We start from the raw sequence: 144,179 nt of genomic DNA on the forward strand, positions 1-144,179 counted from the left end.
GCTGCCTGATGGCAGATCTCAAAAACCAACAAAGTACCATCTGCGTGGAATTGCTTATGCATTACAACCTGCTGATCATGACCATTTTTTGTTGAACGTCATCACAGGCAATGAAAAATAGGTTCATCACATTTAACGGGAAACAAGAAGAAGATGTTAAAAGCTGCACCCTCAGCTAGTAAAGTTACAGTGTCAGCCTTCTGGGGCTCTGAAGGGGTTATTCTGCTTGATGTCATTCCTTATGGTGTAACATTCAACTCTGAAGTGCACTGTGTTACACTCAGGAAATTGAAGAAACAACTTCAGTGTGGTTGTCGCCACAAAAATGCAAAAAAACTTCTCCTTCTCCATGAAAACGCAAGGCCTCACACAAGTCTGCACACCTGTGGTACTACTGCTACTGCTGCTGAGTTGGAAAGTATGGATTCTCGTAATGTGATTGCTTATAGCACTGCAAATGTAGGAGAGGTTGCAAATAAGGAATTTGGTAGGTCATATTATGTTTCGATATAATGTGGCTCTCCCTACTCACAGTAAAAGTAGATTGGAGGGTAATGTATTTGTAAATTTGTGGTTCATTGAACTGTTCTTTCTCACCCACTCTACAGCCTGGATCTCTCGTCTTCTTTCCCCACTCTTAGTCTTTATTAGAATGAAGTTTCCCACTTTAAAGCTAATATGCTTGACTCTTTCATTGTATCTCCTATTTCTCTCATTGGACATTCTTTTTATCCACTGCCTAGCCAGTCTTTTCTTTCCTTACAAAACCAATTTTCTAACTTGCATCTGTTTGGTCCAATGAAGGATGCACTCCACGTCGATGATGGACTTCAGATCTAAAGCATTCTCAAGCCAAGATTTCTTTCTTCATTTATTTGCTTGGAATTATTCTTAGTCTTTACTAGAATGAAGTTTCCAATTTAAAGCTGACATGCTTCACTCTTTCACTGTACCTCATATGTCGCTCATCGGTCATTCTTTTCATCCATTGCCTAGCCAGTCTTCCCTCTCCTTCCAAAAACAATTTTTTAACTACCGGAAACTCTGTTTCTTCCAGAATTATGTTTCTCAGTTTCTCACCTGGCATAACGTGGCAAGAAAAAAGCCCTACTGCTTTTTACAAGAAGTTATTACTGTAATGCTGTTCTTCTCACTACTGATATGAAACCAGACTGTGCTGAATGTTTTCTGTGAGATTATACCCTACACAAATTATTTAAACCCTTCACTCTGATTCTGCTCATATTTGCTGATGGAAAGTGTTTATAAATCTATTTTATGTCTTTCCACGGATTCCTTGAATATCTTGGATATGTAGTGTGCCTTGTATTAGATCAGTTGATGCTTTTACACGTTGGCATCAGTAAAATACCTGTAGGTGATTCTTTAACCTCATTGACAGGTTGTTAAAGCTAAAAAATTCTTGCAATTTGACTAGTCAATTTGGCAAAAGTCATGGGATAGTGATATGCACATATACAGACGGTGGTAGTATCGTGCACACAAGTATAAAAGGGCAGTGATTGGTTGAGCTACCATTTGTACTCAGGTGATTCATGTAAACAGGTGTCTAACATGATTATGGCTGCATAACAGGAATTAAATTTCAGGCATTACCTCTCACCACAGACAATGCAGTGGCTGGCAATCTTTACTTAATGGCCAAGAGCAGCAATGTTTGCGTAGAGTTGTCAGTACTAACAGGTGAGCAACAATGCATGAAACAACCACAGAAATCATTGCGAGATGTGTGACAAACATATCCATAAGGATAGTGCAGAAAAATATGGCATCAATGGGCTATGGCAGCAGACAACAAAGGTGAGTGCCTTTGCTAACAGCATGACATCATCTGCAGTGCCTCTCATGGGTTCGTGGCCATATTGATTGGATTCTAGATGACTGGAAAACTGTGGCCTGGTCAAATTAGCCCTGATTTTAGTTGGTGAGAGCTTATAGTAGGGTTCAAGTGTGGCACACACCCCATGGAGCCACGGACCCAAGGTGTCAATAATGCACTGTGCTAGCTGGTGGTGGCTCCATAAACATATGGGCTGTGTTTACATGGAATGGACTGGCTTCTCTGGTCCATCCGAACTGATCATTGATTGTAAGTGGTTACATTCAGCTAATTCAAGTCCATTTGCAGCCATTCATGGATTTCATGTTTCCAAACAACAGTGGAATTTTTATGGATGACAATGTGCCATGTCACTGGGCCACCACTGTTTATTTTATTTTATTTTATTTACACATCAAGTAACATAGGACCAAATTGAGGAGCAAATCTCCACAGTCACGGAATGTGTCACTACATGAAATTACAACATAAAAGTAATAACAGATAAAAATAAATGTGTACGAGCCTGAAAAAAGTCAGTCCATAAGTTTAAGTAAATGCAATCAACAATACAATAAGAATCAGCTTAATTTTTCAAGGAACTTCTCGACAGAATAGAAGGAGTGACCCATGAGGAAACTCTTCAGTTTTGATTTGAAAGCATGTGGATTACTGCTAAGATTTTTTAATTCGAATGGTAGCTTATTGAAAATAGATGCAGCGGTGTACTGCATCCCTTTTTGCACAAGAGTTAAGGAAGTCCACTCCAAATGCAGGTTTGATTTCTGCCAAGTGTTAACCAAGTGAAAGCTGCTTATTCTTGGGAATAGGCTAGTATTGTTAACAAGAAATGACAGTAAAAAATATATATATATATATTGAGAGGCCACTGTCAAAATACCCAGACTCATGGACAGGGGTCGACAAGAGGTTAGTGAACTTACACTACTTATTGCCCGAAGCACCCGTTTCTGATCCAAAAATATCCTCTTAGAATGGGAAGAGTTACCCCAAAATATAATACCATACGACAATAGCGAATGTTGCACATAACATCCTTTACTACCAAGCTAGTGTCATCAGCAAACAGAAATATTTTAGAGTTACCCGTAATACTAGAGGGCATATCATTTATATAAATAAGGAACAGGAGTGGCCCCAACACTGATCCCTGTGGCACCCCCCACTTGACAGTACCCCACTCACACCCAACATCACAGCCGTTATCAACATTGTGAATAATAATGACCTTTTGTTGTCTGTTGCTAAAGTAAGAGGTGAACCAACTGTGAGCTACTCCCCGTATTCCATAATGGTCCAACTTCTGGAACAATATTTTGTGATCAACGCAATCAAATGCCTTAGTTAAATCAAAAAATATGCCAACTATTTGAAACCTTTTTGTTCAGCCCATCCAGTACCTCACAGAGAAAGGAGAATATAGCATTTTCAGTTGTTAAACGACTTCTAAAGGTGAACTGTAATTTGATAGCGAATCGTGTGATATGAAATGATCAATTATCCTTACATACACAGTCTTTTCAGTAACTTTTGCAAACACTGTTGGCATAGAAATAGATCTAAAATTATCTACATTATCCCTTTCTCCCTTTTTACAAAGTGGCTTTACTACTGAGTACTTTAATCACTCAGGAAACTGACCATTCCTAAAGGAAAAATTACTTATATGGCTAAATAGAGGGCTGACACGTACAGCACAGTATTTTAATATTATGCTAGACACTCCATCATAACCATGACAGTCCTTAGTCTTCAGTGATTTAATTATTGACTCAATCTCCCTCTTGTCTGTATCACAGAGGAGTATTTCAGACATCAATCTCAGAAAGGCATTTGTCAAGAAAGTTATATGATTTCCTGTAGAAACTGAATTTTTATTTAATTCACCAGCAATGCTCAGAAAATAATTGTTAAATACTGTACATATATCTGAATTATCAGTAACAAAACTATTTTTACTACGAATTGACTTTATATTGTCGACCTTGTGCTGCTGACCAGACACATCCTTCACAACGGAACATATGGTTTTAATTTAATCCTGTGAATTAGCTACTCTATTTGCATACCACATACTAGTACTCTTTGCCTTCCTAATAACATTTTTAAGCACCTTACAATACTGCTTGTAATGGGCTACTATTGCTTGATTGTGACTACTACTAACATTTTAATATAATTCCCACTTTGTTCTACAAAATATCCTTATCCCACTAGTCAAGACACCTGGGCTGCCAGGTTTAGTTTCACTACATTCAACTGCCCCTGCACAACATTCAATATCTGTTCAGTGTAGTGTTGTGATACATCTATGAACTCAAATGGAATACTGTTTTTTACGTACATAGCCACTCCCACCATCCCGCAAGGAACTCCTTGAGAAATAGCCACTCATTCTGTATCCTGGTAAAGGAAGCCTCTGAATTGTCAAATTATGTAAGTGGTGCTCTGATATATCAATAATTTTAGAGTCACATCTATAAGCAGTTCACTAACTTTATCTTTAATACCTCTTATATTTTGATGAAATATGCTAATTCCTTCTCTACTTGGAATCATTACATCCTTGGAAGGTGAGCCCTTAGTTAGAGGACTTCCTTTAAGCAGGTATACGTATCAGCTTACTTCAATCTAAAAGAAGGTGCAGCTCTTAACACCAACTACTACAGGAATTTGTCCATGACCCACTACACTGTCATCCATAATTTTAGCCAGCTTCCCCTTCCCATACCTACTGAGGTGCAGGCCATGCCTAGTGAAACCCGATCTACTGACAGACCCAACTGGCGCCACTGAGATGTGACCCATGTCCTCTGCCATCGGCGCCCTCCCCAGCCCCATGTTAACACGCCTAACAGCCGCATTAAGGTGAGGCCGATCATGACGCTGAAACAGTTGCACGAAATGGACATTAGTGCCACAAGTTTGAGTAGCTATCTTTACCAGCTCACCACCTAAATCATATTCCCCATCCCTATCAAGACTGTTCCTGCTGCACCCAATATCACTACCTCATCCTCCTTCATAAAATTCCTACATAACTTCCCTATGCTGTCAGTCTCTTGAGCCAACCCTGCACTGGGCTTCACAATGCTGGTGGCCTGGTACTCACTCCCCAACACTCCCAGCAACTGCTGGTCCACACCTCTACCATGAGAACTACCTACCGGCAGCACCTCCTTCTTTCTGCTAGACTTTGCAACTAACATTGGCAACTAACATAGGCCTCCTAATTGCTGAGCACTGCTGCATGTTCCCTACATCTACAGCTACATGAGGCTCCTCTTCACTCAACTCTGACAGTTGGTCAAATCTATTGCATACCCAAAGTAAAACTGTCTGAATACCTCCTCTTCCTAGCTGCCTTCTTGCCAACTGCCAGTTCCCATTCCTTACCACCCTTCACCCTCCTCAACCTACCTAGTTCCTCCTTGGCGCGTTGTAACTGCATCCGAAGGGCACAGATCTTACACTCCCGCTCCTCTATCAATTTATTTCTACTACAGATTCTGCATTCCCAGGAGAGGATCTCACTAAAATGCCCACTGGCTTCCCCACTGCATTCCCCCCAATGAAAATACTTTGAACAAATCCCACACCGTAACCTACTACTCACAAACCTACAACAGAGCCCACACTTCTCACTCATGGAAGAATTTTACAGTTACTGAGAAAAACCATATGTCTACATTACCAAAGTTCAATTACACCAGTAGAACTATTTATAGAACTAACTATAATGGTCTCAAAATTCTCTGCCTACTAAGAAAGCAACTACTTGTATTAATACTAGTACACCACAGCTAATACCAATACCAACAATACTTCACAAATTTATTAGCTAAAACCAAAAAATTCAAATGGCCACTGCAACACTTAATGAAGTTAAAACACTGAACGCAAATTTTACTGAAATATTTCACTAGAAACAATAAGAAATGCCAGTTGAAAACTAAAGCACGAAATTTACTAAATGACTTCAACGCACAGAAAACTCTAAGAAACACAGCAAGCAAATGTTTCCAAAAGTTTACTAAAACATTATTTTGCCATTATTAAATTTAAGAACTGTATAACAGTGCACGAATAAGTTTGTCAGTACTTAGCTTTATAACCGCTACAGCTGCAGTGCATGCCACAAAATGTAAACACACTACTCGCAATTGGTTTGAAGAATATTCTGGATAATTTGAGAAAATGATTTGGGCACCCAGAACACCCAACATGAATCCCATCAAACATTTATGTGACATGATCAACATTTAATTGCCAGTGCAATATGGCGATCTGTGTAAAATAACCGCTGAAAGTCTCGTCTGCAGAAGGACAAAAAGGTGGACAGTGCTTCGATACCAGCGTGGACAAAATCTTGCACCAGCAACACTTTCGCAAATTGTAGATGGCTATAGAGGCAGCACAGCTCGATATTTCTGCAGGGGACTTCCGATGACTTGTCGAGCCCATGCCACGTCAGGTTGCTGCTCTACACCAGGCAAAAGGAGGTCTGACATGAAACTAGGAGGTATCCCATGACTTTTGTCACCTCAGTGTACAGTTCCTGATACCAACTTTTTGTTTTATGTAATCAAAACAATTTATTTACATCATGATCTGGCAAGTACAATTTACAACACCTCAATTTCAGCTGAGCAGTACTCCATTTTACAACATGTAATATATTTTCTCTTGGGTTGGTCATTTGGTTTCAAGTAACATTTCACTTTCAACAATCTATTGCTATTATCTTGCTGTCGGATATTTCTGAAAACTGAACTCTTAAGCTCACTGTTGATTATGACTGCTATATATGGCAAACTGTGCTCTCAAGTTCATTGTCTTTTACTGATGTTACACAGAATATCCTTATCTCTATGTTGATCCTTCTTCTAAAAACTGATTTTTCCTAAGCTCTTAGCATTCTTGTCAAGGTGTTTACCTTCACATCTATAAAAGGTAATATTGAACTGTTGTAAATATGCGGTCTGTCTCATCAGGCAACCAAGTGTCATAAACACTCAACACCTTATGATCTATGGACACTACTGCTCTATGCTCCTGCAGACATTTTATTTTATTTTATTTTTTTTATTTTTTTTATTTTTTTATTTTACTCTATTCTCACCATCGCCAGCAGAACAAAACCCAGTAGCAGATTCCAAGATGGCTATACACAGCAAATGGCTGCAATTTTTCTCAACAACTAAGAAAATTTTCTTCATATCCTTATCCATTTTCTAGATACAGAGCTTCAAAGTCACCCTTCTTGTACACTTAAAATCCAGTGTGAGGTGAAAGTGTAGTTTATAAAGTGGTATAGCACAGAGAAATAGTTCATAAAGTCTCTCTTTTATCATCTGGAAACCCCATGTGTTATGACTAAAGCACATGCAAACTTTTTTTACGAGTAAAATTTGGTCTGGGATGTAAAATTAGTTTTGCATTATTTCAGTTTCACATAAGTAAACTGTCTAAATTTTACTTTCATTTCATATGAGTTACTTGCCCTGCTGCAGTAGGGAAAAGAAGAGAACCAATGGAAAAAAATGTGAGTAAGTTCCTGTTTATATATAAAGATTGTGACTGAAAAGTGGGCTACTAGCTGCCTAATTTTACCTTCCTCAGCACCTTTAAAAATTTCCCCTAAAATTGTGGCATGCATACATATTTGCACTTTTTTAAGCCAAGAGAGATGAAGACAGTGGCACAGAGAGAGAAATGTAATAAATAGTGGAAGATGGTAGACTTTGGCTGTGATATAGAAAAAGTAAAGGAGACAATGGCTGTGTGAGAGAGAGAGACAGACACAGTGGCAGTGAAACATAATCGAAAGTGACAGAACAGTGCTAGGAAAAGAGTGAAGGAGACAGTGAAATGGAAAGACATAGTGGAAGTGGGTAACAGTCAGTGATAGAGTAACAGAATATACGACAATGACAACGAGAGAGAGAGATTGTGACAGAAAAGACAGCAGCAGAAGGAAAGAAGAAATGAGTTTTCAGCAGTAAGAGAGACCAAGAGGGAGACAGTGTCAGTGATAGGAGACTAGTAGTTGGACAGAATGAACGGGGCTGTGTCTCTGACCCAGGAGACAATGACAGAAAGACACAAAGAGATAATAACAATGAGTTGTGTTGAATGAGCAAGAGAGAAAGGGCAACTGAGAGTGGATACGCGTACGAGCAACTTACAGCAATGGACTAGCGAGTGAGTTACAGTTAGGGGAGCTTATGGGATTTAAAAATAGTGTGAATATGTTTGCGTGCCAAAATTTTTAAAGGTGCTGATGAAGCTCTCTTCTTTGTTTGTGTGATGATAGTGGCATATCATCCTTGTATTGTGTTGTCTTCTACAACTTACTCCAGGCTGCTGTTTTATTGTCTAGAACAATATGTATAAGACTCCACATTCTTGAATGTCTTGTAGTACTAACTTTTCTTTATTTCTTGGTTCTTTCTCAAAAAATTCACAAGAGTACTTAAACTAACACATGAAATGGAGCTGCAAGTGAGTCTTATTTAAAATGAAAAGCTGTTAAATTGGAAGTAAAAACTTTGTTTATTTGAAATATAAAGACATTAAAAACAGACATCAGTTCAAATCACATTTCACATTCATTTAAAAATATATATATCAAAGTGACATATGAAGTGCAACAGAAGGCGGCATCTGACTATCTTTGAGGTTCTTTAGAACTGTTACTCATACTGCAGATGTAAATTTCAGTTGATTTGAATCTGATGATATATGAAGATATAAAGTTAGGTGATAGGCATTTCAGTTTGGCATTAGAAAAGAGTCTCTCTCTCTCTCTCTCTCTCTCTCTCTCTCTCTCTCTCTCTCTCTCTCTCTCTCTCTCCAACACACACACACACACACACACACACTTATTATAACTTTACAAAAATATATGTACAAATGTAAATTTATATCTACATACAATAAAATACCATATAAAATATCAATCAGAATTACTACAGTTATCAGCAATGACTGATATGCTATATGTTTACTCAGTCCATCAGCCTACTCAATCCATTATATGCTGAATAAGTTGCAGATCAATCTTCAGTATTTAGACATTGATTTAATGACAAAGAAAACCAACAGGATACAAGAGAGCTGCAATTCACATGAAAGGTTTAGACAGAAATTAAAAGATTTCTAGTTCTTGCACTACTAAAGTCATACTGAATCAAATCTGCTTGGTTTTCAAGGCATGTCACTTTGAAAAGACATTCAAGCTTCTGACAGCTATCTCTACCACTGCCATCAGGATTAAATACCAATGACTGCTGGAGCCAGCTCGGTGTTCCACTTATATAGGCACGATACCAGTATCTGTAATCTTCCGGAGAAAGCTGAAGTGATACTTGCATGAGAAGGTGAGCTGGGCAGCTCGTAGCAGCTGCAGCCTGCCACAGGGCTGAGTGACATCAGATGATGTGAAAGGCTAGTACCACATTCGAAACTGACACTTCCACCTTCCTAACAGCATTAAGCATCCATCTTTGCTTCTGCTTGATATCCAAAGCCAGCCCTCATGCTCTACTAAGGGTGTAACTTTTTCTCTGTTAAAACTGTTGCAGTTTATTCTAATTTTGACCACCTCCTTTATAATGGAATCCCAATGTGGTGATGCATAAGCCAATACTCTTGTCTCATGGTGAGTCAGAGCCACTACAAGCTGCCCAACTCATTTTACCATGCATGCATCACTTTGGCTCTATATCAGGTGCAGATGCTGCTATCATGCCCAAATAACCATATACACAGAACAGTGTGGCAGTTCTGGCATTCAGTGGTTTTTATCCCTAATGATGATGGCAGAGCCAGCTGTCAAAAGCCCAAGTGTTTTATGTGAAGTGATATGGCTTGAAAGCTGAGATGATTTTATTCATGCATGCCACTGTGAACAAGTCGCATTGATTCAAGAATTGTTTGTCAGATGCAATATACTTGTCAACAGTGAGAAACAATTAGATTTTCTGTACTATAAGGCAGCCATTCAAATGCCTGTTTCCTCCCCTGACATAATGATTGTAACTTCTTGTATTTAAAAAAAGACATGTTCACAGTGTAAAGTAGCTTTTTCTTTCACTTATTTTCTTCACATGACAAATTAAACAAAGTTCACAGAAACACAGCACATCCAACATATGCTAAATAATAGCACTGAAACAATACATTTCTAGTTCAAGAAACACAAATAAGATAATTTTTTTTTTTTTAAAATCAGATCTCAGAAATAAAGAAATTATTAACATCTTCAGATCTCACGTGTTGCTATGAAAGGTGTACTGGACTAGAAAGAAATGAATTGAGATTATACACCAGTAAAAAAGTTACAGATATTGTCAAAAACAGAAGTCATTTTTTCCGTAGTACTGGAGAACAATAAACAACTTTTCAGGAATCTGATCTCTACATAACTATTATAAACAAAACAAACAGAGGGGATGGGCATAAAATTTTAAGAAAACATGTACATCACAGAAAAAGCAATGCAATGAAGAAAATGAGACCATAATAAAATAAACTGGAAGTGTAAAGCACTACACAATTCAGAAAAATAGGTATTTGAAACTTGTGTTAAAAAAGTCAATACACTGTCACATCTCAGTTGCAAATTTTCTTTTTAAATTTTAGGTGCACTAAATTTTTTACACTATTGTATATTAATTTTTTTGTAAAGCCAAAAAAATATACTGGAATGAACACTACGGCATGGCCATGTCTTCACACCTATTGTGCAAACTGTCATACAGCAATTTCAACACCTCAGAGAGAGCATAAGAATTTGTATTTCCCTTAAAAATATGATGAATTGCTGTATTATTTATGTTTGCCTCTCACACTGTCTGCATGTACACAATGCAATACACGCTCTGTAAATATAAAGCTCAAAATGAAGGAACTGCCTAGCTAGTACTATAATAACAATAATAATAAATCATATTACTAAGTTTTTGGACCCATGAAATGGAAATTCATACTCTAATAACTCTTCATATGTATCTCAATCTCTGACCATCAAATTTTAGCAAAAGCTTTCAGTTTATTCTTTAAAATATAATGTACATACATGATGCATTTGATTTGTTATAGTACCACTTTAACTTCATAAGGACATGAGCAACAGCAGTATGCAAGATTCCACACCACTCCACTGATGTGTACGGCATCAACAACTGATAATTTATATGAAATTTACTGAACTGTAATAATGGTTACTTTACAGTCTTCATCACATGGGTCCAGCATAAAGCAACTAATTGTAAAATTAGAGAGAGATGTTCTAATGCTTTCAGAATTATTTGCACATTTTTCAACACCAGTATAAATGGCAAGTAACATTTGTATAAAAATATACAATATGAAATTTGAGTTTCCACTACAGGAAGCTTTCAGAATAGGCAAGGCTGAATTAGTGACTTTAGGCTTCACAAAGCCAGTCACAAGGCAACTTTGGCATTTTAGAAGCAGGCCATGGTAAGTGTCCAACAGTCCTAAAGACCCAGTAATCATAAGAGACCTTACTGATCAATAGTGCCAGCAACAGTACTTCTCCAGCTATTATGTAGTAAATGTAGTCTGTTAACACACGATTGGCTGCACATATTTCACTGATTTCAAGGTTAACAACCTGCAAAATGAACAATGCTGCATCAAAATTTCATATTATGACAGATGATTGTAATAAATGATAATACACCACTACAGCAATTTCAGAAGAAAGAAATAAAATCAGTACACAACAAAACATAATATTTCTAATGCATAACAAAATTCTCCCACTTTGATAATGCTTAGTAATACAAGTCACGTGTCACCAGCTTAAATAACCTTCATGAGTTTTCAGTTCTCTCCTACTGTTTAGTAAGCAGCACATTATCTTATCACTGACAGATTCAGATGTTAAAATGTGGTTAAGCTCATTCTGTCTCCAGAAGAAACTTCCAATTAGAATTTATAAATTTGAAGATGGCAAAACTACAGTCACAGGATATCTTTTACATGCACCCAAGCTTTTATTAAAAGCAGAAAAGAATCACAAAAAGTATCAGTCAGTCTTTCCTTCTCATCCCATGCAGTAAGTCTTCCCTGACCTGACTTTCCCGAAATCTACCCCTTTTCCTAGACATCTCCAGTCCTTTTCCTTCATCCCCCCCCCCCCCTCTTCCTTCTCCTTCAACCCATCTGTCTGAAGGAGCCACTGGCTCCAAAAGCTTGCCAATTGCAACCATCTTTTATGTGTGTGTTCTGCCACCACTTGGTGAGTACTTTTTTATCCATCCAGTTAAATTATTGTGACAAAAAGTGACTCATTCTTCAACCACCTACAAAAAATTTTCAGCATCTAGAAGCACTAGCTGGTACATGCTTAATCAACGAAAATTCAGGTCAATGTAAAACTAATGTCTGTCTGATTTTTTACAGGTGTATCGTAGTTTACAAATAAGAAACAGCTGAACTGATGAATCCTGCAACCATAAACAGAACAATATGTTCCCCATAAGTTGAGGAGCACTTATCTTTATGATCGTTGTTGTAGTTGTAGTAGTAGTAGTTGTTGTTGTTGTAGTCTTCAGTCCACAGACTGGTTTGATGCATTTCTCCATGTTACTTTATCCTGCGCAAGCTTCTTCATCTCCAAGTAACTACTTCAACCTACATCCCTCTGAATCTAATTAGTGTATTCATCTCTTGGTCTCCTCCTATGATTTTTACCCTCCAATACTAAAATGGCGATCCCTTGATGCCTCAGAACATGTGGTACCAACCAATCCCTTCTTATATTCAAGTTTTGCCACAAATTCCTCTTCTCTCCAATTTGATTCATTATCTCCTCATTAATTATGTGATCTACTCATCTAATATTCAGCATTCTTCCGTAAAACCACATTTCGAAGGATTCTATTCTCTTCTTGTCTAAACTATTTATCGCACATGTTTCAGTTCCATACATGGCTACACTTCATACAAATACTTTCAGAAAAGACTTACTGACATTTAAATCTATACTTCATGTTAACAAATTTCTCTTCTTCAAAAACACTTTTCTTGCCATGGTCAGTCTACATTTTATATCCTTCCTGCTTTGCTTCCCAAATAGCAGAACTGATCTACTACTTTAAGTGTCTTATTTCCTAATCTAATTCCCCCAGCATCACTTGATTTAATTCCATTACTTTCCATTATCCTCATTTTGCTTTTGTTTATGTTCATCTTATATCCTCCTTTCAAAACACTGTCCATTCCATTCAACTGCTCTTCCCAGTCCTTTGCTGTCTCTGACCTCAAAGTTTTTATTTTTTCTCCATGGATTTTAATTCCTACTGCTTGCTCAATGTACAGATCGAATAACATCGGGGATAGGCTACAACTCTGTTCCTTCCGAACCACTACTTCCATTTCAAGTCCCTCAACTCTTATAATTGCCCTCTGGTTTCTGTACAAATTTTAAATAGCCTTTCACTCCCTGTATTTTACCCCTGCCACCTTCAGAATTTGAAAGAGAGAATTCCAGTCAACATTGTCAAAAGCTTTCTCTAAGTCTACAAATGCTAGAAACGTAGGTTTGCCTTTCCTTAATCTATCTTCTAAGATAAGTGGTAGGGTCAGTATTCCCTCACGTATTCCAACATTTCCATGGAATCCAAACTGATCTTCCCTAAGGTCAGCTTCTACAAGTTTTTCCATTTGTCTGTAAAGAACTCCTGTTAGTGTTTTACAGCTGTGACTTATTAAACTGATAGTTTGGTAATTTTCACATCTATCAACACCTGCATTCTTTGAGATTGGAATTATTATGTTCTTCTTGAAGTCTGAGGGTATTTCACCCGTCTCGTGCATCTTGCTCACCAGACGGTAGAGTTTTGTCAGGGCTGGCTCTCCCAAGACTATCACTGGTTCTAAGGGAATGTTGTCTACCACCGGGGCCTTGTTTAGAATTAGGTCTTTCAGTGCTCCGTCAAATTCTTCACGCAGTATCGTATCTCCCATTTCATCTTCAGCTCTTCTATTTCCATAATATTGACCTCGAGTACATTGCCCTTGTATAGACCCTCCATATCCTCCTTCCACCATTCTGCTTTCCCTTCTTTGCTTAGAACTGGTTTTCCATCTGAGCTCATGATATTCATACAAGTGGTTCTCTTTTCATCAAACGTCTCTTTAATTTTCTAGTAAGCAGTATCTATCTTACCCCTAGTGATATATGACTACACACCTTTACATTTGTCCTCTAGCCATACCTGCTTAGCCATTTTGCACTTCCTGTCAATCTCATTTTTGAGACGTTTGTATTCCTTTTCGACAGCTTCATCTGCAACATTTTTATATTTTCTCCTTTCATCAGTTAAATTCAATATCTCTTCTTTTACCCAAGGATTTCTACAAGCACTCATCTTTTTACCTACTTGATCCTCTGCTGCCTACACTACTTCATCTCTCAAAGTTACCCATTCTTCTTCTACTGTATTTCTTTCCCCTGTTCTTGTTTCTTTGACCTGTTCTTGTCAATTGTTCCCTAATGCTCTCTCTGAAACCCTCTACAACCTCTGGTTGTTTCAGTTTATCCAGGCCACTTTTCTCCTTAAATTCCCTCCTTTTTGCAGTTTCTTCAGTTTTAATCTACAGTTCATAACCAATAGATTGTGGTCAGAGTCCACATCTGCCCCTGGAAATGTCTTACAATTTAAAACCTGGTTCCTAAACCTCAGTCTACCCATTATATAATCTATCTGAAACCTTCCAGTGTATCCAGGCCTCTCCCACATATAAAACTTCTTTCATGATTCTTAAACCAAGTGTTAGCTAAGATTAAGTTATGCTCTGTGCAAAATTCTACCAGGCAGCTTCCTCTTTCATTCCTTATCCCCATTCCATAATCACCTACTACTTTTCCTTCTCTTCCTTTTTCCTACTATCAAATTCCAGTCCCCATGACTATTAAATTTTTGTCTCCCTTCACTATCTGGATAATTCCTTTTGCCTCATCATACATTTCTTCAATCTCTTCATCATCTGTGGAGCTAGTTGGCATATAAACTTGTACTACTGTTGTAGATGTGGGCTTTGTGTCCATCTTGGCTACAATAATGCATTCACTATGCTGTTTGTAGTAGCTTACCCGCACTCCTATTTTTTTATTGATTATTAAACCTACTCCTGCATTACCGTATTTGATTTTGTATTTATAGCCCTGTATTCACCTGACGAGAAGTCTTGTTCCTCCTGCCACCAATCTTCACTAATTCCCACTATTTCTAACTTTAACCTATCTATTTCTCTTTTCAAATTTTCTAACCTCCCTAGCTGTTTAAGGATTCTGACATTCCACTCTTCGATCCGTAGAACGCCAGTTTTCTTTCTCCTGATAACAAAGTCCTCCTGAGTAGTCCCTGCCTGGAGATCTGAATGGGGACTATTTTACCTCTGGAATATTTAACCCAAGAGGAAGCCATCATCATTTAAGCATACAGTAAAGCTGCATGCCCCCAGGAGAAATTATGGCTATAGTTTCCCCTTGCTTTCAGCCATTTGCAGTACCAGGACAGCAAGGTCGTTTTGGTTAATGTTACAAAGCCAGATTAGCATGCAAGCCTCCCCACCAACGGCAAGGTCCATGGTTCATGGGAAGATGATGATCAGAAGACAGTTTATTATAACGTCAAAGCACAATATCTCGCACTTTAACATTTTATAAAATAATCATAACAAGGTTTCTGTTGACCATTACAATGGATTTCAGTTAAACACTGTTTGAAATCAGCTAGCATACATAATATTAAGAGATTGTAATAATTCAACATTAACCATGCCTACACTCAGACTTGAGTGCATTCTGAAGACTCTTCTGAGCTATTCACCCTTTGACATAGATTAACATATATTCTGGAGTGCTACACATTTTTTGTCATGTATGGGCAGTTACTACATCAGCAAGTAACAAATACATCTTTATGTGCCACAAAAGAAATATCCATTTCAGGAAATGCTATAAATATGATTATGCTCCTATCTCCAAACAAACATGCTTGATCAAACAAAACAGCTAAAATAACCAAAAACAAGATTTCAGAAGATAATTCCAAAATAATCAAGAGAAGAAGATAAACAGAAGGAATAACATAAAAATCTGCCAAGAGCCAGAAATGTGCTATGGGCACTGATATGAGTGATAAGAATAACAAGTGGAGACCACCATAGATCTACATGTAGAAAGCTTTCCAAGCAATCTGAAATCTTCACATCTATTGCAGAATATATATTCTTCCTCATGTGTTTCATTTTAGGGGGGAAAAGGCCCCTTTTAAACCCAACAAAGTATCACACAGTCATGATACCTGTGTGAAGATCAAAGTTCTCAAAAACGTGTTAATATTCAGCAACAAACTACTTGAAGTCTTGATGTACAGGTTAAGGTTGTTGAAATGATTCTGTGCGCTTTGATATGTTATGTTTGAGGTACTCCTACGGCTTAGTGCGGCAGTTGGAGACCTCCATTCAGGTCGCTGAGATCAGTGCAAGTTTTTGCTGACAGTCTGCAGTACTGTACAGCATGTCACAGTGTACAATGGATTGGGAGATTCCATGGTGGAGCCATGCAACAATCACAAATACTGTATGTAGCTACAGAAAAAAGAAAAATGATACTCAATGTAAAAGAGGAGAGTTATGTTTGCTACAGTTCAAGCACTCAAGTTAGAGTCTGAAGTATTATCGTACTTTTGAGAGAATAAATCAATCATTAATATGCACGACTACTCTGCAATTCACAATAAAGTGGCAGCAGGGTGTTCTCCACACCAAATTCAGACTATTTCTCTACCATTCCACTCCCTCAAAGTGCATGCAAAAATGAACACTTAAATCTTTCTGTATAACCTCTGATTTCTCTTATTTTATCATAATGATGATCTCACCCAGAGTAGGTGGGCAACAACATAATATTTCTGCATTTGGAGGAGAAAATAAGAGAGTGAAATATTGTGCAAAAATCCTTCCGCAACTAAAAATGCCACTGTTTAATGATTGCCTCCTCAGCTCACTATATTTGTGACACTCTCTCCCCTATTTCACAATAATACAAAATAGCTGACATCCCTTGGACTTTTTCAATGTCCACCTTCAATCCTATCTGGTAAGGATGCTATATTACATGGCAACACTAGCAGTGAATGGACAACCATAGTGCACACACTCTCTTTAGTACACCTGTTGCATCTTCTAAGTGTTCTGCCAATAAAAGACAGTCTTTGATTTGCCTTCCCCATAATTTTATCTACGTGATCATTCCAATTTAAGTGTGTGAATTGTAATTCCTGGGTATTTAGTTAAATTGATAGTGTTTAATTTTATGTGATTTATTGTGTAACTGAAGTTTAGCAGACTCCTTTTAAGACTCATGCGGATGCCGTAAGCTTTTTATAATTTAAGGGCAACACCATTTTTCGCAGCATACACATCACAGATTGCGAGGCAAAAGTCTTTCTGGTCTTGACTCAAGGGCCGTGGGACAAACCTGGTGGTAACACGATGCATTCCAAGATACTGTGCCAGTATTTTATCACATGATAGAACTGAAATGTTATGTTGTTCTGCAATCTTTCAGATAGTCAGTCTTCGATTGGCACGCACAATTTCATTGACATTCCTGACATGAGTGTCGTCAGTAGACATCAAAGGGCGTCCTCAAGAAGGGTCATCTTTAACTTTTCTCTAGCCATTTTTTAAACATGTGAACCATTCATACCACAGCGTATGATTTAAGCACCATAGGCTTCCTGCATCGTTTGGTGTGTCTCTAAAGATTTTTTTTTTTTTCACGCAAAATTTAATGTAGACGTGTTGTTCCTTTAAATCTGCTGTCTTGAAACTCAAACTGTGCAACACAACGTTCTACTCAATACAGCACTGAAAAATAACTAACAAACATACAACAATGAACTTCCAACACATTAAACACAGACATGTGCAGGGATGCCAACCGCATTTTGCTCCAGCACACCATTTGTGCAAAATTATCAATGTTCTGAGATTTTTGAATGGACCTCGTATACTGCCCAGAGGAGGGAAGGAATGACATTACTTTCATTATGACCTTCACAAATAAGTGAACAAAATTAACAAGCTAGACCATGTTGTCATCGCTGGTAGTTTTAATGCAAGAGTTGGAAATCTACCTATACCAGGAATAGTATCATTATTTGGAGAAAAAGACCCTTAATAATGATTGATGGGAGCTATGCCAATTTGCCTCTTTTAATAATTTTAAAATTACTAACACATTTCACAGAAATAATGAAATTCACAAGTTTACTTGCAATGTACGAGGACTGAGGTCTGTGATTGATTAATATACTAATTAATAAAAAAAGGAAGAACCTTATGCAAGATTTACATGTTTATAGAGGAAGCAACATAGGTAACAGCGACCAATTCATTTTAGGCAGCAAAATAATGCAACTATTAAAATGGAAGAAAACAAAGAAACCTCAAAAGAAGCCACAACATGAGTTTTTCAAAATACATCTCCTGTCAGAATATAATATTAAGAAACATTATCAAGACAGCCTCCACGAAAAGCTTGCTTCACTGCCAATCAATAAAGATGACAGACACAGAATGGAATAATATTAAGACCTACATCAATGAAGCAGCCTCAGAAGCACTTGATAAAGGGGATGAAACAGATGAGAAAAAATGACCCAGAATTTGGAACACAGAAATTAAAGAAGCCATTACAGAAAAACAAGTAGCTTATTTGCAGTTTCTACAAACAAAAACCTCATCAGAGAGATGGGAAACATACAAAACAAACAGGAATGCAGTGGAACAAATAGTGTGCAAAGCACACCAAGAGTTATGGGACTCATTCAGAAGTATGTTAGAACATGACATACGTGGCAGACAGCAAGGGATTTCAAACTGATTCCATGATTATTTCAAATTTATTCTGTATTTCTAGTTTTCTATAAGGCTTTTGACACTGTACCTCGCAAGCAACTTGTAGTAAAATTGTGTGCTTATGGAATACCTATACAAATGATTTAGGAGACAATCTGAGCAGCCACCTTAGGTTGTTTGCAGGTGATCACCCAGTTTGCAGGTGATCATCCAGTTTGCAGGTGATCATCCAGTAAAATCATCAGAAGAGCAAAAGAAACTGCAAAATGATTTAGAAAAGATACTTGTATGGTGCAAAAATTGGCAACTGACCCTAAATAATGACAAATGCTAAAAGAAATACGTTAAACTTTGGTTACATGATAAATCAGTCAAATGTAGAGGTAAATTCAACTAAATGCCTAGGAATTACAAACTACTTAAATTGGAAAAACACATAGAAAATGTTGTGGTGAAGGCAAACCAAAGACTGCATTTTATTGGCAGAACACTTAGAAGATGTAACAGATCTACTATAGAGACTGCCTACACTATGTTTGTCTGTCCTCTTTTGGAGTACTCCTTTGCGGTGTGAGATCCTTACCAGAAAGGGGTAACTAAGTACATCAAGAAAGTTCAAAGAAGACCAGCACATTTTGTATTATCAAGAAATAGGGGAGAGAGTGTCACTGACATGATACAGGATTTGGGGTGGATGTCATTAAAACAAAGGCATTTTTCATGGAGACAAAATCTTCTCATGAAATTTCAATTACCAACATCCCCCTTCAAATGCGAAAACATTTTGTTGATGCCAACCTACATAAGGAGAAATGATCACCATAATGAAATAAGAAATCGTAGCTCGCACGGAAAGATATAGGTATCTGTTTTTTTCCACGAGCTGTTCGAGATTGGAATAATAGAGAATTATTGTGAAGGTGGTTTAATGAACCCTCTGCCAGGCACTCACATGCGGCTTGCAGAGTATCCATATAGATACTGATTTACAAGAAATACAACAGTGAAATTAGTAATAAAACAAAAATACAGTGAAACCCCTATTTTACGTTTTCCTGTGGTCCAGACTTAAAAATGCAAAATTGAGGAAAACACAGAATCGAATAAAATGTTAAAACCCCCCATAATATGAGCAAAGACACATGTAATTGCCTTATACGATTAAATATTGCAATCTTCTCCAATACTTTGTATAAAATCTAAGTACAGTACAGTAAAGTGTTTATACAATAATTTGTGGTAATGAATTTCATCAGTTCTTAAAAAGTCACAGATGTGTAACAGCATGTAAAAACTCATCAAAGAATTGAAATTGGTATCTGGGTACAAGGTAACGGAGCTATTTTACAACATGCTACAACCACAAATTATTTGTTCAAAACACACATTTTCGAGAGATCATCCTTTGTGCTTACCCAGAGAAAAGCAAAAACTAATGAACATGTTGAATTAAACCAAAAACATCACAGCAGCTAAGTGGTTAAACCAAAAGCATAAATGCGAACATCTGCTAAATGATGAACTTTGTCACCATTGCTTTCTTATGAGCCATACTTCATATGCTCACCACCATTACAGTGTTATTTCAAAATTGGTGAGAGAAACAGAGATGCAACTGTATTGTATCAGATTTGAACACAAAAGTCTTTCAAATACATTATCATAAAACTCTTGCTCTATTTCTGTGTGACATCTCTGCCATAGCACATCATCTTCATAAAAAGTATATTTTCTGCACTTCACAAAATGCTTTCGTCCGTACCTGCATTCTCATAGCTGAAGGGCCACTCCCCCTCGCCCCACATCCAGTATGTGAGCGCATTTTATGTGTGTTACTATGGTGTAGTGGCTGTGCTGCCTATTGAGTGACTTAACAAGTTGCCAGCCAATAAGAGTTCACTAGCCAGAAATGGGCAACATTTTCTCGATTATGACCGAGCATATTCTTCAAGACTCAGTGTTTGAATTTAAAAGGTTGATGACTTATATTGATGCTAAATACAGTACATCGGAAATACATGCAAAATGATGAGACTGAGTTCTAAGTGACATAAGAAAAGGTAGTGGCTGGGCCCCTTTGTCATGTATTGGCTCAGTCCAGAACACTTCATGTCAACTGCCTTGTTTTTCCATTACCACTGCATCCCAGCAGCAGTTGTATTGTAACTGTGTGGTGAAGCTAAATATTGCAAGCTGTGTTGGTAACACCGATTGTGGATTACATCAGCATTTCCTCTCTCACATCTCCCCTCTCCAGAACAGCCTAAAATATTCCCTTAACTCCACAACCACCCATGAGAACGATCTGTCTTTTGTGCCCCTTATACCTCATTCAGTCACATCAAATGTCAATAGGATGAAAATGGGATGAAGTCAAGAGAGATGACGAGTAAGAACTTAGAATCGAGGAATACTTTACTCGGAAAAAATGTAAAATTCAGGAATTTGATATTATGTTTTTTTTTTTTTACAGGGGCTATGAATTTACAGTGTAGAATTGCGAAAACAAAATCGGAGAATGTAAAATCAAAGTACCGTTGCAATGGCAACCCGAGGAAAATACCCAGTCAAAACAAAAATTGTTTTGGATAATTCAGTTTTAGAACAAGTCTCTCAAATTTCTTATTCAGAGTGTGCTGTAAGTTTTGATTTTGATATTGATATTGAAAATAAAATATACAAATTCTAAGCTGTCTGTGGTACCATCAGGACAACATTTGATATAAACTACAAAACGAAACAATCACGAAATTCTATAAAGCGAATGTGGTTCCTTTGTTATCCTCTGAAAGAAAAAGCTGGGAAAAAGATACTAGAACAGAACGTTTTCAACATGAATTAAAACATTCAAAAGTGTCATGAAGATTGGAGACAACTCCTCATGAGAACACCACGTCATGGGATTCCCCAGAAGATACTGAACTACAAGCTGAAAGGGAAAAGCAAAATTGGGAGGCCTCAGAAAATATGGGAATGATTTTCTTTGTGAGTTTGGAACAAGCAACAGCCTAATCCCTGAAAAGAAGAAGAAGAAGAAGAAGAAGAAGATGATGATGATGATGATGATGACTTTTAAATTGTTCATTGTGATACCTTCCTGTTCCTTTGTCTGATTACAATTAAATGTTTTTGCTTTCTCTATGTGCTTGGAGAGGATTTTAGTGAAAATTTTGTACATTAGAGAGATGAAGTTAACAGGTAAGGAATCTAATTTTTTTCTGTATTTCTTCTTATGAAATAGAATAGTTACAGCATTGTTCCAGTTTTGGAGCCATGTCTTATTTCACAGTCATTCTGCAAATAATTTTTCAAATTCCTTTGTACTGCATTTACTCCAGTTTTCATCATCCAACAATCTGACATCACACATGTCAAAACTGCTTTACCAAAACTTTTGGATTTATAGTTGGACTACATTGATAAACATTAGTTTCTCCATGCCTGCATGATGATGCCTTTGATTCCGCAACTGATGTTCAGTTTATGAAAAGCTGCTCCAGTCACTGTTTTTTTTTTTTTAGAATCTTATTAAGTTAACTGCTTAGGTGAAGTTAATAAAGTTCTAAGAAAAGTAACCAGAGCAGCTTTTCATTAATTAAAATACAGCAAATTATGAGCCTGAGTGTTACATAACTCTCTTGAATGCATAATCCTTATTTCACAATCAACACAATTCAATCTGTGAACAAGTTACACTGTATGCAGAATACTCCAAATGGTGCATAGATCAATTTATACATCATTTTATTTGCCAGGTTTCCATGATCTATTAATGATATCAGCAATAAACTTACCGATATTGGAAGATTTGCACACATTACTTTGTCTGTATCTTTTATATGACCTTTATTTGATAGAAACCATTTCTGCAGACAAAAATAAATGATTAGAAACAAAACCATAAAATGAAAGGAAAATAAACAGACTTATGTACCATTTTACAAACCTTTAAGGCCTGTGCAGTATTACATTCACAAGACAGTTTATTTCCAGCCAGGTTTATACTTAACATATTTCTGTTTCGACTAAATGTGTCAGTCAGAAAATATGTTGGCACCTAAAACATTGGACAATATATCATTTTCAAAACCACATTTGGAAAACATGATAAAGATATTATAACACAAAGATTATAAAGCTGAAACATTTTGTCCAAAATCTTCAATTATATTACTGAGGTTTCTGCATTATACAGTAGAAGAAATACATTCAATCACAAATTCATTATAAATTATCAATTACACTTTGTAATACGAGTTCCTGCATGGTGAACATTTATACTGAATACATTATCAACTGTAGCTGTTATTCTGTTTGTCAGTTGGAAGACTGGTTTGCTGCAGCTCTCCATGCTATTTGATCTTGTGCAAGCCTCTTCATCCCTTTGAACCTGTTTACTGATTCATCTCTTGGTCTCTCTATGATTTTATCACCCCCCCCCCCCCCCCCCCACACACACACACACACACACTTCCCTAAATTGGCGATACCTTGATGTCTCGGAGTGGACACTATCAATCAATCCCTTTTTTTAGTCAAGCTGTGCCAAAAGTTTCTTTCCTCCACAATTCTATTCAGTAGCTCCTCACTAATTACGCAATCTACCCATCTAATCTTGCCGAGCAAAGTGGGTGGCGTGGCGTGGTGGTTAGCACACTGGACTCGCATTCAAGAGGACGACAGTTCAAACCCAAGTCCAGCAATCCAGATTCGGTTTTCCGTGATTTCCCTAAATTTCTTCAGATAAATATCAGGATGGTTCCTTTGAAAGGGCATGCTCCATTTCTTTCCCCACCCTTGACAAAATCCAAGCTTGTGGTCAGTTTATAATGACCTTGATGTTGACAACCTTAAACCCAAACTTCATTTCTTTCTCATCTAATCTTCAGCATTCTTCTGTAGCACCACACTTCAAAAGTTTCTTCTTGCCTGAACTGTTAATTGCCCACATTTCACTTTCGTACAAGTCTACATTCCAGACAAACACCTTCAGAAAAGACTTTCTATCACTTAAATTTATATTAGATGTTAACAAATTCTTTTTCTGAAATGCTGTTCTTGTCATTGTCAGTTTACATTTTATATTCTCTCTACTTGGGCCTTCATCTGTTATTTTGCTGCCCAAATAGCAGAACCCATATACCACTTTTAGTGTCTCATTTCCTAATCTAATTCCCTCAGCATCACCTGATTCAGATGGACTACATTCCGTTATTCTTGTTTTGCTTTTGTTAATTTCTTTCCTTTCAAGACACTGTCCATTCCATTCAACTGCTCCTCCAAGTATTTTGCTGCCTCTGACAGAATTATATTGTTGTAAGCAAATCTCAAAGTTTTTATTTCTTCTCTTGAACTTTAATTTCTGCTCCAAATTTTTCTTTGGTTTCCTTTATTGCTTGTCCAAGGCATATACTGAACAACATCAAGGATAGGCTACAATCCTGTCTCACTCCCTTTCCAACCACTGCTTCCCTTTCATGCCCATTGACTCTTACAACAGTTGTCTGGTCCCAGTAGAAGTTGTAAATAGCCTTCTGCTGCCTGTATTTTACTCCTGCTACCATCAGAATTTCAAAGTGAGTGTTCCAATGGACATTGCCAAAAGCTTTTTCTAAATCCACATATGCTGTGAACGTAGGTTTGCCTTTCCTTAACCTATCTGTTAAGATAAGTCATTGGATCAGTACTGTCTCACGTTCCTACATTTCTCCACAATCCAAACTGATCTTCCCCAAGGTCAACTTCTACTAGTTTTTTTTTTTTTTAATATTTTTCTGTAAAAAAATTAAGTTTGTGTTTTGCAACTAAGACTTACTAAACTGGTAGTTTGGTGATACTCACACCTATCAGCACCTACTTTCTTTGGAACTGGAATTATTACCTTCTTCTTCGAAGTCTGAAGGTATTTCACCTGTATCATACATCTTTCATGCCAGATGGAACAGTTTTGTCATGGCTGCCTCTCCTATGATTATCAGAAGTTTTTATGGACTATCATCTGCTCCAGAGGTCTTCTTTCAAATCAGATCTTTCAGTGTTCTGTTAAATTCTTCTCACAGTATCATATTTCTCATCTTTGTCTACATTCTCTTCACTATCTATAATACTGCCTTCAAGTTTATCTTCCTTGTATAGACTCTCTGTGTACTCCCTCCACCTCTCAACTTTCACTTCTTTGTGTAGTACTGGTTTTACATCCAAGCTCTTGATATTCATGCAGCTGCTTTTCTTTCCTCCATGGGCCACTTTAATTTTCCTGTATGTAGTACCTATCTTACCCCTAATGCTATATGCTTCTAAATCCTTACATTTGTCCTCTAGCCATCCTTGCTTAGTATTTTTGCATTTCCTGCCACTCCCATTTTTTAGACATTTGTATTCCCTTTCGGCTGCAGCATTTTCTGCATTTTTATATTTTCTCCTTTCGTCAATTAAATTCAGTATCTCTTGTGATATTCAAGGACTCCTACTGTGGTTTGCCTTTTTATCTATTTGATTCTCTACTGCATTCACTATTTCATCTTTCAAAGCTTTCCTTTTAGCCTCTGTCAGGTTAATTTAGTGCAAACTCTCAAATCAGAAAAATATTGAACACAGCAATAATTGTGACAGCACAGGTGTAGTAGCTAGTTTTCGCACATTGTATATTTCAGTAGATTGAAAGTTGTCTATCTGCAGGACATCTTAGGAAATCACCATAGCCTGTGATACTCCAAACACCATACCATTCAAAGGAATCTGTCCTCTATTGTATTCCTTTCCCCTGTTCTTGTCAATTGTTGACTAATTCTCCCTGTGAAATCCTCAACAACCTCCAGTACTTTCAATGTATCCAGATCCCACCTCCTTAATTTCCTATCTTTTTGCGATTTCTTCAGTTTCAATCTATGGTTCACAACCAATAAATTGTGGTCAGAGTACACATCTGCCCCTGGAAAGAGGCTAAAACATATTAATGAAGTCTAGTCATTACAGACAGCATTATGTGATTTTATGCACTTTCAGGAATAGTAAGTTGTGATTTACTCGAATGCTAGCATACAGATACCAATCATTTGATTCTGATTAGAGTACAAGAGACATGTAAAAAAATTGTTAATACAACTTCACTGATATGAAACTGTAGCTAATAAGATAGAGTGTTATTCAAACTTTAATGTAATTTTTTTGTGGAAAGACATTTATATTCACATAACTAGATGACTGTTCAAATATTAGGTCATCCTTCATGAAATCTTCAACTGAGTTGTAACATTAGTCATGTAGAGTATCATGTAGCTTCCATTGCAGTGAATCTAGGTTCTTAGTCAGAATGTTCTTGGCTTTTAGTTTGTTGTAAATTTTCAGTCTCAAATATTGTGTCGTCGTAACTGCCATCTGTGTCACGTCCTCTGTGCAGCGAGCTACATTACTTTAAGTATTAACTGTATTTTTCTTACTTGTCACTTCTTCTTCCGTGTGTTTTTGCTTTTAGGAAGCTTTAATTGTCGAGTGCTAGTAATAGTGTTCCATAGATTTCGTGTTTGTTTTGAATACAGTCAGAGAGAGTCCCTTTAGTCAGCCACAGTGCCAGTAGTGCTAGTTTTTGTTTTGAATACAGTCCAGAGACAGGTAGTGCTATTTTCATTGTTTTCTACAAGAAGTGTCTAGTAACCACAGTTTAGTCAACTATCAGCTGCCTTTAGTGAATTAGCAGTCTAGTTAAAAGTCAATTAACTCTCTATAGTAAATTGATTTCTTAGGATGGATAGGATGTGTGACTGCTGCGTACGGACACAGAAGGAGCTGGCCACTGTTCGCGAACTGCTGCACGTGTTGATGGCCGCGGTCAGCCGTCTCCAGGCTGCTGCCTCGGAGTGTAGCGGCAGTGGGGAGTCTGGTGCGTCGCATGGTACACCCCAGGTGTTACATGCTTCACCCACTGTCCCTGCTGTCGAAACATCTTCGCGGGTACCGTGCGCGGTTGGGCCACCCTCTCCCCAAGGGGAGTGGCGGGTTCAGCGGTGTTTGCGGCACACGAGGCGGACGGTCAATGTGGAGGCTAGCCGTGTGGCATCGCCCGCTCTGCCTGTGAGTGGACATGTGGCCGCTCCTTCAGCAAGGTCCGAGCAGGCACACGGGGGCAGGGGTTTATTAGTGATTGGGAGCTCCAACGTTAGGCGGGTGATGGAACCCCTTAGGGAAATTGCGGAAAGGTCGGGGAAGAAGGCCAGTGTTCACTCTGCCTGCTTGCCGGGGGGTCTCATCCGAGATGTGGAGAAGGCCCTGCCGGCGGCGATAGAGAGAACTGGGTGCACCCGACTGCAAACTGTTGCTCATGTCAGCACCAATGAGTCCTGCCGTCTGGGTTCTGAGGTCATCCTCAGTTCATACAGGCGGCTGACGGAGTTGGTGAAGGCGGAAAGCCTCACTCGCAGGGTGGAATCTGAGCTAACTGTTTGTAGTATCGTTCCCAGAACTGATCGCGGTCCTCTGGTTTGGAGCCGAGTGGAAGGCTTAAACCACAGGCTCAGACGATTCTGCGGAGATCTGGGGTGCAAATTTCTCAACCTCCGCTATCGGGTGGAGAAATGTGGGGTCCCCCTGAATAGGTCAGGCATGCACTACGCACAGGAAGCGGCTACAAGGGTAGCGGAGTACGTGTGGAGTGCACATGTGGGTTTTTTAGATTAGAGAATTCCCTCCTTAGGCCCGACAAGATGCCTCCTGAGACGCGGCAAGGTAGGAGTAGGCAAAATGCAACAGGGAATAACAATATTAATCTGACAACAGTAAACTGCAGGAGCGTCTATAGAAAGGTCCCAGAACTGCTCTCATTAATAAATGGTCACAATGCCCACATAGTACTAGGGACAGGAAGTTGGCTGAAACCAGATGTAAACAGTAATGAAATTCTAAACTCAGATTGGAATGTATACCACAGAAACAGGCTGGACAGTGAAGGGGGAAGTGTGTTTATAGCGATAAGAAGTGCAACAGTATCGAAGGAAATTGACAGAGGTCTGGAATGTGAAATAATTTGGGTGAAGGTCACAGTTAAAGCAGGCTCAGACATGGTAATTGGATGTCTCTATAGGCCCCCTGGCTCAGCAGCTGTTGTGGCTGAGCACCTGAAGGATAATTTGGAAAATATTTCGAGTAGATTTCCCCATCATGTTATAGTTCTGGGTGGAGATTTTAATTTGCCAGATATAGACTGGGAGACTCAAATGTTCATAACGGGTGGCAGGGACAAAAAAATCCAGTGAAATTTTTTTAAAGTGCTTTATCTGAAAACTACCTTGAGCAGCTAAACAGAGAACTGACTTGTGGCAATAACACATTAGACCTTCTGGTGACAAACAGACCCGAACTATTTGAAACAGTTAACGCAGAACAGGGAATCAGCGAAAAGCGGTTACTGCATCGATGACTTCAGCCGTAAATAGAAATATTAAAAAAGGTAGGAAGATTTTTCTGTTTAGCAAAAGTGACAAAAAGCAGATTTCAGAGTACCTGATGGCTCAACACAAAAGTTTTGTCTCAAGTTCAAATGGTTCAAATGGCTCTGAGCACTATGGGACTTAACATCTGTGGTCATCAGTCCCCTATAACTTAGAACTACTTAAACCTAACTAATCTAAGGACATCACACACATCCATACCCGAGGCAGGATTCGAACCTGCGACCGTAGCAGTCAAGCGGTTCCGGACTGAGCGCCTAGAACCGCTAGACCACCACGGCCGGCTTTGTCTCAAGTACAAATAGTGTTGAGGATCAGTGAACAAAGTTCAAAACCATCATACAATATGTGTTAGATGAGTATGTGCCAAGCAAGATCGTAAGAGATGGAAAAGAGCCACTGTGGTACAACAACCGAGTTAGAAAACTGCTGCGGAAGCAAAGGGAACTTCACAGCAAACATAAACATACCCAAAGCCCGGCAGACAAACAAAAATTACGCGAAGCGAAATGTAGTGTGCGGAGGGCTATGCAAGAGGCGTTCAATGAATTCGAAAGTAAAGTTCTATGTACTGACTTGGCAGAAAATCCTAAGAAATTTTGGTCTTATGTCAAAGCAGTAGGTGGATCAAAACAAAATGTCCAGACACTCTGTGACCAAAATGGTACTGAAACAGAGGATGACAGACTAAAGGCCGAAATACTAAATGTCTTTTTCCAAAGCTGTTTCACAGAGGAAGACTGCACTGTAGTTCCTCCTATAGATTGTCGCACAGATGACAAAATGGTAGATATCGAAATAAACGACAGAGGGATAGAGAAACAATTAAAATCGCTCAAAAGAGGAAAGGCCGCTGGACCTGATGGGATACCAGCTCGATTTTACACAGAGTACACGAAGGAACTTGCCCCCCTTCTTGCAGCGGTGTACCGTATGTCTCTAGAAGAGCATAGAGTTCCAAAGGATTGGAAAAGGGCACAGGTCATCCCCATTTTCAAGAAGGGACGTCGAACAGATGTGCAGAACTATAGACATATATCTCTAACGTCTATCAGTTGTAGAATTTTGGAACACGTAGTATGTTCGAGTATAATGACTTTTCTAGAGACTAAAAAATCTACTGTGTAGGAATCAGCATGGGTTTCGAAAAAGACGATCGTGTGAAACCCAGCTCGCGCTATTCGTCCATGAGACTCAGAGGGCCATAGAAATCGGTTCCCAGGTAGATGCCATGTTTCTTGACTTTCGCAAGGCGTTCAATACAGTTCCCCACAGTCATTTAATGAACAAAGTAAGAGCATATGGACTATCAGACCAATTGTGTGATTGGATTGAAGAGTTCCAAGATAACAGAACGCAGCATGTCATTCTCAATGGAGAGAAGTCTTCCGAAGCAAGAGTGATTTCAGGTGTGCCGCAGGGGAATGTCGTAGGACCATTGCTATTCACAATATACATAAATGACCTTGTGGATGACATTGGAAGTTCACTGAGGCTTTTTGCGAATGATGCTGTGGTATATCGAGAGGTTGTAACAATGGAAAATTGTGCTGAAATGCCAGAGGATCTGCAGCGAATTGACGCATGGTGCAGGGAATGGCAATTGAACCTCAATGTAGACAAGTGTAATGGGCTGCAAATACATAGAAAGAAAGATCCCTCAACATTTAGCGACAATATAGCAGGTCAGCAACTGGAAGCAGTTAATTCCATAAATTATCTGGGAGTACGCATTGGGAGTGATTTAAAATGGAATGATCATATAAAGCTGATCGTTGGTAAAGCAAATGCCAGACTGAGATTCATTGGAAGAATCCTAAGGAAATGCAATCTGAAAACAAAGGAAGTAGGTTACAGTACGCTTGTTTGCCCACTGCCTGAATACTGCTCAGCAGTGTGGGATCCGTACCAGATAGGGTTGATAGAAGAGATAGAGAAGATCCAACGGAGAGCAGCGCGCTTCATTACAGGATCATTTAGTAATCGCGAAAGCATTACAGAGATGATAGATAAACTCCAGTGGAAGACTCTGCAGGAGAGACGCTCAGTAGCTCGGTACGGGCTTTTGTTGAAGTTTCGAGAACATATCTTCACAGAGGAGTCAAGCAGTATATTGCTCTCTCCTACGTATATCTCGCGAAGAGACCATGAGGATAAAATCAGAGAGATTAGAGCCCACACAGAGGCATACCGACAATCCTTCTTTCCATGAACAATACGAGACTGGAATAGAAGGGAGAACCGATAGAGGTACTCGAGGTACCCTCCGCCACACACCGTCAGTATGGATGTAGATGTAGATGTAGATCACAATTCCCTGGTTTTGTCATCAACTTCTTTACAAATGAATATTTCACCTATAAAAAAATCAGTACGAATACTGACTTTCTGGACAACTCTTCCTAAGGAATATTCGTACAAGTGTTATGCAACTTTCAGCAATAGTGTGTACAATGACAAAGAGAAACTGAACTATATCTTCACCAACATGGATCAGGAACTGGTTAAAGTGGTGCATGATCTGGTATCACAACCAATCACCAAGCAGTCATATTAAAGCTTTAAAGACACAGTAATAAAGCACTTGTTGGTGCTGAAGGAACAACATATGCAATGCATTCTACATGAGGAGGTCATCAGAAACCAAAGCGCGTCAGAACTATTGCAGCACTTGGATAATTTGGTGAATCAGAACCTTTTTTCAGAACAAGCATAATGCATGATACGGCTCAACGACCTTCCATCAACAATGAACATCATTTTGGTGACATACAACAGTTTACCAATGTTGACTTTAGCTAAGAAATTTTCCATTTTTCCCAGTCCGCACTCACTCAGTATACATGCATTACAACAAGGTCAGTTCCAGATGCTCTATGTCATGGTGATGTAATAGAAAGTAACACACCAGACATTCACACTGACACCACCTCTGCCAAAATGTATTGAGAAAAGGATACAATTTAGGTGCTTTAAGAGATCTACAACACCATTTCAGTATTTTGGAAGAGGATATCAGTGTCTACCACCACGAAAATGATTCTCAATCTGCATGACAACAATACAACCGCAGGTCAAGGCTCAACAGAAGTCATATTTACAAGTGGTCCTGGTGTCATGTCAAATTCAGAAATAGAGCTAGGAGGTGTGAACAACAGTGCTGTTACCCAAGTGCTAAATGCAAGTGATATAGGACATTATTGGCTACAAACAAAAGTTCAATCACACTGCAGACACTGAACGAAAGTGAGTGCATGACAACTCCACCTACTCACACTGTTCATATCCGCAAGTATCAAACACTTCAGTAAAGCATATAATGCTAAAGACATAGTGACCAACATCAAATATTTAATTCACAGAGGATAATATATAAGCAACATGTTCCCACAGTGCACTACACCCACACATTTTCACCTGCAAACAATACAGTCATCCCTGCTTCTGGCATAGCTCACCTGGCAGTGAACCTCAGCATGCAAATACATGGTGAATGGACTTTTAAAGTTGGCACAGTCTCTCACTCTATCTTACGGATGGATTTTTTAAACCACTTCAGACCTCTTGTGGATGTACACAACCATCAGCTATATACAATGGATCTCCAACAAATAATCCTGCAACAATGATGAAAAGTCAAATGTAACCACCACTGCTACGGAGGACAACGATCCACTTCAAAAATTTCTACAGAGCTTTCCATACTTAATCACACTAAGCATACCCAAAAGGATATGAGGCATTCAACAGTGCACTACATTCCAACAATTTCTAGACAGCCTTTTTCCACCCACACCCATCACTTAGCACAAGAATATTATGCTGCAACCAAGCAGCATTTCGACAAGTGGTTGGATGCAGGAATTAGATGCAGATCAGACAGCCACTGGGCATCACCACTTCATTCAATGGCACCATCTTGATTTTAGGGATCTGAATGTTAGGACTGTCCCAAATCATTACGTCATTACAAATGTCCAGGACTTAACATGTCCTTTACACAGTGCTATGAGTTTCAGTGCAATTTAATGGGTCTGAATTTTTATTTCACATAATACAGATAACATTCTGGTTATTTTACACGATGAATAAGAACGCAAGGAATATTTATAGTTGCTGTTTCAGTGTTTCCAGCAATATGGCTTACTCCTAAATGCAAACAAGTGCACATTAGGGAAGTCTTCTATTAAATTTTTAGGATACGAATTGTCAGCAGAAGGTATAAAACCAATCCAAGACCATGTTCAGACAATTTTGAATATGCCTCAGCCAAAAACTTATAAAGATTTAAAACATTCTGTACGAATGATAAACTTTTACTGACGACATTTGCCAAATGTGGCCCAAATCCAAGCCCCTCTCAATGCCATTCTCAAAGAAAAATACAACACTGGCAAATGCTTAGTACTATGGACACAAATGATGACAGAAACCTACAACAGACTTAAGGATGCACTGGCAATGGTTATCTTGCTCTTTCATCCAAATCATTCTGCACAGTTAGCTTTAACAGTAAGCACTAGCCAAACAGCCATTGGTGCAGCATTACAACAACAGGTATTGGGAGTTCGTTATTAATTTTTTTCTCATAAACTTACACAGGCTTAAACCCTTTGGTCAGTAACTGATCAAGAATTATTGGAAATGTATGAATGTTCACCATCTTCATGGATCATCGACCTCTCGTCATGGCTTTCCGGAGAATTTGTCAGTAATTAGTCAGCAAAGCCCACCACACTGCAGGACACTTTTAGGGTGTATAGGGCAGTTAACTACAGACATTCACCACATAAGCAGGTTAAAAAACATTGTCACCTGATTGCATCTCACAGCCATGCAATGCAATCAGTGGAGTGTCATGGCCGGACATGGCTGACACAACATTTTATATGGACAGAAGCCAATAAACAGTGCCAACAGCTAGCAAGAACATGTTTGCATTGCCAAAAAAACAATGTCAATCAGCACACCTTGCACCTATTGGAGATATACTCACCCCAGTAACCAAATACACATATGTGCACCTGGATATCGTTGGACTACTTCCTTACACCAACACGTACAAGTACGTTTTGATGACAATAGACCATTCTACCCGTTGGTCAGAAAATACAGCAATTATCCAGCAAAGACTGTGGCTGAAGATTTTGTTTACACATGAATTGCAAGATTTGGAGTTCCAGCTACAGTGACCAAGGATTGTGGCTGTCGACTTGATTGCTCACTTTTTACGAGCTCAAAAAACTAAGTGGAATCTCCCATCTCAAGACTATGAGCTACCACCATGCAAGTAATGGAATGGTAGAACAGCTGCACAGAACACCTAAAAGTAGCATTCATGTGCCACAACAGTACCTGCCTGTCATGCTACTCAGCTTGAGAACAGTTATTAAGCCAGTCAGAGACCTGGCCCTGAGCCACCTAGTTTATGGACAGCAAATTCTTGTTCCAGCAGATCTCAAAGAAAGCCAGGAGGTTACAACTCTCCTGCCCCATGTATGGCAAGAGTTTGCACAGACACTGCAGCACACAATGCAGTGGCTCATTCTGGAAAAACCAACCTGTCATGGCATCAAGCGAACATTTTTTCAGAAGGATCTCAGAAACTGAAACTTCCTGGCAGATTAAAACTATGTGCTGGACTGAGACTCCAACTCAGGAACTTTGTCTTTCATGGGCAAGTGCTCTACCAACTGAGCTACCCAATTACAACTCATGACCCATCCTCACAGCTTCACTTCCACCAGTACCTCGTCTCCTACCTTCCAGACTTCACATAAGTTAACACGAGTTCAAGGAAGGTAACTGAAAAGAAATCATGCGTGACAGAAGAAAGACTTCAACTGATCAACAAGAGAGGGAAGTACAAAAATTTTCCTGGAAATTCAGGAATAGAGAAATACAAGTCACTTAGGAATGAGATAAACAGAAAGTGGAGGGAAGCTAAGGCGTAATTGCTGCATGAAAAGTGTGAAGAAATCCAAAAAGAAATGTCTGCCAAAAGGACTGATTCAGCAGGCACAAAAGTCAAAACGACCTCTGATGAAATTAAAAGAAACGGCAGTAATTTTAAGTGTGCAGTGGGAGTTCCATTGTTAAATGCAGGGGAGAGTGTGGATAGGTGAAAAGAGTACACTGCAGGTCTCTATGAGTGGTATGACTTGATGGTGACATTACAGAAGAAAAAACAAGAGTTGACAGGGAAGAGATATGGGATCCAGTATTGGTATCAGAATTTAAAAGAACTTCGGGCAACTTAAGATTAAATAAGGCAGAAGAGAGAGATAATATTCCATAGGCAACAAAATGGCTATTCACATAGGTGTGTAGAATGTACGAGACTGGTGATATACCATACCTGCTCATCACTACTGATGCCACCTTCCTGTACACTAACATTCCTAATTCCCATGGCCTTACTGCTATCGAACACTACCTTTCCCGATGCCTTATGGATTCCAAACAAACAACCTCCTTCCTCGTCGCCATGACCAACTATATCCTCACCCACAATTACTTTTCCGTAGAAGGCATTACCTACAAACAGATCTGGAGTATGGCTGTGGGCACCCACATGGCACCATCCTATGCCAATCTATTCATGGGCCATCTAGAAGTATCCTTCCTAAAAACCCAAAATCCTAAACCCCTCACCTGGTTCACATTCCTCCAGAACCTCAACAACTTCTCCCCCATTTGCATCACCTGGTCATACTCAACCCAACAAGCCACCTTCCTAGATGTTGGCCTCCACCTCATAGATGGCTATATCAGTATCTCCATCCATATCAAACCTACTAACCACCAGCGATACCTCCAATTCGACAGCTGCCACCCATTCCATACCAAGAAGTCCCTTCCGTACAGCTTAGCCAACCGTAGTAGTCGCATCTGCAGTGACGAGCAATCCCTGTCAAAATATACCAAGGGTCTCACTGAAGCCTTCACTGACCGTAATTATCCTCCCAACCCAGTATAAAAACAAATCTCACACGCCTTATCTATCCAGTCTCCCACCACCTCCCAAAGTCGCGCAGTCCAGCCACAGGGGAGCATTCCCCTCGTAACTCAGTGCCATCTGGGACTGGAGCAACTGAATTACATTCTCCTCCAGGGTTTCGATTACCTCTCATCATGCCCTGAAATGAGAAATGTCCTGCCCACTATCCTTCCCTCCCCTCCTACAATGGTATTCCGCCATCCATCGAACCTACACAATATACTTGTCCATTGTTACACAACCCCTGCTCCCAATCCCTTACCTCATGGCTCATACCCCTGTAATAGACCTAGGTGCAAGACCTGTCCCATACTTCCTCCTACCACCACCTACTCCAGTCCTGTCACTAACATTAGCTATCCCATCAAAGGCAGGGCTACCTGTGAAATCAGTACTGTGATTTACAAGCTAAGCTGCAACCACTGTGCTGCAGTCTATGTAGGCATGACAACCAACAAGCTGTCTGTTCGCATGAATGGCCACTGACAAACTATGGCCAAAAAACAAATGGACCACCCTGTTGCTGAACACGTTGCCAAACATGATATCCCTCATCTCAATGACTGCTTCACAACCTGTGTCATACGGATCCTTCCCACTAACTCCAGCTCTTCTGAATTGCGCAGGTGGGAACTTTCCCTGCAATACATCCTACATTCCCATAACCCTCCTGGCCTCAATCTTCGTTAGTTACTGTCCTCACCCATCCAGCCCCCTCCTTGTTCCCGTTCCAGCACTACACAGCCATCATTTCACCGCCACACCCTGTCTTTTAATTGATTTTTATTTCTCTCCTTTCTGCTACTTACACCCCCCCTCCCCACCTTCTCTCCTGCCCTCCATCAAAACAGCAGCACTTTACTGTCCACCACCCCCACGATACTATCCCTCCTTCTCCCCATCCCAGCCTCCTCCTTACCCTCACCCAGTTGCCACTCCCATCATGCACTGGTGCTGCTGCTCGCATTGTGGTTTCAGTTGTCTGAGACTGCAGATGTGTGTGCAAGTTGCATTTGTGTGTGTGTGTGTGTGTGTGTGTGTGTGTGTGTGTGTGTGTGTGTGTGTGTGTGAGAGAGAGAGAGAGAGAGAGAGAGAGAGAGAGAGAGAGAGAGAGAGAGCTGCTCCGCTATATGATGAGTAGCAACTTTCCTTCTCTAATATTGAGACATTCCATCCTGGATTTTCCATTGTTTGATATACCATCAGACTTTCAGAAAAACATCATCCACATAATTCCCAAGCTTACAAGAGCCAACAAGTGTGAGAATGATTGCACTATCAGCTTAATAGCTCATGCTCCCAAGTTGCTGTCAAGAATAATGTACAAAAGACTGGAAAATAAATCGAGGTTCTGTTAGATGACAATCAGTTCGGCTTTAAGAAAGGTAAAGGTACCAGGGAGGCAGTTCTGATGTTGCAGATGATAATGGAATCACGACTGAACAAAACTCAAGACTCCTTCATAGGACTTGTGAATACAGAAAAAGTGTTCAAAAATATAAAATGATACAAGATGTTCGAAACCCTGAGAAAAATAGGAGTAAGCTGCGGAGAAAGGTGGGTAATATATAATATGTACAAGAACCAAGAGGGAACAATAAGATTGGGAGATCAAGAACGAAAGTATTGGATTAAAAAACGTTGTGAGACAGGGATGTAGACTTTCACCCTCACTGTTCAATCTATACATCGAAGAAGCAATGATGGAAATAAAAGAGAGGTTCAAGAGTGGGATTAAAATTCGGGGTGAAAGGACATCAATGATACGATTCTCTGATGACTTTGCTATCCTCAGTGAGAGTGAGGAAGAGTTACAAGATGTGTTGAATGGAATGAAAGGTCTAATGAATACAGAGTGTGGACTGAAAGTAAATCAAAGAAAGACAAAATTAATGAGTAGTAGGAGTGAGAACAGTGAGAAATTTAACATCAGAATTGGGGATCATGAAGCAGATTAGTTAAGGAATTCTGTCACCTAGGCAGCAAAATAACCCGTGATGGATGGAGCAAGGAGGACATAAATGGCAGGCTAGCACTGGCAAAAAGGGCATTCCTGACCAAGATAAGTCTACTAGTATCAAACATTGGCCCCAATTTGAAGAAGAAATTTCTTAGAACATTAATTTGAAGCACAGCATTGTATGGCAGTGAAATATGCAACTGTGGAAGGAAAACTGGAACCAAAGAGACTCGAAGTCTGCAGAATCGGAGAGCAAAGGAATATATGGAGAACACTGACCAGAAGAAGGTACAGGATGATAAGATATCTGTCATGGCATCAAGTACTTAAGGGAGCTGTAGAGGATAAAAGCTGTAGAAGAAGACAGAGATTGGAATACATTTAATCCTAAAAATTGCCGATAATCTGCTTCTTCCAGATCTTGATTTTAATGATTTATACTAATTTCCTGGGATGCTGAGTACTTTGTTCTGAACTGGAACATGCATTTTTGCAATGTTCAGGGTTAAACCATTGAGCAAACACTGTTTCTAAATGATCATGTATTGATTATGCAGAGAGGGGTGTTTTTTCATTCATAGTCCTCAATTAATACAGATGTATCATCTTCAAATAAAGCAGATGGGTATTTACATTAATTGGCACGTCATCAATGTGGAATAGAAACAAAATAGGTCCTAGGACAGAACCTCGAGTGACACTTTGTTTCAATGTCTTCCATTTGGAAGAATAATTTGCTGCATATATTTTCTATTGATCAGGTACATAATTCCACACCTGTGAAGTTTATAGATAAGTAGCACATGATTTACTGAATTAAAGGCTTTTGTGAGGTCACGAAAGATTTCTGAAACACTATTCTTATTTTCTAATGATGTGTTAATCTTGCCAACAAATTTCTTCACTGCACCTAAAGAGCTTTTTCCACCCTGGAAGCTAAACTGATTTTTCAAAATAATCTCTCATTTTTCAGTAAAATTTTGAATCTGGACGGCAGCAACTTTTTCAAATAATTTTGCTTTTCTCTCTAGACACTTTTTTGAACAGCAGATTTACTTCTGCATACTTTTGCACCTCTGGGAAGCATTTGTGTTCAGAAGATTGGATTACTATAAATAGCGGGTGTCCTATCATTTCACGAACAAGTTTAGGGACTTTTGTGGGAATACCATACCAAACTGAAGAATTTTTTATTATCCAGTGTTAATGTATTTTCTACTTCTATTGCCGAAACTATTTTAAATTTTATGAGGCACTCAGACACTCGAACTAGTTCAAAGGGACAACTTTGTTCTCACAATTTGCAACACTGACATCTGCAGTTGGCAATGTATACATAATGCTTCACTATGCAGGAAACTATGTTATAAAGAGTTACTGATAAATTACAATGAATCAGTAGTTCAATAAATTTCTTCCACTATATAATATATTTATAGATTTATAGAAATTATATCAAAAATTAAACCAAGTGGCTGGACTGACTTCTTTTCAATCCTGTGCCCACAAGCGGAAATTTAAGTGTTAGTGTTTTCTAAAAGAATTTAGTTGGAGAGTAACCTTACAAGGAAGTGAAACATGGACAACAAACAATACAGGCAAGACCAGAATATAAATTTTTCAAATGTGATGTTACAGAAAAAGGCTGAGAATTACATGGATTTACTCTGCAACCAATGAAAAGGTACTGAATCAGACTGTGGAGAAAAAGGTATAAGGACACAACTAGACTGAAACAAGGGATACGTTAATAAGACACATACTGAGGCATCAAGGAGTAATTAATCTGTTAATGAAAAAGTTGGGAGGGGGCAGTAAAAATTGTAGATGGAGAGCAAGGATTGAATAACATAAACAAGGTCAGATGGATCAGGTGCAGCTGTTATGCTCATATGAAAAGACCTGCTTAGGCTAGACTTGCATGGGTAGTTTCATCCAACCAACCATTCAAATGATGATTACAACAACAACTGTTGAATATGGGTTCTGTTTTTTAGTCACTGTGGGATTCGGGTCAACCTCTGTAATGAAGTTATTAGCATTAGCATTGTTAGGATTTTTGTGATTACCGAAAAAAATCAAACTCGACTTGTGTAACCATGACACCAACTTAACCAAATCATGAATCAAATCACATAGCAAATGAACAAGTGAAACATTTAACCCTCAAATAATGCCACATTTTATCAGAAATTGAGAGATTACTTTTTATAGCCATAACATGATGAGGTATTTTGACAAGTTTATATTTAGAAGAATACGTTGTTCCTGATGTTAAACATGGTGGAATATTATAAAGTAATGGGAGGTGGAGATGCTATGACACAAATTACAACAAATGGAGCACTTTTAATGAAAGACAAATCAGAACTATAACACATTCTTTCACTAAAACTAACACAAGGACCACACTATGAACAGAAACAACATTAAGTTAGCTAACAATGAAGGAAAAGACAGAGTGTTACTTTCTATAAAGAAGACACATTAAGTTGCAGACTGGAACAATTACCAGACACTTACATAAAGCTTTTGGCCACAGCCCTCATCAGTAAAAGAAATACCCACAAGCAGGCACACCCCATGCACATGTGACCGCTAACTCCAGCACCCGGCCCTAGATGCTTGTGTGTATGAATGATGTTGTGTCTCTCCTTTACTGATGAAGGCTATGGCCAAAAGCTTTACATTAGTGTCTTTTAATTTTTCCCATACGCAGCTTAATGTGTCTTCTTTAAGATAAGTAGCAATCTGTCTTTTTCGACATTGTTAACTAACTTATCACAAACTAACAATATCTCAAAATTCTATTAACACATTTCCAATGTTTGTCAGAGTATAAATACACTAATCAGCCAGGACATTTTGAAAATCTACATAATAGCTAATAGTCCACCTTTGAAACAGATAACAGCAGTGACAGGTCATGGCATGGAAGCAATGAGGCATTGGTAGGTCACTGGAGGGAGCTGGCAACACATCTGTATACGCAAGTCACCTAATTACCACAAATTCCAATGAGGGTGGGGGCAATGAGCTCTGATGCCACTTTCAATCACATCCTAGATGTGCTCAGCTGGGTTCAGATCTGGTGAGTTGAGGGGCCGGCACATCAACTAGAACTTGCACCGTGTTCCTCAATCCATTCCATCACACTCCTAGTCTTGTGGCATGGTACATTATCTTGTTGAAAAATGTCACTGCTGTTGGGAAACATGATTGTCATGAAGGGATTCACGTGGTCTGCAACCAGTGTACGACACTCTTTGGGTGCCATGGTGACTTGCATGAGCTCCACTGGACACATGGATGCCCATGTGAATGATCCCCAGAACATGATGGAGCTGTCACCAGCCTGTCTCCATCCTGTAGTACAGGCGTCAGGGAGCTGTTTCCCTGGAGATGACAAATTCGTGCCCTCCTATCGGCATGATGAAGAAGGTATCAGGATTCATCAGACTGTGTAACACACTGCAAATGCACCAATGTCCAGTGCCAATGGTCACGTGCCTATTTTAATCAAAGTGCTGATTTTATGGTGTTAACTCTGCACATGGAATGGATCATCGGATGTGGAAGCCCATCATTGGGACTGTTTGGTGCAATGCGCACTCAGACACATTTGTACTTTGTCCAGCATTAAATTCTGATATTAGTTCTGTGACAGTTTACCATCTGTACTGTTTCACCAGTCTGCACAGCCTATGATGTCCAACATCTGTAGAGAAGTGGGCCGCCTAACCCCATGAATTCTGGATGTGATTTCACCACATGTTAAAGACATTCACCTCAGCACTCCACAAACACCCAACAAGTAGAGCAGTTTCTGAAATGCTCATACCGAGCTTCCATCACAATCTGCCCTCGATCAAACTCAGATAGATAGATTCCGTACATTCATCATTCTACACACAGAGAGCACACTCATTGATACTATAGGCACCATGCAAGTGTCTGACTAGCAGTCATTTCTCACTAGGTGACTTAGCTGGATGGGTTTATATTGATGTGGGTCAGTGGTCATAATGTTCTGATTGATCAGCGTATTAAACTAGCTTAAATGGCTCACACTGAAAGGACTATAACTGTGTACATCACACCTGGATATCTGCCATGGTACCAGATTGCCGACTGCTACACTCAAATACTTCGCCAATGGCATTTGTGCGATCTGGCCAGAAGAGACTTGTGAACACCGCATAGCATATGCCATACTGTGTACCGGAGCCCTCCTCTCTATAAGCACAATGTGGCAGGCACCCATCCCCAGACTGTGTTCTATTACTTGTTGTACATTTTTCTATGTTTGTTTTTTATTTGAATGTGGATACAGAAACTCTTGTTCTTTGTGGCTGCACTACTGTTTGTGCCTAGCATTATGATACAGTAGTTGATAAGTGTGGTGTTCACTTCCATGTGCTATGTTTATTGGTTGTTCCTTTGGTTCATCCAGACATAGAGGCAGTGCTCAAATCTTTCCTCGAGCAGCAGAAGCAGGCTCTTATGGTTGCTATCACAAAGCTGCCGGTCACACTGACTATGCAGTCTCCCACGTCGTTGACGTAAACCCCCCCCCCCCCCCCCCCACCCGTCCCCTTATGACAATGTGGTCAAAGACTGGGAGTCATATGAGAAGCGGCTTCAGCAACACTTCCTCACTTTTGGTGCCAGTGATGATAACATGTATGGCTTTGTTCCTTTCTTAGATTTGCCCACCGATTTACCAGCTGTTTGCCTATTAGCCCTGCTCCAGGAACCTGCACCACTTTCATTTGATGAAATGCATATGTTGGTGACCAATTAGCCCTGTAAGTGCACACATGTCATTGTAACATGTATTGAGTCCTACATTACTGGCCATTACAATTGTTACACCAAAAAGAAATGCAGTTGATAAACGGGTATTAATTGGACAAATATATTATACTAGAACTGACATTTTCACGCAAATTGGGTGCATAGATCCTGATAAATCAGTACCCAGAACAACCATCTCTGGCCACAATAATGGCCTTGATAGGCCTGGGCATTTTGCTTGGATGGTGTGCCCATGCAGCTTCAACATGATACCACAGTTCATCAAGAGTAGTGACTAGCGTATTGTGACGAGCCAGTTGCTTGGCCACCATTGACCAGACGTTTTCAGTTGGTGAGAGATCTGGAGAATCTGCTGGCGAGGGCAGCAGTCAAACATTTTCTGTATCCAGAAAGGCCCGTACAGGATCTGCAACATGTGGTCGTGCATTGTCCTGCTGAAATGTAGGGTTTCGCAGGGATCGAATGAAAGGTAGAGCCACGGGTCGTAACAATATCTAAAATGTAACATCCACTGTTCAAAGTGCCGTCAATGCGAACAAGAGGTGACCAAGACGTGTAACCAATGGCACCCCGTACCATGACGCCGGGTTATATGCCAGTATGGCGATGACGAATACATACTTCCAATGTGCGTTCACCACGATGTCGCCAAACACAGATGCGACCTTCATGATGCTGTAAACATAACCTGGATTCATCCGAAAAAAAGATGTTTTGCCATTCATGCACCCAAGTTCGTCGTTGAATACACCATCGCAGGCACTCCTGTCTATGATGCAGTGTCAAGGGTAACTGCAGCCATGTTCTCCGAGCTGATAGTCCATGCTGCTGCAAACATCGTCGAACTCAAAATATCCACGGGTATGCTGCCGGTCTATAGTGTCCAACGGGCACAATATTTCGGCGATCATACATGTCGCCGTCATCAGGTGAACTGACGGGCTGAGCTCCTGTGAACGTGCCGGCACGGAGATCCGTATGCTATGGCTGCTCAGAGGGAACTGGGTTCGGTCGAGGCGGCGGCCGATTTAAATACCCTCCGCCCGCGGCACGCTCCCTCCGCCGTCCGTGCCCCGTGCCACAGTCGCGCGGTGGAACAGATTGTGACGGCGTCTGAGATGACGTCGGTGTGATGGCTCTGTCCGCCGTGGTCGTCACAACTATATGTTTGCTCGATTTACTCTTGATTAACCCGATCGCTGGTTCCCAAGCCTTGCTAAGATTATAGCCACAGTCACGGTTTATGAGGTCGTCATTGGGGCGAATTTCGATGGCCTCTCTAACAACGCTGTCCCAGTATCTCGACGTCTGTACCAGAATCCTCGTGCGGTCATACTCCATGGCATGATTTTCCGACAAACAATGTTCAGCAACCGCCGACTTGCTCGGATACATCAGTCGAGTGTGCCTCTGGTGTTCACGGCATCGATCCTCGACGGTACGCATCGTCTGACCAATATACGACTTGCCACATTGACACGGAATCTGGTACACGCCGGCCTTCCTCAAACCGAGGTCATCTTTGGCGCTCCCCACCACTGCATGAGTTTTATTTGGAGGACAAAACACAGTTCCGACCCAGTGTTTCTTCAGAATGCGGGCGATTTTCCCCGAGAGTGCGCTTGTGTATGGAATAAATGCAGTGCCTACCTCCTCCCTCGTGACTTCATCCATCTCAATAGGTTGTGCTGCAGTGGTTGGGCGGAGAGCACGTTGAATCTGCCACTCTGAGTACCCATTTTTTCGAAATACAGTTCTCAGATGTTCCAATTCCTGGGGTAGACTCTCTGTGTCAGAGAGAGTGCGCGCCCTATGTACTAGAGTTTTAAGTACCCCATTCCTCTGTGAAGGGTGGTGGCAGCTGTCTGCGTGCAAATACAGATCAGTGTGCGTAGTCTTCCGATACACCCCATGACCTAGGGTGCCATCAGCCCTTCTCTTGACCGAGACGCCAAGGAAAGGTAATTTACCCTCCAATTCAGTCTCCATAGTGAATTTGATGTTGGGGTGTATGGAGTTTAGATGTTTAAGGACGTCAAGGAGTTTATCCATACCATGTGGCCAGATGACGAACGTGTCGTCCACGTAACGGAAGAAGCAAGTAGGTTTCCATACGGATGACGACAGGGCTTCCTCCTCAAAGTTCTCCATGTACAAATTCGCTACCACCTGTGAGAGTGGGCTACCCATGGCGACTCCCTCCGTTTGTTCGTAGTATTCTCCATTAAAAAGAAAATACGTGGAAGTCAAGACATGCCTAAAAAGTTCAGTGGTCTTCTCGTCAAACTTCTGACCAATCAATTCTAGTGACTCTCGCAGGGGTACCCTCGTAAACAAGGAAACGACGTCAATACTCACCATGATATCTGACTCATACAACCTGAAGCTATCAAGGCGTTTAACAAAATCCACGGAATTACGGATGTGATGAGGGCATTTACCCACATAAGTACTTAATATTCCCATCGGGTATTTGGCCAACAAATATGTAGGTGCCCTGATGTTGCTGACAATGGGGCGTAATGGTACCCTCTCTTTGTGAACCTTCGGGAGTCCATATAGTATAGGCGGTACCGGACGAGGGTACCCCTGCAAGAGTCACTGGAATTAATTAGTCAGAAGTTTGACGAGAAGACCACTGAACTTTTTAGGCATGTCTTGACTTCCACGTATTTTCTTTTTAATGGAGAATACTACGAACAAACGGAGGGAGTCGCCATGGGTAGCCCACTCTCACAGGTGGTAGCGAATTTGTACATGGAGAACTTTGAGGAGGAAGCCCTGTCGTCATCCGTATGGAAACCTACTTGCTTCTTCCGTTACGTGGACGACACGTTCGTCACCTGGCCACATGGTATGGATAAACTCCTTGACTTCCTTAAACATCTAAACTCCATACACCCCAACATCAAATTCACTATGGAGACTGAATTGGAGGGTAAATTACCTTTCCTTGGCGTCTTGGTCAAGAGAAGGGCTGATGGCACCCTAGGTCATAGGGTGTATCGGAAGACTACGCACACTGATCTGTATTTGCACGCAGACAGCTGCCACCACCCTTCACAGAGGAATGGGGTACTTAAAACTCTAGTACATAGGGCGCGCACTCTCTCTGACGCAGAGAGTCTACCCCAGGAATTGGAACATCTGAGAACTGTATTTCGAAAAAATGGGTACTCAGAGTGGCAGATTCAACGTGCTCTCCGCCCAACCACTGCAGCACAACCTGTTGAGATGGATGAAGTCACGAGGGAGGAGGTAGGCACTGCATTTATTCCATACACAGGTGCACTCTCGGGGAAAATCGCCCGCATTCTGAAGAAACACCGGGTCGGAACTGTGTTTTGTCCTCCAAATAAAACTCGTGCACTGGTGGGGAGCGCCAAAGATGACCTCGGTTTGAGGAAGGCCGGCGTGTACCAGATTCCGTGTCAATGTGGTAAGTCGTATATTGGTCAGACGATGCGTACCGTCGAGGATCGATGCCGTGAACACCAGAGACACACTCGACTGATGTATCCGAGCAAGTCGGCGGTTGCTGAACATTGTTTGTCGGAAAATCATGCCATGGAGTATGACCGCACGAGGATTCTGGTACAGACGTCGAGATACTGGGACAGCGTTGTTAGAGAGGCCATCGAAATTCGCTCCAATGATGACCTCATAAACCATGACTGTGGCTATAATCTTAGCAAGGCTTGGGAACCAGCGATCGGGTTAATCAAGAGTAAAGCGAGCAAACGTATAGTTGTGACGACCATGGCGGACAGAGCCATCACACCGACGTCATCTCAGACGCCGTCACAATCTGTTCCACCACGCGAACGTGGCGCGGGGCGCGGACGGCGGAGGGAGCGCGCAACGGGCGGAGGGTATTTAAATCGGCCGCCGTCGCGACCGAACCCAGTTCCCTCTGAGCAGCCGTAGCGTACGGATCTCCGTGCCGGCACGTTCACAAGAGTTCAGTCCGTCAGTTCATCTGATGATGGCGACATACATGATCGCCGAAATATTGTGCCCGTTGGACACTATAGACCGGCAGCATACCTGTGGATATTTTGATTATCAAATACGCCGGGAGAAACTCAAGAATCGCATCGTCGAACTGTTCGGGCAGATGATTGTTGTCTTGCAAACGTCCCCATCTGTTGACTCAGGGGTCGAGACGTGGCTGCACGATCCGTTACAGCCATGCAGATAAGATGCCTGTCATCTCAACTGCTAGTGATACGAGGCCGTTGGGATCCAGCACGGCGTTCTGTATTACCCTCCTGAACCCACTGATTCCATATTCTGCGACAGTCATTGGATCTCGACCAACACGAGCAGCAATGTCGCGATACGATAAACCGCCATCATGATAGGCTACAATCCAACCTCTATCAAAGTCGGAAACGTGATGGTACGCATTTCTCCTCCTTACACGAGGCATCACAACGTTTCAGCATGCAACACCGGTCAACTCCTGTTTGTGTATGAGAAATTGGTTGGAAACTTTTCTCATGTCAGCACATTGTAGGTGTCGCCACCAGTGCCAAGCTTGTGTGAATGCTCTGAAAAGCTAATCATTTGCATATCACAGCATCTTCTTCCTGTCGGTTAAATTTCGCGTCTGTAGCACGTCATCTTCGTGGTATAGCAATTTTAATGGCCAGTAGTGTACTATTGTAATAAATAGCCTCAACAATTCTACCAGGCTTGGGCAGCCAAACTTCACAGACTCAGTTGCAAATCATAGTTTGTTACTGATGCTCATCATGTTTTTCATATGCTGCTCCTGTGGTCCATGACACCATCATTTGGTAGGCTCCTGGCAAGGAGGTGTGTCAAACAAGCACTACAATGTGAGAATCTACCTTTGCCTGAAGTGTTGAATATTGCTCAATCTTTCAAGGTATTTCATGTTGCTGGCGATCAGATTGAGGCTACAGCCGACCTAACATGCTTGTTCCATTTCATATTGGCTTGCAATGTAATACCTAGATATTGAATCAATGTGACTGTGTCAAGCATCACACCACTAATATTATACGAGGGGGGACCCAAAAGAAACCAGAACCGTAATGCTGCACATCGTGTACTTATAGTAGCAGGTTGCGCCACCAGAGGGTTGTAGTAGGACCTCTGCTGTCATTCTGCCACGCAGCGTCACGCAACAGTGAGAAGTATGGTTTCTTTGGCAGTTCTTTGAATGTGCATACAGTGCAGACGTGACACAAGGAAATGGCTAGTTCTTATGAACAACGTGCGGCAGTGAAGTTTTGTTTCTTGCTCGGCAAGAACGCAGCAGAAACTGTTGCGATGATTCAGACAGCCTACAAAGACCATGATCTTAGTAAAATGCAAGTGTATGAACAGTTTTCTAGGTTTAAGAAGGGAGAAATGGTGGTTGAAGATCAGTCCCGTTCCGGTCGACCTTCAACTGCTCGAATCGAAGACAACATCGACAAAATCTGTGGTCTCATCAGTGAAGATCGACACAGGACAATCAACCAGCTCAAGAACTTGTTTGGGTTGTCCTGGAGCTCATTTCAGCACATCTTGACCATTGATTTGGGGATGCGAAGAGTGGCAGCAAAATTCGTGCCGAAGCTTCTTACCGGAGATCAAAGGCATCGTCGCGTTCAAGCCTGTCTCGAAATGAAGGACGCGTTCAAAGATGATCCACATTTTTTCAATAAAATCATTACAGGTGATGAGTCATGGTGCTATGGGTACGACCCAGAAAGTAAACAACAGTCATCACAATGGAAGTCACCTGGCTCACCTCAACCAAAAAAAGCTCGACAAGTGAAATCGAATGTGAAAACGATGTCAATCTGTTTTTTTTTGACATCAAAGGGATCATACACACTGAATTTGTCCCTGAAAACCAGACAGTAAACCAACAATTCTACTTGGAGGTTATGAAACAGTTTCACAGAAGTTTGTCACGAAAATGTCCAGCTTTGTGGGATTCTGGCGTGTGGTTCTTGCATCACGACAACACTCCCACACACTCAGCTCTCAGTGTTCGCCAGTTTTTGGCCTCAATGGAGACGACTTCTTTGACCCACGTGCTCTATTCACCGGCTTTAGCACCCTCAGACTTCTTTCTGTTCTCGAGGATGAAAAGAGACTTGAGAGGGAAACGTTTTGCAGATGTGGAAGACGTAAAACGCAATGTCATGAAAGTGCTAGCAGGTATCAAAGAGGACGAATTTAAAAGGTGCTTCGAACACTGGAATGAACATTCGGACAAGTGCATTAATGCTAATGGAGAGTACTTCGAAGGAGATTAGAGTTGTATTTGCAAACAATAAAGTATATGCTTTCTAGAAAGAAATTCCGGTTTTTTTTGGGTCCTCCCTTGTACTCTAACATAACGGAATTGTTTTTCCTATTTATCTGAGGTGACATAAATTTTTCTACGTTTAGAGCAAGTTGCCATTCACTGTGACAAATAGAAATTCTGCCTTGGTTACCAGATATCGCCTTACAGTCACTCAGACACTACCCCATACACTACAGCGTCATCAACAAACAGTCACAGGCTGCTGCTCACACACACAAGAGTTGTCCTATCACATTTTGCTGTGGTATTCCCGATGATACACTTGTCTCTGAAGAACACCCACCATCATCAAGGACAATATATGGCTTCTATACTTAGGAAGTCGTTGAGGCATTCACATATCAGAGAATGTATTCTGTACGCTCAGTCTGCAGTGGAGCATTGCATCAAACACTTTACGGAAATCTAGGAATATGGAATCTGCCTGTAGCTCACAAGTTAAAAGAAAATCATTGCTGACAAATTGAGATGAGCATGAAGCAATTCACCCCTACAATTCCAAACCTAGCCATTACAGTGTTTGAAAAACACTATCATGGTTAAAAGAGCCCTCATTTGTGACCAATATAAGCTGTAAGAAGTGTGGAACTGTAGTACTGTGCTGGATAATCCATTAACTGAACTAAACTCTGGGTTTAAAAACATTTGGCCCCACTGCTTGCACACATTGTTCATGGTAGACGTTGTAATTGCTTCTCCACCAGTACTCTTCATACCTTATTCTTAAAAGTGCGCATGCCACAAAGGCAGCTGATGGGTGTCAATTCCCAGATAATCCAACACCATCGTCTCAGTTGCTATAGTATGAATGATGGCCAGTTATCTGTGGTTTGAGTGAACCTGTCCGTGATAAATTTCTTCAGATCTGAATGGCGCTTGTAGCCAGAGCGAGTTTAATAGCCAAGTGCACAAGCAGCTGCTTGGGGCACCCACCTGAGAGGCCAGAGACACAGTTTGTGTACAGGCTGTATCATAATTAGTAACAAAAATTAACACTGCTGAAAATATACAATAATGGAAGTAAAACTGTTGGCAGAAACAATGGTCTGCAAATGATTCATCAGCTAGACTGCTCCCCCCACCTCATCCATCGAGGAGACTGCCAAGGGGCCTAATTTTTTCTGCCTCATGCACAGGTCACCAGTTAATCTTCCAATGATAGGTGCAATCCTGCACACTGCGCCCAAGCACTCCTCCTCAAGAACTCACCATAAATTCTAGTTCTCATATGCCCAGCTACGTTACACAAACAAACTAGTCATCCAAAAAACCTGTACACTGTCTGCATAATTTGTTACATAATTTTACACTTTACTGATTTTTCTGAGAAGTTTGCTTTGGCCATCTTCATCACAAAGCAGCTGCCGGAATAAAGATCAGACAACACGGCATTGTGCTGTTGCATGGGGATGTTATATTCAGTGATAAATTTCTCCAGATTACAAAGGCACATGTAGGCAGGACCTTTGTCAATGTCATCAATGTTCCACTATTGGTCAGACACTTCCTTCAAGAGTGACTACATGGTTTTAAATTTATCCTGAGAATTAGCTATTCTATTCACATATCACATGATTTTTGTCTTCCTAATAACAATTTTAAGCACTTTACAACACTGTCTGTAATGGGTTATTGCAGCTCAGTAATGACTAATTGTAACATTTTGACAAACTCCCACTTTGTTCTAAATGATATCTTTAGCCCATCAAGTCAGCCACCCATGATGCATCTTAATTCTAATAACATGTTTAAAATGTTCTAAGGGAAAGCAACTTTCAAAGAGCATGAGAAATGTGTTAAAGAAAGCATTACATTTATTGTCTATGTTATTAGCACTATAAACATCATGCCACTCTTGCTCTTCAATGAGATTTCAAAAACTCCAAATTACACTACACCGCAGCAGAAGTGTAATTAGAAGAGATTTACCTAACAGATACTGCACATAAGAAACTTAGTTCCTTCTTAAATAACTTCTAGCTGTAAGTAAATCCAGTTTTTCTTCAAAATATGCAGAACCTATTTGAACAAAGCCTATTTCACTGAGAAGGAAGAACACTATTTAATTCTCATGACCAGCTGTATCCAGAAATAAAATTATGTTATTTACAAAAGTAAATCTAATCATTAAAACAAGTAAATATCTTCCCCCTTCCCAAAAAAAAGAAAAAATCCAAGAGTAAAACAGAATTAAAACTGGACATTAATAACTGACCCATAAACCAACCTCACCCAATCTGCAATGTAATAAATTTGTCATGAAAGATGAAAATTTTTCCCATTATGGGACACAATCACAGATTTCCTATTTTTCCCTTGAGCAGCTTCCTTAGGCAGGCTGAGCACACCTCCAGATCTAGCTCAAACTTTCATTGTCACTGATGTTTCCACCTACAATTTACAAACAGTACTAGCAGTTCTCTCTCTGGATGAGCTCCCATATCACTTTTCACCAAATTCAGGTCATTTTTAAAATAATATACAAAAACTCTGGACAAATGAGCAGAAATCAACCACACATTGATGAGAGGTTAACAGTAGCATTGCACGTACAAGGGTCACTCAGTAAGTAATGACCCATATTTTTATTCTCAGAGCATATTTATTGTTAAGAGTCAGAATTTTTCTACACAGTCTCCATCACGCTCCATGGCTGTACACCAACATTGTGGAAGACCATGTATTCCCTGCTGATAAAAGCTCTTTCCAGCACAGAGTGGTGCACCCAGATTTTGTCTCCAGTTACAATCCATGACAGAAAGGCCTCTCTGTCAGTCTCAAAATGCTCCAACAATTCAGTTGAAATGGCCTTTCTTTGAATCTTGTGGTCCACTGTGAGCATTCATGGAACCAATCGTGAGTATCTCTTTGGATATTCGAGAATGTCAATCATTGCAGGCACATTTCCAATGCTGACCGACAACTACAGAGCCAATTTTTGAGTTGTGATGCGCTGGTCAGAATGGATAATGGCATCCGCACGATTCAGCATGTCTGGAGCAGTGGCTGTGACAGGACATCCCATCACGAGTGGCTGGTCGTGGAGCTCTGTTTCTTCATTTCCTGAGGCTGAAACTTCGCCCAACTGTACTCCTATCAACTGCAGCATCCCCGTACACTGCACACAAGCGTTTATGGATGTTCACCATGGTTTCTTTTCCTGCATACAATAATTCAACAGCAGCATGTTGCTTGTAACATGAGTCATATGTAGACACCATTTTGATGCTGTACTATGGCTCTGGCATCTGCCAGAATGCTTCGAAACTTCACAGGCGCACAGAACAAATATCAAATGTGAAGCACCAAGAAAGATGTTTGTCTATGTATACTACAGGCTTTTAAAAAAAATATGGGGCATTACTTATTGAACAAACCTAGACAATTTGGATGTAAATATAAACAATAATTTCACACAGATTATATGGAAGATGATGGCACAGACACATTGTTACTGTCACTTGTGTAGTACTGTTTAGTCTGTGTATTTGCTCTAGAAGTTTATTTTCATTAAGTATCAAATTGCATAAGCCCATACAAGGGAGGCTAACAAATGTGGCTATTATCACTGTCAGAGCTTTTACTGTTTTTAATTTAAATCATTAATTACCTCCATTTGTTCACAAAGCTTAATTACAGAAAATGCTTTTTCAATTGATGCATTAGAACTGAAATAGCTAGTGAAAATTCAACCAAACTTCTAATAAGTTTTAGACAAACTCATTCTTGTGAAAATGAGTACAAATTTCCTGCCTTTTTCACTAACATTAATATTTGATTTTATATTCCAATCTAGCAGTTTACCTTCATGATATTAACATACTAAACAGCACGTGACAAACAGTTTTCTGTCATCTCAGTGAAGTTCATGACACTATATTTTATTAAACTATATATTTTTGAACGCTAATCCAGCTGATGATTTTTCTTGGGGTGGGCCACTTCATTGGCTGAAAAGGTTCCAAAAATGGTTCACATCATTCACTGGTATATCCACAGAGCAGATATCATAAAAGCTGTGGTGATACTATTAAACTAATCAAGTGTCACTTGCCCTCACTTTCCAACATGTTTAACTGCTGTCAAAAATATTTCAAAGTTTCTGGCTTCTAATTCTGGTATAACAAAATTATTTTGTCTGCAACTTCAATTACAGTTACAATTTCTTTTTCAGTGACCAGAATATTGTTCAAGAAATCGATTAATCAACTTGAAAAGAACTGAAAGATGATGAAGGAAAAAAAATTGTTCAGGGTGATTGGACACTTGTCAAGGGACAGGAAATAGGATTTTAATGCTTGGAAGAGATATGTAGTTACCCTTTCAACAGCTGATAGGGGAGATAACCACCTACTTTTACTACGACCTAAATCTTTCTTATACTCCACTTCAGCAAACTCACAGGCTGATTTTCGTTTTTCAACTCATACAGAGTAAAAATGGAAAGGACAGGTTTTACCAATTATGAGCTGTATATCAATGAGTAAGCTGTCTGTGCCAATTTGGACAGTATTCTGCACTATATGAGGGCATCCCACATGTACTACATTACTTTCACTCTCTCCTTCCAATTTAAAACTCTGATTTTTTTGCATCTTTCCTTTTCTTTTGCCAGATTGCAGTGTTACAAACTTTTTCTTAAGAATGAAATTTTACAATACATATAAAGCACACGAACACAAAAACCCTGCACTTAACACCAAAGGTCACCAACTCCAACACTCACATTAAGATATCTGGCTTGTAAACCTGAAGGAACCACCTTCATACCCATGTGGCAGGGAGAATCTATCACCACTGACATAGACTACGTTTCTTTCAAATCCATCATTTGTTCCATAGCAAAGGGTGATATCATGTTAATGAAAGGTGATTTGGTTTTCATGTATGACCACAAGAACTTCTTCAACACTGATTTAATTATTGCACAAGTGTGCATTCTTGCACTATAAATTGCTAATCCATATCTGAACCTACCTTCACTAATAAGTAGTTATCCAGTTTTGATCTTGAAGAGTTTACCTGAAGCACAGCTTTATCTCTGTTGATTTCATATGAGTTACTATGTTGGTGTCCTCTGTATCCAATGGTAAATTTCGCACAACAAACAAACAGGAATTCTTGCTGTTTGTTGCTGTTTAGTTTCCACTTCTTTTTTTCCATTATTAACACAGGTAACGTTAAGATAAAGTCAGTCAAACTCACTGCTGAAAGCACTTGAAACATTAAACTGTGACACAATAGAACAACACACTGAAGTTGAATATTAATGTAGCCAGGTCCTAACTGGGACCCTACAACCACCAACATTTTCCCCACATCCTGCTGGTTGCCTAGGGACTGTGCCACAGGCGTTTCATTATCCAAGGCACCAGTTTACCGCTATGCTACATGTGCACTTTAATAATGGTGCAGTGATCATGAAACTATTAACTTCATCCAGGATCATGTGGCTACACACATCTGTGCATGCATCATTCATAGTGGCACTGTGATCACAGTCACGCAATTATGCACCTGTCAGTCCATCTGCCTTTACGGGCAACACCAAGGCCACCAGCAGGCAGACAGTTCTTGCACTCTGGGCATTTATATTGGCCTCTTGCGGCCCACCAGTCAGAGCCTCATCATCTGTCTTACCCATACATCAGTATCGTAGTGTCCTTTGTGGCCACCAGTGATCACGCCGTTACTCCCATCAGTCACTGATGCCTACCAATGTCATCACTCGCTCATCGCGGGGCCCTGCTGGTTGAGTGCCGCATCCTAGATGCCATCCATCCTTGCTGACAGTGCCATCACTGCACGGCAACATCACCCTTGCTGGAGATCACCAGCAGACAGACAGTTCTCCCATTCTGGGCAATTACACTGGCCACTTGCGGCCCAACAGTCAGAATCTAACCATCTGTCTTGTCAGCCTGTCTGTATTGCCCTGTCCTTTGCCATCACCACTGGTCATGCCATTTCTTCCCTCAGTCACTGACGCTTGCCAAAATCATCACTCCATTGGCAGCATTGCATCCCAGGGGACCTCCTGCTCAAGCACCATATCCCTGCTGCTGCCAATGCCTGTTGACCACAATCCTCTTGCCACTCTGTCAATCACCGAGCACCTGCTGCACCCTGTTGGGCATCACCAAGCACCAGCTGTATCCTAGCCACAGCACCAAGCTGGATCCAGACCACATCCGGAAGAGCTTTCTATATTTTAATACCATCCGTCTTCTTGTTGTTATGCTTGTGCAATAAACCCTTGCAGATGTCACTGGGAACCACTGTTTAATTCCTGTGTCCTTGCCACCATGCAAGGACACAAACAAAGCATGATGCCAAAGATTTCAGAACTTCAAAATTGATGTTTAAAGACAGGTGATTAGTTTAGAAACACAAAAAGACATGCTACATACCATGAAAATCCAGGACATTCCACAGACTCAAAAGAGGATTTGCGGACATTCTGTTGAATTTTGTTAAAAATTGAGACAGATCTGGAAAAATCTTTATGAATGGGAACCCTACCCATACAATATGTGGAAATGCCACCACTGGAGGTATGGAGTCAGTGGAGGACCCTGATTTACCCTCCACAAGGAGTACATAGTTACTGAGTATCAACAAATATATATTTCTTTGCACTGCATAACAACTGACACACATTCCTTGTGGTAGAACAAACCATGGTATTCTGCTGTCTTTGCCGTCCTCTCCTCTCCCTCTCATGATATTGTTCCCATGTACACTGTGGAAGAACTTCTGATACCGCGGTACTGTTCAGAATCTGTAAGTGGAAACAATGGTGACAATGGTAGTTTATGTCAAGCCTAGAGGCATACTCATATGGCCCAGTTGTTCTGGTTTGTATCTTCATCTGGCACAAAATTTTGTTAGACATAACATATTCAGGTGGAGATATACTGATTTAACTGGACATCAAATTTTATGGAACTTTTTCACAGTGCAGCATTTAAATAACTCCAACAGACCTGACATGTACCAATAAAATATACAATTTTCATGAACTCAGTGTCAAATTGATGCTCTGAGTCAATCTACACAGCACAGAATATAAGTTATTCATCACTGAACATTTTATATACACTACTTTCAGCTTGAGAAAAAGTTACCGTATGTTTGAACTGCTACTGAAAATGGGTCACACAATAAGAAAAATGTCAGAACCAATGTACAAACCAGTGGACAGATTAAATATCCTCTGAAAGTCTGTTGTGTACTTTGATTACATTAATTTGGCAGTGGTTGGGATGAGGTGGCTGGAACTAAACAATGTTCATCGGACATATCACATGATAAGGATTTCACATGTCTAAGAGCAAGTGGATAAGGAGGTATAATGAGAGATACCATTGGCCTTCACAAGCATGTTAAGAATTATGTGCCTACAGATTTTTCAAATATGTTCTCTTATATGATACGATTTGCCACACAGATCCATTATACATCAAAAGAATGCATTTGCACATGGAGATACATATTCACTTACTGATGCTATTCTATTATTCTGGAGACTAAGTACATGAAAATTGCTGATGAATTTTGTTCCTTCCAGTTCACTTATTGATGTTATGAAATTGTTATCTGCATCAAGTTCACGTATTCCTTCATAAGTAGGATCAGTGCTCAGTGCAGCTAAAGATGTAATCTGCAATAGAGAAAAACAATGTACACCCTCTGCCAGGCAGTTAATTGCAAACTGCAAATTAATCATCTAGATGCAGATGAAAGATAACATGTATTTCCAGCCAATATAGCCTGGTCAGCATAATTACATTAGAATCATACACACAATCTTCTACGACAGTATGTTCCAATCATTAAAATATATTACAAACTCATGACTTAAATAGTACAGAATTAAGGCAGCAGAAAATGCTATACAAGGAAAACTGTCAGTACATATGCAATATCTTCAGCAACTTAAGTTTCCTGTTTTGCAATTTATCTCTGACATTTTATGTTGAAGTTAATATTAATATTTCCAAAACAGGTGACAGTATTTATCGTCAAAATTTAGACCATGTCCACAGAATATATGCTATTATGGGAAAAATGGAATTCCACCATGGCATGGAAATGTAATGTTATTACCACATACATAACAAAAAAAACTCTCAGTACAAAAACAAGTTACATAAAATTGAACAGTTGAAATCACAAGAGCTAAAAGTAGCATTTCACAAAAAAAAAAAAAAAAATAAATCACAAGGATTGAAAGTAGTGTTGTGTACAGTATGTACTGATGGGTCAAGATTGCAAAGATTTCGCAGTGGCCTTTGAATAGCTCACTAGCCTGCAACAGGAGGTGGTGGGTGGGAGAGTGTATAGGTCACATCCTGCTCTTGGTTTAACCACAGATAAATGAACTACAAGATGCGCTCCTGGGAGTAGAAGTGACATTGTGCTAGAGCAGAATACTGAGTGGATGTAATGAACATCAAGATGTCATTTTGGAGGTGAGGATAAGTGTTAAAGTATTATATCTGTTATCTCACAGCAGGATCAGACGTAGTCACACCCCGTCAATGTATGTGGTAGAGTTGTTCAAATTGTTAGTGAGATGGGGAAAACTGATTGGTAGCTGATTGTACAGTGAATTTGTTACTGTCAGTGGACAATATGGTGTAGTAATTATACTTTTGGAGAAAGAGAGAGGGGGGGGGGGGGGGGTAGACTGTAGAAAGAGGAGAATGGGAGATGTAGAAGCTACTAAAAGAGAGAAGCACATGAATATAAGCCTGTCTGTCTTAATCGCAAAAAATAACCTCTACTTAACTTGCATTCATAAGTTTGTAGGTTCCTTACAAATGGCTCTAGTCCATTATCCAATGGGGAAGATCTGTATTTCCACCAATAAAAGTGCAAAAAAGAAACGTAAACAATGTAAGTTCATTTAAGTGCAACGAATGGAACAGTAGAGAAACTTTGAAAGGGCAGAGAATGGCTTTTTATAGAACCTGGCACCAACTCACCAGTAAAGAAGGCTATAATGTAATAGGCATCTGTAACCCAAAACACATCTATTGTGTCAGTAATGGAATAGTAATAAGGATTACGAAAAAGAAATATTAGTTTGAAAGAAAACACAATAAACAATAATATTACCACAGGTAAAAATACTTCAGGATAACTACAATAACCAATGTAAGTCAAGAAAGAGTATTTGATTATTCAATAAAAGAAACTTGTAGCAAAAACAGTCTAATTTAAACCATACAATCTTAATAAGAACAATGTTACCTGTTACTTACATTGTTGTTAGAAACATTCAGATAATATGTATTCTGTGGTAAGTTTGGAGGTAGGCTAGTTAAATTGCTATTGGAGCAATCAGCCATCACACTGAATGATGGTTCTCTTCCAATGAACATGGTCCTTGCAGCATCACATTTGCATACTGGTGGACATGTCTGCTCCGCCTATTGGGAAAAGAAAAATCATAATATTTATTTATGTTATTCTTGAAGTTTTCCTGACAAGACAGAATATTTCATCAAGTTTCATGTGTACATCTGGGACATCATTATTCCCTCTTCCAATCAATCATCAGTTTCACCACATAACATTAAAAAACAACTTCTTCTGTTCTCATATCTACTAGTTCGATAGAGGGATGGGGGCTATAGGACATCTTGTGCACAATATATCAATCCATAAGAAGTTATACTTACCGATATTGAGCTGTCATCGTCCTTTGTAGATTCTGAATGTTGTTAGAACTTTGACTGACAGGAGACAAGTACTGTCTGATACTGACACTTACCAAGGTAAACTGGTACGCCCAAAGCTTGTGTCAAATATCTCTTCTTGAAAACAGTAATGACATTGGCATTTTTATATAATTCAGAATACTTTTTAGCTCCAGCAACACTTACATAAAATTTAATAGGTAATTTGGCCTTTCCCCTATTAAGAGACTGTATAATTTTGTTCATAGCTGTAGCTCAGCAGTTGCAGAATACTTCAACGAAGATAATAAGTCATGTGTCAGCTGCACAAGAAAACCTTTATTTGGTTCACTTTACCAGTTTCTTAAGTTTAAACTGTCATCTTCAGAAGTGAAACAGGCTCAAGTCATTGTAGGCCAACAGAAAAATAATAATCGGGCACTAGTGTCCTACAAGGGATTCGCAAAAAATAATACATAAAGCAAGTGTTTTAAAAGCAAATGTACAAAAATTGAACAGGAAATATGAAACAGATTTTTTTTAAAACAGATGTAAAGTAGTTAAGCTTAAGAACCACAACATACCTTTCCTACAGGGTCAATAAAACAGAGTACCATCTCTGAAAATGTATGACACGCGTGACGAGTGGCAAACAGTTAACTTTCAAATTTCATATTGTACATAGCACATGCGAGAAAAGTCAGCCACCAAACTGATGACATGAAGAGCACTGAACACACCTATGTACAAAGTGGGAGCTCTAGCGTACATACAAACCTGATTCTGCAACAGGTAATGTGCAAATACGCATTAAATCTTATAAATATAATAGAGGGAAACATTCCACGTGGCAAAAATATATCTAAAAAGAAAGATGATGAAACTTACCAAACAAAAGCGCTGGCAGGTCGATAGACACACAAACAAACACAAACATACACACAAAATTCTAGCTTTCGCAACCAATGGTTGCCTCGTCAGGAAAGAGGGAAGGAGAAGGAAAGACAAAAGGATATGGGTTTTAAGGGAGAGGGTAAGGAGTCATTCCAATCCCGGGAGCGGAAAGACTTACCTTAGGGGGAAAAAAGGACAGGTATACACTCGCACACACACACATATCCATCCACACATACACAGACACAAGCAGACATTTGTAAAGCAAAACAAAATGTCTGCTTGTGTCTGTGTATGTGTGGATGGATATGTGTGTGTGTGCGAGTGTATACCTGTCCTTTTTTCCCCCTAAGGTAAGTCTTTCCGCTCCCGGGATTGGAATGACTCCTTACCCTCTCCCTTAAAACCCATATCCTTTTGTCTTTCCTTCTCCTTCCCTCTTTCCTGACGAGGCAACCATTGGTTGCGAAAGCTAGAATTTTGTGTGTATGTTTGTGTTTGTTTGTGTGTCTATCGACCTGCCAGCGCTTTTGTTTGGTAAGTTAAATCTTATAAAACCACTTAAAATGATTAACAGAAGACAGTAAACCATGGACCAAGTGTTAAGCAGACAGACACATAAAAATAACATCATTACTACGTGAAGGGAGAAAAAAAGGAAGGTAAACTGTTTAAATGTTATCATCATTTTATGGTGGCAACATCGGCTACTGGAACAGCAGTAATACATTGCACTGTTTAATATCTTGGAGATGAGGCCAGCCGCTGGATGCGCATTAGCAGGAAACACAAGTGAGTGAGCTGCAGTCCAGCTTCGATAGCAGGAAGTGGATAACACCAAGTTGAGGACGTGTGAGGGGTCCCAGCAAGTGTTTACAAGCTGCTTTACTGTGTGCAAACATTCCTGTAGCATGTCTAGGTGCTAAGTAAAACTTGGTGCATGGAAACTAAAAACCTTGGTTGGCATCTAAAAAGTCAGCAAGTGACAGTTACACATTAAAAATAAGTAGTAGTTCATGGTTATACAGAGGAGACATTGTCAGATTGTAAAAAATCTATGTTATATAAATGCGTTAGTACATGTTGGATACAAAAGATACAATAAAATTACTTTAAAACCTGTGAGCAAGTCAGCATCAAATGAGTAGTCAGACAAAACAAGAGCTGGACATGATGTAGATCAAAGTAAATCATTTAACAGAGAAGCTATACAATCAAAAAATAATCTGTCTTTCAGTGTGATTTGTACCATTAATTTTTTACATTCTAGACAATGTCTTCTCGGTATAACCAAGAACTAATACTTATTTTTAATGTGTAACTGTCACATGCTGACTTTTTAAATGTCTACCAAGGTTTATTATTTCCCAAATACCAAGTTTGGCTTAGCATCTAGATACGTTACAGGCACGTTTCCATACAGAAAGTCAACTTGTAAACATGCGCTGGGGCCCCTCGCACAGCTTCGACTCGGCAGCATCCACTTCTTACTATCGAAGCTCGACTGTAGCTCACTCACTTGTCTTTCTTGCTAACATATGTAAAGCGGCCAGCCTCATCTGCAGGAACTTAATGTATCACTGCTGTTCTCGTGGCCCATGGCGCTACTATAAAATGATGATAAAATTTGAACAGCTTACCTCCCTTTGTATATACCTTTACATAGTAATGATGTGATTTTTAAATGTCTGCTTATTTAACACTTGGCCCATGGTTTACTGTCTTCTGTTAATCATTTTAAGTGGTTTTATAAGGATTAATGCATACTTGCTCTTTACCTGCTGCAGAATTTATGACAAATTGTGTGTACAACAGAGCTCCCACTTTGTATATAGGTGTGTTCAATCCCCTACATGTCGTCACTCTGGTGGTTGACTTCTCTAACATGTACTATGTACAATGTGAAAATTGACAGTTAACTGTTTGCCACTCATCGCACGTATAATATATTTTTAGAAATGTCACTCTGTTTTAATTGGCTCAGTCACAAAGGTATGTTGTAGCTCTTAAGCTTAACTATTTTACATTTATTTTAATGAACCTGTTTTACTTCTGCTGCTGGAACTTTGTGCATTTGTTTTTAACACAATTGCTATATGAAACTTCCTGGCAGATTAAAACTGTGTGCCGGACCGAGACTCGAACTTGGGACCTCTGAGTCTCGGTCCGGCACACAGTTTTAATCTGCCAGGAAGTTTCATATCAGCGCACACTCCGCTGTAGAGTGAAAATTTCACTCTACAATTGCTATATGGTTTACCAATGATTTGAGTCTATTTCACTTGTGTAGATGACACAAGAAGAATATGGAATCCATCCACTTTGATTTGTTTTCATTTTTCAATCATCCAATTCTGACTGACATTTTAAAACCCATTTATATTTCGAGTCATGAAATTTTGGTAAACGTTGCTTCAGTTCATGCAGTCTTTGCCTTTTTGGTTCACAGCTGCCCGACAAAAGTGTTTTGTTGCAAACCGTGCAAATGGCTATAGATAAATCAGTGGTACTTTTATTAAAGTATGTCCAAATTGGATTCTTCTCTCTCTGTTGTGACATTTTATAACCAAAAAAATTAAAGTAAATTACAGAATAAGTAAACTGAACTAGATGTAACTACCACAAAAAACTCCACATCATATTAAAAACGTTACAGCCCTGCTTATCTACTAGTAGGTAAAATATTCTTTACGTGTACTACAAAACCGCCAAGTATATGCTACAAAATGCTATAGCCTGGACATGACTAATGGCATATCACACCATAATACAAAATACAGACAAACTAATAATTTGTTTGCTTCCACAAGTAGCCTTTAAAACACCTTTCTTGGGAGCGTTAGTTTCATACAGCCATCTTCATTTCCATTTTTGCAATCGACAAACAACTTGATATATCTTCTGTTTGTCATTCCTAATTACTAGTGTACATAAGTTACAGTCAGTAAATCAACTTCAAAGAGTGCTGCGGAATCTAGTTCAAAAAATAACATCACAGTTGTGACTAATAGTGGAATTGTTGTCGAAAAGTTATGCAAACTGAACCGGAACCACATGACCATGTTTTCTAAATTCACCTTGATTATTAAAGGAAAAAACCCCTTGCTTTCGAAGAAACTCATTAATAAAACCTTTCTATGTAAGAATAACATGACAACCCATTCTATTAAGTACAATACCAAGTCAAATTGTTACTAACTCAGTATAAGATTACCACTATCAGATACGATTACATTATATTGTGATTAACAACAAGTCACTCACACTTTTTACACATGAGGAAAGACTCTCCTAACAGTTAAATGGCACCTCACTATTAGAAGTCAAGCACTATTGTTGACTGAATCCATTCCGAACGTGACCTAACTTCATCTGTGAGTTCACAAAAACTGGTTTAGAATGAGCTGAAGATTTGGCTGATTTATGGCCAAAACCAATATTTTTGGTTGAAACTGAAATTTTGATCAGTCCTTACAAAATACATTTCAGTTGTTCTTGTCTAACTGATAGTAACCTTTTAGCAATTCCTTGTGACAATGAGAAATTGCCTCCTGCGTAAGCCATAATCAGATGGCTGAAGATGCTGTTCTCTTTTTAATAACCAGGTAGTGACCCTAAAAGCTGTCTATTCTTAACCTATTACAATTTTTCTGCGAACTAAAATAATTTTGAAAATGTTGTTATCTCTCACTTCTCTTCACTGCTACTTCAACCTCTCAATATTATCACATTTTGAGATTAACTCCAGATTCCTGAGTCACTATATGCAGTTTGTTTCTTTACATCACACCATAAGATTATTTTTATGCACAAAGGCCCACTACACACTTTCTCTGTGCATTCATACTTTTCTGTGGTTCAGAATTTATTTCTTCAAACATATTTATTTCATCTTAGGTCTTTTTTTATTTTTTATTTTTTTATTACAATATACTATATTAATTTGACAGCATATTATTTCTCCAATAGGTTCATCACCCTTCTATGTTCCCAATACTGGATTCGTTGTCTTCATGAATTCTGAAAGACATTCATAAAAATTTTCTTTGTATCATCATGGGTGTCTCCACATATTCTTTCAGAAGCAATTTTGAATTCCAGTCATATTCATCTCCCCTTGTCCTCATATCAAGTGAGTCCCTCTCATCCTGGCATATGAGTTACTTGGCCCTTATTCCCAACCTTCCAAGCCTTATCTCCCTTCCTCTCTGATGAAAGAACTAATGGTTCCAAAACCTTGGAAAAGATTTTTGTTATTTTTACTGTGTCTACTGCCAACATTGCAATTTTCACTCTTGAAAGTAAGAATTGACCAGCCATGCTGTCTTCTACATCTACCTCTACATCAACATCTACAGTCTGCGAATCACTGTTGGGTGCATGGCAGAGAATATGTTCCATTGTGCCACTTATTAAGGTTTCTTCCCATTCCATTTCCATAAGAAGTGGGAAGAATGACTGTTTGAATGCCTCTGTGCAAGCTGTAATTATTCTAATTTTGCCCTTACGATATCTATTTGAGTGACACTTAGGAGATTGTAGTATATTCCTAGAGCCATCATTTAAAGCCAGTTCTTGAAATTCTGTCAGTAAACTTTCTTGGGATAGTTCACATCCATCTTCATGAGTATGCCAGTTCAGTTTCTTCAGTGATTCTGTAACACTTTCCCACAGGTCAAACAAACATGTCACCATCTGTGCTGCCCTTCTCTGTATGCATGCAGTATCCTCTGACAGTCCTATTTGGTATGGATTCCACACAATTGAACAATATGCTAGAATGGGTCACACAAGTGATTTGTCAGCAATCTCTTTTTAGACTGACTGCACTTCCCCAATATTCTAACAATAAACTGAAGTCTACTCACAACTGAGCCTACGTGATCATCCCATTTCATGTCCTTACAAAGTGTTACATCCAGGTTTTGTACCAGTTGGCCAACTCACTGATATTATACTCATAGGACACTACATTTTTTTCATTTTGTGAAGTACAAAATTTTACATTTTTGGACATTTAAAGCAGGCTGCTAATCTGTACAGCACTTTGAAATCTTATCAAAATGTGACTGAATATTAATGCAGCTTCTTTCAGACAGTACTTCATTACACATAACTGCATTATCTGCAAAAAGTCTGCGGATACTATTAATATTTTCTTCAAGGTCATTAATATACAAAGTGAACAGCAAGGGTCCCAGCACACTTCCTTGAGGCATACCCGAAGTTGCTACTACATCTAACGATGAATCTCCATCCAAGATAACATTCTGCACCCTCCCTACCAAAAAGCCCTCAAATCCAGTCACAAATTTCACTCAAAACCCCATATGATCATACATTTGAAAATAAGCATACGTGTGGTACTGAGTCAAATGCTTTTCATGAATCACGAGATATTGCATATACGTGACTGCCTTGATCCAAAGCTTTCAGTATGTCATGTGACAAAAGTACAATTTGGGTTTCACATGATCAATGTTTACATAATCCATGCTGGTTGGCATGGAGGAGGTCATTATGTTCAAGATACCTTATTATGTTTGAGCTCAGAATATATTCTAAGATTCCACTACGAATCAGTGTCAAGTATACCGGATGGTATTTTTGTGGGTCACTTCTACTACCATTCTTGTAGATGGGTGTGACCTGTGCTTTCTTCCAACTACTGGGCACAGTTTTTTGTTCAAGGGATCTACAACAGATTATAGTTAGAAGAGGGTCTAGTTCAGCTGCACGTTCAGTATAGAATCTGATAGGGATTCAATCATGCCCGGGAGCTTTATTCAATTTTAACAATTTCAGCTGTTTCTCAACATCACTGACATTAATACTGATTTCACTCACCCCTTCAGTGGTATGAAGATTAAATTGGGGCAATTCTCCTGGGTTTTCGTTAGTAAAGGAATACTTGAAAACAGAGTTAAGCATTTCAGATTTTGCTTGGTTACCCTCAATTTCAGTTACTGTCTCATTTGCTAGGGACTGGACATTATCTTTGGTGCCACTCAGTTCCTTTACATATGACTAGAATTTCTTTCGGTTTTGTAAAAGATCATTTGACAAAATTCTGCTAAGGTAGTCATTGAAGACTTCATGTATCATTCCCTTGTAAAAGTGTTTCATTCAGCATCTCTCTATCTATAGTCCTACAATTTATTTTTCACTTCTTTAGAAGTTTCTTTACAGTGGTTGTATAGCATGGAGGGTTCCTCTCATTATGAACTGTTCTACCGGGTTCATATCTATCCAGCACAAGGTCAACCATTCTTTTAAACAGGCAATAGTTCCTTCACATGCTCCTGCCCTGCGCTGAAAGTTTCGACTTCTCACTGAGATATGACACAACTGACTTCTTATCTAGTTTACTGAGCATATACATCTTTTATCTTGTTTTAGTTGTCCTTTGTAGTTTAGTAATCACTGTTGCTACAACCGCATCATGGTCACTGATACTAGTTTTGACATGGACATCCTCAAAGGGGTCTATTTGTTGCCATTATATACAATATATTTCCATCATGCGTGGAATTCTGAACTATCTGTTCTAGATAGTTTTCAGGAGCAGCATTTAGTAATGTTTCACAGGATGTTTTATCATGCCCACCACTAATAAAACTGTTATTTTCCCAAAGGATTGTTGGATGATTAATGTTCCACCAACAATTACAGTTTGATTGGGGAACTTCCATACACGCTAACTGAAGTGTCCTTGTAATTTTATATTTTTTTGTAGTGGAGTGGTGGAGGGAGGGGGGGGGGGGGCGAGAGAGAGAGAGAGAGAGAGAGAGAGAGAGAGAGAGAGAGAGAGAGAGAGAGAGAGAGAGAGACTTACCTTGATAGATTCTTCCAGTGCTTTCAGTGAATATTTATCAGTTGAATTAAACCAGTGGAATGTCTTATTTGCTAAACAGTATGTGTCATTAGGATTTCTGAAGTCAACAGGATCACTCCGATTTGGAGCCAGCAGGCTCTTCACATCTGTGCACCACAATTTGAAATTTCCTGAAATAAAAAGTAAAACAATTAGTGAAGTTGTTTCAGAGCTGCACATAGAAACTTCTAGCGTCTATGATCAAATATTGTTTTTTCATGTACTATTACAGTTTCCTGTTGTTTCATTAAGGTTATAACTGTTTTTAGTTACCAGACACATACTACTTACCTGAGATATCTAATGTAAGGTTCCTGATGGACATGAGGCTTTTTGGTAAGCTTGAAAGATTATTCCTCGATAGATCTAATATTTTGACCTGATTCAATGACGCAAATGTGTTGTCATCTATTTCAGAAATAGAATTGCCTGAGAAGTTTAGACATACAGTCGTGTTGTGCAGCTCACCACTGATACGCTTCAGTTTCCCACCAGTGATGCTTAGGACGTCAAAATTAAATATTTTTGTTATGCTTACATCCACTGTATCATAACTAGCATTATATACATATAGAGAACGAATATTTGCATTTTTGGCTGTTAAAAAGAGAAAAAAAATTAGTTACAAAGAGCAGGTGAATACTGCTGTAGCTGTATAATGTAATCCAGTACCAATGAAAGAAAACATGAAGAAAAATAAAATGGAATACATATATTATAAATTTAGACTTACGGGCTATTTGTGCAACAGCTTCCTTCAGGTGGAAATCACTGTCTAGGTGGCAACAGAGCAAAGTAGTGTAGTTAGTCAATGCGCAGCAGTTCTCCACACACAGGGTGGTGTTCACGTGCAAGCAACTCTCCACTTCAGTGCCTGCTGCATTCCACAGAGCTGGTAGGAACATCAGCAGCAGGCAGCATAGCGGCAGTCTAGCAACTGGCACACCACCCTGCATCTGAAATTGCACAAAATTTTATGTACAATGTGGCAAAAATTTTAAAAAAGACTATGATATGTAACAAGATAATGTTCTGCAGTGACACAGAAAAAGTAAATTGCATGTTGGCTCATCAAATAAGTAACAGTATGTAAAAGTCTATGAGATAGTGGTGGTTTCTATTGAAATATTTGAAATATGAACTACAAATTTATGTTAGTACCCTGCGAACAGAGATTACAATTTAATCAATGACAATAGCTTACAACATAAACTGACACTAAAATGCATTTCAAAAACAGTAAATGCTATTCAAGCGTAAGTATTCATCCATGCATCCCAACACATGATAACGTACACAGTAAATATGCAACATGCTTTCATAAACCACTAATTAAAATGCTGTGAACACACGTTCCAGAAACATGGTAGAAAATTCGTCATTTTATTGTTACTCAATTGGTACAATGTGATATGAAACCAAGTCTTTTTTTTTTTTTTTTTTGGTCACTTTCACAGTCATGAAATGATCTTTCTGTCTCAAACTACAACTGTGTAATTTACCACAGCAAAATCACCATTAACATTTTAAATTCCCTCTATTATGGAGCATAACCATCCCCCATGAACCATGGACCTTGCCGTTGGTGGGGAGGCTTGCGTGCCTCAACAATACAGATAGCCGTACCGTAGGTGCAACCACAACGGAGGGGTATCTGTTGAGAGGCCAGACAAACATGTGGTTCCTGAAGAGGGGCAGCAGCCTTTTCAGTAGTTGCAGGGGCAACAGTCTGGATGATTGACTGATCTGGCCTTGTAACATTAACCAAAACGGCCTTGCTGTTGTGGTACTGCGAACGGCTGAAAACAAGGGGAAACTACAGTCGTAATTTTTCCTGAGGGCATGCAGCTTTACTGTATGGTTAAATGATGATGGCGTCCTCTTGGGTAAAATATTCCGGAGGTAAAATAGTCCCCCATTCGGATCTCCGGGCGGGGACTACTCAAGAGGACATCGTTATCAGGAGAAAGAAAACTGGCATTCTACGGATCGGAGCGTGGAATGTCAGATCCCTTAATCAGGCAGGTAGGTTAGAAAATTTAAAAAGGGAAATAGATAGGTTAAAGTTAGATATAGTGGGAGTTAGTGAAGTTCGGTGGCAGGAGGAACAAGACTTCTGGTCAGGTGAAAACAGGGTTACAAATACAAAATCAAATAGGGGTAATGCAGGAGTAGGTTTAATAATGAATAAAAAAAAAAAAAATAGGAGTGTGGGTAAGCTACTAGAAACAGCATAGTGAACGTATTATAGTGGCCAAGATAGACACGAAGCCCACGCCTACTACAGTGGTACAAGTTTATATGCCAACTAGCTCTGCAGATGACGAAGAAATTGAAGAAATGTATGATGAGATAAAAGAAATTATTCAGATAGTGGAGGGAGACGAAAATTTAATAGTCATGGGAGACTAGAACTCGACAGTAGGAAAAGGGAGAGAAGCAAACATAGTAGGTGAATATGGATTGGGGCTAAGAAATGAAAGAGGAAGCCGTCTGTTAGAATTTTGCACAGAGCATAACTTAATCGTAGCTAACACTTGGTTCAAGAATCACAAAAGAAGGTTGTATACATGGAAGAATCCTGGAGATACTAAAAGGTATCAGACAGATTATATAATGGTAAGACAGAGATTTAGGAACCAGGTTTTAAATTGTAGGGCATTTCCAGGGGCAGATGTGGACTCTGACCACAATCTATTGGTTATGACCTGTAGATTAAAACTGAAGAAACTGCAAAAAGGTGGGAATTTAAAACTGAAGAAACTGCAAAAAGGTGGGAATTTAAGGTGATGGGACCTGGATAAACTGACTAAACCAGAGGTTGTACAGAGTTTCAGGGAGAGCATAAAGGAACAATTGACAGGAATGGGGGAAAGAAATACAGTAGAAGACGAATGGGTAGCTCTGACGGATGAAGTAGTGAAGGCAGCAGAGAATCAAGTACGTAAAATGACGAGGGCTAGTAGAAATCCTTGGATGACAGAAGAAATATTGAATTTAATTGATGAAAGGAGAAAATATAAAAATGCAGTAAATGAAGCAGGCAAAAAGGAATACAAACGTCTCGAAAATGAGATCGACAGGAAGTGCAAAAAGGCTAAGCAGGCATGGCTAGAGGACAAATGTAAGGATGCGGAGGCTTATCTCACTAGGGGTAAGATAGATACAGCCTACAGGAAAATTAGAGAGACCTTTGGAAAAAAGAGAGCCACTTGTATGAATATCAAGACCTCGGATGGAAACCCAGTTCTAAGCAAATAGGGGAAAGCAGAAAGGTGGAAGGAGTATATAGAGGGTCTATACAAGGGTGATGCACTTGCGGACAATATTATGGAAATGGAAGAGGATGTAGATGAAGATGAAATGGGAGATACGATACTGCGTGAAGAGTTTGACAGAGCACTGAAAGACCTGAGTCGAAACAAGGCCCTGGGAGTAGACAACATTCCATTAGAACTACTGATGGCCTTGGGAGAGCCAGTCCTGACAAAATTCTTCCATCTGGTGAGCAAGATGTACGAGACAGGCGAAATACCCTCAGACTTCAAGAAGAATATAATAATTCCAATCCCAAAGAAAGCAGGTGTTGACAGATGTGAAAATTACCGAACTATCAGTTTAATAAGTCACAGCTGCAAAATGCTAACACGAATTATTTACAGGCGAATGGAAAAACTGATAGAAGCCGACCTCGGGGAAGATCACTTCAGATTCCGTAGAAATCTTGGAACACGTAGGCAATACTGACCTTAAGACTTATCTTAGAAGAAAGATTAAGGAAAGGCAAACCTACGTTTCTAGCCTTTGTAGACTTGGAGAAAGCTTTTGACAATGTTGACAGGAATACTCTCTTTCAAATTCTAAAGGTGGCAGGGGTAAAATACAGGGAGCGAAAGGCTATTTACAATTTGTACAGAAACCAGATGGTATTTACAATTTGTACAGAAACCAGATGGCAGTTATAAGAGTCGAGGGGCATGAAAGGGAAGCAGTGGTTGGGATGGGAGTGAGACAGGGTTGTAGCCTTTCCCCGATGTTATTCAATCTGTATATTGAGCAAGCAGTAAAGGAAACAAAAGAAAAATTTGGAGTAGGTATTAAAATCCAGGGAGAAGAAATAAAAACTTTGAGGTTCGCCGATGACATTGTAATTCTGTCAGAGACAGCAAAGGACTTGGAAGAACAATTGAATGGAATGGACAGTGTCTTGAAAGGAAGATATAAGACGAACATCAACCAAAGCAAAACAAGGCTAATGGAATGTAGTCGAGTTAAGTCGGGTGATGCTGAGGGAATTAGATTAGGAAATGAGACACTTAAAGTAGTAAAGGAGTTTTGCTATTTGGGGAGCAAAATAACTGATGATGGCCGAAGTAGAGAGGATATAAAATGTAGACTGGCAATGGCAAGGAAAGCGTTTCTGAAGAAGAGAAATTTGTTAACATCGAGTATAGATTTAAGTGTCAGGAAGTCGTTTCTGAACGTATTTGTATGTAGTGTAGCCATGTATGGAAGTGAAACATGGACAGTAAATATTTTGGACAAGAAGAGAATAGAAGCTTTTGAAATGTGGTGCTACAGAAGAATGTTGAAGATTAGGTGGGTAGATCACGTAACTAATGAGGAGGTATTGAATAGGATTGGGGAGAAGAGAAGTTTGTGGCACAACTTGACTAGAAGAAGGGACCGGCTGGTAGGACATGTCCTGAGGCATCAAGGGATCACAAATTTGGCATTGGAGAGCAGCGTGAAGGGTAAAAGTCGTAGAGGGAGACCCAAGAGATGAATACCCTAAGCAGATTCTGAAGGATGTCGGTTGCAGTAGGTACTGGGAGATGAAGGAGCTAGGACAGGATAGATTAGCATGGAGAGCTGCATCAAACCAGTCTCAGGACTGAAGACCACAACAACAACAACAACAATGGAGCATAGACACATTAACAATTTAAAAATGCTAAGAATCTACAGACTGAACTGAATAGTTGTCGACAGCATCCATGTCATATTACAGCCTGTCGCATTTTTATTTTTCTCAATTTTTGCAAGACCATCAGAGGAAAAAGTACTTGGTCACATAATCACAACATTATATATTCCTAGTGACCAGCTCTGGCTTTCCATGGGAAGCAATAAATATTTATGGCCAGACAACTCGTAAATAATACACACAAACCTTTCTGGTGAATGTGTGTATCTAAAAGTGAAAACCGTATCGTAAATCTTAAAAGTCATTCTGGTGGGACCTTCATTTGTAAAATGTATAGAAGAAAAAATATACACAGATATATATATTCTGCTAAAAAATAATTTTGTTTGGCCCAGTGACCTGGTACTGAGCATTTCAATCAGATGACATTTCTGCAACTAGCATGTTCCTAACCTATCTCAGTTATCCAACCAGGGAAACGGGATCTACAGTTTAACATGGAATCCAAACCAAATTTATTTTCTGGTGAATCACCACATCACTGTGAGGAAAATGTTAGATTATAAAGCAGGCTGAAAAAATTGCGGTTCGACCGGGATTTAATAGTGTGATCTTCGCGGTTCAAGGCACGCACTTGATCGCTAGAACTCATGGTCTGAGACAGTTTCCAGTCATATTTTGCTGTTCCCTGGAGTTGCGGCAGCTGTTTATTTTACTGATTTTCTAACCAGATACTGCCTTCCTCTATAGCTGACCAGCTAATGTTGTTGTTGTGGTCTTCAGTCCTGAGACTGGTTTGATGCAGCTCTCCATGCTACTCTATCCTGTGCAAGCACCTTCATCTCCCAGTACCTACTGCAGCCCACATCCTTCTGAATCTGCTTAGTGTATTCATCTCTTGGTCTCCCTCTACGATTTTTACCCTCCACGCTGCCCTCCAATACTAAATTGGTGATCCCTCGATGTCTCAGAACATGTCCTACCAACCGATCCATTCTTCTAGTCAAGTTGTGCCACAAGCTCCTCTTCTCCCTAATTCTATTCAATACCTCCTCAATAGTTATGTGATCTACCCATCTAATCTTCTTCAGCATTCTTCTGTAGCACCACATTTCGAAAGCTTCTATTCTCTTCTTGTCTAAACTATTTATCGCCCATGTTTCACTTCCATACATGGCTACACTCCATACAAATACTTTCAGAAACGACTTCCTGACACTTAAATCTACACTCGATGTTAACAAATTTTTCTTCTTCAGAAACGCTTTCCTTGCCATTGCCAGTCTACATTTTATATCCTCTCTACTTTGACCATCATCAGTTATTTTGCTCCCCAAATAGCAAAACTCCTTCACTACTTTAAGTGTCTCATTTCCTAATCTAATTCCCTCAGCATCACCCGACTTAATTCGACTACACTCCATTATCCTCGTTTTGCTATTGCTCCCATCATTTCCACGAGATGTCACTGCAAATGCCAATTAAACATGGAAAAGATAATAAAACATATATGTCACATTTCTTATTATTTAATGGTAATAAACTGAGGTGGCAGAAGTCATGGGGTAACGAAATGCACATATAAAGAAGGTGGTGGTATCGCGTACACAAGGTATAAAAGGGCAAATCACTGGTGGAGCTGTCATTTGTACTCAGGTGATTCATGTGAACAGATTTCTGATGCGATTAAGGCCACACAACAGGAATTAACAGGCTTTTGACTGTGGAAGAGTTGTTGGAGCTACATGCATGAGACATTCCATTTTGGAAATCATTAGGGAATTCAATATTCAAAGATCCACAGTGTCGAGAGCGTCCCGAAAATAGCAAATTTCCCGGCATTTCCTCTCATCACAGATAATGCAGTGCCCTACAGCCTTCACTTAGCTGAGAGCTGCAGCTTTTGCATAGAGTTGTCATTGCTAACAGACAAGCAACGATGCATGAAATAATCATAGAAATCAATGTGGGACATATGACAAATGTATCCATTAGAAGAGTGTGGTGAAATTTGATATTAGTGGGCTACTGCAGCAGACAATTGATACGAGTGCCTTTACTAACACCACGGCATCACCTGCAGTGCCTCTAGTGGGCTCCTGACCATTTTGATTGTACACCAGATGGCTGGAAAACTGTGGCCTTGTCAAATGAGTCTTGAATTCAGTTGCTAAGAGTTGATGATACGGTTCAAGTGTGGCACACACTCCACATGTCAACAAGACAGTGTGCAAGCTGGTGGTGCCTCCATAATAGTGTGGGCTGTGTTTACATGGAAAGGACTGGGTCCTCTAGTCCAACTGAACCGATCATTGACTGGAAATGGTTGTGTTCAGCTACTTGGGAGACCATTTGCAGCCATTCAAGGACTTTATGTTCCCGAACTACAATGGAAGTTTTATGGATGACAGTGCACCACATCACTGCGCCTGTCTGCACACCATCACTATTGGTGCTCTCTCTCTCTCTCTCTCTCTCTCTCTCTCTCTCTCTCTCTCTCTCTCTCTCTCTTACATTTTAACATTCCCTAGTCTACATCTCTCTCCTGCCTGAAAAAGGATGTAATAGTTCCTAAAGCTAGGATAGGATCATGTACTTTTACTTGCATATTGATGGTATAGACTTTGTCATCAAACACCAGCTTCAAATGTTTGACGGCTAAAGTTTTGCTCAAGTCACTTTTTGGAATGCAAGCAAAGCCTTAGAATGTGTAGGGCACATACCTCTTCTGGAGAAAAAGGACTTCTATGGCATTAGAGATAAAGACTTGAACTTATCTGTAGAGCAGTAAGCAAGTTGTCTGTGTTGACAAAGAAATGTCCGGTGAAGAACAAGTTATTGTTCTTAGTAATTATTAATGACTTGATTCCATTTATTAAATCCACCACAGGACTGTATGCAGATGAAATAACTTTTATTCAGAGTAGTAACATCAGTAGCCTTAAATCGTGTGACAAAAAAACAATTGCTCAAGCATCCTATCCATTTAAAGCGAAAAGATTTTCCTCAAATGAGAACAAAATGCAGCAGATGGCTTTTATCTAAAAGACGAGCCTCAGTCAGATGATACAAGTTAAGTTTCCAGGGGTATATTTAGATGATAAACTGTCTTCGGGCAACATGTCCATTACATCAATGGTAAGTTGTCTACAGTAATGTGTTACGGCAGCTTATGGATTGTGTACCTGAAATGTACACTTAAGACAAAAAAATCATTTGTTTGTCTGAACATGTACATCACATCTACCAATTTCCATCCCATTTAGATAATCCTTTCATGGTGCATAGTTTTTTGACTTAAAGAGTCTATGATAGAATGTCTTATTTATCACCACATGGTATTATTTTATGGGGGAACTCTAGTTGTGTGCATGAGATCTTAATGCTGCTAAAGAGAGCTATTATGGTAGTTTCTGGTTACTCATATAAGACACACTGAAAACCTTTGTTTCGTGAACAAGAAACCATGAATGTAATAAATGTATACACACCGTGTTTTAATTTATACAAAGAAGAAATTACCAGGAGCAAAACGCTAAGAAAATGTACATTGTTACAGAATATGAACTCCTATGGCACAAATTATTTAATAATATTTCACAGACTGTACAGGATTTACCAGAACAACCATTCAAACAAACACTGCATGACTGGTTAGTTAATCCACCTATTCTACAGTATAAAGGAATCCATAAATTTTTAATGTAATGCCATAATGTTGATAACTCTCCTGTTGTTTCTTTTAAATCATCAGTTGTTTTGTGTTATGTATTCTAAACTGACAAAAGTGGTGGGGTTCCTCCTAATATCGTGTTGGACCTCCTTTTGCCGGCTTAGTGCACCAACTCGACATGGAATGGACTCAACAAGACACTGGGAGTCCCCTGCACAAATGTTGAACCACACTGCCCCTACAGCCATCCACAATTGTGAATGTGTTGCCAGTGCAGGATTTTGTGCAAGCAGTGACCTATCAATTATGTCCCATTAATGTTTGATGGAATTCATGCCAGGTGACCTGGGAGGACAAATCATTCACTCAAACTGTCCAGAATGTTTTGCAAAGCAATCCTGTTAATTCCCGTAGTGCAGCCATAATCACATTGGAAACCTTTTCACATAAATCACCTGAGTACAAATGACAGCTCCGTCAATGCACTGCCCTTTTATACCTTGTGTACGCGATAATACTGCCAAAATCCACGGCTTTTGTCATGTCAATGTATGTGGCACTGTCTGTTGTTCCAATGGCCTAATGACGATAACATGATTATTTTTATTATTATTGCTTGCTGAAGGTGAGTACTGGTCTGAAATTCTGCCTCATACTTTAATGGTTTTTCTGGATTGAATTTTTCATCCTGTACAAAAAAGAAGTAAGACAATATCCATATAACTTCTGCCACTGCTTACAGTATACTGACAAGGCAGGTACAAGTAACTGTCAGAACATTATGTTTATATGAAAGACATACGGACCGTATAGTCACTCTCATTCATATTTTCTGTTGTATCTCTGTATCAATTTAGCAAACTGTGGGATGACTGACTGATCAAGGAAAATGCTGACTACCTCCCTCTCCCTTGCCCAGCTGAGATAGTATTTCACATCTAAAACAACTCAAGTGTCAAAATGTATTTATTTACACATCATATTCCACAAACCCTATAATGAGGGAAAGACTTCAGAGATGTGCAGCAAGCCAAGAGATGCATTAAACCATCATAGGTTACTTCTGCAATGTGCTACTACTAAATTACAACTATCACTAATCTACTTTAAGTGTTAATTATGAGAAAAAGACTTCCACATCACATTTTTGAAATGCACTATACATCATGATATCATGTTCCTTGGATGAAATGCAGCTACTGCTCTTTCTCAGTTGTTGTTTTTATCTACTACTACATATGAAGCATTTATGCACCTGTTCTGATATTAGAGATTGCTATCATCTCTCTCTACATGGGAAATGTTATAAACTGTTTCATGCGAACGTTAGTGTTAGCCATAATTCACATCCTTCAGTTCAAATATTCAGAAACATTATAGTTCACTTTTGAATATCTAATTATTTCCAATTTTCTTCCCCATGTCAGCCAGCAATCTGTTAGAAACTTTTGTACCTGAATATGAAACTTCATTCTGATCCCTAGATGGTAAAGGAAAATCAATATGAAAATCATATTTATTCCTATTATTGCAGCTTTTAATGTCGCTATCTGTTCTAAACTAACTCTTGTTATGCAGTTCAATTAGGATTGGGGAGTAAAGGGAATCACCACACAAGTGTAAAAACCCCAAAATTGCGTATGAAGATCCTGCAGGAGGTTCATTCCTACAGGAAAATTCTTAAATCTGGTCATAACAATTAATTTAAATAAAATTTGTTTCAAAATCAAGCAACGATTTGGGAGAAATTTTATGGCACAATAACAAAGCAGCGTATGTTAACACACTCTTACGTTTCCTGATCAGATAAAAAAGACAAGAACCTGGATAGTCACGTTTGATTTATTTCCTTATATAGCTTTGTTTCAAACACAATTAAAGTATTGTAAAATAAAATTAACTTTTTGTCATTTTTCTGACAAAGGTGCGGCGGGTGGAAAAACAATAATAAGTAATTCGCGCTCAACAATAAGGCCATGAATTGAAGAATGGCAGTGAAACGGATACTGAAGAATCCGTTCCAGTATTCGTCTGACGAGACTTACTTCCACAACGCAAAATATACACCAGGCCTTGGTTAGTGTTTACACCTTGCTGCCAGCATGTCACCAGTTCCTAACACAATCACAATACCAGCAGCGGCAAAAAAAAAAAAAAAAAACTGTAATAATACCGTAGCGTTCACAGTACGTCCCAGGTGGTCAACGATAAAATTTATTTATGAATCATCTACCCTGACCCCGCACTAAAAGTTATACTTCATCTGACGCAATCTCACAAACAACTATGACAAAACATTACGAGAATGGTTGATGGCAGTAAATTTCGTCATCCCTGAGTCTTTGCTAAGAAGCGCAGACACTGGCAAGTGCCGCCTCGTGTGTTTGCCCCCATCGCCGACTGCGTCACGTTGCCATAGCAGCGGCGGCAATTTGAAGATAATAGCTCGCTACTTCTGGACGAAGCTATCGTCGAATCCACCAACACTTCTTCGGTCTCTCTAGCTGTTTACTTCCTCAGAAAGCAACGTGAGAAAGCGTAGCTCTAGTCGTAAGAGTCAAATTCTTTCGCCCCTTTCAACATGCCCCCGCATTCGCTAAGCCTATTAGTGAATTAAAATTCAGATGATTTTCTTTCACAGTTATTTCTATAACAAATAGTTTGCAAAGGGCTCTAGTTCTAGGATGTAAGTCAAATACGCACTTTATTCTTTATTCAAATAATATGTACGGTACTTACACAGTACGGTAATTACTCCAAATGATATGTAGACTTACGAGGTGTGATCAAAAAGTAACGAGATTTTGTTTAATTTCGCAGGTTTATACATCCGATCAAAAAAAAATTATCTGGCTGATAAACATGTTCCTGGTGTACGTTTGCATTTTTAGCTGTTCTGAATACTTAGTTTATTGTTGACAGCTTTTACTTTTGAAAACGATAGATCAAAGAATTTGTATTAAATTTTGTTTTAAAAATGAAATAAAGTATAACACTGAATTCTAAATGCTGACTTTGCCCTTTGGCGAATCTACCGTAAGTTAAGTCAAGATCTTGCGACCGATGTAAACGTTTAAAAGAGGGTCCAGAACACATTGAAGACGACGACTACCCTGGCCGCCCTTGTTGAAGTTTCGCGTTGTGAACAGTTTTTTTAATAACTTCACTGACATTCAATATCTCTGTCTTCCCAGGCACGAGCTATTCTGCGTTCTTTGCCGCAACGGAAATTTACTATCGTCGTTAAGCGTTGTTCTGCAGACTTCTAATAAATCACTGTTTTTTTATCTACAAACAACTTGTGTCATTCTTAAACAATCAAACAAGTTAATGCCCAGGTGTGCTACGGCGTAATTATTTAAACGAATTTAAGAAAGTATTGGTTAAGAACAGTCTTGGTTGCAATTTTAGTTTTTCATTTTTCAACTACGCGTTTCGCCTTACTTAGGCATCTTCAGGTTATCTTAATTTGATATTTCTTAGAAGGATCCTTTCGTCAGTGTAGCCAAAAGGCATCGTCGAATGTATCAGGCCAACATAGCCTTCGTTAAACTCAGTAAAAACTTTTCTTGATGGGCGCGAGTGACTCCAAGACCTGCATAACGCGTTCCCGTTCACAGGTGCGACTAACAGAATAAGATGGGGCTCAGGTAGTAATCCAGAATTGCTCGATTTATTTTTAATCTTTAAAATTTTTGGCATAGTACCAAATGAGTACTGTATTTTTGTTGATAACTTGACAACTCAACTTTCTGCATATGAGAAAGCTTTGTCGAGTAAAGGAGGAGATTCTACATCGCAAGAGGTTTTTATAAGTAACTTATTGAAACAGTCTTCAATACAACCACAGTGGAAAAAGAAAGTCGTCTGTCATTACTGTAAGAAGTTACATCACTGATCAAGAAATGCGGAAAATGGGTTGCAGATGGTCGACAACAAATGCCTCAGAAAAGTGATGTGTCTGAAGCTGCTGAAACTTCAAATACGAACATGGTTCTCTTTGCTGAAGCGTCTGCTGTTACGTCATCTGAGTGTGATAATGGTAGCTGAGTTGTAGATAATGGTGCAACAAGTCATATCATCAATAGTGACAATTTTTTCAAGACATTTGAACTATTTTCTACGATACAATTACATCAGCAGATGGTGGTACTGTTGAGGCTGTTGGCGAGGGCACAACAGAAATACAAGCAACAGTGAATAGAAACTGACATGAAATCACTTAGACTGATGTATGATACGTGCCAAAATTAAAAAGAATTTGTTTTCAGTCATAACAGCACAAGACAAAAATCCAAAAACTACATTTTTATCCGCAACGGAAAGATTTTATTTTAAAATTGGTGAGTCACTAAACTACCAGGGTTGGAACTTTAATAGTGACAACTATTTATTTACAGCTCGTACAAAATAGATAAGAGTTTCAAAGTTTTACTGACCTTCAAAGTAGTCACCAGCATTGTGTATAACCCGCTGTCAGTGATGTGGAATTCGTAGGATACTTTTAGCAGTGCCAGTTGTGTTGACAGTTCGAGCAGCGCTGTCTATTGCCCGACAAATTTGTAGCAGTTCTGAAGCGAAAGCCGTGAAGTGTTTCCTTCAGTTTAGAAATCGAGTTGAACTCACGAGGGCTTAAGTCTGGGGAGTGCAGTAGGTGGTATAGCACTTAGCAGCCCCATCAGTCAAACAAATCAGTAACAGCTTACACTGTACGTGCTTGAGCATTGTCCTGCAAAATGATGGTCAGTTCCTGCAGAAAGTGTCATCACTTCTGTCTCTATGCTGTTCATTTTTGGAACACAACCTACGAACAGCTCAGAGACTATGGATTTATTTTCAAAAGCGGTGAAGACAAAGGCATTCTTGAGCGTTAAAGTGATCCCCATCTACCTCAGGTGTTCTCTGCCTGTACATTGGTGCATCTGGCAGTTGGATAAGTCAGCGACAAACTTCAGTTGCAATCTCTACTACACAAGCTGAAATTGTAGCGGCTAGTGAAGCAGCACGAAAAATGGCCTGGATGACGAGATTAGTAACTGAGCTTTGCCAGCTAAAAGACACGAAGCCTTACGAGGAGACAAAAAAGTCCTGCAGTTCGACTGACACAGAATCCTGGATTTCACCGACGGGCAAAATATATTCGTCTCAGACCCTTCTTTGTCCAAGAGTTAGTTACATCTGGTGAAATTACCATTTCAAGAGTAGATACAGAAAATCAGCTTGCGGATTTATTAACAAAACCATTGTGTGCTGCCCGACTAAGCCAGCCGTGCAAAAATATGAGAATGTGTAAATATGGAAGTGTTAAGGTTTTGCGTCGTGAACAGTTTTATTTAATAACGTCATTGGCATTTAAATATCTCTGTCTTTCCAGACACGGCTTGCTTTGCGTTCTTTGCCCCAATGGAAATTTATTATCGTTGTTAAGCGTTATTCCGCAGACTTCTAATAAACCAGTGCTTTTTTCCCTACCAAAAACCTGTATCATTCCTAAATACCCAAATAGCCGTAACACATTAACTACTGACGAAAATGTGTAAAACATAAGGAAAATAGTTCTGGAAAAGCGCTAAATCACAATCGAAGAGCTTTCTGGTGATGTCGGCAATCCTTTGGTTCATGGTAAGAAGCTTTTTAGGGTGTTCTGGACATGAAACGTGTTGCAGCAAAGTTTGTTCTGACATTGTTGAAGTTCGAGCAAAAACGATGTCCCGTAGACATCGCTCAGGTATTGCTGAATGAAGTCGACAAGGATCCACGAAACACGGGTATAGGGGTATGACGTCGAATACATGGCCCAAACGTCCCAATGGAAATTGCCTGAAGAGCCAAGACAGACAAAATTTCTATAAGTTCGAGCACATGTGAACGTCCTTCTCACAGTTTTCTTCGACTACAATGGGATAGTGCATCATGCGTTCCTGCCTTATGGTCGTACGATCAATAAGGAATACTGCCTGAAAGTTAGGCGTCGTTTGCGTGAAGCAATCCAAAGAAAACGACCAGAACTGTGGCAAAACCGCCCTTGGAACTGCATCATGATAACGTTCCCAATCACACCTCACTGGTTGTTCATGATTTTTTGGCAGAAAACAAATCGTGTTGTCTCAGCCACCGTATTCGCCCTGGGCCTTCCTTCTGTTCCCGAGGCTGAAGAGAAGCACGAAAGATGTTATTTTGCCACCACTGATGAGGTAAAAATAGAATCGCCGAAGGAGCTGAACACCATAAGGAAAAAGTGAGTTCTCGGAGTGCTTCCAAGATTAGAAAAAGCGCTGCACAAGTGTAGGCTATTATATTTGAGGGTGGGATTGCTTTGAAGGGGACAAAGTTAATGTTGATGAATCAATAAAGATTCTGCAATAAAAACAAAATAGCCGTTACTTTTTCATCACACCTATTAGGTCTACAACTTTGCTTCCGCCGTTTTGCAATAGACGGCAGTAGCGGCAAGTGAGGTTCGGGTGGTTGGTCTTAGGTGTAATACAATAAGCTTAGACATGTGTAAACATAATATCATAAAATTATTAGTCGACTTGTGATTGCATCATAAGGTTATTCTCGATTAAGTACGTCAACTTACGTACCCATTTCTCGCCATTTGCGGGAAGTTTTAGTTTTCTGCTTTAACATGACTTAAATGTGGATGTGGCTCTTAAAATGCTGGGTAAGACCAATGGTGAGGGAACTATTAGTGGAAGAAAGTGCAGAGAATGTTTTCAACGCCTTAAGAACGGTGATTTTGATGTCGAAGACCGGCATGGCGGCGGAAACAGAATGTTTTCGTAGCTACTGAAACAGACGAAGACAGTCACAGGACATCATCATGAAAGGAATTGATGCGTTCGAGCCCAGCACTGAAACACAAACGGCCACAATGCAGCGGTAGACACGTAAAGGCAATTTTGCAGCAGGTCAGTGCTCGGCCCCATGTCGCAAAACCCGACAAAATATACATGGAAACGTTGAAACGAGAAGTCCTATCCCTCCCTCCGTATTCTCCATACATAGTTCTCTCTGACTACCGCCTTTCTCGATCAGTGGCATACAGTCTTGGCTGACCAGCACTTCCGGTCATATGAACAAGTGCAAAATTGAATCGATTCATGGATCCCCATAAAAGACGCCTAGTTCTTCCGCCACGGGATTCGTATGCTATCCGAAAGATGGGAGAATGTAATGGCCAGCGATGGGCAATACTACTAATCATTTTTTTTTTTTTGTAAGCTTTTCACAATAAAGTCTCAAACCTGGAGAAAAAACGGCGGAAGCAAAGTTGTAGAGCTAGTAGTATACTGTGAAACTGGAAAGATCAGTGTAGGGAGAAATGTACGTAAAATGTACGTATTTGTGTACATATTTACTTGTATAAATGTACTTATATTAAACGCACTGACGAAGCCAACTGCATAGAAAACATGCTGAAAGGCTAATGAAGATTCGATTCTACTAGAAACTCCATATTCTCGAAAGAATCGAAATCCCACCTGCAAAGAACTTCAAATTTGCGATTAGAAATGAGGTAATGTATTAAATATTCGACGTCAGGTATGTACGCGAGAAAAAGTTTAGAAAAGGGTTGAAACTGTGTTTAAAGTTCGTCGGATGTCGTTTACTGCTCTCATTATCAAATACTGAATGAATATATCCTGGGTAATTTGGGCACAGTTTTAAGCATAAGCTAGTTTTCACGCACCCCAATTTTTGTGACGTCGTACCTTGTGAATGATGTGTCTTAGAACGAGATAATTTTGCGAGTACATACAGTGGTATAAGCAGATACTGTCTGCAAAATGTGTTACGAACAGAGTTAGTAGTAAACAAGTAATAAATTGAAAGGTCACGCCTGACGTAGCAGTTTTGCTTCAGGAACATGGAAATTGTAGTAAGCGACAAACCTTTTTCGTTTCATCATTTAATGGAGGATGTCATCAAGAAAAAGTTTCGTTAAGGTTTGAAATTATGCGTAAAGTTTGTTGCGGGTCATAAGTGCTCTCATTCTCAAATACTGAATAAATATAGTCAAGACACACCATCATCACAAGTTGTCGTTCTCATTGCTCAGCATCCAGACGCCTTGAACCAAACGTCTCCATACCGGACGGTTATCAGCTTTTGAGACCCCTGAAGAGGCAGACTGGAGATCTCCATTTGACACACGCTTCTTCTCGCTGTTCTCCACTTCAGTCTCGTGCCCTCGATCTCTCCTCCAATGATTAATTTCTCTCTATTTTCTCCATCTCTTCTCACAATATGGCTAAATAGCTGGAGACTTTTTTGATTGACACGAGAATAAAAGGGCCTGGAGATACTGAGTTGCTCAGTGATGGACACATCAGTTGTTCTTTCGGCCCATTTTATGCACACCATCCTGCATCAGCACCAAAGCCGCTTGCCTCTGCACTGAAGTGTGCATGTTTCGTAACCGTAAAAGAAGACGGAAAACACGAGTGTTTCAACAAGCCGGATCTTTGTACTGTTTGTTTATCGCTCTGTTCTGACAGATCCTCGTGAGTTTCTTCACAGCCAGTCGCCCTAGCGTGATCCGCCTTCTAATCTCGTCTTCACAACTTCCCGTGACACAGATGGTTTAGCCAAGATATATGAAATATGCACGACTTCCAATTCCTTTACTCGACATGTGAGTTGGACCTGTACTCCTCGATCAGTTGTCTTGAGTCTGGACTTGCTGGATTGATTTCCAGCCCATATGACTGATTCACGTACTTTACTTCTGTTAGTAGCTCAAGAAGTTTATCTTTGTTGCTGGTTAAAAATCCGATGTCATCAGCAAATCGGAGGTTGTTAATGGTTCTTCCATCATAAGATCTACATCAGGATCTTTCCTAATGACATGTTCGGCATAGATCTTGCACAGTTGCGGGGATAGGACACAACACTGTTTGACACTTTCTGGCACACTCAAGAAATCAACAAGTGCCAGCACTTGTCTTGACAGCTTAGCACTTGTCTTGACAGCTTAAAGTTAAGTACGGCATAGCGTTCTGATCAGTACTATCATCAAGTGTGGTGGGCCACCGACCTTTTCAGGTACCTGACACAGTCCTTCCCAGAAAACACAGTCAACGGACTTTCTATAGTCTAGGAAGCAGATGTAAACGGGAACAGAGAACTCTCGTTATTTCTCAGTTATTTGTAACTCTCGTTATTTCTCAGTTATTTGTCGTATGTTCAGGATCTGTTCGCGAGTTGGTTTTCCTTCAACAATAATTGTTTCGTTTGTAAAAATATGAGGCTGAGCGTGCGGTTTCAAACGATTATTCAAGATTTAAAACAAAATTTTGCTTGCGTGGGATATGAGAGCAAGTGTTCGGTAGTAGTGCAGTTCTTGACTGATCCTTCCTTTGTAGGGGGATAAAGAGGGAAGTAAGTCAACAAGGCAACTACGCAAAAGCAAATAATTTCGTTTACCCACAGCTGATTTCCCTCTGGAGATACCCGAGCTCTTATTCCGATGCCGTCCACGTACTCCGGCGGCCTTGTGGCTGTCGAGTGGATGGACACCATCTGCACGCTATTCCCCGTGGGCAACACCTGGTCGGGTGACGTCAGTCTATTGCTCTTGCGCAACCCACTTTATAGAGCAGTTTTCCGGTTTGTATCAACGCGAGCAGGAACTACAGAGCAGGTAAAACTTGGTTGTTTAGCTTAAGTTTTATGTACGAAAAGCGGGATATAGGTCGATGATAGCTACACTGAGGGGGGAAAAAAATCAGAACACAAAAGAAAAACAATTAATGTAATGACATTTCAGAAATACATTTGTCTACGTAAAACATTTAAGTGATCAACATTGCAAGATCACATGTTAGTGTAAGCAAGAGATACGCCATTGCAAATACGAAATGCTGGGATGTTAATAAAGGGTGTAACTGCCAGAATGTTGAATGTAAGCGTGCAAACGTGCATGCACTGTGTTGTGCAGGTGCCGGATGTCAGTTTGTGGCATGGAGTTCCATGCCTGTTACACTTGGTCGGACAATACAAGGACGGTTATTGCTGTTTCTGGCTGATCCTGGAATTGTCATCCGATGATGTCCCATATGTGCTCGATTGGAGACAGAGCTGATGATCGAGCAGACCAAGGCAACACGACGACACTCTGCAGAGCATGTTGAGTTACAACAGCGGACTGTGTGCAGGCGTTATCCTGTTGGAAAACACCCCCAGGACTGCTATTCATGAATCTACATCCACATAGATACTCCGAAGCCACTGTACGGTGCGTGGCGAAGGATAGCTTGTACCACTACTGGTCATTTCCTTTCGTGTTACACTCGCAAACAGTCTGAGGCAAAAACGACTGTCTGTACGCCTCCGTATGAGCTCTAATTTTTCGTATCTTATCTTCGTGATCCTTACGCGCAATGTGTCTTGGTGGCAGTAAAATCATTCCGCAGTCAACTTCAAATGTCGGTTCTCTAAATTTTCTTAATAGTGTTCCTTGAAAAGAACGTCGCCTTCCCTCCAGGGATTCCGATTTGAGTTCCAGAAGCATCTCCGAAATACTTACGGTTGTTCGAACTTGCCGGCAACAAATCTAGCAGCCCGCCTCTGAACTAGTTCGATTACCTCCTCCAATCCGACCTGGCACGGGTCCTAAACACTAGAGCAGTATTCCAGAACAGGTCTCACCAGCGTCCTATATGCTGTCTCCTTTTCAGATGAATCGCACTTTTCTAAAATTCTCCCAATAAACCGAAGTCGATCACTCGCCTTCCCTACCACAGTCCTCACGTGCTCATTCCATTACACCAAGGTATTTAAACGACGTGTCCGAGTCAAGCAGTACACAACTAATGCTGTATCCGAACACTGTACGTTAGCTTTTCCTACTCATTCGCATTAACTACTTTATCCCATTTTTAAAGCTAGCTGCCACTCATCACACCAACTAGAAATTTTTTCTAAGTCATCTTTCATCTTCCTACAGTCATTCAGTTTCGGTACCTTACCGCACGTCATACACTACTGGCCATTACAATTGCTACACCAAGAAGAAATGCAGATGATACACGGGTATTCATTGGACAAATATATTATACTAGAACTAACATGTGATTACATTTTCACGCAATTTGGGTGCATAGATCCTGAGAAATCAGTACCCAGAACAACCACCTCTGGCCGTAATAACGGCCTTGATACCCCTGGGCATTGAGTCAAACAGAGCTTGGATGGCGTGTACAGGTACAGCTGCCCATGAAGATTAAACACGATACCACAGTTCATCAAGAGTAGTGACTGGCGTATTGTGACGAGCCAGTTGCTCGGCCACCATTCACCAGACTTTTCCGTTGGTGAGAGATCTGGAGAATGTGCTGGCCAGGGCAGCAGTCGAACATTTTCTGTATCCACAAAGGCCCGTACAGGACCTGCAACATGCGGTCGTGCATTATCCTGCTGAAATGTAGGGTTTTGCAGGATCGAATGGAGGGTAGAGCCAGGGTCGTAACACATCTGAAACGTAACGTCCACTGTTCAAAGTGCTATCAATGCGAACAAGAGGCACCCCATACCATCACGTCGGGTGATACGCCAGTATGGCGATGACGAATACACGCTTCCAATGTGCGTTCACAGCGATGTCGCCAAACACGGATGCGACCATCATGATGCTGTAAACAGAACCTGGATTCATCCGAAAGAATGACGTTTTGCCATTCGTGCACCCAGATTCGTCGTTGGGTACACCATCGCAGGCGCTCCTGTCTGTGATGCTGCGTCAAGGGTAATCGCAGCCATGGTCTCCGAGCTGATAGTCCATGCTGCTGCAAACGTCGTCGAAGTGCTCCTGCAGATGGTTGTTGTCTTGCAAACGTCCCCATCTGTTGACTCAGAGATCGAGACGCGGCTGCACGATCCGTTACAGCCATGCGCATGACTGTCATCTCGACTGCTAGTGATACGATGCCGTTGGGATCCAGCACGGCGTTCCGTATTATCCTGCTGAACCCACTGATTCCATATTCTGCTAACAGTCATTGGATCTAGACCAACGCGAGCAGCAATGTCACGATACGATAAACCGCAATCGCGATAGGCTACAATCCGAACTTTATTAAAGTCGGAAACATGATGGTATGCATTTCTCCTCCTTACACGAGGCATCACAACAACGTTTCACCAGGCAACGCCGGTCAACTGCTGTTTGTGTATGAGAAATTGGTTGGAAACTTTCCTCATGTCAGCATGTTGTATGTGTCGCCACCGGCGCCAACCTTGTGTGAATGCTGTGAAAAGCTAATTATTTGCATATCACAGCATCTTCTTCCTGTCGGTTAAATTTCGCGTCTGTAGCACGTCATCTTCGTGGTGTAGCAATTTTAATGGCCAGTAGTGTAGTATCATCAGCAAACAACGGCAGACTGCCGCCCACCCCGTTCGCTAAATCATTTATGTGCGTAGAGAATAAGAGCGGTCCCATGACACTTCCCTGGTACGCGCCTGACGATGAACACTCGCCGTCGAAAATAACATACTACTTTCTATTACTTAGGAAGTCTTCGAGTCACTCACATGTCTGTGAACTTATTGCAAATGGCCGCACCTTCGTTAACAGCCTGCAATGGGGCAAAGTGTCAAACGCTTTCCAGAAATCTCGAATTATGGAATCTGCCTGTTGTTGCCCTTCATTCACAGTTCGCAGTATATCATGTGAGAAAAGGGCAAGCTGAGTTTCGTACGAGCGATGTTCTCTAAAACCATGCTGATTCGTGAACATAAGCTTCTCAGTTTCAAGAAAATTTATTATATTCGACCTGAGAGTACGATCAAGGATTGTACAGCAAACCGAAGTTAGGGATGCCGCTCTGTAATTTTGCGGGTCCTTCTTATATACGTCAATGAAATAATCGGGAAATCCGGATTCGAGCACCGGTCCGGCACAAATTTTCGTTTCGTCATGCCACTATAAAGTTGCTGCTTGCCCATATTGGCAACTGCGATATAAATTTCTTGTATTTCGTACCGGCTATAGACGCCGCAGTGCCTGTTCCTTCGGAGATGCATGCATGCAATTCGGACTGACATGGGCACTGCAATATCGTATAATTCCGCATTTTGTCAACCGAAAATGGCCAAGAAAAAGATGTATTGCATTACTTATTGGATGCCCCTCGCATTTAGTTGATTATATTGATGAAAGCTTGAGCTCGAAGAAACGTATTACTGAGCTTAAGTTTTGCATATTTTTTTCTGCGTATTATACGAGGGCTGTCCAGAAAGTAAGTTACGATTGATAGCGAAATGAAAATCACAGTGAAAATCAGAAATGTTTCATTTGTAACAGTTAGCTACACCTTTCAGCTACTTCTCTACGTAGTCGCCGTTCTGACTCAGACATTCGTTGTAGCGTTGTACCAACTTTCCAATAGCCCGATCATAGAAGGCAGCCGCCAGTGCTTTCCGCCAATTCTCTACGCTGGCCTAAAGCTCGTTCTCTGTGCCAAAATGTTGTCTTCATAGCCAGCAGTTCGTTTGAGCAGAGATGAAACTCAGTGGGAGAAAATTACGGGCTGTATTGTGGGTAACCAAACATTTCCAATTGAAACGACGCAGGAACATCTTCATTGCCCCTGCAGAATGAGGCTGAGAATTGTCTTGAAGAAGAAACCGCACGACAGTTACGTAATGTTGGTTGCATAGCTTCAGGGGAAAATTCCCTCCAGGCCTTCGTACTTGGCGGGAGACACTATTTCCTATAACATCTTTAAGCGCTCACTAAGAGCTCAGGAACGAAAAGATCGACATAATTCTACCTAGAGTCATGCTAGAGACACTGCCCAACACATCTTTGCAAAGCTTTATCGAATTTTCATAGTCGTTTCCATTTCGCACCGATCGTAACTTACTTCCTGGACAGCCCTCGTAGCTAGTCCTGGAAACAAGCGCATCGACGTACTAACATACTCGGCATACTTCCACACAATATCCTATAGAACAGTTTTCTGGGGAACTCAACACATAACACTGATTGCACAAAATCGAGCACTCGTATGTGGCTTTCACCACTCTCATCTTGTAGGTCTTGTCTTCAATTAGTTCAGTTATGATAAGGAAACCATGTCTGTAAATGTACCGTTTGGATATAAAATGGGTTCAAAGACCGGATCACTTTCGTATTTCCCGCTTCACGCTCAACAGAGACCGTCAGCTTTGACCAGTGTGCCATACAAGACCCGCTCCAAGTGATGACCCCGCTGTTCGTTGCTCAACGTGTATCTGCGACACATGCTTTCGTACAAGTTCCACAAACCCTGACGTACAGCTGATGGTTGTCCATATTCACGAAACTCTTGTGTAAATGCGAAATTTATTGAGAGACATCGTGGAATATTCCGGCTTCAGCCCCTATAGTTTCATGCAATGCCAATATATGGCAGTGCTACTCGTAGCCTTCAAAATGGCGCCTGTAACGGAGGTGCGTTCCGAGCAGAGAGCTGTCATTGAGTTTATTCTGGCGGAAAACCAGAGCATCTCAGACATTCATAGCCGCTTGCAGAAAATCAACGGAGACATGGACAAAGGAACGGTGAGTCGTCGGGCGACTGCGTGCCAGCATCTGTGTCTCCTGCAACGTTGGAACGTGCGGACACTCTCACTCGAGATGACCGACGGATCACAATCAGAAACCGCGCCGCTCAACTGAATGTCTCTGTTGGAACTACTGACACACTCGTCCACAAGTTTGGGGTACTCAAAGGTTCCTCGCAGCCTACTGAGGATCATAAAGAGCTTCCATCTGTTTGGCCCGATGAAGAATGGACTCCACAGGAAGCAGTATGTGGATGACGGGAAGTTTATTAATGTAGTAAGACGTTGCTCCCGACGTCGACGAGTGGACTGGTACCGTGTGGGCATACAGGCCTTCCCAGTAAGGTGGCGTAAGTAAGGCCGTTGCACTGAACAGAGATTATGTCAAAAAATAGGGTTTTGCAGGAAAGAGAGTGGGGAATAATGTGATGTGTTGGAATCCTGAATGAAACCAACCTGCTTTCGGAAGAAAAAAATGTGCTGCATTACTTATTATGTGGGTGCCCCTCGTATTCTGAACACTGTACCGTGTTTACCGTTCCCCTATGTTTACCGTTCCCTGTTCACATGATACATTAACTGCTAGTATGGCTCTATTTGTTGTACAGAACTAGACGCAATTTGTTTTCTCAAAACTAAGGGAGTCAATTTTCAGAGAATCACTTCATCATTCATAGAAAAAAAAAACACTTAAAAATTTCTTCTGTTGCTATCTCTCGAATGGAAATTATTACATCGTCTGAAAAAAATGCCAGTTCTTCTTGGTTAAGGTTAAAAGATTTAAATTGCATGTTAGCATTACATAAACTATTATGAAGAATCACACATAACTGAAGTGGCGGTTTACATGTGGTAAAAAAGTATATTATTTAGCAGTTCAGAATAATCAGAAATCAAAATGACATTACGCAAAACTGAGGTGAATTTTAACTTATCGAAAACTACTGGTTCACATTTGAGGCAGATGTAAGTGGTTGATTCGTGTGGGTGCCGACAGGTGTCTGTGGTGCAGCTATCTCGCTCGCTCGGGCACTTACCGGACTGTAAGAGCATTTCTTAACAATAAGCTGCCTCAACAATGAATTGGCCTAAAGTGGTGTATGTAGGGGGTGCAGTAAACGCTGCGGAGAAGCAAATGCGTTTCTACCACTGTGCGCAGGACATCAGAGGGGAAGGCTTCGCGCTCTTATTTGTATGATGGAGGCTGTGTGACTTCGTGAGTGGTTTCGTTTTCGCTTGGTTACTTTTGTGTAGTGAGTGATTTGCAACTGTGCTGCAATTTGTGCTGTTGTTGGCCGCAATTTTCACAATCGCGATGGAGGCCTGCAAAGAGAATTTGGTCGTGGAAGTGCTGTTGAAAAGACCCTGTGAATGTTGCAGATGCTAGAATATGCTCTCGTCATTTCAAAGAAACTGATTGTGTTACAAACTATTGTTCCGAACTGTTAAATTTAGCCGGCAGTTGTGGCCGAGCGGTTCTAGGCGCTTCAGTCCGGAACCGCGCTGCTGCTACGGTCGCAGGTTCGAATCCTGCCTCGGGCTGGATGTGTGTGATGTCCTTAGGTTAGTTAGGTTTAAGTAGTTGTAAGTTCTAGGGGACTGATGACCTCAGATATTAAGTCCCGTAGTGCTCAGAGTCAATTGAACCATTTTTTTTTTTACTAAATTTACCACGGAAACGAGCGATTAAGAGTAATGTAATTTGCCTTGTTGTAGGAGTGCCAGTGTTAACGCACCACGTTAACAGGAGAAGCAAAAGAAAGTTTCAACAAAAGTGAGACCTATTGAAGAAGCACAATGACTTTGGGAGGGTTTTATAAGAGCTTTTCTAAGGACCTTGGATACTCGGATCTCACATCACACCACTGGGCTCCGAGAAGGAGCACAGAAAAAGTATCGATTGATTTTGGTATCGAGTACTTTTATCTCGATATCAATATTTTCCTACTCGACACCTTTCGAACGATACCTTTACTCATATCAGTACTTTATAGAAGATATTGTATCGAATGATCTTAGTAATGATTTATTACATTATTATTATATAACCAAAATTTTTGAGGCGTTACTGAGTTTCGATTCTTTTAACAACAGAACACGCTAACATCAACAGATAACAATTGATCGAGCGGTATGCGTGGGATGGGCAGATTGACTACACCAAAACATTTGCGACGGTTCGCCAAACTTGCCAAAGTGACGTTTGCAGTTCGTTTACTTTCTGCACTGGTGTTTAAAACAGTGTAAGTGTATGAAACATGAATCATCAAAAGGCGCTTGCAAACGTGAAACTTGGCCGTATTTTGATAAACTTGATAATAATGGGATGAGGTGCAAAACCTGTTTTAAAATGCCAAAGTCTTCTGGAAATACAATAAGAGAGAGAGAGAGAGCCATGCACCACGAAGGAATTATCCTAACGAGACGGGAATCGATAGATGTGATGTACATGTACAGACAAACAAATGGTTACAATTCAGAAAAACTGAATGATTTATTCAAATGAAAAAGCTTCACAAATTGAGCAATTCAATAACGCGCTGATTCACCTCTAGTCCTTATGCACGCATGCAAGTACTTATTCGGCTTGGCATTGGTTGACAGAGCTGCTGAATGTCCTCCTGAGGGATATCGTACCAAATCCTGCCCGACTGACGCGTTCGATCGTCAAAATCCTGAGCTGGTTGGAGAGCCCTACCCATAATTCTCCAAACGGTCTCAACGGCGAGGGATCCAGTGACATGACTGGCCAAGGTAGGGTTTGGAAAGTATGAAGACAACCAGTAGAAACTCTCGCTGTGTGCAGGTGGGTGTTATCTTGCTGAAATGCAAGGCCAAGATGGTTGCCGTGAAGGGCAACAAAATGGGACGCAGAATATCGTCGACGCATCGCTGTGTTGTAAATCTGCCGCAGGTTAGTATCCCACCACTTTCCGGTGTGTTGGTTGGTTGGTTGGTTGGTTTGGGGAAGGAGACCAGACAGCGTGGTCATCAGTCTCATCGGATTAGGGAAGGATGGGGAAGGAAGTCGTCCGTGCCCTTTCAGAGGAACCATCCCGGCATTTGCCTGGAGTGATTTAGGGAAATCACGGAAAACCTAAATCAGGATGGGCGGACGCGGGATTGAACCGTCGTCCTTCCGAATGCGAGTCCAGTGTCTAACCACTGCGCCACCTCGCTCGGTTTCCGGTGTCTCTTCAGACTCGTCTTCGGTATGGAAACTCATTGCCTGGAGTATAATTGTCCTCAGTGATGAGTTCCATTTCGAACTGAGACCCGACGACCAAAGATTTCTCACAGGCACAAAATACTAAAGAAGGACACAGAGACCAGACAAAAGGAACTAAAAGCACACAGAGTGTGACAGTGGTTGGCCGACCATAGAAACAGAAGAGGAAAAGCCTACTACCAAGAAATGCACTAGGAACCCCAATCTAAAACCGTAGGCCAAAGGCCGGACTCGACACAATAAAAGGAGACAAATGCTTAGATCGAGCGATAAAAGCCCCCTGCACGAACAAAACTCAATACTAAGTCTGCCATTGCAGTGTCATCCGATAAAAGTGCAGGGAGCGGATCAGGCGGCGCAAACGTCTGCCGGAGGCGAGTTAAAAACGGACAGTCGAACAACTTGTGCACCACCGTCAATGCCGAACCGCATCGACAGAGAGGTGGCTCCTCGCAGCGCAATAAATATCCGTGTGTCAGCCAAGTGTGGCCGATGCGAATGCGGCAGAGGACCACAGAGTTCCTGCGAGAAACCCGCAGAGAAGACTTCCACGCAGTTGTGCTCCCCTTGATGGCGCGGAGTTTATTGGGCGTAACTAAGCTGCGCCATTCAGCACCCAAATACTGAGAACTTTGCGGCGTTGACACCGATCGGAGGTAAGGTTCGGGTATTCCAATCTCCAGAAGCGGCTTACGAGTAACCTGTTTGGCTAGCCTCTCAACGAGTTCGTTTCCCGGGATTACAACATGCCTTGGGGTCCATACAAAGACAACTGAACGACCAGATCGTTCGAGGGCATAAACCAACTCCTGGATAGTTGCTACATGAGGTTGGCGGGGGTAGCACTGATCAATGGCCTGTAAACCACTCAATGAATCACTGCAGACCAGGTGGGACACACTGGGGCAGGAACGAATATGCTCAAAGGCACGAGAGATGGCCACCAGCTCAGCAGCGAGGACACTGCAGCCATCCGGCAAGGAGCGCAGTTCGATATGCGCCGAGTGAGCATAGGCATAGCCTACGCGACCATCAACCAGCGAGACGTCGGAATAGATGACTTCAGAACCCTGGGCCGCGTCAAGGATCGATAAAAAGTGATTGCGGAGTGCCTCAGGAGGAACGGAGTCCATGTTCTATATCGTTCCTTGTCATCTCCGTTACTTTTTTTTTTAATTCCTTGTAGGTTTTTATCGTCGTGGAACAAGGGACCGATGGCCTTGTAGTTTTGTCCCTTCAATCCCGCCGGCCGGGATGGCCGAGCGGTTCTAGGCGCTACAGTCGGGAACCGCGCGACCGCTACGATCGCAAGTTCGAATCCTGCCTCGGGCATGGATGTGTGTGATGTCCTTAGGTTAGTTAGGATTAGGAAGTTCTAAGTTCTAGGGGACTTATGACCTCAGAAGTTGAAGTCCCATAGTGCTCAGAGCCATTTGAACCTTCAATCCCCACAAACCAACCAACCAACAAAATACTACAGCATCTCTGAGGTCTTGTATTGGACATACCACGCATATATGAAACTTTACAGTGAGCTGCCCACTTGTATTTTACCTTTGTGTCTGTAGTGCTGTATTTATCCATAGTTACTGAGCGGTGAGACTTTGCTAGAATCATCATCAACGAACAATCTGTGAGTTTTCCTCATTCACCCCGACGTCCTGTCCATGTAGATAAATTCAAAACATGGCTGGCCATCAGATCCTTCTTCGCAACTAACAGAAGTTAACGTTACGCGGATTTCTTTTCTTCATCTTAGTTTTTGTAGCGTGGATATTCCTCTGTGTCGTAATGTACTTAGAATGGGGAAGTGTGAGTTTAGCTACGCGACAGAGGACATGTTTTTACCAAGACACCGCTCTGATACAGAGGTCATGAACTTTGACAGTCTGAGTTTTATCAACATGTCAACGCTGCTCCGTAAAAAGTTCTGCCTCTGCACTGTACTGCGCATTTAAACATCTTCCCAACCGCATAATGCAATAGCCAAATGTAGGTTAAATTTGGTGGCTACATAGGATTTACACTGCACTGTCCTTAAAACCAAAATTAATTATTTTTAGCGCGTTACCGCGTACTTTTGTAAAATAGTTCATTGCAATGATTAACAAATATTATTCTAGTCCTTTCTTGCATGTGCTCTAAACTCAATGAAGATTTGGCGAGAAGCAATAAAAAACAATACTACCTCAATGGCTTCATTAGTAACACACTATTTGTCAAATTGTACACCTTCAAATTATTTATCCCCAGACAATGATCATGAAATATCATAACTAAGGGTGATTCAAGAAGTTCTTCAGAAATATTTAAGTTTTTCGCAGTATCACAGGATATGCAATTTTGGATGATATTCATAATGCTGTCCACTACGCGCCATTGTATCCTTTTACTTCGTCGTTTTTTGTGTTTTCTGTAGTTCCCTAATTGTTTCTATATTCCTTGAGACGTGGTCCGTCCGTGCAACTAAATGAAGGCGGTTTGTCTTGCGCCATACGGGTTTGGTTCTTTTTATCCGTGAAGCATATTCAGTGGCGGTTTCGTGATATTATTCCATGCCTGTAGTCCTGAAGTTTTACTTAGTTGGCCTGCGTATGTCAGGATGTCCACATTTCGGCAGTTTCGAACACATTTCAATGGAACACTTCGGTTTCATTGTTTACTGCTTCATATTATTTCTTTTAGAGCTTGCCTCTCCAAAAACGTATTTTAGTCATAGTGGGTCTGAAAGAACTCTGCGGCTATACAGGAAATGCAAATAACGAGGAGGAGAGGACGTGGACAGTTTGGCGCATTAGATGGATTTACTTTTTCATTTTAACAGCAATTATTAACTCCATAATTTTTAGTGCTTCTTTCGTTCACTGCCTAGGTAACATCGATTCAGCATCTGAGTGATAGAATACATTCTTTGCTGCGTGGACCTCTTCTACATAGAAACAAAAATTAAAGTTTTGTTTTGAACAGTTTTAAACCCTATGCTCTTTCATTTTGTACACTAACTACTAAACTAAACCGGGAACGACCACAACATTTCAACACTCAGTGTACGAATACCAAATTGGATGGCGCTCTCGTCCACTAGGATGAAGATAAGCAGTTATTTTACTGGAAGAATTCTTCACTATAATACAACGCATTTCCCAATCCCATATAAAGGGTATTTCAAAGTCTTTGCACAGACGTCTAGAGATGACAGATCACGTCACGGCGGCCAAATTTTATTTGAAACGCTTCCCAGCAATGCTAGACGTCCTTTACTATTCACCAGGCCTGAGACGGTGGCATTTCACCGACCTGTCATGGTCTACTAACCAGGAGTGCAGCATACTACCTCTCCTAGTAAACTGACTCAGTGACTTTTATAAGAATCAGTGGGAAAAGATATTTTAGAAGCGACTCAGGAGCTTGAACTCTGCTCGGTTTACCGCCTTTCACGCGAGAGGTGACTGGATCATAGGCAACACAAACTGCACATGTGTACGTGGCCAGGGAAGGGGAAAGAAGGTTATTGCATCCGGCTTATGACGACAACGTACAGGAGGTCGAGCGTTCAGGACTTGTAAGTGGGCATCCAGAGCTGCCGTTAAATGACAGAACATGAAGTTAGGTAAAATAAAGAGAATATATTTCAGTGTACGGTATACAAGAGGCGCACCTAGGTTAGGAAGTTGCCAGGGTTAGGCCAGTCTAGGCGGTCGAACAACTAATTTTGTGGGCCACGAATGGGGAGGCGGTTCATTTTAATTGGTGTCGGTAGCAGGACATGGAATGCAGAGCCTCCTAAGAAGACGTCTATTGTGCTGGAGGTCTGGATCACAAGAGAGAGAGGCAACTGTGTTCTGCACTATAGGATCCTCCAGAGTCGGCACACGTGACCTGTATCCTACGCACGCTATTGGCTAAAACCGATGGCGTGAATTCGATAGCAGTTTCAGCAGAGGGCTCAAGGCGTCTCTTGTCAGCAGCTTCAACTGGACAGAACTGCCGCGGTTCCGAAAGGCAGGCAACTTGTGTCACGTAGACACACTGGAAGTTCCTCTGGGAGATTTGACTGGGCCTTTGAAATAAAATTTTTAAACCAATTCCCTACAATATTCCTCGACTGGCTGCCACCCTGTACACATGAATGCCGTACCTGTCTATGCCCCGCCACCCCTCAGAGCATAACCAGCCGTAAACGATGGCTACTAGTGTCGCTGAGAAGCAACAACGAACAGTACAATGGGAAAACGAAATTGCCATTGCAACCTAAATTGGTTTAAAATACCACCAGGCACAAAAACATGTTTCAAACACGGCTCTACGATCGGTTAGTAATCACTCATATGGGTATGAGCACCCATGAACAATGACATTATCGCCGTTAGAACAGGCCAGACATCCAATTTCCTATTTCAGTACCATAAGACCTACAAGAGCTCAAATTAAAAATTTAGAAAATAAACAGACACAAAAAAACCTCTGTTGTTGTTGTTGTTGTGGTCTTCAGTCCTGAGACTGGTTTGATGCAGCTCTCCATGCTACTCTATCCTGTGCAAGCTTCTTCATCTCCCAGTACCTCCTGCAACCTACATCCTTCTGAATCTGCTTAGTGTATTCATCTCTTGGTCTCCCCCTATGATTTTTACCCTCCACGCTGCCCTCCAATACTAAATTGGTGATCCCTTGATGCCTCAGAACATGTCCTACCAACCGATCCCTTCTTCTGGTCAAGTTGTGCCACAAACTTCTCCCCAATCCTATTCAATACTTCCTCATTAGTTATGTGATCTACCCATCTAATCTTCAGCATTCTTCTGTAGCACCACATTTCAAAAGCTTCTATTCTCTTCTTGTCCAAACTATTTACCGTCCATGTTTCACTTCCATACATGGCTACACTCCATACAAATACTTTCAGAAACGACTTCCTGACACTTAAATCTATACTCGATGTTAACAAAGTTCTCTTCTTCAGAAACGCTTTCCTTGCCATTGCCAGTCTACATTTTATATCCTCTCTACTTCGTCCATCATCAGTTATTTTGCTCCCCAAATAGCAAAACTCCTTTACTACTTTAAGTGGCTCATTTCCTAATCTAATACCCTCAGCATCACCCGACTTAACTCGACTACATTCCATTATCCTCGTTTTGGTTTTGTTGATGTTCATTTTATATCCACCCTTCAAGACACCATCCATTCCGTTCAACTTCTCTTCCAAGTCCTTTGCTGTCTCTGCCAGAATTACAATGTCATCGGCGAACCTCAAAGTTTTTATTTCTTCTCCATGGATTTTAATACCTACTCCAAATTTTTCTTTTGTTTCCTTTACTGCTTGCTCAATATAGAGATTGAATAACATCGGGGAGAGGCTACAACCCTGTCTTACTCCCTTCCCAACCACTGCTTCCCTTTCATGTCCCTCAACTCTTATAACTGCCATCTGGTTCCTGTACAAGTTGTAAATAGCCTATCGCTCCCTGTATTTTACCCCTGCCACCTTTAGAATTTGAAAGAGAGTATTCCAGTCAACATTGTCAAAAGCTTTCTCTAAGTCTACAAATGCTAGAAACGTAGGTTTGCCTTTCCTTAACCTTTCTTCTAAGATAACTCGTAAGGTCAGTATTTCCTCACGTGTTCCAGTATTTCTACGGAATCCAAACTGATCTTCCCCGAGGTCGGCTTCTACTAGTTTTTCCATTCGTCTGTAAAGAATTCGTGTTAGTATTTTGCAGCTGTGACTTATTAAACTGATTGTTCGGTAATTTTCACATCTGTGAACACCTGCTTTCTTTGGGATTGGAATTATTATATTCTTCTTGAAGTCTGAGGGTATTTCGCCTGTTTCATACATCTTGCTCACCAGATGGTAGAGTTTTGTCAGGACTGGCTCTCCCAAGGCCGTCAGTAGTTCCAATGGAATGTTGTCTACCCCGGGGGCCTTGTTTCGACTCAGGTCCTTCAGTGCTCTGTCAAACTCCTCACGCAGTATCGTATCTCCCATTTCATCTTCATCTACATCCTCTTCCATTTCCATAATATTGTCCTCAAGTGCATCGCCCTTGTATAGACCCTCTATATACTCCTTCCACCTTCCTGCTTTCCCTTCTTTGCTTAGAACTGGGTTTCCATCTGAGCTCATGATGTTCATACATGTGGTTCTCTTATCTCCAAAGGTCTCTTTAATTTTCCTGTAGGCAGTATCTATCTTACCCCTAGTGAGATAAGCCTCTACATCCTTACATTTGTCCTCTAGCCATCCCTGCTTAGCCATTTTGCACTTCCTGTCGATCTCATTTTTGAGACGTTTGTATTCCTTTTTGCCTGCTTCATTTACTGCATTTTTATATTTTCTCCTTTCATCAATTAAATTCAATATTTCTTCTGTTACCCAAGGATTTCTACTAACCCTCTTCTTTTTACCTACTTGATCCTCTGCTGCATTCACTACTTCATCCCTCAGACCTACCCATTCTTCTTCTACTGTATTTCTTTCCCCCATTCCTCTTAATTGTTCCCTTATGCTCTCCCTGAAACTCTGTACAACCTCTGGTTCTTTCAGTTTATCCAGGTCCCATCTCCTTACATTCCCACCTTTTTGCAGTTTCTTCAGTTTTAATCTACAGGTCATAACCAATAGATTGTGGTCAGAGTCCACATCTGCCCCTGGAAACGTTTTACAATTTAAAACCTGGTTCCTAAATCTCTGTCTTACCATTATATAATCTATCTGATACCTTTTAGTATCTCCAGGGTTCTTCCATGTATACAACCTTCTATCATGATTCCTAAACCAAGTGTCAGCTATGATTAAGTTGTGCTCTGTGCAAAATTCTATCAGGCGGCTTCCTCTTTCATTTCTTAGCCCCAATCCATATTCACCTACTATGTTTCCTTCTCTCCCTTTTCCTACACTCGAATTCCAGTCACCCATGACTATTAAATTTTCGTCTCCCTTCACTATCTGAATAATTTCTTTTATTTCATCATACATTTCTTCGATTTCTTCGTCATCTGCAGAGCTAGTTGGCATATAAACTTGTACTACTGTAGTAGGTGTGGGCTTCGTATCTATCTTGGCCACAATAATGCGTTCACTATGCTGTTTGTAGTAGCTTACCCGCATTCCTATTTTCCTATTCATTATTAAACCTACTCCTGCATTACCCCTATTGGACTTTGTGTTTATAACCCTGTAGTCACCTGACCAGAAGTCTTGTTCCTCCTGCCACCGAACTTCACTAATTCCCACTATATCTAACTTTAACCTATCCATTTCCCTTTTTAAATTTTCTACCCTACCTGCCCGATTAAGGGATCTGACATTCCACGCTCCGATCCGTAGAACGCCAGTTTTCTTTCTCCTGATAACGACATCCTCTTGAGTAGTCCCCGCCCGGAGATCCGAATGGGGGACTATTTTACCTCCGGAATATTTTACCCAAGAGGACGCCATCATCATTTAATCATACAGTAAAGCTGCATGCCCTCGCGAAAAATTACGGCCGTAGTTTCCCCTTGCTTTCAGCCGTTCGCAGTACCAGCACAGCAAAGCCGTTTTGGCTATTGTTACAAGGCCAGATCAGTCAATCATCCAGACTGTTGCCCTTGCAACTACTGAAAAGGCTGCTGCCCCTCTTCAGGAACTACACGTTTGTCTGGCCTCTCAACAGATACCCCTCCGTTGTGGTTGTACCTACGGTGCGGCTATCTGTATCGCTGAGGCACGCAAGCCTCCCCACCAACGGCAAGGTCCATGGTTCATGGGGGGGGTCCTCTAAAAAAGTAAAAAAAATATTTATTGGCCCTTTAAGTTTAATACACATAAGTAATATTTTGATCTAAGCGTCGTCGCGTCGAGGGTCCGCTAGTAAATAAAACAAAAAAGGTTAATAGCAGGTATCCTTTCTATACTCTGTTCGTCGTAAGAATAAAACTCGTGTAAATAAATAAAGCGCGATGATTGTTCAGACAGCCTAGCATATGTACACTGGTGCTGTTACGCTTACACTGTAAACACACATCAAAAAAGAAGTTTTGCATCTCGTCGGTTCCGAGAGTTCCGGAATTGCAATAGAGATCAACATAAACATCATATCTGCCCTTTTTATTGCTCATGAAAACCACATATTGCATGCTGTACCACTATACACCGAGACCTTCAGAGGTGGTGGTCCAGACTGCTGTACACACTGGTACCTCTAATACCCAGTAGCACGTCCGCTTGCAGTGATGCATGCCTGTATTCGTCGTAGCATACTATCCACAAGTTCTTTAAGGAACCGTTGGTCCAAATTGTCCCACTCCCCAACGGCGGTACGGCAGAGATCCCTCAAAGTGGTTGGTGGATCACGTTGTTCATAAACAGGCCTTTTCAATCTATCCCAGGCATGTTTGATACGGTTCATGTCTAAAGAACACGCTGGCCACTCTAGTCAAGGGATGTCGTCGTTATCCTGAAGGAAGTCATTCACAAGATGTGCACAATGGAGGCGCGAATTGTCGTCCATGAAGACGAATGCCTCGCCAATATGCTACCGATGCGGCTGCACTATCGGTCGGAAGATGGCATTCACGTATCGTACAGCCATTACGGCGCGTTCCATGACCAACAGCGGTATACGTCGGCCCCAAATAATGCCACCGCAAAACAGCAGGGAACCTGCATCTTGCTGCACTCGCTGGACAATGTGTCTAAGGCGTTCAGCCTCAACGGGTTGCCTCCAAACACGTCTCCGACGATTGTCTGGTTGAAGGCATATGCGATACTCATGGGTGAAGAGAACGTGATGCCAATCCTGAGCGGTCCATTCGGCATCTTGTTGGCACCATCTGTACCTCACTGCATGGTGTCATGGTTTCAAAGATGGACTACGCCATGGACATTTTGAGTGAAAAAAAATGGTTCAACTGGCTCTAAGCACTATGGGACATCTGAGGTCATCAGTCCCCTAGACTTAGAACTACTTAAAGGTCATCAGTCCCCTGGACTTAGAATTACTTAAACCTAAGGACATCACACTCATCCATGCCCGAGGCAGGATTCGAACCAGCGCTCGTAGCAGCATCGCGGTTCCGGACTGAAGTGCCTAGAACCGCTCGTGAGCAAAGTTGCGCATCATGCAGCCTACTGCGGCACGAAAAACATTATTCAACATGGTGGCGTTGCTATCAGGGTTCCTCCGAGCCATAGTCCGTAGACAGCGGTCATCCAGCGCAGTAGTATCCCTTGGGCGGCCTGAGCAAGGCATGTCATCGACAGTTCCTGTCTCTCTGTATCTCCTCCATATTCGAACAACATCGCTTGGTTCACTCTGAGACGCGTGGACACTTCCCTTGTTGAGAACCCTTCCTGGAACAAAGTAACGATGCGGACGCGATCGAACCGCGGTATTGACCGTCTAGGCGTGGTTGAGCTACAGACGATACGAGCCGTTTACCTCCTTCCTAGTGGAATGACTGGAACTGATCGGCTGTCGGACTCCGTCCAATAGGCGCTGTTCATGCTTCGTTGTTTACATCTGTGGAAGGGTTTAGTGACATCTCTGAACAGTCAAAGGGACTGTGTCTGTGATACACAATCCACAGTCAACGTCTATCTTCACGAGTTCTGGGAACGGGGTGATGCAAAACTTTTCTTGATGTGTGTATTAGATATCTTATTACTACTTTACATTAAATGAAACTTTAATATATTATAATGTATTAATAGCCATCAACGGTTTCTTAATCACGCTTTAGCTATGTAGTTTTTATTTAAAAAGTCGTGTACAGTGCTGTGCTCTGATTATCGCGCTGTTAATACGCAATATGAAAATGGATGAGGCTGCTACATTCTCCGTACTGTAAAACGGTTAAAATGTGCCGAAAATAGGTTGTTCGTAATGTTTTTCATAAATTTACAGAAAAATCGGCTTTGAAGTTTTCCGAGGGACTGTATTTGATACAGTCAAGACACAAAGCAAACTGGATGCACAGCGGAATCAGTAGCGTAGTATATTGATAACCTAGTGCAGTTCACAGATCGCTGGTTCAAGTCTTGTCTGTCATTTATTTCGTTCAATTTTAAATACTTACATCTCGTAATTCTAAAATTCATCATCATTTTTATGAATAATGCACATCTTCTTGTTTCTAATTACACACTGCACGCGAAATTCCTGTTTTCATTTGAAATATAAATTCTTAATTACCCATATTTTATGAAAATTGTTAATACAGGATGCTTAAATTAAGAAAGCATGTCAATTTAATTTTTAGGGCACAAACGAAAAACCAAATACTCTTTAATTGGACTATGTCCATTGTTTTATACAACATATGTGGCCTCACATGAACCAGATTGGTAAGTGTCGTAGAAACATGAAAAGCAATCATTTTCACAGCATCGAGCACACCGTACAAAAGCTGCATTTTTACATTTGCCACTGTACCATTGCAATATAAATCCAGCTGATCCGGAGTTAACGGGAATTGGCCCGAGAAATAACAAGACTTACGCTACCAGATGTACTGGAAGTAACGGACGCAGCTTTTTCACAAGTCACTGCCGAACGGTGACAGAATATACAACGGCACGTAATAGGAGAAATGCGCAGCCTGGATGTCTTCGTAGATTCTGTTGTTGATCGACTCGTTATCAACGTATCAGATGACAATTCCAGAATTGAAATCTATTTCTCGGATTAGGGCAAGGAAGGATCTAAGAGACTGCCAGACGACTGACTGCAATTAATGTGAAGAAGTGTTTTTAACAATGGAAGAAATTTACCACATCCAAAAATATATCACAGATTGCAAAAAAGTTATCGATGACCAAACAGTACTGTGCAATAAAACGCTATTTAACACTCTTAAACTAATTATCAGACAAAAACAAATACGCACACACACACACACACACACACACACACACACACACAGGCTCGCGTGTATATGTACGTGTGCGCGCGCTGAATGAAAACAAACGGAACAGATTCACAGTTCGCGGACGTCGAACCAAAATAAAACAGTGAACTAACGGCAGTCGGAAGCGCATCAGGAACATGAATTTGTGCAGTTAAACGCATGTTTACGTCACAGGAATATAGCAAGACGCACATTCACAAACGAGCAGCAGAAAACGTGAGTAAACATTGTCAAAACGCGAAACATAGCTCGCCGTACCTAAGCTTCACCAAACGTTTAGCTGCGTCCACAGCTTCAGCTCAGCTACACAAAAACACGTTTGGGACACAAAAGCAAACTTGCCACAGCACAGGACAAGCCAAATACTACAATGGCAGGCAAATATTAAACGAGTTCTACCCGAACATAAAGTTTAGACATTAGATTATTAAAAAAGAATCGATGCAAACGTTTTCTAACATCCTTCATGTTTGCAGATGACATGAGGTACTAATTTAGACCCGAGAATGATTTCAGTTGGCAGCCAAAGGTGACACACAATGTAAAATAAATTGTAAAGTGCGCATATACTTTAAATAACATCAATGTCTGATGCAAAATATTTCCTAACTTAAACATAATCTGAATATATGCATTCCAGAAAAATAAAAGGAAGAAAAAAAAAACACTGAGGATGCCACAGATGAGGTGAAACATGTTTGGGTGTTAAAACAAACCGATAATTTGTGTACTTGCAAAAAGGCGAACCCACCCTTAACTCATTATTATTTTATGGGAGCACAAGAACTGAGCTCAAAACTCCAATATTATAATTACGAGAGTTACTTTCAAAAGTTACAGAATACTGCGGCAGACTTTTATTGAACATGACTTTTATTGAACGCTACACTATACTTCAAAACGAAACAGATACAAGACACTGTTTTTCAAAACAAGTCACCAAGTCTCTTTAAACGACTGTCAAAACGTTCTACCAATCGTTTAATTTCGCGATGACAGAAATCCGCTTCTTGATCACGGGGCCATTCGAGAACCGCTGAGTGAACGTTCTCAACGTCGGAAAGGCTGCAATTTCTCCGAATCAGTTCCTCGATTGCCCGGGCAATATCGTCTGTGGTCCATGTCTATGGCCTTCCTTCCCTCTGCATCAACCCACCTCTCTGCAGTCTCGGTCAAACTGTTGTTACTATTTTGGCACTGCTGGACGCAAACTGCATTTCGTTTATGTATCGCCACAGTTAAGGTGTTTTGCCCCACAAGAATCCTGTCGTACCTCGCAATTCAACTTTGGATCACATTTACAGTTATCTCGCCATTTCACTCCCACACTGTGAAGCACCTGTCATCGTACGCCAGCAAAAATCTGTACTCCGTTCTTCTGACAATGCGCCACTCTTGTTTGTTGGTTGATTGATTGATCTTGGGAAGGGAACCAAACAGCGAGGTCATTTCCCACATCGCATTAGGAAAGGATGGGGAAGGAAGTCGGCCGTGCCCTTTCAAAGGAACCATTTCGGCATTTGCCTGAAGCGATCTAGGGAACTCACGGAAAATCTAAATCAGGATGGCCAGTCGGGGGGTTTGAACCGTCGTCCTCCCGAATGCGATTCCAGTGTGCTAACCACTGTGCCACCTCTCTCGGTCATTCATGCTGCGCAAAGGTCTTAGTGTGGGACAACATGTGTAACTTACTTTTTGAAGTCCCCTCGTGGACCAGAAATACACTAATGACCATTTAAATTGCTACACCAAGAAGAAATGCAGATGGTAATCGGGTATTCATCGCACAATTATATTATACTAGAACAGACGTGTGATTACATTTTCACGCAATTTGGGTGCATAGATCCTGAGAAATCAGTACCCAGAACAACCACCTCTGGCCGTAATAACGGCCTTGATACGCCTGGGCATTGAGTCAAACAGAGCTTGGATGGCGTGTACAGGTACAGCTGCCCATGCAGCTTCAACACGATACCACAGTTCATCAAGAGTAGTGACTGGCGTATTGTGACGAGCCAGTTGCTCGGCCATCATTGATCAGACGTTTTCAGTTGGTGAGAGATCTGGAGAATGTGCTGGCCAGGGCAGCAGTCGAACATTTTCTGTATCCACAAAGGCCCGTACAGGACCTGCAACATGCGGTCGTGCATTATCCTGCTGAAATGTAGGGTTTCGCTGGGATCGAATGAAGGGTAGAGCCACGGGTCGCAACACATCTGAAATGTAACGTCCAGTGTTCAAAATGCCGTCAATGCGAACAAGAGGTGACCGAGACGTGTAACCAATGGCACCCCATACCATCACGCCAGGTGGTACGCCAGTATGGCGATAACGAATACACGCTTCCAATGTGCGTGCACCGCGATGTCACCAAACACGGATGCGACCATCATGATGCTGTAAACAGAACCTGGATTCATCTGACAAAAATGACGTTTTGCCATTCGTGCATCCAGGTTCGTCGTTAAATACACCATCGCAGGTGCTCCAGTCTGTGATGCTGCGTCAAGGGTAACCGCAGCCATGGTCTCCGAGCTGATAGTCCATGCTGAAGCAAACGTCGTCGAATTGTTCGTGCAGATGATTGTTGTCTTGCAAACGTCCCCATCTGTTGACTCAGGGATCGAGACGTGGCTGAAAGATCCGTTTCAGCCATGCGGATAAGTTGCCTGTCATATCGACTGCTAGTGATACGAGGCCGTTGGGATCCAGCACGGCGTTCCGTATAACCCTCCTGAACCCATCGATTCCATATTCTGCTAACAGTCATTGGATTTCGACCAACGCGAGCACCAATGTCGTGATACGATAAACCGCAATCGCGGTAGGCTACAATCCGACCTTTATCAAAGTCGGAAACGTGATGCTACGCATTTCTCCTCCTTACACGAGGCATCACAACAGCGTTTCACCAGGCAACTGCTGTTTGTGTATAGAAATCGTTTGGAAACTTTCTTCATGTCAGCACATTGTAGGTGTCGCCACCGGCGCCAACCTTGTGTGAATGCTCTGAAAAGCTAATCATTTGCATATCACAGCATCTTCTTCCTGTCGGTTAAATTTTGCTTCCGTAGCACGTCATCTTCGGGGTGTAGCAATTTTAATGGCCAGTAGTGTAGCTTTCACAAAGATTTAAAGTCACTTACTCCGGTTCACAGAGGTGTCCACTATTCGGCTATACACATTTTGAATAACATAGCAGACCATAAAAAGTTTAACTTATAATACAGTTCAGTTGGAGAAGAGTCTAAACGACTTATTGGTGGCCAACTCCTTCTACTTTACTGATGAATTTCTTAGCCGAACCACTGATGACAGTATGTTATTAATAATATCGCATAATGTGAATATTGCGTACAATCTGACTTCTGTACAAATTTTGTGCAGTAATGCAATAATTGTAAATATGTGCTGTAAATTCTTTTAAATATTTTTATACAATAGGCCTACCCTAAGAATTATCATATGCACCAAGTACATTGTACATTTAATATTTGATGACAAGTTTTTTACTATTTTTAATTGTAAATACGCTTACGACTTTTTCCCCGATTTCACATCCATAAGAGCAATTTCATTTGGGACATGTGGAAGGTGCATTAGCATATGTATTCGAATTTTGTAAATACTTATTGTGTACTCTCCTTTCGTGACATGTTCCACACCCCAGAGGATCTCCTCATTATGGATCAATTGGGACGAAAAGTACATCTAATCGTGTCATCTAATCTAATCTTTCCTCCTCTACGCGTATCACGGAGTTGACACGACTGTCAATCACTTTTCCCATGCGCCATTTGTCACTGGAACACTGAAGAGTGGAATGGATTCTGGTGCCAGAAATACTCTCCAACGTCATTGTAAAGTGGCTTGCGGAATATAAACATACAGTCTATGCCTAAGGTGTCGCTGGATGGAAGAATTGGTCAATTACGTGGTCGACACTCCCCTGTCCTGGTCGTTGTCTTCGGTTTCAAAACGGGAACTGCCGAGTCTCCTATAAGAGATTCTTCACGTTGACACAAATCTTTCTGAATCTCTATCAAGTTCTACCACCAAAGAAACGTCTTTGGCACCTGTAGGGAATCGAATATGTCTCTTCTGTATAGTTAACCATTTAAAAACGCCTTACACGGCGTTTCTTACAGACAAACATCATGTCATTACCTTGTAAGCGGAAAAAATTATTGAAGCTGTGCACATTATTTCTTACTGAGAGTTTGTCACATGCTACGGAACACGGAGAACTTAGGCGACAATAACCTGTTATAGGCGCTGGCCGCCCGTTCGCTATCGCAGCAATATTCGCACACATGCACACATACCTTATCTGGGTAGGCGAGTAAACAGCTGCGTCTGTTTGGCTTGGGCTGAGCAGCAGTGCTGTAGCGCTGAGCCGAGGATCTGTGCTGGCTAAGCACTTACTTCTAAACGGGAGCCGCTCCGTGCGCCTCTGGCTCAGCGCCATGTGTACGTGACGCGTGCAAACAACAACATACTACGCCAAGGACACTGAAGGACTATAGTTCGAGTTAGAAGTGTATGCAAGTAACATATATACGTGTAATTATGAGCCAAAACATTATGGTCACTGTCCACTGCTGCCTCAGAGCTCCTATACAGTGGTGGAAATCAGTATAAAGGCATAGATATTTGAAGGAAAATTAACATTGTAAGCTGGAATAGTTGTGCACAGTGTATATGCAATAGTATGAGATTCATTATACCAACAGAGGTAGGCAAATGGTACCGCCTTTGATGTCAGTAGTACAGTACATAACAAGACATCAACGATTCATACGGCAGGGGCGGCTCTGGGCGGTGCTAGCGTGTTCGTAAGTGCCCTCACTGCAGTTCGGAAACAGACACCATTAGTGACAGAGCGTGTTGTATACATAAGCCATGACTGTGGCAATACCACACGGAAAACGTTTATCATGTGATTAAAAAGCAAAAATTGGTGTGTACAAGGAAGTGAGACTCTCTAATCGCCAAGAAGTCGAACCATTCAAGAACAGTGATTGATAATTTCGTTAGATTGGGCGCACGTTTGGACAGAACGGAAAATATGCGCAAAGTGGAGTTTCATCCGAGGCATCGAAAAGATTACTTTTGCGCAAATCAAGGACAACAAAACGTTATTCTTCTCAACTTGTTGCTGATTTACAGCTGCCACTAACTACCAGACGTGCATGACAAATTTTGTCAAAAGACAAACATCTTGCATTCAAAGACCGACTGTAGAAACCTGCTCTGACACTTAAACACGCTACACTGAAATTCGCTGAAAAACATACGTCATGGATTTAAGAAAGAACTAAGATGATCTTCAGTGATGGGAAGAAGTTTGAATTAGATTGGCCAAATGGATTCCAGTATTATTGGCATGATCTGAGAACAAAACTGCAGGCACGGGAGGGGAGGAGGAGGAGATTAGTGTTTAACGTCCCGTCGACAACGAGATCATTAGAGACGGAGCGCAAGCTCGGGTGAGGGAAGGATGGGGAAGGGAATCGGCCGTGCCCTTTTCAAAGGAACCATCCCGGCATTTGCCTGAAGCGATTTAGGGAAATCACGGAAAACCTAAATCAGGATGGCCGGTGACGGGATTGAACCGTCGTCCTTCCGAATGCGAATCCAGTGTGCTAACCACTGCGCCACCTCGCTCGGTTTCAGGTACAAATGAGCAGAATTTTAATGGTGAAGTGTTATGATTTGCGCAGCCTTTTCCACTAAAGATAAATCACGCTTTGCTCGGGAACGGAAGTCTAATGTTTCAACGAGATAGTGCATCTGTGCACGTTTCTGTTACAACCAAAATTTGGTTTGAAGATAAAAATATCGATGTCTTGCCATGGCCTGCGATTAGTCCGGATCTGAACCCTATGAAAAACCTTTCAGGAATACTTTCAAGGGGGTGTTTATCGCAATGGATGGTAATTTGTGGCCATATATCAGCTGGGAAGAGGGACACGAGAAGAGTGGTCGATAATTTCACTGTAAGAACTACAAACTCCATCAAAATCAATGCCGTAGAGAATTTTTGAGGTACTGAGAGAGAACGCAGGCTGGACAAAGTACTAACAAAGCAATAACACAACAGGACAGTGAATGCCCTTTATACCAATTTCCATCTAGGAAATGCAAACGACTTTTTTTTTTTTTGTTACTCGTAGTATGAATGAACCTATGTAATTCGTTGATGACTGTTTACGTCTTATACGTATCTACTACTTTCATAATAAATTCAATACATATATGCTTCAGACATTGTACTATTATTTTCGTAGGCCCCCTGACATTATACTGATTTCCACTATCATATAATACACGAATCGTGCACCATGTTTTCCCCAACTCTGAGGACAGGGTGAGGTTTACCTTGTGGGTGGTTAATCTATTCACGCAACTTTTCATATTTCTTATAAAATATTTGATACTGCATGTATGAAATGTACCAAACAGTAATTAATATGCATAGAGATATTTAGAATGCCTTTTCCTTCAACAGAAAAACTGAAATGTAATATTACACGGCTACAGAAATGTAGCCTCGGAACTTGCGTGGTAGTTTGTTTAATGTTAAATGTGTCTTCGAATGAGTGTGTTATGCAGTAACAACCTGCGACTGTTTATTAGTTTGCTCCCGTAAATAGGCATTTTCAAAAGTGGTGTTTATTTTTTTAACATAAGAATATATTTTAAGAAATGCGGCACTATAAAGCCCCTCGAATTGTACAGTATATGAACTAAACCCTAGAAGTAGGTTCATATAGGCTTATTACTCAAAACTAACATTTTAGTTTTTTGTTCATTAGATTAAATTAGTTCTTTATGATGATTACCTGACACTGTCAGCTGTATTGGAGGCGATCTCAGAATCTAAACACGGTTTTTCTTCTTATTACAGAAGTTTATTCTCCCAGATAGCATAAAAATACACAATGATTACTAGTTTCAGCGGAATTAAATCGTCATCTTCAGATCACTTGTATGAAAAAAAAATTTTACGTGGTCAATGTTCACATTAATTGGATAAGGCTGAAATCAAAATTCGAATAAACATACCTGATATATGACGAGAGATAGTACTATGGAATATCGTCTCTATAAGATAGGTTTTGTTTGAAATTGTATGCATTTTATGTTGGTTTGACGTTAGAATTTTCCGTAATTGTTCCTGTGCGTACATTACAGTTTGTAAGTGTGCTGTCATATCGCTGGTTTAGTTGTGGAGTATTTTTGCGGGCAGTCTGTCGAGTCGAGCATGGGACACGGAAGTGTTATGTCGTGTAGTGTGTAGCTCTGTATGTGACAAGCATTGTTAGTATGGAAGTTGAAGTGTTGCTACAGGTGCTATTACAGTAAAGTGATAAAATAAGTAAATGATTCAGAGGAAAGTGCGTCAAGAAGTAATTTAAAAATGAGCAGTGCTGCTGATAACGGATTTGTGTATCCTCTCGTTGCGTGTCGTACCGTACTGTATCCATCATCCGCGCCGTTTTCGGTCTCCCAGAATGAACTAATGTGAATCAGTACAAATTAGTTACCATAAAAGAGTGCAGTCATGTGCCAGTGTCTTGTAGCGAGCGTGAGGACGTGCGTTCGATCACCGCGTTTCCACATCATCAACATCAGCCGCGCCGCGACGGTTACGCAAAAAATGGCTCTGAGCACTATGGGACTCAACTGCTGAGGTCATTAGTCCCCTAGAACTTAGAACTAGTTAAACCTAACTATCCTAAGGACATCACAAACATCCATGCCCGAGGCAGGATTCGAACCTGCGACCGTAGCGGTCTTGCAGTTCCAGACTGCAGCGCCTTTAACCGCACGGCCACTTCGGCCGGCGACGGTTACGCGCACGCTCGTACACGTGAGAGCTGAGAACTGATAAATTAACTTTACCGACAGTGTTATATCGTTACTAGTGTCAGGGAGGTCTGGTACCAAAAGAAATCTGTGTATGCATGGCGGGCATAAGAACTTTCGTTCGGATTATCAACAATCATCCGCGCCGCGTTCGGCACGCGTACCCTCGTCCAAGCGAGTGGTCAGATAATCATCAAGACTGTCAATTGGAATAAAAATTTACGACTTAAGAGTGTAAACAGTGCAACCTGTGATTTCCATATCGCCTCAGAATATAGATATTCATACCAGACGTAGATTAGTGTGGTGTTTTAACGTTGAGTGGCTCCCTTAAACCCGCTTGCATATTTCGATAGATATTTTCAGGCACGCCAGCAGCAGTGTGGAGCAGAATAGTATGACCGCCGCGGGATTATCAGGTGCGTGGTGTGGACAGGGCGCACGGTCCAGAAGTGATAACCAGTTTAACGGTCCCCCAACCCCATTTGCACCCCCGGGCGTGTTACAAGTTGTGCCCAATTAATACGTACAGTCGACGAAGTGGATTGACCCCGTAAAAATTTTTTCTATGCAAATGATCTGAAGATTGTAACACCTCCGTTTAGTATCCCGACCTGATCTGATCGAATAGCAGCCCAATATTTCTTATTAACATGACCGTGAACCTAATGGGGCTGGTAATCGGAATTGACTCCTACGGAAGTTGTTACTTTCCAGTTTCCTGTTCAATATTATAATACTGAATGTCTGGTAATAAGGAACACCAACACAGTTTTACTAATTACGAACTTATATTCTTCTCAAAACACAAAAAGGAGACAGCCACTGCCTTCGTCATACATATCTAATTACGGCTAATCTCAGCACAGGCTTTCTTCATTTTCCATTATCGTCACACACTAATCCATCACTGCATCCAACACTGCAATCCAAGGTTAGGCCGGCGCGGTAGACGCGAAACTCCATATCGGCACTGCTAACGTCACTGATCACTTTCATAATGATACTTCTTCACTTTCCCGGTATTAATCTATTACTTAGGGGTCTAACGACGGCGATGGTGACACCCTTCTCGGTTAAAGACCCTGTATTTCAACAATGGCCTTCACACACACACATATACCCGCCAACAAAACTGGCGCATCTCGACACTCGCTCTCTCAACACGTCACAATCGATTGTTCGCCCTACCGACCTGTGCCAAGTGCAAAGTTATAGTAAGGACCTATGGACCCATTACAAGATGGAGACTTAATTCCACTGAAAACTAGTAATCATTGTGTATTTTTATGCGATCTCAGCGAATAAACTTCTGTAATAAGAGGAACAATCGTGTTTCGATTAGTTCTTGACAAACAGAGAGATCTGAGTAACCATTTCCCCCTCCGTACACCAACTATAAAATTTGTGCATCCGGAATTCACACTGTTATTAAATGACTTTATCGTTAACAAAAACATAAAAAGGAAACTTTGTTTCTTTGTTGAGTTGTGGTCAAAATTTGAAGATTATGTTACTTGACCAATCTGCTATAAAAATATCTCACTCGTCCAACGGTGTATATACTGTATAAGCTATGGGGTTAAATATTATTCAGTTTGTTAATCGTATGTATGTTCATGATAACGATGTATAATTACATCATAATAAATATTGCTCTCCACTTTGCGAACTGCGAAAATATCTCATATATCGAAAAATTTTGAGACGAACTGGTTGGAAACAACTGTGTGCAAATGGAACGCTAGATACCGACCTTTAACAGATACGCAGTCATACAGGTAATGGCAGCGGTCGAGGATAATTTACTAACATATATTTCCAATACACAATTGAGCGCCAGGTTCTGTTTCCCGGTTGTTTTTTCTTTATTCGGGGTCACTCGGAAATCTAAAATTGTGAAAACCATTTTTGCAATGATTAAAACAGTTCACAGTTGAACTGCCATCCTTATTCACGATGTATTCTTCAACATATTTAACTAGAAATATCCACTCGCATCCTGACACATTTGTAAACAATTATGAATACCCTATTACTTTGGCGAAAACATGGCGTACAGTTCAACTCAGGTTAAAGAAGTCTTAGCTGCCTGGTGACGTTGCCATCACGTGACGCGCTAAGGTTCAAATGGTTCAAATGGCTCTGAGCACTATGGGACTCAACTTCTGAGGTCATTAGTCCCCTAGAACTTAGAACTACTTAAACCTAACTAACCTAAGGACATCACAAACATCCATGCCCGAGGCAGGATTCGAACCTGCGACCGTAGCGGTCTCGCGGTTCGAGACTGCAGCGCCTTTAACCGCACGGCCACTTCGGCCGGCGACGCGCTAAGGAAAGAATATAATCGGAGCAGGGATGAGTGGTACATCATTCCAGTGTTCTCGTTACGTTGCACTATCTCATTTCAACAAGAGCGATTTTGCTAAATGGGGCAAACTACACGAAAAGATCCCTGAGTGGACGAACAATAAGGGTCACTTGGTCATATAGCCGGAAATGCTTTCTAAGGAAGGTACACCCACTCGAAGGTGAAGATAAGAGCTGTTTGACAGTGACCCCGGTATCAGCACCAAGCAGGTGGCCCGCCAGCCACACGACCGTGTCGAACATTCTCGACAGCTGCCACTATCTGTATGGCGTGCAACGAGTGCAGGTCTTATGGTAGGCGGGGGCATGAGACAAAGATCCAAATCTAGTGTTCTTTCTTGTGTATGTAGTGTGGCAACTCTGCATCTTCGGTTGAGAGCTTTCAAAAGGGAAGTTTCAGGTGTGTTGTGTTAGTGGTTTGCGCTTTGAAGTTTTCAAGATATGAGGCGAGTTGGTTTTTTGGAACTTTCGATTATAAGTATTTATCAATTGATGGCTATATGTCTTCTATTTAAAAAATCCCAAAGAATACGCAATACCTCGTATGAAAGTACATAATCTAAGTCACGCCTTAAGCTTAGTTGTTAGTTTAATAAGTAGTTTATAGCTGCTGCGACCGTAAGTTCTGAAATGGTGGTGGTAAGTTCCTATTGGATCAAACTGCTGAGGTCATCGGTCCCTAGGCTTACACACTAATTAATCTAACTGAAACTAAGTGACGCTAAGAACAGACAAACCAAAGCCCGAGGAAGGGCTCGAACCTCCGACGGGGGAGCTGCACGAACCGTGGCAAGGTGCCGTAGACAGTGCGGCTACCCCGCGCGGCAAGTTCAGAAATTTGTGGCGCGGGCCAAAGATGCTGCGAAGTTGGTTGGTTGGTTGTTTCGGGGAAGGAGACCAGACAGCGAGGTCATCGGTCTCATTGGATTAGGGAAGGAAGTCGGCCGTGCCCTTTGAAAGGAACCATCCCGACATTTGCCTGGAGCGATTTAGGGAAATCACGGAAAACCTAAATCAGGATGGCCGGACGCGGGATTGAACCGTCGTCCTCCCGATGGCTGCGAAGTAGCTGGGGTAAATGTCCGTATGCGTTGTTGTTGTTGTCTTCAGTCCTGAGACTGGATGAATGCAGCTCTCCACGCTACTCTATCCTGTGCAAGCTTCTTCATCTCCCAGTACTTACTGCAATCTACACTCCTGGAAATTAAAATAAGAACACCGTGAATTCATTGTCCCAGGAAGGGGAAACTTTATTGACACATTCCTGGGGTCAGATACATCACATGATCACACTGACAGAACCACAGGCACATAGACACAGGCAACAGAGCATGCGCAATGTCGGCACTAGTACAGTGTATATCCACCTTTCGCAGCAATGCAGGCTGCTATTCTCCCTTGGAGACGATCGTAGAGATGCTGGATGTAGTCCTGTGCAACGGCTTGCCATGCCATTTCCACCTGGCGCCTCAGTTGGACCAGCGTTCGTGCTGGACGTGCAGACCGCGTGAGACGACGCATCATCCAGTCCCAAACATGCTCAATGGGCGACAGATCCGGAGATTTTGCTGGCCAGGGTACTTGACTTACACCTTCTAGAGCACGTTGGGTGGCACGGGATACATGCGGACGTGCATTGTCCTGTTGGAACAGCAGGTTCCCTTGCCGGTCTAGGAATGGTAGAACGAAGGGTTCGATGCCGGTTTTGATGTACCGTGCACTATTCAGTGTCCCCTCGACGATCACCAGTGGTGTACGGCCAGTGTAGGAGATCGCTCCCCACACCATGATGCCGGGTGTTGGCCCTGTGTGCCTCGGTCGTATGCAGTCCTCATTGTGGCGCTCACCTGCACGGCGCCAAACACGCATACGACCATCATTGGCACCGAGGCAGAAGCGACTTTCATCGCTGAAGACGACACGTCTCCATTCGCCCCTCCATTCACGCCTGTCGCGACACCACTGGAGGCGGGCTGCACGATGTTGGGGCGTGAGCGGAAGACGGCCTAACGGTGTGCGGGACCGTAGCCCAGCTTCATGGAGACGGTTGCGAATGGTCCTCGCCGATACTCCAGGAGCAACAGTGTCCCTAATTTGCTGGGAAGTGGCGGTGCGGTCCCCTACGGCACTGCGTAGGATCCTACAGTCTTGGCGTGCATCCGTGCGTCGCTGCGGTCCGGTCCCAGGTCGACGGGCACGTGCACCTTCCGCCGACCACTGGCGACAACATCGATGTACTGTGGAGACCTCACGCCCCACGTGTTGAGCAATTCGGCGGTACGTCCACCCGGCCTCCCGCATGCGCACTATACGCCCTCGCTCAAAGTCCGTCAACTGCACATACGGTTCACGTCCACGCTGTCGCGGCATGCTACCAGTGTTAAAGACTGCGATGGAGCTCCGTATGCCACGGCAAACTGGCAGACACTGACGGCGGCGGTGCACAAATGCTGCGCAGCTAGCGCCATTCGACGGCCAACACCGCGGTTCCTGGTATGTCCGCTGTGCCGTGCGTGTGATCATAGCTTGTACAGCCCTCTCGCAGTGTCCGGAGCAAGTATGGTGGGTCTGACACACCGGTGTCAATGTGTTCTTTTTTCCGTTTCCAGGAGTGTACATCCTTCTGAATCTGCTTAGTGTATTCATCTCTTGGTCTCCCTCTACGATTTTTACCCTCCACGCTGCCCTCCAATGCTAAATTTGTGATCTCTTAATGCCTCAGAATATGTCCTACCAACCGGTCCCTTCTTCTTGTCAAGTTGTGCCACAAACTCCTCTTCTCCCCAATTCTATTCAATACCTCCTCATTAGTTATGTGATCTACCCATCTAATCTTCACCATTCTTCTGTAGCACCACGTTTCGAAAGCTTCTATTCTCTTCTTGTCCAAACTATTTATCGTCCATGTTTCACTTCCATACATGGCTACACTCCATACAAATACTTTCAGAAACGACTTCCTGACACTTAAATCAATACTCGATGTTAGCAAATTTCTCTTCTTCAGAAACGCTTTCCTTGCCATTGCCAGTCTACCTTTTATATTCTCTCTACTTCGACCATCATCAGTTATTTTGCTCCCCAAATAGAAGAACTCCTTTACTGCTTTAAGAGTCTCGTTTCCTAATCTAATTCCCTCAGCATCACCCGACTTAATTCGACTACATTCCATTATCCTCGTTTTGCTTTTGTTGATGTTCATCTTATACCCTCCTTTCAAGACACTGTCCATTCCGTTCAACTGCTCTTCCAAGTCCTTTGCTGTCTCTAATCGGGGAACCTCAAAGTTTTTATTTCTTCTCCATGGACTTTAATACCTACTCAGAATTTTCCTTTTGTTTCCTTTACTGCTTGCTCAAAATATACAGATTGAATAACATCGGGGACAGGCTACAACCCTGTCTCACTCCCTTCCCAACCGCTGCTTCCCTTTCTTGCCCCTCGACTCTTATAACTGCCATCTGGTTTCTGTACAAATTGTAAATAGCCTTTCGCTCCCTGTATTTTACCCCTGCCAGCTTTAAAATTTGAAAGAGAGTATTCCAGTCAACATTGTCAAATGCTTTCTCTAAGTCTACAAATGCTAGAAATGTAGGTTTGCCTTTCCTTAATCTATTTTCTAAGATAAGTCGTAGGGTCAGTATTGCCGCACGTGTTCCAACATTTCTGCGGAATCCAAACTGATCTTCGCCGAGGTCGGCTTCTACCAGTTTTTCCATTCGTCTGTAAAGAATTCGCGTTAGTATTTTGCAGCTGTGACTTTTTAAACTGATAGTTCGGTAATTTTCACATCTGTCAGCACCTAACCTGCCCTAAAACGTTTGTCTTTTCTTTCTACGATTTTAATAATAACACGAAGGTTTATTTAATATATTTAATGGACCTTAATTTATAGTTCACCATTTTGACATCGACTGATGTAGTATTAATAAGACTAGTTCAACTTTATGTTACAGATACTACGAGAGAGAAATGTCCTCCACGTCGCTGTCTTCTAAAACGTTATAGGAGGCTAAGAAGCTAACAGAGAATGGCCATTTCATCAGAAATGCAGATAGAAGGCTTAGTTGTAATTAATTCACGTTATGTAAAAGATTTAAAGCAGGTTATGGAGTGGCATCCTTGGGGCGTTTCAAAAGAGTACTTTCTGTGAGGGAGGAAACTGAATTGGCGAAGCACTGTACCAACGAGACCAACTATGACCTTACGTCTAAACACTTCAGACGTTTAATATATCAGTTTGTGGACAGTAATGGCGTAAAGTAGCCTTTCAATAAAAAAAAAGCCAAGTGGCAGGGGAAGACCGCGCTCGCTCATTCATCGTTCATCACAATTTGAGGCAACTGGAGAAAACGGGAGCGTAATGGGTTTCAATAAAGCACGAATGGAACCTTTTTCAGCAACTTGGAAACTTTGTAGTCTAAATATAATTTTCCGCCCCATAGAGTCTGTAATGAAGGAATAGAGACCTTACCGGGAAAACTGCAGAAAAGTGTGACAAGAAAAAGGCCAAATAATAATGAAACAATGTGTTTCCATGTGTTAAAATGCTCTGTATTTAAATTAGTGATACCATAATGTCATGCTTCGAGGTTTAATCCGATCATGATGATCGAGGCGATGATGATGATGATGATGATGATGATGATTGTGACTTTGATATAGTAAAACATTGTACAAGTTAATAGGGGCATTCTCCTTTAGCGTGTTATAATAATTTATTTTTGTGTGGAATTTTGCCTCATAACATTAGGATGCCCGAGGCAAAGACCCGGTTTCTTTGTTTGCAACATTTTGTTCAATATAACTTTAAGACATCATACAAGCAATGATCCTAAGTGTATTGTGTACAACTTTCATTGTGACGTAACCAGAAGGGGAAAAACAGAAAAGTGTTAAATACGCATCTTTGCCCCTGACTATCTAATTCCCTACGGACTTGCTTCCGCAGAGTTGGTTTCGTCGCTGGTTATTCCCAAAGGTCACCAATGTGCTGGGATTTCTGTTATTCATCCTCATAAGAGCTGAGGCTACCTCTTCGAGAGATAATGTCGACAATCTTCGCGAGACCCGTCCGTGGGCTACGGAAAATCCCCATGACGTGGTGGTAGAGAACCATCAGCCCGGATTCAGCCTCAATGTGTGGGCGCGGATTACTGGCAAGCAGCTAGTGTGACCAGTTATCCTTCCACAACGTCTCACAGACGAGACATTCTACACTATCTGCGGGTGACCCTACCTCCCATGTTGGAAGAAGTGCCTTTGGTGGTATGAAGAGTAACATGACTATAATCCGTTCATCATAAGAATAAATCTGATGTAAACATTGCACTATGTATTCTTCCGCGTTTGCTGGTACCTCATTGGATTTCCATTTCTTGTGGGACTGCAGCCAAGCTGTCTCGAATAGTGTGAAGTATAATAGGGTACATCGACCTAGCGATAATAAGGGACAACAGCTTTACCGGTGCATTTAACTTGGACAGCACTGGCCGGTCAGCTGGTACAGCTAGCTTACAGTGACGTGGCCAGTCGCAGCTCACACGTAAAAAGGGACGAACAGAGGAGCAATACCGCTTCGAACGTCATTTAATTTTTAAGCACAATGAAATAATACACTGTAAATCTCCCACAATACTCTCCTTAGACGACTAGACGAAAACAACAACACGTTATCGTTTTTAGCTAACGTACTATTGTAACTAAAACCAAGAATGATGAAAATTCCTGACTTAACCACAGGGTAATTTTTCTGCATAAGCTGTGTGCAACGTAAGAGAGTAGTTAAATATCGAAGCCACTGAAGGTATTACTTACACCTGTCGCTCTTGCACCGTTCTCTGTTCGTTTCAGTTTTTAGCGCCGAGGCCCATATGGTGCCATTTATTCCTCCACCTTCATGCCTATGTCACTGGATTCTCCGACCTGTGGAACGTAAACCGCACCCTGTCGAGTGCAGTGACGTGAGATCAGAAGCGTACTTTTATGCAGCAGTCGTAGGCGGCGTTATTGGCGCATTTAGTCTGCAACTCCTCTGTCCTACCCCACATTAGCTGGGATCTATGCAGTCGTCTGGTAATGTCTTAGCTCCTTCCTTATCCGAATCCGGTTTTTCATTTTTGCCTTAAAAAGTTAAATCCGAAAGGGACGTCACTAAGTCAGTTCCCGTTCCCCAGAATCAACAACACTTCATATGCCCATGGGTACGTGAACATCGTTCATGGTGTGATGAGTGGCAGAACGTAGTGTTCTTGTACGAGCCCAGCTTTAACCTGTTATGCTACATGTTTTCCTTGTGATCACATTTAGGAACATGCAAGTGCGATTGTTTTGAGCACCACCGTATACAACTTGCGTTCGCAACTTCTAAAGAGTGAGGATAATTTACGCAGAAACACCTATATGGAAAAAGTTTCTGAGCCCACGGTACAACATATTAACTGGCCACTCTAGGGAACAATATGAAAATCCTTAATCGAAGAAAGATGCTTAACACTGTTTCCCTGGTGTGCACTGCAGGTTCGTGTGACGTGTTATCCATCGAACCTCTTCGTCAAGGTCATCTGTGTGGAGGGCGATTCTCCAGAATTATATAGAACCCATCTTTGATTTAGAGCCACGATGTTTAGAAACTCTGACAAACTGTCTGTAGGCTTCTGTCTCGGGTTCATCGGCCGACATTTGTTTGATGAATTTTTTCTGACGTCTCGCCAGCGTTGTCGAAACTGCACCGTATATTACTGGTGCCGGGTGAAGCTTTGACAATGCCAGCCACTAACTCTGGTGAAACGTCAGAAAAATCACCAAACAAACCTCGGCCGAAGAACCCGAGAGAGAAGCCTACAGGCAGTTTGTCAACAAGTGATCACAAAAGCCTGAACTAGTTAGTTAGTTACGTGTTCCATTGATCAATAGCACGCAAAAACCGTTATGGTGTAGAACGTGTCAAATGCACAAGAAATGCGCACAGGAAACAAGTTTTTTTTGTTTACTTTATAGTGTTATACCAAATATTTCTATTATCTATCCTATTCCCTTATATGGCACAAAACGTATATATCTCCAGATTTATTTACTCATATTCAAGAATTAATCTGTGGAATAGGAGTTGTCAAGGAGTTGTTTTTGAAACTATTACTGCTGTCTGTCAGACATTTTATTTCATCTGGTAATTTATCAGAAGGTTTTATAGCAGCATATTTTACCCCTTTCTATGCCAAAGATAGGTTAAGTAAAGGATAGTGTAGGTCTTTATTTTTTCTGGTATTGTAATCATGAATGTCGCTGTTGATTTTAAACTGGTCCATGTTGTTGAGAAAAAGTTTCATTACTGAGTAAATGGACTGTGAAGCAGTTGTAAGAAATCCAACCTTTTAAACAGATGCCTACACGATGTGCGACTATGAACCCCACACATTATTCTAACTACTTTATTTTGAGCTGTGAATACCTTTTGCCTGAGTGTTGAGTTGCCCCAGAATATTTTTCCGTATGACATCAGAGAGTGGAAGTATGCAAAGTATGTTAGCTTACTAATTTCTACATTCTCAAAATTGACAATTATTCTGATAGCAAAAGTTGCCGAACCTAGTCGCTTTAGGAGATCCAAAATATGAATTTTCCAGTTAAGATTCTCATCTATATGTACACCCAAAAACTTAGTATGCTCTACCCTGGCTACTGACTTCTTTTGATGTGTTATGTTTATTGAAGGAATTATACTTTTTGCATCAGAAAATTTGATGTATTGTGTTTTTTCAAAGTTTAAAGCAAGCCCATTCGCAGAAAACCAATTAATAACTTTTCCAAATGCCTTATTTGTATCATTTTCTATCGGACTTTCTTTTACTGGATTAATAATTATGCTTGTATTATCAGCAAACAGAGTCAGTTCAGCATCTTGTTTCACACAATTCAGAGTGTGTGCAGTGCTGTGGTTCTAATCATTTACGTGCCGCCAAGCAAGTAGTATTATATCAGATACATGTATTCTTGATACAGTTTTCACAAACGTCGGTATATCTGGTCGATGAACAGAGTGTCCATAATTGAAGTTCATGTTTCAAAACGCCGTAGAAAGAGAACCACAGCTCAGAATGGCGTCATATTTGAACAGCTTATTATTAACTCAGGGGGAAACGTCGTGGAACCAAAAAAATTAACGTAAACCTGACCAGTAGTTGGCGCTGTAAGCGTCAAAATGCGGACACCAAAAGAGGCGCGGCACACGCAGTTCCTGAGTTTGTGTCCGAGACATCCACCCACGACTGTTCCGTGAAGGATCACGCGCTGCTGGTTATAAGAATAGTGAATGTACGCCAGTAGGCCTGCAGCAGTTCCGGACATGTCTGATTATTATGGGTGGAGGTTACACTCAACAACCGAGCTAGGTTAATAGTTGGCTCCTTTTACCGACCTCCCGACTCAGCAGCATTAGTGGCAGAACAACTGAGAGAAAATTTGGAATACATTTCACATAAATTTTCTCAGCATGTTATAGTCCTAGGCGGAGATTTCAATTTACCAGATATAGACTGGGGCATTCTGATGTTTAGGACGGGTGGTAGGGACAGAGCATCGAGTGACATTATACTGAGTGCACATCCGAAAATTACCTCGAGCAATTAAACAGAGAACCGACTCGTGGAGATAACACCTTGGACCTACTGATAACAAACAGACCCGAACTTTTCGAATCTGTAAGTGCAGAACAAGGAATCAGTGATCACAAGGCCGTTGCAGCATCCCTGAATATGGATATTAATAAGAATATAAAAAAAGGGAGGAAGGTTTATCTGTTTAGCAAGAGTAATAGAAGGCAGATTTCAGACCACCTAACAGATCAAAACGAAAATTTCTGTTCCGACTCTGACAATGTTGAGTGTTTATAGAAAAAGTTCAAGGCAATTGTAAAATGCGTTTTAGACAGGTACGTGCCGAGTAAAACTGTGAGGGACGGGAAAAACCCACCGTGGTACAACAACAAAGTTAGGAAACTACTGCGAAAGCAAAGAGAGCTTCACTCCAAGTGTAAACGCAGCCAAAACCTCTCAGACAAACAGAAGCTAAACGATGTCAAAGTTAGCGTAAGGAGGGCTATGCGTGAAGCGTTCAGTGAATTCGAAAGTAAAATTCTATGTACCGACTTGACAGAAAATCCTACGAAGTACTGGTCTTACGTTAAATCAGTAAGTGGCTCGAAACAGCATATCCAGACACTCCGGGATGATGATGGCATTGAAACAGAGGATGACACGCGTAAAGCTGAAATACTAAACACCTTTTTCCAAAGCTGTTTCACAGAGGAAGACCGCACTGCAGTTCGTTCTCTAAATCCTCGCACAAACGAAAAAATGGCTGACATCGAAATAAGTGTCCAAGGAATAGAAAAGCAACTGGAATCTCTCAACAGAGGAAAGTCTACTGGACCTGACGGGATACCAATTCGATTCTACACAGAGTACGCGGAAGAACTTGCCCCCCTTCTAACAGCCGTGTACCGCAAGTCTCTAGAGGAACGGAAGGTTCCAAATGATTGGAAAAGAGCACACAGTCTTCACGAAGGGTCGTCGAGCAGATGCGCAAAACTATAGACCTGTATCTCTGACGTCGATCTGTTGTAGAATTTTAGAACATGTTTTTTGCTCGCGTATCATGTCGTTTTTGGAAACCCAGAATCTACTCTGTAGGAATCAACATGGATTCCGGAAACAGTGATCGTGTGAGACCCAACTCGCTTTATTTGTTCATGAGACCCAGAAAATATTAGATACAGGCTCCCAGGTAGATGCTATTTTCCTTGACTTCCGGAAGGCGTTCGATACAGTTCCGCACTGTCGCCTGATAAACAAAGTAGGAGCCTACGGAATATCAGACCAGCTGTGTGGTTGGATTGAAGAGTTTTTAGCAAACAGAACACAACATGTTGTTATCAATGGAGAGACGTCTACAGACGTTAAAGTAACCTCTGGCGTGGCTCAGGGGAGTGTTATGGGACCATTGCTTTTCACAATATATATAAATGACCTAGTAGATAGTGTCGGAAGTTCCATTCGGCTTTTCGCGGATGATGCTGTAGAATACAGAGAAGTTGCAGCATTAGAAAATTGTAGCGAAATGCAGGAAGATCTGCAGCGGATAGGCACTTGGTGCAGGGAGTGGCAACTGACCCTTAACATAGACAAATGTAATGTATTGCGAATACATAGAAAGAAGGATCCTTTATTGTATGATTATATGATAGCGGAAGAAACACTGGTAGCAGTTACTTCTGTAAAATATCTGGGAGTATGCGTGCGGAACGATTTGAAGTGGAATGATCATATAAAATTACTTGTTGGTAAGGCAGGTGCCAGGTTGAGATTCATTGGGAGAGTCCTTAGAAAATGTAGTCCATCAACAAAGGAGGTGGCTTACAAAACACTCGTTCGGCCTATACTTGAGTATTGCTCATCAGTGTGGGATCCGTACCAGATCGGGTTGACGGAGGAGATAGAGAAGATCCAAAGAAGAGCGGCGCGTTTCGTCACAGGGTTATTTGGTAAGCGCGATAGCGCTACGGAGATGTTTAGCAAACTCAAGAGGCAGACTCTGCAAGAGAGGCGCTCTGCATCGCGGTGTAGCTTGCTGTCCAGGTTTCGAGAGGGTGCGTTTCTGGATGAGGTATCGAATATATTGCTTCCCCCTACTTATACATCCCGAGGAGATCACGAATGTAAAATTAGAGAGATTCGAGCGCGTACGGAGGCTTTCAGACAGTCGTTCTTCCCGCGAACCATACGCGACTGGAACAGAAAAGGGAGGTAATGACCGTGGCACGTAAAGTGCCCTCCGCCACACACCTTTGAGTGGCTTGCGGAATATAAATGTAGATGTAGATGTAGAGAACATGATGACGTCAATACGCTGAATTGCAGAATATGGGGAACGGAAAATCCGCACGCGCATCAACCGGCACCACTTCATTCTGCAAAAGTGACTCTGTGGGCGTGTTGACCGCATCGTTTATCGTAGGACCGTACTTTTTGAGATGAGTCCTGCGGCACTTGTAAACGCTATGAGTGTCTTTCGCGCACCAAAGTCATTCCAATCCTCCAACAGTCGTCATTATATCCCTACAGCCTGGCCAGCCACGTAGCCTGATCTTAATCCGTGTGACTTCTGGCTGTGGAGTTAACTGAAATATGTCAGCAGTACTCCAATTACGAACGTGACTGAACTGAAGGCACGCGTTGCGCAACGTGTTCTGAACGTGACTCCCGAGACACCCCGGTCTGTTGTGTAACATTCTGTTTCTCGGTTTCAACTTGTGGCTGAAAATGATGGACAGCACGCTGAACATAACTTGCGCCAGTCTCATGACAGAAACAGATATCATTTTGCTTTTATGCTGCATTTGGTCCCAGGACAATCAAAAACCGATATTATTTCGGTTCTCATGCGATTTTTGACCTCGGGACAGTTAAAAACCGATTTCATTTTGCTTTTTATGCAGTTTTTGGCCTCAGGACAGTTAAAAATCGATTTCTGTCATCCGATGTGGCACGAACTTGTCGTGGTGGATGGGTTTACCTAATTACCAGTGTCACAACTGTTGACTGCCGAACTCGTGCAGTCATGTACATTGAACAGTTCGGATGGTGTAATATGCAGCTCGAACCATAGCCGTCGTATTGCGATTCCTCTATCTTCTGTAGCCGACCCCATTTACTTTAACACGCTTACAGTGCCATCTATCGGTAAAATTTTCGTCTTTTTTCCCCACGACATTTTCCCCTGCGTCAATAATACGCTGTTCAAATCTGACGTCATTTTGCAGTAGTGGTACTCTTTCTACAGCGTTTTGAAACTGCAACTTTAATTATGATCATCCTGTATACAGCGTGGTCCATTGATCGTGACCGGGCCAAATATCTCACGAAATAAGCCTCAAACCAAAAAACTACAAATAACGAAACTTGTCTAGCTTGAAGGGGGAAACCAGATGGCGCTATGGTTGGCCCGCTAGATGGCGCTGCCATAGGTCAAACGTATATCAACTGCGTTTTTTTTTTTTTTAAATAGGAACCCCCTTGTTATTACATATTCGTGTAGTACGTAAGGAAATTTGAATGTTTTAGTTAGGCCACTTTTTTCGCTTTGTGATAGATGGCGCTGTAATAGTCACAAAGATATGGCTCACAATTTTAGACGAACAGCTGGTAACATGTAGGTTTTTTAAATTAAAATACAGAACGTAGGTACGTTTGAACATTTTATTTCGGTGGGTCCAATGCGATACATGTACCTTTGTGAACTTATCATTTCTGAGAGCGCATGCTGTTACAGCGTGATTACCTGGAAATACCACATTAATGCAATAAATGCTCAAAATTATGTCCATCAACCTCAATGCATTTGGCAATACGTGTAACGACATTCCTCTCAACAGCGGGTAGTTCGCCTTCTGTAATGTTCGTACATGCATTGACAATGCGCTGATGCATGTTGGCAGGCGTTGTCGGTGGATCACGACAGCAAGTATCCTTCAACTTTTCCCACAGAAAGAAATCCGGGGAACGTGCGGGCCATGGTATGGTGCTTCGACGACCAATCCACCTTTCATGAAATTTGCTGTTCAATACCGCTTCAACCGCACGCGAGCTATGTGCCGGACATCCATCATGTTGGAAGTACATCGCCATTCTATCATGCAGTGAAACATCTTTAGTAAAATTGGTAGAACATTACGTAGGAAATCAGCATACATTGCACCATTTAGATTGCCATCGATAAAATGGGAGCCAATTATCCTTCCTCCCATAATGCCGCACCATACATTAACCCGCCAAGGTCGCTGATGTTCCACTTGTCGCAGCCTTCGTGGATTTTCCGTTGCCCAATAGTGCATATTACGCCGGTTTACGTTACCGCTGTTGGTGATCGACGCTTCGTCGCTAAATAGAACGCGTGCAAAAAATCTGTCATCGTCCCGTAATTTTTCTTGTGCCCATTGGCAGAACTGTAGACGACGTTCAAAGTCATCGCCATGCAATACCTGGTGCATAGAAATATGGTACGGGTGCAATCGATGTTGATGTAGCATTCTCGACACCGACGTTTTTTAGATTCCCGATTCTCGCGCAATTTGTCTGCTACTGATGTGCGAATTAGCCGCGACAGCAGCTAAAACACTTACTTGGGCATCACCATTTGTTGCAGGTCTTGGTTGACGTTTCACATGTGGCTGAACACTTCCTGTTTCCTTAAATAACGTAACTATCCGGCGAACGGTCCGGACACTTGGATATCGATCTTTTCCGCAATTGGTAAATGGTCCATTTTAACACTGGTACTGTATCACGAAGCAAATACCGTCCGCACTGGTCGAATGTTACGTGATACCACGTACTTATACGTTTGTGACTATTACAGCGCCATCTATCACAAAGCGAAAAAGTGGTCCAACTAAAACGTTAATATTTCTTTACGTACTACACGAATATGTAATAAAAAATGGGGGTTCCTACTTTAAAAAACGCAGTTGATATCCGTTTGACCTATGGCAGCGCCATCTAGCGGGCCAATCATAGCGCCATCTGGTTTCCCCCTTCAAGCTAGACAAGTTTCGTTATTTGCAGTTTTTTGGTTTGACGCTTATTTCGTGAGATATTTGGCCCGGTCACTATCAATGAACCACCCTGTATATACAATATCCTATTCTGAATTTACCTTCCGTCGAAATTTATCGTATTCACATTCCCTGAAGTATTTGTCGAATCTGATTATCGGTAGCATGCCGCATGGTTATATTTCTTTACTACTTCGCCACAGTCCTTGGTTCCGGCTGACAATGAGATGGATACAGATAGGGTCTCCTCTCTCGTGACGTTCAGTGCAGCGGAGCTAGCCGCCCATGTGGGCCTTCTCTAGCGGCTGTGGTGATAGCTTTCCTCCTTCAATCGTTGAGATTAAGTGCGTATGTTAATGTTGTTGTGACAGGTTCCTACCCCGCTATCATGTACAACAGAGTGGAGTTGCCTATTATCCACTACTCTCATAAGCAGCGGAAGTGCTTCGATCTTTTTCTCAGTTGTCCGATGGTGCGGCTAATCAACTGTGAATAGAAAAAACATCGTTTAGAGTCATTATATTCTACCAGCTGTATTTAGAGTTCTGTTGTGTGGGCCGGCAAGCTGACGTCTGCGTGGTTTCGTGGCTGGTCAAGTGTGCGTGTGTTCCTAGTCGGTCATGCACCGTGTCTTCGGAAATTAATTTCGGCTTTGTTGCAAGTGTTTCCGCAACGACGTGTGGATGGTGATCAGGGAAATTTGTGTTGTCTCTTTGTTCAAATGGTTCAAATGGCTCTGAGCACTATGGGACTCAACTTCCGAGGTCATTAGTCCCCTAGAACTTAGAACTATTTAAACCTAACTAACCTAAGGACAACACACACATCCATGCCCGAGGCAGGATTCGAACCTGCGACCGTAGCGGTCTCGCGGTTCCAGACTGCAGCGCCTAGAACCGCGCGGCCACTCCGGCCGGCTGTCTCTTTGTAGACAAACCGTGTGAAGTATTAGTTATTGACAGTTGTCGGTCAGATGTTTTCGGATTAGTGATGTTCCTGGCCGGTTTATGCACCACGCCTGTGTTGCTAATGGCGACACTTACGTTCTCTGTGCGTTTGAACCGTGTGGAGGATCAGGGACCAATAGTTTAGTTGTCTGATGCTTTGCACTATCAACTGCCAATTGAGATCGTTGTCTTGGTGGAATTCATTGAATTCTTGCACTGATTACCTACATCAATGATTGCGTAATTCGCGTAGAGAGTTTGGTGAACTTCAGGGGGATGGATACGGTGTGGTATGCTCCTGCAAGTGGAAATGATTTTGGGTTGTTTCAGTTGTCATAGGGCTCGGGAACTCAAGTATCAGTTGTTGAAAGAACAAGCTGGCGTCGGTCGTGTTCTATCAGCAGCAGTTTAGTGTTTGCTTCTTGTTGCAGGCACCAGCATGCTATATCCGATTGTTGTGTCGTGAATGTGGTGACAGTATGTGTACCCGGCTAATCATCTTGGAAAACTGATTTAGTCCGCTTGTGAATATTTCCGCAACGACGTGTAACTGGTGATTAGGGACGGTTAAGTTTTGTTCGTTTCCTCGCACGCAAATCGATTAGAGAATCAGTTACTAATAGTTTGTCTGTATGGTGTCTTGTATTCACAGTTGTTTTGAGATATTTGTGGAATTCGACTGAAATCTCGATGATTCCCTATCTCAGGGCTTGTATGATAAGGGTAGTGCGTTTATTGAGGGGAAAGTAAATTTTGAACGCCTTTCGGGAGGAAATGACAAGTATCTCTCGCTGTGTAATCCTGAGCAGCTATAAATGAAATAAGACCACTTGCACCACTGTGAAATGAGCATTCTCGACGTGTTTTTGGTATTGTGTATTGAACCCCCGTCTGCCTATTTCTCTCAAGTTGTCGCAATGTGTTGATCAGTGTTTTTCTTAGTTTTTACTATATTGTGCTTGGGTTGGTTGTAAGGGACGAAGTTCTTGTTGGCTGTATTGTGTGAATCTTTTGTATACTTGCTGGTTCTGTTTATGGCAGACAGGTGCGCGTTGTTAAGCTGTTCCCCTGACTTGCATGTAAGGAATAACGGACGTGCGTTAGTCGTCAGGGTTGTTAGCTTTCCTCAGTGGCTATACCGGGCTCACATCGGCTCTCCTACAGCGAGAACTGTTATTATTCTTGATGTGATAAAATAATCAGCCTGGAGCGGTGGTAACTACTGGGGCTACCACCGTATCCTGTGTTTAACTGTTAGTTACAAAGAGGTGAAGTCCTCGCTCGTAACTATAAACGCCGGCCGTTGTCGCCGAGCGGTTCTAGGCGCTTCAGTCGGAACTGAGCTGCTGCCACAGTCGCAGGTTCGAATCCTGCCTCGGGCATGGATGTGTGTGATGTCCTTAGGTTAGTTAGGTTTAAGTAGTTTTAAGTCTAGGGGACTGATGACCTCATATGTTAAGTCCCATAGTGCTCAGAGCCATTTGAACTGAAAAACTAGATTAAGCTACAGCTAGTGCCTATTAGCACACGGGTCTTATCATCTAATAGTTGAGTGATATCGTATGATAAATGCCTACTGGCATAGTTGTAAGTGACGATGAGGTCATTGAAGCTAACGAATGACGAGCGCTCTACCTTACGTAGCTTGGGTGTAGCTCAGAGAGCGGCCGCTACTTTGTCTACTAATGTGTAGTAACTTTTATTACTAACTGGGTGCGTGATAATACGTCAGATATGTAACTGCCTTGCAGTAGGTTGTTGTTTCTTAATGGTATTGTGTGTTGCCTTCACACTTAATATTTATTCATGCCTAAAATTTAAAGATTATAAAGAATCCGTCTCGATTGCAAATACAAACCGGACGTTGACTTGGTTTCGGCGCGGATAACCACGCCTTCTTCGGAACATACTAAAAGTACGAACTGCCTAAAGAGGCATGGTCCAACATTAATACAGAACGCCCAAAAGGGCAAAAGACTCGCATGAAATGTAAAATAAACGGTACATGTGTACCATGTCAATATCTGTCCTTGGCTCAAACGTCAGAAGCGTGCTTCCTCATCCCGGTCAACGTTCGGTGCGCCTCGGGCTGTCAAGTGAACAGGTGTAGCGCCGACAGCTAGGCTGTGAGAATGTCAGAAAGGAAGGCGCATACCTGAGAGCCCGCGGCCCACCGAACGTTGGCTAGGGTGAGGAAGCACGCTTCTGAAGTTTGAGCCAAGTACAGCTATTGACATGGTACACATGTACCGTTTATTTTACATTTCATGCGAGTCTTTTGCCCTTTTGGGTGTTCAGTATTATTGTTGGACCATGCCTCTTTGGGTAGTTTGTAGTTTTAGTGTGCTCCGAAAAAGGAATGGTTATCCACGCCGAAACCTTGGTCAACATCCGGCTTCTATTTGCAATCGAGGGGGATTCTTTGTAATCATTAAATTATTCACGATTGCTGACGCGCTGCAATGTTAAAAGTCCCCTAAAATTTAAGCCTCTATTTAACACTTACTCAATGCATTTCTGATCAAGTCTCAGCGCATTGCTCGATTGAGTGCTTTTGGTGTGGTTTCAAACGTTTTACAGCAAATTGGATTGAGATCACCTTCCTTATTCAGATCTCTTGTTTCAGAGCAAGAGGGCTGCCGCTTTCCATTGGTCTTGCGCTCTCACAAGGGAACCTCCCCATCGCACCCTCAGATTTAGTTATAAGTTGGCACAGTGGATAGGCCTTGAAAAACTGAACACAGATCAATCGAGAAAACAGGAAGAAGTTGTTTGGAACTATGAAAAAAATAATCAAAATATACAAACTGAGTAGTCCATGCGCAAGATAGGCAACATCACGGATACTGTGAGCTCAGGAGCGCCGTGGTCCCATGGTTAGAGTGCGCAGCTGCGGAACGACTGGTCCTTGGTTCAAGTCTTCCCTCGAGTGAAAAGTTTAATTTTTTTATTTTCAGACAATTATCAAAGTCCAGGCACTCACACATAATCACCTATGCTCTCCAAAATTCCAGGACATGTTCAGATTTGCTTGGACATATGCAGGATTCGACGGTCTACACACGGAAAAATTTGAAAACGTTAAAAACATATGTTTTGACAGAACACAGGGAAAACTGTGCCACTGTGAAACTGTTGCATTCATTTGTTGCTGTTTATGTGTCAAACTCATGTTTTCATCACTTCTTTGAGAGTGATTATCACAGCCACAAGAAAACCTAAATCGTGCAAGGTAGAAGAATTTTTTTCCCATTCGACAAGTGTACAAGTTAGGTGGGTCGACAACATATTCCTGTCATGTGACGCACATGCCGTCACCAGTGTCGTATAGAATGTATCAGAGGTGTTTTCCTGTGGAGGAATCGGTTGACCTATAACCTTGCGATCAAATGTTTTCGGTTCCCATTGGAGAGGCACGTCGTTTCGTCTACTAATCGCACGGTTTTGCGGTGCGGTAGCAAAACACAGACACTAAACTTATTACAGTGAACAGAGACGTCAATGAACGAACCGACAGATCATAACTTTACGAAAATAAAGAAAGTAAACTTTTCACTCGAGGGAAGACTTGAACCACAGACCTCTCGTTCCGCAGCTACTCACGCTAACCACGGGACCACGGCGCTCCTGAGCTCACATTCTCCTTTATGTTGCCTATCTTGCGCAATGACTACTCAGTTTGAATATTTTGCTTATTTTTTTCATACTTCCACACAACTTCTTCCTGTTTTCTCGATTGATCTGTGTTCAGTTTTTCAAGGCCTATCCACTGTGCCAACTTATAACTAAATCTGAGGGGGGTGCGATGGGGAGGTTCCCTTGTGAGCACTTGATGGGTGTGCGCCGTCGTTGCTGCCGACGCCGCGCTTATCGAGCTCGGTCAGATTCCAACTTCAAGGACGTCAGGTGTTCCACATTGTCATCAGATCCGAAGAGTTGTTAATGAAATTTGAGTTGGGAAAAATAAAAGATTGTCATAAATACAGGGTGTTACAAAAAGGTACGGCCAAACTTTCAGGAAACATTCCTCACACGCAAAGAAAGAAAATATGTTATGTGGACATGTGTCCGGAAACGGGTACTTTCCATGTTAGAGCTCATTTTATTACTTCTCTTGAAATCACATTGATCATGGAATGGAAACACACAGCAACAGAACGTACCAGCGTGACTTCAAACACTCTGTAACAGGAAATGTTCAAAATGTGCTCCGTTAGCGAGGATACATGCATCCACCCTCCGTCGCATGGAATCCCTGATGCGCTGTTGCATGGAGAATGGCGTATTGTATCACAGCCGTCCACAATACTAGCACGAAGAGTCTCTACATTTGGTACCGGGGTTGCGTAGACAAGAGCTTTCAAATGCCCCCATAAATGAAAGTCAAGAGGGTTGAGGTCAGGAGAGCGTGGAGGCCATGGAATTGGTCCGCCTCTACCAATCCATCGGTCACCGAATCTGTTGTTGAGAAGCGTACGAACACTTCGACTGAAATGTGCAGGAGCTCCATCGCCCATGAACCACATGTTGTGTCGTACTTGTAAAGGCACATGTTCCAGCAGCACAGGTAGAGTATCCCGTATGAAACCACGATAACGTGCTCCATTGAGCGTAGATGGAAGAACATGGGGCCCAATCAAGACATCAACAACAATGCCTGCCCAAACGTTCACAGAAAATCTGTGTTGATGACGTGATTGCACAACTGCGTGCGGATTCTCGTCAGCCCACACATGTTGATTGTGAAAATTTACAATTTGATCACGTTGGAATGAAGCTTCATCCGTAAAGAGACCATTTGCACTGAAATGAGGATTCACACATTGTTGGATGAACCATTCGCAGAAGTGTACGCGTGGAGGCCAATCAGCTGCTGATAGTGCCTGCACACGCTGTACATGGTACGGAAACAACTGATTCTTCCGTAGCACTCTCCATACAGTGACGTGGTCAACGTTACCTTGTACAGCAGCAACTTCTGTGACGCTGACATTAGGGTTATCGTCAACTGAACGAAAAATTGCCTCGTCCGTTGCAGGTGTCCTCGTCGTTCTAGGTCTTCCCCAGTCGCGAGTCATAGGTTGGAATGTTCCGTGCTCCCTAAGACGCCGATCAATTGCTTCGAACGTCTTCCTGTCGGGACACCTCCGTTCTGGAAATCTGTCTCGATACAAACGTACCGCGCCACGGCTATTGCCCTGTGCTAATCCACACATCAAATGGGCATCTGCCAACTCCGCATTTGTAAACATTGCACTGACTGCAAAACCACGTTGGTGATGAACACTAACCTGTTGATGCTACGTACTGATGTGCTTGATGCTCGTACTGTAGAGCAATGAGTCGCATATCAACACAAGCACCGAAGTCAACATTACCTTCCTTCAATTGGGCCAACTGGCGGTGAATCGAGGATCATTTACATGCTCGCCGGTGGCGTGCACGTGTACGAGGTTACAGTGACATCCGACAACGTCTTCTGGGTGACTCCAGTTTTTGTGTCAGGCAGTGTAAATAAAACGCAAAAACAATTCCAGATATACACTGATAGAAGAAAAATCGCAACACCAAAAAAATAATTAATGTACAATAATTAAATTTTGAGAATACTTCTAGGTAACATATTTAAGTGATTAGCATTGCAAGATTACAAGTTGATGTAAGCATGAGGTAAGCCACTACAAATGCGAAATACTGGTACATTAATAACCAACGTCACCGGCAGAATGTTGAATGCATGAATGGAGACGTGCATGAATTGTGTTGTACAGGTGCACGATGTCAGTTTGTGGGATGGAGTTCTACGACTGTAGAACTTGGTCGGTCAATACAGGGACGGTTAATGCTGTTTGTGGACGACGCCGGAGTTTTCGTTCGATGATGTCCCATATGCGCTGCATTGGAGACAAATTTGGCGAACGAGCAGGCAAAAGCAACGCGTCAACACTTTGGAGAGCATGTTGGGTTACAACATAGGGACGTGGGCGAGCGTTATCCTGTTGGGAAACACACCACGGAGTGCTGCTCATGATTGGCAGGACAACAGGTCTACACCATAATGACGTACAATTTTGCAGTAGTGGTGTGTGCGATAACTACGAGAGTACTCTGCTAGTATATGAAACCACACCCCACACCGTAACTCCAGTTGTAAGTCGAGTGTGTCTAGCATGCAAAAAGGGTGGTTGCATGCCCTCCACTGGCCTCCCCCTGGCCAACACACGCCAATCACAGGGACACAGGCAGAATCAGCTTTCATCAGCAAACACGACAAATCTCAGCCCTGTCTTCCAATCTACCCTCTCGGCGGTGTCACATGACCGTCCGGAGTTTGGGCTTCTTGCGAACGCACATTCTCACGACCACAGTTCCCAGCAATCGTGTACACTGGCTACATACCTCCAAAGTCTTCCTGCAGTATCGCAGAATGAATATCAAACTTCTCGTAGCACTATTACACGACATCATGCAGACTCAACGAGGTGTTCGTAATGGCGTCTTTGTCGCCTTAGAGGCCTTCTTGACTAAAATACATTGACCACGTCCAGTCTCAAAGGTAACTAACGCTCATGACCTTTATAGCGTGTATTTAAAGCAATCCTCTTAGTGGCGCTACTAGCGTCACTCTTATGCGACTGGCGAGAAATTGGAAAAGACATCGTAGTCTTTCAGATGTAGAAACACGCCTGCGACCTTTCGTTTATGTCGCACAAGTCCCTCTTGTTGTTGCGATTGTTTTCTATCGGTGTATTATTTACCATCTGCTGTATGTGTCGTAAGGCCAGACTCGTGCTAAAGTGGTATGAGGAGCAGGAAAATGAACGTACGTCGATGTCTTGGCCACCAAATTCGTCTGTTCTGATAGAACGCTTGGACACTCGGCGGCCAATCCACGCCCACATACCACCGGCTCGCAATTCACAAGAACTGCGCGACCTGTGCGTAGACATAGCGTCACATACCATCTGAAACCTGCCAAGTATTGGTCTTTCCAAGCCACGCAGAATCGTTGCTGTATTCCTTTACAAAGGTGGATCAACACTCTAATAATAAGACGGCCATAATGGTCTGGCTCAACTGTGTACAATACGTAGGCTACAGCAAGCATTTACAAAGACCATGAAATGAAATGTCGTGTGACGAGGGCCTCCCATCGGGTAGACCGTTCGCCTGGTGCAAGTCTTTCGCTTTGACGCCACTTCGGCGACTTGCGCGTCGATGGGGTTGAAATGATGATGATTAGGTCAACACATCACCCAGTCCCTGAGCGGAGAAAATCTCCGACCCAGCCGGGAATCGAACCCGGGCCCTTTGGATTGACAGTCTGTCGCGCTGGCCACTCAGCTACCGGGGGCGGACTACAAAGACTACAAAGACACCAATAGAATCTGAGGCAGGAACAGAAATTCTGAATTAGATCTGGATTCACGGTCGAATCATGATCCACGAACGGTACATTGTTTTCCTGACTGCAAACAGATTATTTTGTTGACCAGTGTAATCAGTGGCCCAGTTCAAGCTGTGTTTGTGGCGTCTCTGATGACGAAAGTATAGAAATTTTAGAAAGGTCCTTTAACATTACATCTTAAAACATTATACCGACCTTGGTGCCACAGTGCTCAAAAGACTTGCGTCCGCATTCGGGAGCTAACCAACTTCATTATTTTGTGATTTTCCTACATTGCTTAACGTAAAAGGTTCGGTGGTTGCTTTGAAATTGCCATAACCGATTGTTCCCACCGGTTCAGGTTCATCTGAATTTGAGAACTGTCTCTAACACATCCATATTGACCAAATGTTAAAATAAACCTTCCTACCATCTTTCAAGAAGCTTGCGAGCACAATGTCACCTTTAAACAAGAAAACACTTCATTCTGAAAAGAAAACCGTACGTTTTGCACTGAGTAGCTGATGTTGTTACCAATAAAACATGTGTACGAAAGCATAGTTTACTGCTATGACACAGTCGTACGCTACTATTCTAAAAGGGAGATGCTTAAAGAAAATCGACTCATATGTATTCGCGAGTTAAGCTCATGTATCATTCTTTGTGTTGAATTTAGGGCAGTCCAACGAAATGTTTCATGAACAATGTAATGTAATGCATTATTGCATCCCACTATTATCACTACTTTTGCTGCTACTATGACTTCACTGCTGCCGTTCTGAAATGGTTCAGTGCCGTTTATGAACGTGTCGCTTGCTCGTTACTGTACTGCACACCTGCTCGCCAGGATCTCATATCCAAGCACCACGTTGGTTTTTTTTATGTCCGTTTCTTAGAGGCTTCCAGTGTTTGTTACACAAGACAAGGGCACAGAGTGTTTGAGAAAACTGACTAAAGCGCTGTCACCATAATGGGCGAGTTGTGTACCGTGTGCGACCTGCATTCACGTAACATATGGCTCACAAATGATCTACGCTCACAACTTCACTGTATAGTCTTTCTTCCTTTGATTTTTTTTCATTTAATTAAGTGCAGATGCAAACAAAGGCATTTGAATTTTAGTCCAAGTACAGGCTGGCTGACTAAGAGCTTTACAGCTTTACAGAATACAGAAATTTCTTCGAAAATTTATGGGATCAAATGAAGTTTCATATTTAGAGTATGCGCGTACCTTGTGAAACAGTCATCTTCGATCTGTTGACTTTAGTTTGCCATGAAATAGGAGTACCATCTGAAGGTAAATTATTGGCAAACCCTCTTTTATATCGAGGTTAATACCGATAGCAGCGCTGTCAGTTCTATTTTTCAAATCTACTGAACTGGACGTCAAATTTGGAAAACAAGTTTAAAGAAACTTCATAACAAAAACATAAGTAGAGAAAATCTGGGCAGTGAGCTGTAGATGGAATTACCCCGTCAAGCAGAAATTAACAATATGTTAGACATCTACTGTATCAAATGTGATAGACCGACCTGAAGTGACTTCTTCATGAAACGTACTCTTACCAGGGAAGAAACTACGGATGAAGGAAGGCATGGGATTAGAAGTGTCAGCAGTCTTAAGTTAAGAAGGCGTTTAAAAACGAGGCAGTTTCTTTTGTTCTCGTAAAGCAGTTTGCTTGAAAATGGGCATTCTGTTGACGGTATTGGTAAAAACGCATGCATGTACATTATAAATTCGCAAACTGAAGATTGTGCAAAATCTATAAATTTTAAGACATAAAGCTGCCCAACCAGATTAAAATCAAAATGAAAGGGCGAAAAGTGAATAAACTGCAGTTCTCAATACTTCTCAGCAAAACCAGTACAAAGAAGAAACTAACTTACCGTAATTCTCCTGCCTCCTCTTCTATTTCGAAAACGAACTTGTTGCGATTTTTATAAAACCATTTTACGAGAAAATTTTCATTGTTCCATTTCATTTACAAAGCATGTTAATTAATAATATTTGCAAGAAAACTGTAAATTATGTATCAGTAATCCTGTTTCTCCTAACTTGGTATACTCGTATCAGTAAAGCAGAACTATAGTAAATAAATGTCTTCGGGAGTAAACAACCCACCTGACCAATATTTCGATCCATCCCTTTTTTTGGTTATAAGAGTGGCTACAGATGCAATAAAGAAAACTAAATTCAATGAGAGCAAATAGAGAAGCAGATATTCGCCAAGTACGGGAATTTATTAGCTCCACAATTTATTTTCGTTTAGGCTCCATATATATTTCTCATTTACTTATCCATATAATCTTTCTTCTACATCTACATCATTGCTCTAAAATTGAAAATTAAATGCCTGGCAGAAGGTTCACCAAACAACCTTCAAGCTATTTCTCTACCGCTCCACTCTCGAACAGTGCGATGGAAAAACGAACATTTAAATCTTTCCGTGCGCTCTGATTTCTCTCATTTTATTACAATGATCATTTCTCCCTGTGTAGGTTGGCGCCAACAAAATATTTTTGCATTCGGAGAAGAAAGCTGGTGATTGAAATTTCGTAAAAAGATCGCACCACATCGAAGAACGACTTTGTTTTAATGATTGCCACCCCAAGTCGTGTATCATATCCGTGTCACTCTCTCCCCTATTTCGCGATAATAAAAAACGGACTACCCTTCTTTGAACTTCTTCGATGTCCCCGTCATTCTTGTCTGATGCGGATTGAACACCGCCCAGTAATACTCCAGTAGAAGAGGGATCCGTTGTATAGACAGCTTGTTTACTAAACTTCTTTCATCTTCCAAGTGTTCTGCGAGTAAATCGCAGTTTTTGGTTAGCTTCCCCTACACCATTATCTAAGTGGTAGTTTCTATGCGGTAGTTCCAGCTAAGTATCTGAGTGAGTTCACAGCCTTTACATTTATGTAGTATATTGGGTAACCGAATTTTAGCGGATTCCTTTTCGTACTCATGTGGATGAGTTCACACTTTTCAGTATTTAGAGTCAATTAGCACTTGGGGATCGTACACATATCTTGTCCAGATCATGTTGCAACTGGTTTCTATATTTGATGACTTTAAGAGACGTTAAATGACAGAATCATCTGCAAACACTCTAAGAAATTGTCTTCTAAATCGTTTATTTAGATTAGGAACAGCAGACGGCTTATAACATTTCCTTGGGGAACGCTAGATATCACTTCTGTTCGGCTCAATTACTACGAGGTGTGACCTTTCTGACACAGAAATCACGAATCCAGTCGCACAACCAAGACAATACTCCGAAAATAACCAATTTGGTTAGAAGTCTCTTGTAAGAAATGGCGTGAAGAACCTTCTGTAAATCTAACCTGTCGATGGCACTCATTAGTTCGTGAGAACAAAGAGCTATTTTGTGTTCCACAAGAACGATATTCGCTGAATCCGTGTTGGCTATTCGTCAATAAATCGTTATGTTCGAGTTAATTCATGTGTTCCAAAATTCTACTGCACATCGAAGTCAGTGATATGGGTCTGTAATTCAGCGGATTATTCCCACATCCTTTCTTGAGTATTGGTGTGACCAGTGCAACTTTCCAATCTTTAGGTACAAATCTTATCGAGCGAGCGGTTGTATATGATTGTTAAGTACGGAGCTATTATATCAGCATACCCTGAAAAGAGTATAACTGCTTTATTACCTGGGCCGGAGGCCTTGCCTTTATTAAGTGATTTAAGCTGCTTTGCTACGCCGATGATATTTACCACTAAGTTACTCATGTCGGCACCAGTCGCGGATTGGAATTCTGGAATATTTACTTCGCGTTCTTCGGTGAAAAAATTTCGGAAAACAATATTTGGTAAGTCCGCTTTAGCGGCGCTGTCATCGGTAGCATTACGATCCTTATCGCGTAGTGAAGGTATTGATTGTGTCTTGCAGCTGGTGTACTATACATACGACCAGAATCTCTTTGGATTTTCTACCAGATTTCGAGATAACAGTTTCGTTGTGAAAACTATGTCGTGCGAAATTTCGAGCTCCTGTAAAACTTAGTCAAACACGGGGATTTTTCGTTGTTTTAAACCTAATATGCTTCTTTCATTGCTTCGGCAACAGTGCTACGACCTGTTTTATCCACTATGGGGTCAGTTTCGCCTCTTATTAATTTTTATGATATGAATCTCCCAAATTCTGTCGATACTATTTATTTGGGTCTAAGCCACATTTCGTCTACTTTTACATAATTAATTCGAAAGGAACGCAAGCTGTCTCCTAGGAAAATGCAAGCGAATTTTTATATACTTATTTTAAATAGACATATTTTGCGTTCATTATTGATGGTTTTGGATGTCGGGACATTCTGTCTCGCCACAACCGCCGTATGATCGCTAATCTCTGCAACAGTCATAATGCTGCCTATCTGCTCGGGATAAATTGCCAAGAGGTCGAGTGAGTATCGCGACCATTTACATTTGTAGCGGGCTCCTGAGCTAACTGTTCAAAATAATTTTCGAAGAAAGCATTTAACAAGACTTCGGACGGTGTTTAATGTCTACCACCGACTTAAAACGTATTTACGCCAACAAATCTTTTGTCCAGGCAACAGCTCATTCCGCTCAAGCAACTGTCTTCCTGTATCAGGTTTTTCTCAGTCTCTACTGTCGCATATAATTAGCAAGCAGTATTGCTAAGTGTACCCGAACTGTAATGACTTTCAGATCTCCACATATAAGCCATTTGTATTTCTCATGCTGAATAAATATGAGAAGCTGTTAATGATCTCATATGTCAGATTCGGATTAACAGCATAGGCAATCTGTACAGAAGATTTTTTTTTTTTTTTTTTTTTTTTTACGTTCTGGAGAAGCACTTCTTTCAGACTAACTTCGCTGGAATACATAAATAAGCGCCACTCAGTTAAACTGATATCACGGCCAAGAGTATCCAAAAGCGGACTCGATATGATTACAAAAAAACATGTCACCTTCCAAGGAGGAATAGTTAAAAAAACGATGTGGCCGTAACAAACATTCATTTTCGTATCGCGGAGAAGGTGACTCTATCCCTTCAGTCAAGAAATTAAAATGTCTGCCTGTAGCTTTAAACCACAAATAAGATCGTTGATATCCCCTTGAGACAAGAGTAGTTTTTTCACAGTGGCCTTTAAATGTTGAGTCGCCATACGCTGTCTTCTCTCATTTTCGCATTCCCAGGAGGCGCTGGTACCAGCAAATTATGTAAATTCCCGTACATGTCAGACGTTGTACTTGAAAGTCGCTTGCCCGGTATCGACAGGTGCATGCACGCCCAAAGGAACTTTGCATCGTAATCAGAATAACACAGGCACTGAAATATAGTATTTATCTGCGGATACCGGGAAAGAGACTTTCAAGTACAAAGTCTGATCTGTAAGGGAATATACATAATGGATGTACGAGTCCAGGTCGTAGACGCATGGTTGACGACATATGGAAATTTGAGTCTGGCCGTGAGTCTTCCACGGATAGCCAAATGATAAGGCGGCCGCCCGCGATAAGTTGAAAATTCGGGTTCGAGTCTTGGTCCGGCACAAATTTTCATTGTCGTGATTCCATTCTACAGCTGACAGTTTTCGTAGTTGTGAATACATTTAATGTATGATTGTACGGGTTCTCAAGCACGGCTCATCGGCAGACTAGGACAGCCGGGCACGTTAGCACGCCGCTTCCGGAATTCGTAGAACCACTCCGGCCCCGAAAGAATCAGTTCGGCGGATTAATGACGAGGGCCGGTTTAACGGCCAGCCTAGGTGTGGTTCTTATACTGGTTCCCATATTTGACCAGGTGAATAACGGGCTGGTACCCAAGTCCCGCCTCAGTTACACGATTCACAGACATTTAGAAAACATTCGCACAATTTCGAATGAGACAATACTAGACGCAGCCAGTTGGGGTGCACGAATTCCGTCCCGGGGGAAAGGGGTGGCGGCAGCAAGGGCATCCGGCCATACTCTACTACTAATATTGCCAAATCCACAAATAACACGCAGACCCAGTAAAGACGCAGGCTAAAGGCTAGGAAAAAGAAAAAGAGGGTCATATATACATTTCGTTTATTTTTTAACTAACAAAATTGCAGAATATGCAAGACACAGAAATTCCAGGTGGAATCCCAGTTCGATGTTACAAAGAGTACTCTACGGCAATGGCCGCTTACCTACCTTGCATTTATCTTGAATCTCTCGCACAGCGCAAAGTCCCGAGCGACTAGAAAAAAGCGCAGGTGACTCGAGTATATAAGAAAGGTAAAAGAACGGACCCGCAAAATTACAGACCAATATCCCTAACTTCTGTTTGCTAAAGAATCCTTGAACATATTCTCAGTACGAATATAATGAACATTCACGCGACCATAGGTCACGAAATCTGCCTATTCACCTCGTCAACAACATATGAGAAAGCACCACAATATCGAAACCGTAACTTAAAAATGGTTCAAATGGCTCTGAGCACTATGGGACTTAACTTCTGAGGTCATCAGTCCCCTAGAGCTTAGAACTACTTAAACCTAACTAACCTAAGGACATCACACACATCCATGCCCGAGGCAGGATTCGAACCTGCGACCGTAGGAGTCGTGCGGTTCCGGATGAGCGCCTGAACCGCTAGACCACAGCGGCCGGCAAACCGTAACTTACACACGAAAAACGTGATATATACTCATTTCCGTTTGTAAATGCATAATAAACATAGGAATAAAAATTACGTTTTGCTGTTTGCAGATGAGAAGTTGTAGATTGTGTAGCAGAATTGGTACCAAAATAAATGTCCAATAGTGTCATGTAAGGTATGTAAACTAATGCACACATCCACTCTTCTTGCCAAGTAGCTATAAACAGAACTTTGACATAATGTTGTAAACAACACACAGTGCATCAGGTCGTTAATAAATATCTCAGCTGTGAACTATGAACAAATGATGTATAATACTTTACAACAATTATTCATTCACAATAGTAAATATTATCTACCAAAAGTTCCGCTAAATGTTAATATGTAACAAAAATTTTACAGTTAGAAAATAAAATATAAGCCACTGAAGAACGCACAAAAAAAGGTGCTGAAACATGTCTGGGTGAAACAAAACAGAAAAAAGGTGTCTTGCATAAGGTGAATCTCTTCCCACTGTAATGATTGGATACAGTATTATTGGTGTCCAACTCGGCACAGTCAAGTCATTTAAATATCTGGGCGTAACGTTGCAATGCGATGTAAGGTGAAATGAGCATGTGAAAACTGTGGTAGGGAAGACAAATCGTCGACTTCGGTTTATTAGGAGAATTTTAGGGAACAGTGGTCCACCTGTAAAGGAGACCGGAATATAGGATGCTGGCATGACCTATTCTTTAGTAATGTTCGTTTGTTCGGGATCCGCACCAGGATTGAAGGAAGACATCGAAGCAATTCAGTGGATGGCTGCTACATTTGTTACCGGTAGGTTTGAACAACACGTAAGTTTTACGGAGATGCTTCTGGAACTCAAATGGAATCCCTGCAAGGAAGGCGGCGTTCTTTTTTGAGAAATATTACTGAGAAAATTTAGAGAACCGCCATTTGAAGCAGACTGCCGAACGATTCTGCTACCGCCAACATACATCGCGCGTAAGGACCACGAAGATAAGATACGAGAAATTAGGGCTCATACGGATGCGTACAGATAGTTGTTTTTCCCTCGCTCTATTTGCGAGTGGAACAGGAGGGGAAATGACAAGTAGCGGTACAGGGCACTCTCCGCCACGCACCTTACGGTGGCTTGCGGAGTATGTATGTAGATGTAGAATAACCAATATCCAGTGTTTTCCAGAATTTCGATAGAAAACTGAGCCCAATAGTCAAAAACACACTGATTTCGTTTTCGAATTTGACACCTATGACTTAACAAAGAAACATTTGTCATTCTTTGCAGACCTGACCAGTACTGTCAGTTATATGTCCTAGTGAAATAATGAATGCGTGACGTTCATATACGGTGTACCAAGGACGTGTGTAGGTAACGAAATGGAGATTATGAATTTTGGATTCGACAAATGAAATGCCTACATAAGTCATCTAAAGTAATAATTTCAGAGCAATGATAAACTAGAGTTGTTAGCTTGTGGCTGATCATATTTTTGGGTTGCGAAGCAGCATTCACATAACTAACATACTGAATGACTGGTAAGGACACAAACCAGATGCTGCACGAAGTGAATTAAAGATCAGGTCTGTGGAATACATTATACTGCGTCCTCCTTTGTCCTCGCGCATACGGACGCCGGACAATAGGTACCTAGCAGAGACCAGGCACGGGACAGATGGCACCCAAGCAAGAAGCAACAGGCGGAATTCGAGTGTACAGCATTTTGGAACTATGTGTGCGTAACCATCTAGAGTCAGAAAAAAAAAGTCTCAAAATCCCATACCTGATAGCGACAGTTCATCGTATGACAGGCACGTACGATTAGAGTTGTAAAACTACTATCGTAAGGAAGTGCAGACTGCGGTAGTTTTCCTAGTAGGCTTGGTTATTTAATTATGTACCCGTGTTTCCTGAACAATAGATGAGGGCTTGTAAAGTACTGCATACCTGCAGAACATTTATGTTCTACATAGTTATCCTCTTGACTGTTACTTAAAAATACAGTACTGATAGCAAAATTGAAATCTTCAATGTTTAATTCAGGTTTTATTCAAAAGTTGTTGATTTGTAACTTGAAGCAGAGAGACGCTGTAGAAACAAATTTATGCAAACAGCACTTTAAACCGCAATTTCCTGAAGAGCAGTACAATTTGAAAAAAAAAAAACGCGAAACAAAAATATATCAAACATCGCTCCAATACTTCGTCGAACTTATGTAAAACATGTTTCTGTTATTCGTAAACAACTTTCGCGATTATCGATAATAACAGGAAACTCTTGCCTTTGATCAGGA

The 144,179-nt window shown here is 41.3% G+C and overlaps 1 protein-coding gene across 1 annotated transcript; it reads right to left on the bottom strand.

The window, feature by feature from the left end:
* Nucleotides 1-8,395: 8,395 nt before the first annotated feature.
* LOC124773867 (protein halfway) lies at nucleotides 8,396-107,474 on the bottom strand. Its single transcript, XM_047249442.1, has 9 exons — nucleotides 107,388-107,474; nucleotides 66,515-66,737; nucleotides 66,073-66,378; nucleotides 65,743-65,912; nucleotides 57,597-57,764; nucleotides 55,832-55,990; nucleotides 22,719-22,829; nucleotides 22,567-22,638; nucleotides 8,396-11,504 (listed from the first exon to the last, which is right to left on the bottom strand). Exons 2-9 carry the CDS (start codon nucleotides 66,735-66,737, stop codon nucleotides 11,295-11,297), a joined length of 1,419 nt encoding a protein of 472 aa, XP_047105398.1. The 5' UTR covers nucleotides 107,388-107,474; the 3' UTR covers nucleotides 8,396-11,294.
* Between the last annotated feature and the right edge of the window lie 36,705 nt (nucleotides 107,475-144,179).

Source organism: Schistocerca piceifrons, chromosome 1 (genome assembly GCF_021461385.2).
Source record: "Schistocerca piceifrons isolate TAMUIC-IGC-003096 chromosome 1, iqSchPice1.1, whole genome shotgun sequence".
NCBI classification, from domain to species: Eukaryota; Metazoa; Arthropoda; class Insecta; order Orthoptera; family Acrididae; genus Schistocerca; species Schistocerca piceifrons.

Bases quoted from the DNA above. Each gene is read 5' to 3' on its own strand.
- LOC124773867 (XM_047249442.1), bottom strand. From the start codon at position 66,737: ATGCAGGGTGGTGTGCCAGTTGCTAGACTGCCGCTATGCTGCCTGCTG. The intron at 55,991-57,596 runs GTAAGTAACAGG...TCTCTATTGCAG, and splicing joins TGAATGTTTCTAACAACAAT to ATTACATCTTTAGCTGCACT. The intron at 22,639-22,718 runs GTTTGTAAAATG...TTTTGTCTGCAG, and splicing joins ATACTGCACAGGCCTTAAAG to AAATGGTTTCTATCAAATAA.